Source organism: Lontra canadensis, unplaced genomic scaffold (genome assembly GCF_010015895.1).
Source record: "Lontra canadensis isolate GAN:19392208 unplaced genomic scaffold, GSC_riverotter_1.0 scaffold73, whole genome shotgun sequence".
NCBI classification, from domain to species: Eukaryota; Metazoa; Chordata; class Mammalia; order Carnivora; family Mustelidae; genus Lontra; species Lontra canadensis.
This window is the reverse complement of record NW_022631067.1, coordinates 8859353-9003531: the sequence shown is the minus strand read 5'-3', so window position 1 is coordinate 9003531 and position 144179 is coordinate 8859353. Positions and strand designations below refer to the sequence as shown.

At 40.5% G+C, this 144179-nt stretch overlaps 1 protein-coding gene across 6 annotated transcripts; it reads left to right on the top strand.

The window, feature by feature from the left end:
* The first annotated feature begins 68196 nt into the window (after window positions 1-68196).
* Window positions 68197-137833, top strand: TPP2 (tripeptidyl peptidase 2). 6 transcript variants are annotated; one of them, XM_032881082.1, is made up of 31 exons: window positions 68197-68452; window positions 75853-75981; window positions 82777-82872; window positions 85073-85177; window positions 87419-87543; window positions 92063-92226; window positions 95184-95338; window positions 95968-96044; window positions 98347-98474; window positions 100547-100646; window positions 103865-104013; window positions 105646-105761; window positions 106283-106451; window positions 107156-107313; window positions 107606-107682; window positions 109588-109694; window positions 111292-111446; window positions 112844-112960; window positions 113198-113298; window positions 113873-113969; window positions 114792-114929; window positions 116872-117116; window positions 117370-117448; window positions 119609-119647; window positions 125022-125173; window positions 127352-127448; window positions 128739-128869; window positions 133339-133546; window positions 133640-133711; window positions 134768-134887; window positions 136839-137833. In XM_032881082.1, exons 1-31 carry the CDS (start codon window positions 68288-68290, stop codon window positions 136926-136928), a joined length of 3861 nt encoding a protein of 1286 aa, XP_032736973.1. In that variant the 5' UTR covers window positions 68197-68287; the 3' UTR covers window positions 136929-137833. The 6 variants fall into 6 exon arrangements, 4 of the variants coding, with proteins under 4 accessions (XP_032736973.1, XP_032736974.1, XP_032736975.1 ...); XM_032881083.1 differs by lacking the exon at window positions 119609-119647 and having other exon boundaries at window positions 68198-68452; XM_032881084.1 differs by lacking the exon at window positions 133640-133711 and having other exon boundaries at window positions 68198-68452.
* Window positions 137834-144179: the final 6346 nt, after the last annotated feature.

The window sequence follows — 144179 nt, the reverse complement described above, 5'->3', positions numbered from 1 at the left end:
CATATAAGAAAAAATGAATTTGACACCTATCTCTACATGGATCTATAATCCAATAGGTTTTTTTGAACTAGCGGGAGAATTGTAAACCAAAAGATTAAACAATAAACTTTGAAGCAAAAACATCAGGGAATATCTTCATGATACTTTCTTATGTATCTATTTCTTGAACACATTTCTAAGGTGCTGGAAATATTCTATTCCTTGATCTGAGTGCTGGCTACACAGTTGTATTTGATTTGTGAAAATTCACAAAGCTACCCACACTTATGGTATATGCGTTTTTCTGTATGACTTCAAGAAATAGATACAAGAATTTAAAAAAAATCTCAAGAAAAAAAATAATTGGGAGTAAATCTAACCAAATGTGTTCAAAACTCCAAACCAGAAAGTTATAAAACACTTCCGAGAAAAATTCAAAGACCTAAACAAATGGAGTTGGGGGGGATATGCCATGTTATGAACTGAAGAACAATACTAAAGATTTTAATTCTACCTAAACTGATATACAGATTCATCCTAAACCGACGACTGATAGGGGTTTTTTTAGCATAAACTGATCATTGAATTCTAATATTTTCATGGAAATGCAGAGGGCCAAGAATAGTTAAAGCAGTATTAAAGAGTAAGAATGAAGTTGGAGAAATTGCCTAACTACATATGAAAACATACTATAAAACTCCAGTAATTAAGACAGAGTGGTATTGACATCAGGGTAGATAAATATAACATTGGGGCAGAGTAGAGTCCAGCAATACATCCACACATATATGGGTTCTTGATCTTTAATACATGTGGCATGGCAGAATGGTAGGAGAGGACAACCTTTTTTTTTCCCTTTGGGAAAGACAATCCTGTCAATAAATGATTCTGGGTCAATTGGATATCTATATGGAAAACAAAATTAAACTTGTTCACAACTTCAAACTATATATAAATGTAAATCCTAGATGAATTTAGGTCTAAATATGAAAAGCAAAACAATAAAACTTCAAGATCTTAGTATAGAAAAACTTTCTTTAAGTGGGACACAGAAAAGATTCTTTCTTCAAATGTTTATCTAAATTCTAGTTGGTTACCATACCGTGCAATATTGGTTTCAGGAGTAGAATTCAGTGATTCATCACCTACATACAACATCTAGTACTCAACAGGACAAGTGCCCTCCTGAATACCCAATCCCCACCCGCATCCCTCCATAAACCCTCGGTTTACCTCTATCCTTAAGGGTCTCTTATGGTCTGTTTCCCTCTCTCTTTCTCCCCCTTCCAATATGTTCATCCATTTTGTTTCTTAAATTGCACATATGAGTGAAATCATATGGTATTTGTCTTTCTCTAACTTATTTCGCTTAGCATAAAACCCTCTACTTCCATCCACATCATTGTGAATGGCAAGATTTCATTCTTTTTGATGGCTGAGTAAGATTCCAGTGTGTGTATATATACCACATCTTCTTTCTCCATTCATCAGTCAATGGACATTTTAGCTCTCTCCATAGTTTGGCTATGGTTGATAATGTTGCTATAAACATCAGGGCGCATGTACTCCTTTGAATCTCTATTTTTGTATCCTTTGGGTAAATATCTAGTAATGCAATTGCTCAATCATAGGGTGGTTCTATTTTTTTTTTAAGACTTTATTTATTTGACAGAGAGAGAGAGATCACAAGTAGAGAGAGAGAGAGAGGAGGAAGCAGGCTCCCTGCCTAGCAGAGAGCCCAGTGTGGGACTCGATCCCAGAACCCTGAGATCAGGACCTGAGCTGAAGGCAGAGGCTTAACCCACTGAGCCACCCAGGCAGCCCAAGGGTGGTTCTATTTTTAAGGGACATAGAAAATACTAACCAAGATGGAAAGACAGATAAACTGAACCCCATCAAAATAAAGAAAATGTTTATCAAAAGACATCAAGACAGTACAAATTGGAGGAACATAGAGGGAACAGATATATGGAACACAAGACTAATAAAGTTTTCATATGCAGAATCTGTAAAGAATGCCTTCAAATTCATAAGAAAAAACAATCCAATAGAAAAATCATGAGAAACTTGAATAGGCATTTCATCAAAGAGGATATCCTGTCAATACATATATGAAAAGATGTCCAACCTCATTCATAATTATGGAAAAGCAAGTTAAAAATATAATGACATAGTACACACACTAGGCTAAAAGTACAAGGTCTGGCAATCCCAGGTGTGGACAAGTTTGTGGGAGGAGATGACAAACACAACTAGTGGAGGAAATGTAATTGATACAAGCTCTTTGCATCAATTGAGATACATTGTGAATCAGCCAACAGGAACAGGTGCAGATGTAATAAATAAATGTACAAAATGTTTATTATAGTAACAGTTGTATTAGACCCCAGACTGGAAACAATCCAGATATCTATCTACAGTAGAGAGTATAGAAAATCTCTGAAAATTCATACAATGGAAAATTTTACATCAATGAAAAAGAATGAAATCCCGCTAAATGCAACAATAGGCTTAGGTACTAAAATCATAATGGTGAGTAAAAGAAGCCAGACATGAAAGAATACATACTGTATGTTTCCAATTATATGCATTTCAAAACTAGTCAAATATGGGATCAGTGGATGGGAGGAAGATAGTAATGATGAAGGAGGGTTGCAGGGTGGTGGCGGAGGGTCCTTCTGAAGTGCTGGATATCTTCTATGGTCTGAGCTTGCTCAAGGTTACATGAGTGTTGGACCTCACTGAAGTGTATTTTATCATCTGTGTACTCTTTTCTATGAGTATTTCAATTTAAAAGTTAAAAAAAATTTTCAATTAATTTAAAAAAAACATCTCTGTACCTGAATCTTAACTGTGGCCCTAAGGAGATTCCTATCTTTTTCCTGATACGTGGCTCATGTCCTATCATACAAGCATTCACCAGCTCTTAGCCTCTAACCTTGTGCCCCCTCCTGAGATCCGCTCTCAGTCTCGGATGGTGGCCATTTTGACTCAGCCTTAGCCTTTCTCCCCATCCACCTCCAGTGGCCCCACCAGGCCCCGATCCCTCAACAGTGTGAGACACCATAGCTGATCCTTTCCTCAAGGTGGAAGAGGACACAGTTACAACGTCTGCCTTATACACTTTGTACATGCCTATCTCCCTCAGGACAGCAGAAGCTCCCCAGCAAAAGAAACTGCTTTCCTCATGTTTGTATGCAGCAGATCCCCAGCACAGGGCCTGGCAGGCAACAGACATTCCGGAAGGGGAGAAGGATGATACCTTGATAATGTATTTGACAAAACATATACCAGTGTCAGAAGAACAGAAAGGGTAGTAGAGAGCAGACCAGAGGAGAGGGATGCTTTTATGCTCCTGGTTCTGAACAAAATAGATTTGATTACATATATCTGAAAGCCTTCAATGTTTTGTTTTGTTTCCCCTGATTTTGCCTACACTTGATTTCAAACATCCTTCTGCCAAGTTCTAACTAAGGTACATTTCGCTATAATTATCTGATTACCAGAGAGATTAATAAACCTTTTCAGCTTGGCTCATAAATCACAGAGTTTTACAAGTGGGAGATTTTCAAAGAGGAGGCAAAATCTCATTGCTTAGTCACTCTATTGTCTACTTGAATCAGTTTTAGAATCTAACAGCACTTCATGTTCAAAGGCATATAAAAGTATTGACTTTCTTTGAGATGAACATTATGTTCTAATGATCAAAAGTGATAAATATTGTATTGAATGAAAGTAAGACAAGCCCAGTATTTCAAAAGACTATAAATCTTTGTTTTCCCAAATGAAAATACACTCCTATTTTATTACCAGAGAACAATTTGAAAGCTTTAAACTACTAAAGAGACTAAGTAATACTATGTCTGGTAAAAGAATGTGGATATTATTGTACCGAGCAGGCTTATGGCTTGGAGAAGTTGGTATTAAAGAAAGGTGGAGTGGGTGTCAGATTCAACTGAGAACCAAGAGGAGAGACCACCAGCGGTTGCCCAATGTAGCACCAGGATTGGGAAATCCTAGGGAGGCCTCTAAGGATAGTAACCAAAGACTATTCACCTGAGAAAGTTGGTATGCTTATTAGACAGAAAGCAGTGGCTGCTATAGTTCTACTGTTTGAATCCCTTTTTAGCAATCCAAACTGAATGACATCTTATTGCTTACTATCTGAACCACCTAGAAAGTTAAATTTAGCTAGGAACCCTCCTCTTAGCTCACCCCATCATTCCCTTCCCTACTCTTACATTTTTGGGCATTACTAAAGAAAATTCTATAAGAACCTGCACTAAGGCCTTTTTGAACCTAATAGTTCTCATTTCAGTGGTGGCATCACAGGACAAATGGCACGCTTAGTCAATCAGCTCTAGAATTGCCTCCAGATGCCTTTCCAAAATTCATAGCTAATTTTGCAGAAAGAAGGCCTATCACTATCTTAAACTTGTATGAAAAAAAAGGAGAATATAAAATATATCACAGTGACACAAGGGAAGAACAGATTTACTTTCCTTAGTTCTAATTCAAAAAAATAAAATCCCTGGGAAGAACTCTGACTTGGGTCATGCACCCGTCTTTGAGGACAGAAGGACTGAAGACTATATGATTGGCAGTTCCCACTATAATAAAAGTTTTCAAGTCAGAAGAGCAAATGGTTCTCCCCTCAAAAAAGCATGTTATTCCCAGAAAAGACCAAAAATAGATTTGTTCCATAAATGCATGTTGCAGGGTTTGAGGGATATAATTAATAAATCCCTCTTGAATTGTCTCTGAGTTTGGAACTGATTAAGAGATAAATGCAGGTATTCAATGAACAGAGATTAAATGACCTGTGTTTAGGCTGAATTAGAGGGAATTTCAGATCTACAGCCAGTACCTAGTTACCTTATATCTGACCCCATGTCTAGCTCTTGGGATTACAAACCCAGTGGAGAGTTTGGATCTTCAAAGCAGATTTGCCACCCAAAATAGCTGCCTCCCACCAACAAACCTCACAGTGAAGACAGAAATAAATGTTTTATGTAAGGATGTTATCATTGTATGAGCAGCATATAAATGTAAAGATGGATATTTATAAAGAAATGTCATTCATGCACTCAGTAAACATATAAGGAATATCTCCTATGTGCCAGGCACTGTTCTTGGTTCTTGGCAAACAAAAGTGAACCAGTCAAAGACTCCTGCTCCTGCAGAACTTAATTCCTAGGAGTAAAACAGAAACCGAAGGATATGAAAGAGAGAAAGAACATACTAGAAACAACAATCGCTAGATAGTAAAGAATAAATAAATAGAGTAAAATTAACTTGTTAAAATTCATATCATGAGTTTAGGAGCTCACAGTGTCAAATAAACAAATCCTGGGAAAAGAAAAGTTGGAGAATTTGACATCTCTCAGACCACTAGGGAAGAGAAATTTTCAGTAAAGGAAGCCAAGGAGCATAATTAGAAAAAGGCATGTAAGAATCTTCATGTTGGGTATCATACCAGTCAGAGTTCAACCAGCGAAGCAGGACCAGTAGGAGATAAATATTAAGAGATTTGTTGAAATGAATTGGCTTCTGTGCCTATAGGAGCCACCAAGGCAAGTCTGAAATCCATGGGGAGGGCTGTCAGGAAGGGGGCACAGGCTCAATCTCCACTTCACAGGCAGGATTTCTTCTGAGAAGCCTCAGTTCTGCTTTTAGGATATTTCAGTGGATTGAATCAAGCCCACCCAGATTATCTAGAACAATCGTCCTTCCTTAAAAATTAACTGATTATGGATTTTACATCTACAAAATACCTTCACTGCAACACCTTAACTAATGTTTGATTGAGTAACTGGGAAGGGAGCCTTGCCAAGTAGACATGTAAAAGTGACCATTGCAGGTGTGAACATAAAAACAAAACAAAACAAAAAAACAACCACCCTTCTTCATCAATGACTGAGAGAGAGAGAAATAATTCATGAACAGAACAGATGAAACTCACTCCCCAACCAATTGAAAGGGCTAACCTATATGTCTACTGTGTCACCCAGAAACCTACCTGTCACCTGCAACAGATTTGAGGTTATTATGGAACATGAACCATAAAGCCCACAAACCTACCACTCACTGTACAAAAACCATCGTGGTCAGAGTTCATAGCAGTTCTATGAAGCTGTTCTCACGTCATACCTTGGGTTCTTGACTTCCTTCCTTTGCCATATTCTTCCCTCCTCTGAGAAGAGGCTCACTGTCTCTTTCCCCACCACGTAACCTGTCTTAACTCTTGCTGGACTTCTCACTGTTTAATGTGTATAGTCATTTCTCATATGCCTCTTACCTCCTCTCCTAGACAGGAACCTCTCTGAAGACAAGAGCCAATTCTTATGTACAGAGCCATAGATGGCTCATAGAGGAAACCCAAAATAAGTGTCGTGAATAAATAATGACCAGCTGAAAGAAGAACTATAAATGAGACATTTTAAACAAGGACGAAGATTTCAATACAAAAACTCAAAAAGCCTCTAAATAATTAATAGTAAGTGTCCAGCCAACTCAGTAACAAAGAGTTACATTTAGATGGTCTTTAAGTTTGCAGAATGCCTTGGCGTCTCCTGAAATATTAATGTTCCAATTGAATGACACAATTAATTTTTGACCGACTTTAAAAAAGAAAAGAAAGACTATGAAGTCAGAGTGTTGCAAAATTAATTCAAAATAGCAACCCACTTACAGACTTAGAAACAAGCATAGCATATCCTTTAAGGAAAATTCAACTTTTCACCACATTATCGGTACAGGACTAGTATCTGGAGTAAATAACATAATTCTTCATGAAGGTTAGCACTGAATCTATATTGAACTTATTTTTTCATTGATAATCATGTTCTCAAAACTGGCATCAGTGGGCATTGTTAATGCAAAGGACAAGTTTGATTTTATTTTTCAAGAGCAAAAAAATGTTTCTATATCTAGTGTCCTTACATTAGAATTGGAAAAAGGAGAAGAGTGGTAGATGCCCACCCAAAATATCTTCACTGTGGGACTCCCTGTGACCTGAAACTCTCACCCTACCACTCACTATTGGACAGTGTAGCTATATAGTTTGCAAATATTTATATTTTCCTGATTATAAAAGCACTGTATACCCATGGCAGAAAATTTAGAAAAACATAAGAAACATAAAAGTCCACTTACTTCTCATGACCACTTTCCCTAACTTTGCCATCAGCCTTGGTTGAGAAGCTCTTCTTCCGCACTGTTGTATCCCTTAAAAACCAACATCCAAGCCTTAACCACAAACTGAATCCAATCTTTCCCGAAGGCTTGAGACATCCCGGGGGTAATTAAGAGATCTAGGAGCAGTGGCTTCACCTACAACAGCCAGGGCTCCAAACCCAACTCAACATTCTTCTACCTTCCTCCTGCAGGCTCTCCCACCAGGGAGAAAGCCACTTCTCTTTATCAGACAGGTTGAGAACCTCCTCTATTTTGCCTGACTGGGAATGGCCCAAAATGCCCTCATACCTGTATCTGACATCCCTATATTTTAGAACACAGAAATGGAAACCTTTAAAAAAACAATCGCACCTGGGCAGATGGCCATTTATAACTCATCTCCTGGGGGAGACTCTTACTCACTGGGTCAGCAACCCGAGTTAGCCCCGAAGAAAACGTGGCCATCTGAAGTGAACACCAGATTGAGAATAATTGCTCCCCTGGGGCCTTACAGATTCGCAAAGTGACTAGGAGTCTACATGCCTCTAACTTGGGGAAACAAGAAGAGCAGACAAAAAAACTGAAAACACTGAAATTCCCCATTATAATGCTGATCATGACCGGCTTCACTTAAATTTTTTTTTTTAATTTTGAAATGATCTCAAACTCTAAAGGGAAATTGCAAGAACAATTTTTTTTTTTCCCTGAAGTATTTGAGTGCGGATTGCTAACATGATGCCCTATCACTGCTGTATCTTTTAGGGTACACTTCTTATATATAAGGACATCCTCTGACATAGCCACAATGCAATCAGGAAATTAACATTAACACTGGTACATTATCACTTTATTTTTTAGAGCAGTTTTAGGTTCACAGCAAAAAATTCCAATATAGCCCCATTCTCTCTCACACACACAGCCTCCTCAAGGTCAACATTTGCACCAGGCTAGCACATCTGTTACAATCCATAAACCGTCACTGGCACATCATTATCACCCCAAATCCATAGTTCACTTAAGGGTTCACGCTTGGTATTCTACATTCTACAGGTTTTGACAAATGTGTGATAATACACACTCACCATTAGAGTGTTGTACAGAATAGTTCCACTGGCCTAAAAAACCCTCTGTGCCATACCTATTCATCCCTGCCCCAGCCCCTGGAAACCACTGATTTTTCCAGTTTCCACAGTTTTGCCTTCTCTGAAACTGCCATAGCGTTGGAATCATATGGTATGGAAACTTCTCAGATTAGCTTCTTTCCCTTAGTGACACCTATTTTAAGTTTCCTCCATGTCTTTTCATGACTTGACAGCTCATTTATTTTTGGCAATAAATAATACTCCACTGTCCAGAGGTACTGCAGTTTATACATCCATTCCCCTACTAAAGGATCTTGGTTATTTCCAAGTTTGGGCAATTGTGCATTAAACTACTGTAAACATCTGTATGAGGGTTTTGTGTAAATGTAAATTTTCAACTCTTTTGGGTTTTCAGCTCTAAGGAGTGCAGTTGCTGGGTCATATTGTAAGAGTGTGGGTAGCTTTATAAGAAACTGCCAAACTGTCTTCCAAAATGGTTGTACCATGTTGGACTCTAACCAGCAATGAATAAAAGTTCCTGTTGCTCCACATCTTTATCAGCATTTGGTGTTGTCAGTGTTCTGGATTTTGGTGTAGTGGTATCCCACTTTAATTGACATTTCCCTGAAGACATACGATGTGAAGCAGCTTTTTGTATGCTTATTTGACATCTCCATATATTTTCCTTGGTGAGGTGTCTGTTAAGGTCTTTGGCTCATTTCCTAGTTGGGTTGTTTGTTTTCTTATTGTTGAATTTTAAGAGCTCTTTGTATAGTTTGGATAAGTCATTTTATCAGATAAATCTTCTGCAAATATTTTCTCCCAGTCTGTGACTCGCCTTCAGATTCTCTTGAGGGACTTGAATTTTCATTGACATTTCAACTTCTTTTTTGAAATTTTGTTTTGTACTTTTCTATAATGGACCATTCTTTCCTATTTAGAATGTATTATTTAATATCTGAAATGTGAAAAATATAGAACACATATGTAAATTATGAAGCAAAACATTTAAATGAATCACTCTAAACGCATAACTTAAGATCTAGAATATTGCCAAGAAGCTTACACCTTCAATATCTCATGCTTCCCTATGTTATTTGCAGGGATACACCTGTGTCTACCCCCCACTCAAAGGTAACCATTGCCTTGGATTATGCATTTATTTCTGCTTTTAAAATAGTATAGGGGCGCCTGGGTGGCTCAGTGGGTTAAAGCCTCTGCCTTCGGCTCAGGTCGTGATCTCAGGTCCTGGGATCGAGCCCCATATCGGGCTCTCTGCTCAGCGGAGAGCCTGCTTCCCCCTCTCTCTCTGCCTGCCTCTCTGCCTACTTGTGACCTCTGTCAAATAAATAAAATCTTAAAAAAAAAATAGTATAATCAGGGGCACCTGGATGGCTCAGTTGTTAAGCGTCTGCCTTCAGCTCGGGTCATGATCCCAGAGTCCTGGGATCAAGCCCCACATTGGGGTCCCTGCTTGGCGGGGAGTCTGTTTCTCCCTCTCCCACTCGCCCTGCTTGTGTTCCCTCTCTCACTGTGTCTCTCTCTGTCAAATAAATAGATATAATCTTTTAAAAAATAACGTAATCATATATAGTGAATATAACTTTTAATTTTATTTGTCTTAAGGGTTTATAAAAATGGTGACATACAAAAGTTGTCTACACAGCTTGCTTTTTTCACCCAATATAATTTTTTTAGATTCATTGAAGTTTGTTTCATTCATGAAGCTATGTTTCATTCATTTTCTCTCTTATGTGCTATTTCAATGCATGAAGTATACAATAGTGCATCTTTTTTTGTCATGTAACCATTTAAATTGACTTCATTTTATACTGCAAACAATGTTGTTAAGGGAATCTATATGCATACCTCCTAACATAGGAGCAAACATTCTATACGTGTAGTCTAACAATGGAATTGTTGCCACATGGTCAAAAAGATTGTAGCAGGTTATACTTTTTTTATTATGTCCAGTTAGCCAGCATATAGTACATCGTAAGTTTTTGATGAAGTGATCAACGATTCATTAGTTGTGTATAACACCTAGTGCTCATCAGAATGTAGTTTACATGTTTTTAATAACAGCAGTGTGTAAAAATTATCCATTATTCCACATCCTCACTAATAAATGCTAATAGGCTTCTTTACTTCTTCCAATCTAGTGATATAAAAATGGTATTTCATTGTCTGAAATGACATTTTCTGATTAAAGTTGAGCAACTTTTCATAAGTTCATTGGACATTTTTTTCCTGTATAATGCCTCTTCTATATGTTGTAATTTTTCTACTGATTTCACATTCCCTATTTGGTTTATAGATCTTATGTATTCTGATTACTAATCTTTTATTGATTTTATACATCATAAATATTTTTGGCCAATTTGAGCTTTTGTTTTCATTTTCTTTACAGGGTCTTGGTGAACCAAAATTCTTGATTTTAATTTTGCCAAATTTATCAATCTTTTCTGCTATGTTGATACATTTTTGTATCATGTTTAAGAAATTTTTTAAGAAATTATTTTCCTATATTTTTCCTAAAGGTTTTCATGTTTAAATATTTAGTTTCATGAAAGGTATAAAGTAGCAATTTAATTTCAGTTTTTATTTAACCAAGAGTCCAATGAAACTTACTAATTTTTAATTTCCTCCAGGGAAATCCACTATGTGTTGCACTATTATAAAGAAATTTGCATGTGTACATGACTTTCTTCCATTAGATAATTTGTTTATGTCTGACCATAAGCATATGATGCCGATTTCCATGGCATTATAGGAAGTCCTCAAATGTGGTAGCGTAAGTACCTCCATCGTATTCCTCTTGGAGGTATTTTAAGTATTCTTGGGCCTTTAAATTTTAGAACCCGCTTTTCAACTTTCCTAACAAATTCTTTTGGAATTTTTATTGGAATTTTATGGATTTTTACCTCCAATGTTGTCTTTACAATATTGTCTTTCAGTCCATAAATGTGTATTATCTTTCCATTTATTTAGCTCTTTTCTAGTTGTCTGTTAATGCAGTTTAATAATTTTGTCCATATAGATAACACACACATTTTGGTAGAGTTATGCCAAGGTACCTTCCATTTTTGTTGCTTTAAAAATGGTATATAGTTTGTTTTTTTAATTAAACTTTTCATTTTGAGATAATTGTAGGTTTACACACAACTATAAGAAATAACACAGAGAAACACTGTCTATGCTTCACTTCATTTCCCCTGGTGGTAACATTTTCCTAGCTATTGTACAATATCACAACTAGGAAATTGATCTTAATGAAATGCATGCATCTTATCCAAATTCCACCAGTTTTACATGCACATGTATGTGCGTTTAGTTCTTTTTTACAATCTTATCACGTGTAGTTTCACCCACGCAGCCACCACTATATTCCAGACAGACAAATCTCGGTCACCACAAGAATCCCTCATGCTCTAAGTTTATAGCTACATCAGTATCCCTTCCTCCCCACCGCTCATCACTTCTCGAACTCCTGGCAACCACTAATGCACTCTCTGTATAGAAAATGTTGTCATGTTGAAAACGTCTGAACACAATGATACAACATGTAAACTTCAGGGATTGGCTCTTGACCAGCATAATTTCTCTGAGATTCATGATGTTGTTGCAGGTATCAATTGTTGTTCCTTTCTACTGCTGAGTAGCCTGTGAGGTAGACGCTGTCACGTTTAGTCAGTCACCCACTAGAGGACACTTGAGTTGTTTCCAGTCTGGAGTTCTTAGGGATAAAACTGCCATAAACATTCATGTATGTATTTTTGAGTAAACAGAAACTTACATTTCTCTGGGGAAGATGGCCAAGAGTGCCATTGTTGGGTTGCATTGTAAGGGCGTGTGTAGTTTTATGATATATATCTATGCATATATGCATAGATATGGCTAGCTATAACTTTTATAGTAGGTCTGTACCATTCTACATTGCATTTGTGAGATCACCCCAACCTGGTCATGTGGTAGCATCATATTTTTATATAACTGGTCATTTTGGATCACCTCTTAATGATTTTCTTTTTTAGATTTTATCTTTTGTTTTATTAAACATTTTATAAACTAGTTTATATTCTGTGTTTGATGATGCCAATATCTGAAATGTTGGAGCCCTGGCTCAACTTTTGGTTGTTTCTGCTGAGTTTCATTCATGGTGATTTATTTTCTTGGGACTTTGATAGTTTTTTCTTATGAGCTCATATTCAGTTGATTTTAATCTTCAGGGAAACTGAAAGTTATAACAAGATTATTACCTCCAGGAAGGGCTTGTGTTTGTTTCTGCTGGGACTCTAGGGTACTACTCTGGGAACTTCTAAGCTCCTTTCCAGTGTCCCCACTTTAATTTGGACTCAAATTCAATCTCCCCAAATTGCGGTTATTTCACATCCCTGGATTTCATGGATCTCCCAAGTAAAAATCTTATTTGTAGGATAAAGTAAGCAGGAGGAGAGTGGAGCAAAGTCCTGAGTGGCTTGGGACTGTGGTACTGACCCAGCTGGTGTCCCCCAGATGCACTCTGAGCCCTTGCACAGGAAGAGGCAGGATGAGATTGAGTGTGGAGATGGTTCTGGAGGATTAGTGTGGGAGTGACGTTTCCAGACGTACACTAGTACCTTCTTTCACATTTACCTGAGGCCACACCTAGATAAAAGTCCTATCTGGCAGCTTTCAGACCTTTGAAAGGCTCTTTCCAATCTTATTAATGTATTTAAATAACGTTAATAATTTATATTATTATATAATAGTTTATATATTTTATAGTTTATATATTATATATTTAATATATTTATATGTTTAATAGTTTATATAACATATATTATATAATAGTAAATAATTTAAATAAGATCTCATTTTGCTAGAATCCCAACCAGTCTAAACTGAATCATGTCTGTTCCACAGCGACTTGGCTGCTTTAAGCAACCAAGAAGGCTGCAAGTAATATTCCCCAAGACCAACCGGAATGAGAACATTCTTCATTTGTGGGGTTTGTAGCCCAGTTTTCCCTGAGGTCACACTACTTATCTTGATCTATGGAATACTTCCATGAACCTATAGTTGGTTAAACCTGAATACTCTATTCGGTGACCTGGTTCCAGGTCTGTAACAATCCATCTTGTTACAGAAGGATGCCAAAACACAGTAAGGAATGTAAACGCTCGGTTATACATCCCTCAGCAAGTGGCAAGAGGCAGGTTGTTAATTCTTGGATTCTATCAGTGTTTAAATATTTCTATTTTGAATACTTTTTTAAAAGGAAATTTTATTTATGTATTTTTTCAAGAGACAGAGTGCACGGGAGAAAGAATCTTAAGCAGGCCCCAAGCTCACTGTGGAGCACTATGCGGGACTCAATTTGATGACCCTGAGACCATGCCCTGAGCCGAAATCCAGACATGCTTAACTGACCGAGCCACCCAGACGCCCCTGAATACTTTCAAACATACATAAAAGTAGAGAGAACAGCTCAATAAACTCCCATATGTCCACCACTCAGAGTCAAAAACTTTTCAACCTTTTTGTCATACTTAGTTTTACCCTTTCAGAGGTTTTCCTGTCTTATTTTGTTGGCTTTTTTTTTTTTTGAAATGGGATGCTATTTTTATTTTAGTTAAAAATTTTAAGTAAAGTCACTAAATATTTCAATACTCATTCCTAATAATATGGACATTATCTCACATAAGCACAATACCAATATCCTACCTAAAAAAAAAATAAAAATAAAAAAAATAACACAACACGGGCTGCATAGTGAGGATTTTTCATTGTAGTTGTTGTTCATCAGTCCTCTACTGAGGATCTTTTGGGTTCTTTCTAGTCTCTTGCTTTGATAGGTGATTATCAGACCTTTCATAACTAAGCAACTCCCAAAGATACAGAAGTTTAATTCTGGTTTGGAGCTTCCCCTTCTAATACATGCTTGCTTTACACATCCAAGTCCCCCTGTATATAACCTGCTCTGCATTTTGGCAGGAAGAGGAAAGAAGACATGTTTATTGAGGCTCTTTGTTGAAATGTGCTGGGAGTTTGGGGTTCATCAGGTGAAGCTAATTGAAGTCAGTGGCAGACAGCCATGTGTAATTTACAGAGAGAAAGCAGCCCCAGCCTCTGGTCACCCTAAAAGAAAATGTCATTTGGATTACCTCCTGCTGATTTTTAAAAGAACAAATCCTGGAATTTTCTCAGTTTTCTTATAATCTGGCATTTATTGGTCTCCACTTCTGTGAATTCTTTTTAATCAAACAAAGCTTTTGAATATATGAGTCAGTGTTAGGTCAAGTGGCAGATTTTTATATTCACCATTTGTTCAGTGAAATGGAACTTCTAAAAGACAGTCAATAAATCACTCTGTCCCTTGAAAAGTGAGCTAGAAAAAAGATAATGGGAGTGGTAAGAAAAATTATAAAATGCCAAATATATTCACTGCAATCCATTCATAAAACAGAAGGGAACTGATTTCAATCTCTGAAGCATAATTCCAATATAACCTTGCTTTTCTCTCAGTCAAGGAGCTCAGAGAACCAACCTCAGCTTGTATGTCCCTAAAAATAGAAAATCAGTTTAATTTAGGAATAAGGGGCTATAAAATATTAGTAGTTTTTTTTTAAGCTGCTGCCATACCAGTTTTCACACAGATGCTCCGTTTCTGATATAAAAGATGAATAATGAAGAACTGGGCTCTATCACCGACCCAGAGCAGGGTCTCCTTCTTCTCCCTGCCCTGCCCTCCAGTATTCTCCAGGAGAGCAGCAAACTAGCTCGTGGAAGAGCACAGGCCCCAGAGATGGGCACAGCAGCTTCCAGTCCTTGCGTTGGTACCTCCTGCCTGGCTGCGTGATTTTGAACAATTTATTTAACTTCCGAATCTTACTTGTGCCACTCTTAAAACGTGGATTATAATACCTACCTTCTAAGATTGTGGAGAGAATGAAACTGGGTGTTTCTCAAACACTACTACACCTTAGCGTCACCTTGGAAGCCTTTAAAATTCTGGGTGCTTGGGGGCGCCTGGGTGGCTCAGTCGGTTAAGCAGCTGTCTTCAGCTCAGGTCATGATCTCAGGGTCCTGGGATCGAGCCCCTGCTTGTCCCTCTACCTCTGCCTGTGGCTCTGTCTACTTGTGTTCTCTCTCTTTCTATCAAATAAATAAGTAAAATATTCACACAAAAAATCTGGATGCTTAAGCCTCACCCTGGACCTATGAAATCAAAATCTCTGGGAGAGGGAATAGATAACAGTATTTTTTAAAGCTCCCCAGGGGATTCCATGTGCAGCCAAGTTTAAGAACCCTATTGCTCTAGAGTGTATAAATTTCAAGTACAGTTCCCTTCCCTCAGCAGACTTTCAGTCTGCAGAGACTATAACCATTATGTACTGTCAAATTTCGTAATGCCTTTTTGACTGCCCTTTCTTTCCATTCTCTGACCTGGGGTGTCTCCAGACTGTTCACATGAGTTAAAATTTGACACAAGAGCCTCCTTGCCCTCACCATCACCCTTTTTTTCCCCCTTCCAGACTCTCCTTTTCTTTCTTATCTCCCTATTTGGTTCCTTAATAAAATAGCAAGCTAATCCCCCTAAAATTAAAGGTGCCAGAAGAAGATAGAGAGTTACTGTCTCCAAGCAGACGTCCCTACTGCGAGGACTCAGAGTGAGACATTCTGCAGACCAAGGGGTCCTCTCAGTATCTCTAGGGTAACAGGAGGGTCACCATTTATGATTCTGTCTTTCCGACTCTATTCAGGGACACAATATGGCTGTTTTGATTACTTTTTCATACAAGTGCATGGTTGAATTCCAATTCCTTTTCGTCTGGTTAAGTAGAAATTATGCCGGTCAATTTCAGATCGCCATGGTCGTGGAAGCCAGGGCACGTGCCCGACGAACAACACAAGCATCTGATTTGAGGACCATCCATCCTCGGTTGCCAGACTTTGATTTGTTTGCTTTTGACCGGAATGAAAACATAAGTTAATTAAGATGAGATGATAAGTGATGAGTGTGTCCTTAGTCAGGGAATGACTGCTTCAGGGAAACAAGCAAAGTGCTGTCACATGCATGAGCCACGTCATCTCTCCACTGATAAGCATTAGAAGTCTGTGTCAGCCATTCTCAGTCGATGTCTCACACAAAGAGGAATAATTTTCTGCAAGACTTGTTAAATCAAGGTTAGGATTGAAAACTGACAGATGAAAAATTGAACCTCCCACGGAAGCCAAACATTGGAACGGAATGATACGAAATTTCAATCTCTGCCTCTTTAAAGTCTCCAAATGCTTCGATCGCTTGATGGTTCAAGTTAATACAACTAATCGACAAAATGGTTTCATTATTGCTGAGCCATTTCTGAGCATAAGAAAATAAGGTCTGGGGGGAAGGTGGACAGCATCATGAAGTTTCCCTCATTCTGTGTGTCTGGTGTTCGGCTACTTCTAAGTGTAGTCTACGTTTGTATCGGCTGTGGCCAACATGCCATTCCCTTCTCAACCCCCTGCAGTAAGCGGACATACTAAGAAACTGAACTTTAACTCTATGTCTACAGTACTTTCATTTTGATGGCCTGCTCTCCACTCCATCGGTGACGGTGGGATTTCCTCCCTAGGGTTATAGCCAAACACACAAAACCCAACACCAGACAGAGGTGACTGACCACAACTTCTTAGTTGCACTGTGCCCTGCAGAGCCACATAGGAATTGTAGTCTGGAACACAACAAACAACCAGAGGCTGTAGGAGGTAGACTTTGTAGTAATAAGAGGGAGGGTGACCACTGGTTCGTAGGCGAGGATGTAATTCGCTTGGTTGAAACATTCTGTAGGTGGCAGGGAACCACAGCCCACCTTGCAGGAATAAACACGCATCGATCGTATCTGGTCCCCATGATTAGGAACTTGCTGGGCTGGGGGATCCCATCCTCAGGAGCAGCGTGAGTAGGGGAATTTGCAGGTCTGTCGTTCAGTGCCCTCTTACTTTTTCCCAAATTTCAAGGGACATATAATATTGGGCCTTAACTTTAGGCCTTACACTACAGTCTTAGGCACTGAGCATTGTCCAGTCACTGGACAGGATAGCAAGAAGCCTGGGTAGCCACTGGTTGGTCATGCTAACCAGATGCTTCCATATTTCTCGCCTGTTAAGTTGTAAGCTTCATGGGGATAACTGCCGTATCTCTTGTTTTCCACAGTAGCCTGACCTCCCCACAGAGTGTGGCACATAATTAATAAATGAATTAATTCATTAACTAATGATCTTCATCAGCTCTCTAAGAGCTGCAGCACCTAAACAGTCTTTAAATCTGATTCTGGGATCTTAGCTTCATGTTGACAGAGAGAGAGAGAAAAAATAAAAAATAACATGATACTATTGACATCACCACCCTGTCATCTTCAGTTTTGCAACATACTCTCGTCTTGTTCTTCCTGGAGCTCTGGGGAAAACAAATACCACGTTTCAGTCTCTTAATACTGTTCTACACATGCTAATTGAGAGTTTGCAGGCCACAGAAGTATAGCCTTGGCAGAAACGCAGAAACAACAACAAAAAAGCCAGCCTCTAGCCCGTGGAATAAAGAGAACAACCCTCTGGCCGGAAAGCACCACCCCAAACCCTTCCCCCCAGCATCCACTGGAAATGTTAGAAGCAGCACACTCAATGTGCTGCCCTCTCCAACATGTATAATTCTGGAAGATGAGTCAGCCTTTCTGCCTCCCCCTTATTCCCTCTTTATAATTCAAAGCCAAAGCCCACTCTCAAATAGTGTTTCTTAAATGTTGACTCAAGAATAAAATATACTAAGAGACGATTGTTTGAAGTCGGTGTAGCAAAATCTGCCCAAAGAAGAGATAAAATAATGAGTACCAAGGTCCAGATGGCTTTTATGATTAATAAACTGTATTAAATCATGTCTTGAAATCTGTGAGCTTCCTCCTTATATATTTCAATTTTTAATTATTTCGGCTGATCGTAATTTCAATTAATGAAAGCAGACCCAGCACTGCAGCCTTTGAAAGTAATTTCGGTGAGAAGAAAACTATCTATAATTAACTATTTCAACTGAGATTAGAAAATATTTCATTCTTCACAAATTTCTCCCTAGTAGCCCCTGGTGGAAAGAAGTTAGAAGACTGGCATCTCCATTTTATAAGTTATTTGGACTTGGAGATCACTCCATCTCTCCCGGCTTCAATTTCCTTATCTGTGTAAAATGGGGACAATAATACTTGTCTTGCCAAGTCATTTTGCAAAATAAATGAGATAATACTGAGGAAAATGCTCTGTAAAGTACAAAATGTTATGTACAAATGTAAGATACTGTTAGACCAAAAGTTTCTTGATATTTTCATCCTATGCTTTTTCCCTGAATCCTCCCGTTATTTTTCTGCCCATGAGTGGAATAAGAACTAAAATGTTGCTCTTGTATCACTGATGCTGCTCTCTGTCATGGCGTCATTCACACATGGGCGGCCCAGACTGAATCGCAGACTCAAACGCAACTCATCTGTGCGGTAATGATCAAGAGTTAAGAGCGTGGTCTCTAGACCCATTGCCTAGATTAAGATTGTTGCTCTGCTAGCTCTTTGCTGTATAGCCTAGAACACATCACTTAACCTCTCTGAGCCCCAGGTTCCTCTACCACAAAGTCAGGGTAATAAGGGAGTCTCTCTCCAAGTCTCAGGTATGCATTAAATGGGTTCACAGACATCATACATCCAGCTGGGGCCAGACACATAGCAAATCTTCAATAGATCTGGCTGTTGTTAGTACCATTACCTCCAGCCATTTAGTTGGAGGTAATGGTACCTTCCAATCTGCTTCTCAGTGGTACCTTCTCCAGCCACTTAGTTGGAGGTAATGGTCCACCTTCCAATCTGCTTCTCCTCCACTGGTCCCTACCATCCAGCAGGTCACCTGTTTCTGTGCAGAGTTGAGGGCTGAAACCTCCTAGTCTGTTATCTTGCTGACGTCATTCCTCCATTCCTCAATTTCTGAGAGCTTTGTGCTTCCCACTCCACTTTCTTTTCTTTTGCCCTCTCTTCTCTAATTAAAGTCACTGGCCCCACGCATTTTCAGTTTAACGGTGCTTTGCAAACATATTCAGATGCTTTGGGCTCACAAACACATGGCCTGTCAAAGTTAAACGGTACTTTTAATTGATATGAAATGAAAGTCATCAAATTTTTTAAAAAGTTTTAACTCTTTCAGGTCAGTCTCTTACTATTAGGAATCAATATCTAACCAAACAACTATTATTCAATGCTTTGCTAGGTTTGGAAAGCATATTTTTAATACTTTTAGTTTCTTAATATTTAATATAGAGATGTCTCTGTGCAACCAGAATGCTCAATAAGTATTAAATAATGACACAGGGCCAGCTACATAATTCGCCAGGTTCAATGCACAATAAAAACACAGTCTCCGAGATCTGGGAATCAATCTTCCCTTCCCACCAGGCCCTCTGCTCAAACCACAGCAGACCACCTACTCTCAGGGATCGCAACCTTCTCCCAGGACGCACTCGGACCTGGAAGGGGATGGGCCAGAGCACTAGATGGTGCTGGTCCCACCCTGAGACTTCCAGGCAGGTGCCCATCCAGTAGCCCATCCAGGTGCCCACATCTGGCCCCTCCCAGAAAAAGGGTTATGGGAGAAGGAGGACTTCCTCCCCACCATGCAACCCAGTTAGTTCCTGCCTAGACTGGACAGGCACAGCCCAGGCACCAGGTGGCCAAGAACCCAACCCAGGAAAGGGGCGAATGGTTAAGGGAGACAGAACTCCAGGTGTGCCAGGCTCCAAATCCTGGGCTCCCCCATGCTCACAATTCAAAGATAAAATTAAGAATTTCAAGACAACAGTTACAGATCATTATATCCCAAGTGCAGGACTCTTCCGAGTGTGGGGTCCCATTCAGCGGCATTGGTCACTTACTTACCAGTGAATCTGATCCTGGGACATAGTCCTGTGTTCGTTCAGCTGAGGCAGAGAAGCTACATGTCAGTCAAAAAGGAAAACAGACACATTACCACAAGTATCGTTCTACTTCTTTATTCTCATCAGGCAACAACTAGTGTTTACTGAGTACATACTGGGTATTACGTTAGAATCAACTAAGATTGCTGCATTTTAGAAAGACAGAGTTTGGGTACATGTTTAATTGCATGAAACAACACTTCTTGAATAATGTTAGATTATTAGAATACTGATGATAAGAAGAAAGAGGAAGCAGAAAGGGGGGAGAAGGAGGAGAGAGAAGAGTAAGTTTGAAAGATAACACAACTGAGCTTATATTTTTAGTAAACCCCAACAATTCCTACTGATTTCTTCTTGCAGATCAAAAAATTCAGAATGTACGTAAACAATGAATCTCGGAACATGGAAAAAATAAAATTAAATTTAAAAAATTTCAGAACGTATGTCAGTCAGGCATGATTAGACAAAAGTCAGATAGAAAGTCAATGTTAGGGTGCCTAGTGGCTCAGGTCATGATCCCAGAGCCCTGGGATTAAGCCCCTCATTGGGCTCCCTGCTCAGCAGGAAGCCTGCTTCTCCTCCCACTCTCCCTGCTTGTGTCCCCTCTCTCACTGTGTCTCTCTCTGTCAAATAAGTAAATAAAATATTTAAAAAAAAGAAAGTCAATGTTTATGTCATCAGTTACACGACTACTTTAACTTGCTATGACTTCTATTATAAAACAAATGACTCAATTTAGTTAATGCTAATAGCATTTTACTAGCATCAGGAGCTACCACCTGTTTTCCAGGCATGTATTTGTGTAATTTTAGTTTCATAGTATGCATAAGGTTCTTTTTTAATACTTACAATGATATTTTCTGCAAATGTTTTTATTTACTGGTAGAACTTTAGTTCAACCAGTGACTCTTTTTGTTTATATCTAACTGAATTTCAAAAGTTATAGAATGACATTTATAGTAGTTACCTCAAAAAATGTGGATTTTTCTACTACTATTATTCCTTTTCTGTTGCAAGCAAGACAAAAGTCTTAGTTGATCTTAAAAAGCTAGAAGGATGTATTTTTAATTACATTTTGTCTATGTATTACTTTTAAAGATTTTTTTAAAGTATTTTGGAACTACTAGTCTAGTACTTTACCTTGCCTTCCCAGTTTTGATTTGAATTTATGACCTATAAATAAATGCCATTAAAGATTTTTTTTTTCCTCTATCCTGGGAAAAACTGTGGCCGTATGGGTGTGTGGAGGGAGCTGTGACTTCTGTCCATTGAGTACCTACCACGAGCTATATTTCTTCTCTATATCATGTAATAATTTCATACTCACAAAAGCCATTTGATATAAATGCTACTCATCCCCTCAGTTTCTTGTTTAACAGATAAGAAACTGAGGTTTGGCTAGATTAAGTAATTTGACCAAGGACAACATAATCCCCAAGTAGATTCAACCCACTCCCAAATGGCTCCAAAACTTTCTGAGATGTTGCCGTCCTTCCTGCCTGAGATGTTGCCAGCCTTCCAAAGGTGAAGACTTTATATTTTATCTTATGAGATGCTGGTTTTATTTTATTTTATTTTATTTCATTTCATTTTATTTATTTGAGAGAGAGAGAAAGAGAGAGCATGAGTGTTGGGAGGGGCAGAGGGAGAAGCAGACTCTCTGCTGGGCAGGGAGCCCAACGTGGGGCTGGATCCCAGGTTCCTGAGAGCATGACCTGAGCGACCCAAGTGTCCCGAGATAGGGGTCTTAAAGTTATAGTTTGAAAGGAGATGAGACACAAATTTAATAAGCCTAAATGTTTTCCAAAGTAAGAGCTTCTTAAAGCTCTACTTACATGTACGTGCATTGGAATGTTCTTCCATTGGGCTTGAATGTAACAATTCTAATGACCAAGACTCTCAACTCACAAACATCAGAGTTGTAAACTTTTGAAGCATTCCCCTTCAGTTTTACTTGAGTCCCAGTAGGGGCAGGTAGAGGGAGATGTTCCTATAGGCCAACCATGGCCAGATGGCTATGACTCTTAAGAAGAGAAGAATGGGGGAGGGGGACGCCTGGGTGGCTCGGTTGAGTGAGCATCCAACTCTTGATCTCAACCCCGGTCTTGATCTCAGGGTCATGAATTCGAGCCCCATGTTGGGCTCCACGCTGGATATGGAGCTACTTAAAATAGGGGGGAGGGGGCGCCTGGGTGGCTCAGTTGGTTAAGCAACGGACTTTGGCTCAGGTCACGATCCTGGAGTCCCAGGATCAAGTCCCGCATCAGGGTCCCAGCTCTACGGGGAGTCTGCTTCTCCGTCTGATCTTCTCCCCTCTCACGCTCTCTCTCACTGTCTCTCTCTCAAATAAATAAATAAAATCTTTAAAAAAATATATTAAAAAAAAATAGGGGGGAGGGAAGAATGCCTGAAAAATGAGTGCCCTGCTTTGTGACAAAGGATTAGGAAATATGGGCTTGTCTAGGTGGTGCCATTTCCAAGGTCACCTACCACACAAAACATAGGGGTCTTGTTTCCTTATGCTATGGGAGCCTGGAGTTAGCCTTCAACTCTGTCAGAGCATGGGAGTGGGTTAAAGAGAACCAAACAGGTGGTCTCTGATTTCTCTGGCCTGCTTAGGAGCCATCCAGAGTAGTCTCTGTTTCATTATGTATCCAGTGAGTCATTTGGACTCTGAGGCCTTTCATTTTCACTAGCCTGGGTACCCCATGCTTAGCAACACACTTGGAGCCCACATTTTGAAAAATATTTTAAATGTCTGAGCCTTTCAATATCTTGAAATGGAGAAATTTTACTTTTTTATGACCATTTTTAAATGTCAAAATGAGTCGGTGTATTCTACAAATGCCTGTTCTACTAAGAAACTGCCTTGGGGAAAAAGTGCATTTCAAAAAAATTACCAGAGTTTGCATATTGACAAAATTTACTCTGAGGAACAAGTTGAAAGCCTTTTGTTCTTGGCAATGTTAATGACAGAACCAGATAAGTTGCATATACACCCTGGTGAATTCTTTTAAGAGGTCCGTCATTAATATAGTTAAACAACAAGGAATCTAGTAGGAAATTATGGATTCAAAATCATGAAATGTATGGATGCAAACCCGCTCTATTTTAGATTAACTATTGAGCCATAAAACTCCAGTTCTGATTTATAAAATGTCAGCACACATCATGAATACACGTGGTATCAGAATCACCAGAAGAAAAAGGATGAAAATATCCAACATTTTTCATCGTGTAAGTGTTGACTGCAACACAGACATTGGGGAAAGACTTTTATTTTATTAACAGGAAAAATGTCTTTTTCTTTAATCGCAGTAATTCCTGTTAGCATTATCTGGTAGGTCTGACAGTATTTAAATTTTTTTAAAGACTTTTTATTCATTTATTGACAGAGAGAGACACAGCAAGAGAGGGAACACAAGCAGGGGGAGTGGGAGAGGGAGAAGCAGGCTTCCCGCTGAGCAGGGACCCGGATGTGGGGCTCGATCCCAGGACCCTGGAATCATGACCTGAGCCAAAGGCAGACGCTTAATGACTGAGCCACTCAGGCACCCCAGTCTGACAGTATTTAAGTACTATTTGTCAATACATAAACTATATAAGTTAGGTCATTTATTTAATATAGTAATTCATGATCTTTTTAAAATCACAGATCCCTTGAGGGAAATGATGAAAGCTCTGGATCCAATTTTCAGGAAAATGCATATTCACACAAAATTGTGCCCAAAACTGCTGGTGATTCACAGACTTCAGATTAACAATTCTATATCTATGAATGTCTAGGATCTATTCATATCTTTAAATATATGTATATTTCTTAAATATTATATATCACATAATATCATATATAGCCTCTGCGACAGCTTGGGTTTGAGACGAGTTCATAGAGGAAATCACACTCAAATGTTATCATTTATTATAAATTGAGCTTACAGGAAATAAAAGCTATTTAAACTTTATTGTCTAACTGGTAAGATTTCACTGATCTCTGGTGGATAATGTAATCATATAATAAAAAAACACGAAACAAAGAAAATAACACCTTCGTAATGAGCAAATTTGGAATGTATTAGAATTTGAGAAAACTGACTTTCATTTATCATAATACACCAAAAATGTATGAAGCAAGAGAATATAAAAACAAAAGAAAGGGGCACGTTGGCATCACAGTCAGTTGAGTATCCAACTCTCAATTTCTGCTCAGGCCATGATCTCAGGGTCAGGAGATTGAGCCCCACATTGGGCTCCGCACTCGGCTCAGAGTGTGCTTAAATTCTCTCTCCCTCTTCCTCTGCCCCTCCTACTCATGCTTTCCCCCCCTCCTTCCTCCCTGTCTCTCTCTTTTATAAATAAATAAAATCTTGAAAAAGAGGAAAGAAAAGTGTAGCTTGCTCAGTTTTAGCACCAGTGATTTTAGGATGCTAACTAGTCCTCAACACTTTGCTTGGCTGTGACGTTTGAACCTGTCTCATCACAGGGGCAAGGGATTATTTTATCATTCCAGACTTTCACTCTGTCAAAAACATCCCCTTACCTTCCATGAGAACATGGATTGTCTCCGCTCAAAATCTCTCCTCAAAAGTCTCCCTTGACCATAGTGCCATGCACCACTGCAGGGTAGCCAGAGTTCCTTCCAGAGCAGAAAAGCTTGGAGAAAGGAGGACCACCATTACTGGCATGTCTGTGGGTGGAAATACTGGTTTTTAAAGGAGCTGGTTCATCTGATTCATCTTTCCATCTTTCCCCCATGACAACTCCATGGTGAGTCATACAGCAAGGAGGCTGGTTGTAGAAACACACACACACACACACACACACACACACACACACCTCAAATTATAAGGTTCCAGAACTTCAGCCTTGCACATAATGCACACTGTGTATAATGGTCTACGGAAGCCAATACTCTTCCTGCAAAGAGCAGCTGCTCCATGTTTTCGCAGGGAAATTAAATTCTTTTCTTGTTGCTTTTTTTTCCCCTCTAAGTTAGAAGCAAGCACTTGCCACCTGGACTCTTTCTGGTCTTCAGCTTCTGTTTGAATGCTAAAACAAGCCTGGTAGGCCAGTGGATGAAAAGTATGCTCCAAAGCCCAGATTAGAAATAAAAGTGAGGTTTGCTCGGGCTTTATTCATATTACTGAAATAAAGCCTTCACCGGGTGTAGCTTTATGATTCCAGGACCACACTGTGGATTCAGTCAACACCTGAGAAGACAGCCAATTGGATTACCTAATCTCGTATGCTTATTTCCTTCCTTTGAATTCCTCCCAAAATTACGCATGCGGCATATGAATGTGCCTTGTAATATTTGTGTGTTGTTACTGGTGTGTTGTTATTTGTAACCGACCAGATTATATAACACCTTTGTGGTCATAAATTATACAAATCCTTCTTTCTTTAAATCATTTTCCTAGGTCCTCAGGAACACATTGTTGCTTTCATTGAAATGGAAGGCAAATATGTGATCTGCTTTTAAATGAGTTTATAAAGAGCATGTAGACCATGGGCTGTTTCGTTTCTCAAGTAGACCACGCAGAATTAAAACCATGCCAGTCCTTTATGAAAAGTGAATAAAAGTTCAGAGAAACACTTAGTTTAGCTCATGCAGGTCCATAGCAAGCGCTCATGCTCAGCTCTTTCTAAGTGTTAGGAATTCAACAAATATTTGACTGGAAAGATGGGGAAATGGCTGAAGAGAGAGTTATCTCAGCCTTGCAATGGATTTTTTTTCGAAATAATTGCCTGCCGTAAGTTAATTAATTAATGGCAGTAAAGTTTACTTGAGCATTTTCTATACACATTAATATCATATCAGGAAAAGATTTTATGAACTCTACACACTATCCTAGTTAGATTGAAAGGCTCACATCATTCCCAATAGCTACACATCTAAAAATGCAAAGACCTACTCTTTATCATTCTCAATTGATATTGATAGATGCCTCCAAGGGAAATGTAATCAGTGAACATTTTACATATTTCAAGGGTTCTCAAGACACTCATCTGCTAAAAGTACAGTAAGTTCTAGATCCTAGTGCACTAGCCCCTCCAACTGACCAGAACCTGACTTCTAACACAAAGATATATCCTATGCCTGTGTCTATATTCATTTTAGTGTAGGAATAAGGAAATTTACAACATATAAAGTATCTATTTAAAAAATGTAGGAATAAGGAAATGCGTGCAGGCTGGATTGATGTAGGCCATGACTAGTTAATTGGGAGGACGTTAAAAAGCTAACTGCTATTACAAATAAATATTATTAGTTTTACATTTCACTTGAGAAGGGCAAACCTTTTGTCAACTAAGGTGTTAAAACAATGTTGTGGGGGCCTTGCTGTCTAGAGTAAAATACGTTAGTATTTCACTGCCATACAAAATTATAGCTTATTTTCCTTTATTTTGTGTTGTATTTATTCAGCCAATATTTACTGAGCACCTACTAGCTGGTGTGAGGAAAGCTCATAACCAGCAGTTCTTGTCCGCGTGCTGGGATTAATGAATCAGCGAGATCTTGTTCTATGGTGGGAACTGTAATGTCGGGAGAGGGAGGACCGGCATATAAAAGGCAGAATTTCACAGGAAATAGGAAATCATTCAGTTTGTCACTAACGTGAGAAAGGGGTCTTTCTGAGCTTAGAAATCGGAACTGAAGAGGAGGTTTTTAGTTGGCCAGAATTCTGTAGACAGTACTGTGCCCAGAGCCCTGGAAGGTCCATGGACTGAATACGTTATGTATAGTTACAAAGGAGAATCTTTGGTGGTCCTGGTTCTACAGAAGAATGATTCTAAGCAGGGCACCTGTGTAGCTCAGTCATTTAAGCGTCTGGAATCGTCCTGCTTCCAGGCTTCCTGCTCAGTGGGGAGCCTGCTTGTCTCTCTCCTACTGCCTCCCCACCCTGCTCATGTGCGCTCCCTCTCTCTCAAATAAATAAATAAATAAATATTTTTTTTAAAAGGAATGATTCCAAGTAAACAAGTCAGTGTCCAGTATTGTTTCTATGTCTGTGTCCTCCAAGACCCCCAACTTCTCATTAACAATCATTATCAATCAGTAGGCTGTGAGAGGAGACGGTGTGTATCATACAATTTGGTCAGTTGTACTTGGAATGCTACAGGAACTCAAAGGAAAGAGTGATACGTTGAGTGAGATCAGGAAGTCTTTCCCAATCTGGGATTTGAAAACTGAGTAGGAGAAAGGAAGGATATTCTAGAGAACAGGGACAGCATAAGCAAAGATACGGAGGGATTGAAAATATGTTTTATTTGGGGATTGAATGTGAGCCATCTGAGGTGGCTAGAGAAAAGGAGAAAAGGTGATAGATTAGTAAAACAATTGTTAATGCCTTGGATGACAAAAAGAAAAGTCTTACTCAGAACAGAAGTGTGTAACTCAGTGTTGATATAAATTGCACAGGTTCTGCCCCGTGTGTAGTCTGTGAATCTTTCTTTCTCAAAGAAAGATTACAGGAGGTAAAATGTTTGGAGTCTAGTTCTATCTCTGTCATTAATTAGATGTAGGACCTTGAACAAGCAATCAACCTCTTGTACCTCAGCGTCCTCAACTATAACAAAAACAAGGGAAGGCAAATAATCTTTTCGGTGTTAAAGACGCAGTGATTTTCAGGGACATGAGCATGAAAAATGTACCTTCATACACGGCAAATATTTTTTCTGCAAATGTGTGTTACGTCATACTCCACACAGCACGGTGCAGACTTAGGAGTGAAACCAGCACAGAGGATTTTTAAGGCAGTGAAAATGCTCTATATGATACTGTAGTGATGGCTGTGTGTCATTACACATTTGTCCAAATCCAGAGAAAGTCCAACACCAACGCTGAACTCTAACGTACCCCCCATGGACTTGAGGTGATAATGATGTGTCATTGTAGGTTCATCAGTGTTCTTGGGGGAGGCGGAAGGTGGTAGGAAACTCAGCCATCTTGCTGACGTTCTGTGCAGAACTCTGCAGGGGCCCCTCCTCAGAGTCCCTCTGTAGCAATTAAAATTTGTGCATCCTCACTTCTGGAGTGGAGCCCCAGAAACTGCATTTTAAGCAAATATCCCAGCTTAGTCTGAGACAAAAAGTCCCTGAGCCATACTGTAAAAAGCCTTTCAAATACAAAGCCTTTGGTTCAGACCTGTCCCTCCACGTTCATGTTTCTGCTTTTTTGATAGTACAGTGTTTCCTAAATTAAAGACAACACTGAATAACAAAACTATTCTTTATCTAAGATACATTAGGGGGGCACCTGGGTGGCTCAGACAGTTGAGCACCTGACTCTTGATTTCTGCTCAAGGTCCTGGGATTGAGCCCAGGGCTCGGACTCCCAGTTCAGCGAGGAATCTGATTCTCTTCTTCTCCCTCTGCCCTGCTGCACTCTTATTCACGTAAATAAATAAATCTTTTTAAAAAAGGGGTGCCTGGGTGGCTCATTGAGCATCTGCCTTTGGCTCAGGTCATGGTCCCAGGGTCCTGGGATCGAGCCCCGCATCGTGCTCCCTGCTCAGCAGGGAGCCTGCCTTTCCCTCTCCCTCTCCCACTCCCTCTGCTGGTGTTCCCTCTTTTGCTGTCTCCCTCTGTCAAATAAATAAATAAAACCTTATAAATAAATGAATAAATACAATACAATACATTAGGACAGCCTGTCTTTGCTTAAGCCAAGTGTGCATCTTCTGCCATTAAATATGATTGCTAAAGTGCCTTCCATTAACCAGCCATGAGCCACGATCAACACTAAATTGCTAAAATTGTTAACATCATTGAAGATAGGAAAGAGAAATAAACAGATCTTTTCAAGCAAGGGCTTAATAAGAGACGGTTTCCCTTGCCAAGAAAATAAAAGCCATGCCTTATGTCAGAAGTTTGGCGAAAAAAAAAAAAAAAAAAAAAAAAAAAAAGGCAGTGAAGCCAAACTTACCGGGACTCTTACCCGTTAGCTCTAAGTACTGTCTTCTGTCGCCCAGTGAGTGCTGGTGTATGAAGCCACTCTTGAAAATGTGGTCCCAAGGGGCGCCTGGGTGGCTCAGTGGGTTAAGCCTCTGCCTTCAGCTCAGGTCATGATCTCAGGGTCCTGGGATCAAGCCCTGCATTAGGCTCTCTGCTCAGCAGGGGGCCTGCTTCCCTCTCTCTCTCTCTCCCTCTGCCTGCCTCTCTGCCTCCTTGTAATCTCTCTCTGTGTGTCAAATAATTAAATAAAATCTTTTAAAAAAATGTGGTCCCAAGACCAATAGCAGCCTCACCTGGGACACTGTTGAAATGTAATTTCTCAGCTCCACACCCCCCCCCCCTCAGTTCGACCCCCTGAGTTGGAAGCTTTGGGGATTGAACCCATCAAGCCATGTTTGGATGAGCTTTGACAAGACTCTCGTGGTAGAGACGGTGCTCATGGGGCGGGGGGCGGGTGGGGGGGGGGGAGCAGACCGGAACCCTTGGGCCCTGTTGGTGGGAACTTAGAACAGTACAGCCGCTAGGGAACATAGCACGGAGGTCACTCAACTGGAAGGTACACCTGCCACACGATCTGGCAACCCCACAACTGGGTCTTTGTCTTAAAAATACTGAAATCAGGATCTCAAAGGGATGTCGGCAAAGTCCCCTGTTCACTGCGGTAATCGTAACAGCCGTGACGCTGAAACACCCCAAAGCCCATGGTCGGATGAATGGGTACAGCCAGTGGGGTTCACACACACAGCGGAACAGCCCATCTTTGGGAAGAAGGAAATGTTGTAATATATGGCAACCCAGATGGACCGGGAGGACATTATGCTGAGCGAAACAAGCCAGTCCCAGGGGGATGAATATAGCGTGATTCCACTCACATGAGGATTCCGCAGAGGTCAAAACCACAGGAGCAGAGCACAGAATGCGGGTTGCCAGGGCCTGGGAAATCGAGATTATTAATTAATGAGCTTAACGTTTCAGTTAAGTAGCATGAAAAAGCTCTAAAGATCTGGGGTAGACACTGTACGGATAACAGACAATGTATTGCTAAAAACGCTTGAAAATCTATGAAGAGGGTTAAGTGTTCTCTGGAATGGAATGGAACGGAATAGAATAGAATAGAATAGAACAGAATAGAAATCTCCTGGTGGCTGATGCGGGCTAAAGTCTGAGAACCTCTAATGCACACAGAACATGCTATGTCTGTATCTTGCAGCGACTGGAAGTAAAAACAGCTAAATTGAAGCAGTTACAGGAAAGCATGTAAGAAGCGCTGAGGAAAAGGTCTGCGGCACAGCTCAGACGTACGTGGCGTCGGGTTGTTTTCAGGCAGCTGGACCAGATGCTCGCACCCTGCACGGCTCTCTCCTCCCACCTCCTGGCTATGCCTTTCCCCCCACCCGAAAAATCCTTGGGTTCAATCGGACGAGCATTACAGTTTAGAAGGTGTGTTCATACACATTATCTCGTTTGATCCCCATAGTAATCCATTCAATAGGCAGGGATTATTCCCATTTTCTAAATGAGACAACTGAATTGGAGAGATTAAGAGATTTACATGAAATCACACATCTATTAATTAACAGAGCCAGAACCTAAATTCTACACCTTTGCTCCTTCGCTAATCTATCCTGCCTTTCTGTTGACTAAATTTAGCTACTTTCTTTATTGATTTCTTTGAGGATTCAGTCCAGAGTTTCTCAAGCTCGACACTATTGACATTTTGAGCTGCTGGGCTCTTCCTTGGGTGCCGCACCCCCATCCCTCTCCCCCGCCACATTGTTAAGATGTTTAGCAGCACCTCTGTCCTCTACCCACTAGATGGCAGTAGCACCCTTCCATCGGTCGTTAGAACCAACACTATCTCCAGACACTGTCAAAGGTCTCCAGGAGGGGTTGGGGGGCAAATCCATCCCAGTTGGGAACAGCTGATGTAGCTTAACTAAACGTCCATCAGAATCATCCAGAGACCTTCGTAAACTTCAGATGGCTGGGCCCCACCTTGGGTTTCTGATTCGATCGATCTGGCGCCAACTGAGAATTTGCATCCGTAATGATTCCCAGGGGATGCTAATGCTCCTGGTTTGGGGACCCCACTTTGAGAACCACCTGTTTAAACCATTTGTGAAGTCGGAAAGTATATCCCCAAAATGCATATTTGCTATTGAAAGTATTTCATCACACACCAGAACATGATTAATCAAAACAAGCAAATCCATGGCATAGGAGTTCCGTATGAGAACTGAGAACCTCTAGTGTACACACACCCAAGCTGAAATGGAAGCTCAGATGAGGCTTCCATTATAATTTTGTTTTACTTTATTTATTTATTTGACAGAGTGAGAGAGATCACAAGTAGGCAGAGCAGCAGGCAGAGAGAGAAGGGGAAGCAGGCTTCCCGCCAAGCGGAGAGCCTGATGCAGGGCTTGATGCGAGGACCCTGAGATCATAACCTGAGCCGAAGGCAGAGGCTTTAACCCACTGAGCCACCCAGGCACCCCGAGGTTTCCATTATTAACACATGGCCCTTGAATGTTATTTAAACAAAAAACACTCTTATGCTGCTGAGTGGAAAATCCCTCATACTTCTTACTTCCCACATCTCTTTACGAAATTTTAAAATTTATGAGACCTTCAAATCTCTCTTGTGATATAGGAAAGATGACATTTCTCATTCTTTTTTGCTTATCACGGTTACGAGAATTAACAGGCCAGATCAAGAGTTTAAATGAATAATACTCTTCTTCTTACAACTCCCTCTTACAACTTCGTAAGAAGATCTTAAGAATAAGAATAAGATGGTAAGAAAAGATCTTATTCTATAATGACTTTAAACACTCTCTCTGTGAGAGAGACAGAAATACTGAAGTCCTGGGTATAGAACTTCTTGATAGATGTTGATCCTGAGAAGGTAAAACAAATGTGTTTCTGTGGAGAAAAGATTCTACTTTGTTACATCCTGGATTTTAAGGAACCATTAATGTGTTTCGTTCAAGATGTACAGAAATGACCTCCTTAGTTTCTTTTATTTTTTAAAAGATTTTATTTATTATGTGACAGAGAGAGACACAGTAAGACAGGGAACAGAGCAGGGGGAGTGGGAGAGGGGGAAGCAGGTTTCCCGCCCAGCGGGGAGCCTGATGTGGGGCTCTATCCCAGAACCCTGGGACCCTGACCTGAGCTGAAGGCAGACACTTAACGACTGAGCCACCCAGGCGCCCCCTTAGTTTCTTTTAAAATCGATTTTTGAATTATTTTAAAGTATTTGTTTTAAAACTCTGAGATTCATTTTTAGAATTTTGTATTTTAAAATAAGATTTTTTTTGTAAGGAAGATTATTTTTCATGAAAAGAATGACTTGGCTTTTACTCAAAGATTTTAAAGTTTATAATGTTAAGAGAAGTGTCCATAGGGGGCACCTGGGTAAGACAATGGGTTGAGCCACTGACTTCTGGTTTCCTCAGGTGGTGATCTTGGCGTCCTCAGATGGAGCCCCATGTCGGAGTCACACTCAGTATAGAGTCTGCTTAAGAGTCTCGCTCCCTTTCCCTCTGCGCCTTCCACTCATGCTCTCTCTCTCTCAAATATTTTTTTAAGTGTCCATAGTAAGCACTTTTAAAGCAGTAGGAAGATCAGCCAAGGGGAATTATCCCCTATAATGCGCACATCATAGCCAGTCCCTATAGACAGGCCTCGATTCTGCCCTGGGAGCAGGTTTTCAAGGAATACTGAGACAACGGAGGGTTTGAAATAAAACATTTCTCCAAGTCCCTGCAGCTGAAAGTGTGGTCCTGCCTCAACAGCAACACCTGGGAGCTTGTTAGAAATGGCAGAGTCCCGGGCCCAAACCAGACCTATTGAATCAGAACCCACCATTTATCAAGATTCCCAGGAGAGTCACATTCATCAGAATAGAATAGAACAGAATAGAATAGAATAGAATTCATCGCCTGGATGAAGCCGGCAATTCTTCAAAACACAGTAATTAAATAGAAACAAATTTAGAGAGCAAAAGAGGCCAGAATCAATTCCTTTCATAAACTGAAGGAAACCAGCCCTATTCAAGAAACTCACAGATGTTCAGCTTCAATTTAAACCATGTCATTGAAAATACATAATGTATATAAAACTTGTCTGAATTTTTAGAAACAAAATGATTAATATCGAGGGGTGGCCTGTAAAGCAATTCTACTTCTTCTTTTCCTATGTACTCCTTTTTAATAAAAAATATATAAAGGCTATACTTGAGCTTTAAAGTAGAGAATATCATAGTTAAGAGAATTCTTAAGATCTGATCTTATTTAGGACAAAATTTGCTTTAGAATTTGAGTATAGATGATTTTTGGATTCAGTTTTGTCTAAACTGAACAGCTAATTAACTAGATTCATTCACATAGGCAAGCCAGCAATTCAATTTTTATTTTTTTGTTAAAATATTATTTCACTGGGTATTTTTTTCCTTTCCTCTATATTTTGAGAGTCAGTAGGTCAGTCACATGGATTTTGAAACATTTTGAAGTTGTTAGGAGAATAATTGTTGAAAGAGTTGCTTTATTTGTTCTACTATCAAAGATGGAAAAAAAAAGTAGTTTGTGTGATATGATAAGAAATTATTTTACTTTAAAAAAAGACAAGAAATTATTTTATTGTGATGGTGCTAATTGAAATACAACACATATATTTGTGTTGCATGTCTTACTTTTTCTATCAAATTTAACATTTTAAAAACTAAGCATTCACATTTTAACATCCAATAATTACATAATTACAGCTTGTGTATGTTTACATGCCTGATTGAAAGGGTAATGGCACAGGACAAATATCTTACAATTAATTGAATGTTTTATGTGAAAAAAATAGCAATGACTCAAGGCTAAAACAAGGAAAACTTGCAAAATCTTTTTCTTTTTCTTTCTTCTTAAAGATTTTATTTATTTACTTGAAAGAGAGAACAGGTGCAAGAGAGTGCACGGGGTTGGGGGAGAGGCAGAGAGAGACAGAGATGCTCCCTGAGCAGGGAGCCCGATGCAGGGAGGGGGCATCCCAGGACCCTGAGATCATGACCTGAGCCCAAGGCAGTTGCTTAACTGACAGCCACACAGGCCCTCCAAGTAGAAATGGCAAAATTCTTTTTCTTTTAAATAAATTCACTGCATATTCCATTGAACTCTACAAATGTAGGAAGGATAGAAATGTGAAATGGCTAATTCAAGCAAATACTGTATGGCTTATTCATCCAAGAGAAGAGCTACCTTTGCCACTGTGCATATAACCAGGCTGACCTGAGGATTTAAAACCAGGGTTTTTTCCACGCAAATTTTATTTTCAGCACGTGTTTCACAGTTTCTCTCCTCCTTTGGGCGTTCATTCCCAGATGGCTCGGGAGGCTACGTGACAGCACCAGCCCTCCTGTCAGCTAGCTGATCCACCAGAGGTATCTGCCATACGACTGGTCGCTGAAGCTTGCTCTCCGAAATAAGGACATGTTCCAAGTTAGTCTTCAATGGGCTGTACTAAAGGAAGTACTTCCAGCCCCGGCCTTCCTTGGCTTTTTCCTTGGCCCATTATCTACACAGAACTGAGCCTCACACCACTTCGGACAGCCAAAGAGACCCCTCAACGCCTGTGACCATGAGGCTCTCCAATAACAGCCTGGAGTCCAATCTCACGGCCAGTATTTCTGAACAAATCGTTCAACTGCTTCTTTTTCCCCTGAAATGTCTGTTGTAGAATTCTCTCCTTATCCCCTTGCCAAATGACCAATTGGCTTATTATCCGTTAGTCATGGAAAGTGAGTTTAATTTCCCGAAAACTTACTGATCAGGAAAGAGAACCTGATGACAGTTACCTGTTTGACTCAGACAAACAAATGCTTCTGTTGTATCACCTAGTAGAAAAGAGACTGGACTTGGTGATTTTGTGCTTAAAAAAAAAAAAAGTAAGTAATTTGGGCATTACAATACCCTAAGTGGATTTTATCTTGAATTAGCCATTTTCCCTGTCTATTTAATCTAAATTAAACCAATAATGCTTAATCTACATCTCCCCACGGCATATTGCATGCACTCAGACTCCACTGTCTGAATATTTGAAGGAGTTTGTTTCTGCCTTAAACCTTCTACACGATTCCCCTTCCTTGTCTACTTCCGGCTGGGACTGTGGACCCCCTGGAAGAGGCGTCCCATTCCATCTGTCTCCTTGCAACACAGGAATTCAGCGAAAGAGCCAGCCACATTGTCAGCACTGACTAAAGTGACATGGAAATTCTGGCACTATTTAACACGCAAATATTTCTAAGATAACCATGGAAGTTGTTAAAAGAAAACTGAGCTGGGAAAAGTACATGATGCCTTCCTTTATTTTGTGTTGTTAATACATGTATAGAACATGACATGTCACAAACTGTGCCCATGATGATGGACACAAAAGTGAGGTATAGCCTTTGCCTTCCAACAGCTCGTGCTCTGATAGGAAAGATGGACATGGAAAACATCAATCATTGGAGATGTTGACTACAACTATACACAAAAATGCCCAGAGAGCTTTAGGAGTAGAGTTGGAGGTCCCTAAAATTCTCTGCACGGGGTGGGGGGGGGTGGGGGGGGGGTGCGGCAGTCGAGGAAAATGAGGTTTGAGTAGAGAACGGGGGAAAGAGCTTGAAGATGTCAGGATATAGGTACTATACAATTAGCCTAGAGGCTTTCAGGGTAGTGATTGTGAAGGGCTATCATATATGTATTGACATGGCTAATTCCTTTTAAGAAAGTACACTTAAAGTGATTTAAAGACATCCTTGAACCTGAGGGGTGTTTAAACATGTTAATTTCACCCTCTTAATATTTAAAGCCCCAGTGAGTCTTACTGGTGTCAGGTTTCTGTGTTTATGAATCTCCCAAGGCTGTTTATATTAAACACTTTATTTTTGAAATGGTTGATACTCTCCGCTGTTTTAGTCTCTCTGCCTCTGAAGAGCTCTCTCCCTTCACACGTTGTTTCTCTTTATGTCTCTGCTCCCTGAGGTTAATAATAATAAGTCAATGTGAAACCTTCACAAAAGACTTTCAATTGCCCTGGAAATGAAAATCTCAATTATGGTGATTAAATAATCCCTCTACAGAAAAATGAAGAATAATTTGGGGCTGCTAGCAAATTTAAGCAAAACAATATCCCCAGACGTGATTTTTGGGTTTTTTTGTTTTGTTTTGTTTTACATCTCTTCAATTCCCATTACTGTTTCCTGATATTTTAACATTATTTTTCTCAGTGAAATATAGCCACTTTGTCTCTTTTAAAATAAATGGAACAACAAGGATCATAACAGCCTTGGGATATAGTCCAAAGGGAGCAAGCATTGGGATAGGGGCAAATAGGACCAGAAGCAATAGGAGGAGAAATTCCAGAAAAAAATCATAAAGTAGAAAATTAAAACTTGCCAGCTTTATGGGAGCTTTGTGAGAGAATAAATATGATTTTTTCCACATGAGAACATAGAGTACTATTGATATTCTAATGGAACTATAGTGATACAAACATACATACAGAAGTACATATGTACCTTCTACATAGACACACATACGTGGATAGATGACTATATATACATATACTCATGTGTACATAGACACACATTTATTTACATTATATTACAACCTATGCATAATACACAGACCTATACGTTATTTACATTATACATATACATTGTATATAATGTGTGTGTATATATATACACATACCTCACTATCAGTCACTTACCAGTTGCACAGAGAAAATTTTACAGATCTTTTAATTAAACAGTGGGATTCTTTTAATACAATGGCTATCAAAGATTTGTGACTCCAGTAATAAGAGGTTGCTCAACTAGCTCTTCAATATTTTTTTAAGCTCTTCAATATTTTTAAATCACATGCTCACATGAAATTTTCTACAGCATATCTCAACCCAAAGTTTTTTAAATGTTGGAAAACATGGTTGTCTTTTTCCCTGAAAAGAAAGCCTAAAGATTAAAACTTTGGCTTCAAGCATGCCTGGGTGGCTCAGTTGGTTAAGCAACTGCCTTCGGCTTGGGTCATGATCCCAAGGTCCTGGGATTGAGCCCCGCATCGGGCTCCCTGCTCAGTGGAGAGCCTGCTTCTCCTTCTCCCTCTGCTGCTCTGCCTGTTTGTGCTCTCTTGCTCTCTCTGTCAAATAAATAAATAAAAATCTTTAAAACTTTGACTTCAGAAGTTGTGTGTTTTGCCGTTTGTAAATACCCAAGTAGAAATATTTCATTTTTGACATATAGATGGTATTCTAAGAAAATCTTGAAGCAGTTTCTGGAGATATTTAATTTGAGGGGGAAAAAAATCAACTCTATAATGATCATTGTTGCTTAGCCAGCAGCCACTGCCTGTTCATCCTCCCTAATAGATCTCCACAGTATTCCCTATGCATGCCATTCCCCCACAGCCGGAGCCACCAGGCGGGCTGACTACAACCCTCTTCCAGTACCATCTCATTCTCTTTGCCAGCAATTGGCTCAGGATTCTGATCTTTGTGGGACTAAGGTGAGGTTTGGAGAAGCCACCATGCTACCCGGCTGGTGGTGAAGCCAACACCAAGCATTGCAGAATCCCTGAACCAAATCTTGAAAGCCATCTTGCCTTGGAACATTCTGTTGGGATCAGATCATAGATTTCCATACATACTGTTTGAATTAAATTTCCGTTACTTGTTGCTGAAAGAGTCCAAAAAGATACAGATATTATTATGGTTTCATTTAAATTATGTTCAAACTAGTCTGTTCCATTAAATGTTTTTATTTCTACATAAAGGATCTTGTAAATGAAACTCTCTTAAGCTATTAATGAAGACATACCAAAGCTATAGACTTAGTGTTTATGTCCCTCCAGATTTCAGATGTTGAGACCTAAGCCCAAGGTAATGGTACTAACAGCAGGGAGTTGGGGAGATGATTAGGTCATGACCGTGGAGCCTTTAGAAAAGAGACCTTGTCCCTTCTGCCACATGAGGACACAGTGAGAGGACATCCATCTCTGAACCAGGAAGCAGGTCCTCACCAGGCCCTGAATCTGCCAGCACCTTGATCCTGGACTATCCAGCCTCCAGAGCTGTGAGACATCAATGGTTGTTGTTTACAAGCCCCTCACCTTGGACAGAGACAGAGTGTAGCTCCCCAAAATAATTTGTAACTTGAAATGTTCCATTTTCATAATTAGCAGAAGGAGAGAAGAAGAAATGATGAGGTGCCCAGTTGACAATGTATCACGGCAGCAAGTTACTTGGGCTCCCACAAACAGAACCAAATGGACTTTTAATAAGTGGAACCTTATTGTGAATGCATGGCAGGCAGGATACAAGCTGCTGAAGGTACTTGATGGTTAGGTCTCCAGTGCTTATAGTCAAACCTTTATGAAAAAGCTACTCTACGTGAGGCCCGGTGTTACGTGTTTTTACACGTGTCCTGGCAAAACCTTCACACGATATCTGAAGGGCAGGAATAAATATGCCCATTTTGTAGGTGAGGAAAATGAAGCTTGGTGGGATTTAACCACTTGGATAGTGTATGCGGAGAGTAGATAATAGAGCCAGCAGCCTGACCCTCAATCCCAGATCACCAGACTGTAGCTCCTGAGATTGATCATAATGAAAGATGTCTTAATAGTCTCTCATTGCTACTCTAACAAATTACCACAAAGGTAGGCTTAAAACAACACATTACATTCTAGAGGTCGGGAATCTGAAGTCAGTTTCACTGGACTAGTGGCACTGGGCTAAAGCAGGACTGATTTATTCTGGATTGATGTGGGGTGGATCCCTTTCCTTACCTTTTCCAGCTTCTGGAGGCTGCCTGGCTCATGGCCCCTTCCTCACCAGAGGGTATCACTCCCATCTCTGGGGCTGTGGTCACATCATCTTCTCTCTGACTCTGACTCATCCTTCATCCAACTCCTAAGGACCCTGGGATTATACGGGGTGCATGAAAATGACCCAGGACAATCCAATATCAACAACCTTAATTACATCTGCAAAGTCTCTTTGCCATGTAAAGTAACATTCACAAGTTCTGGGCATTAGGTGGACATCTTTGGTAGGCCATTATTCAGCCTACCACATAAGGACAAGGAAGATAAAAGAGATCATAAACCATCAAGAATGAAAGAAGATAAATATGAAAAGAACCTGGGCAAGAACCTTACTACAAATAAATATATGTTTATTGGCGACTTAGAAGCAATCAAGGGCTGAAGATAATGTATTATGTTAGCTAAAATAACGTGCCAAGAAACTCAACAATTACAGAAGCAGAATTAATTTGCTCGCTTCTAGTTGCTACATTCATCAATGCCACCTACATTAAAGGCTAGGGTAGGAACTATAGACACACATCAAATTCCCACACACCATCCCTCTTGACAAGTCATGTGGGCCTCTGCCTTGACTGGCCCAGAAACCAGCCCCACCCCCCAGACCCTGGTACTTGCTGAGCCTGTGGAATGAAAGACAGAGGGGAGAGGAGAGAAGCTGCAGGGGGTGGGAGTGTCAGGGGGCTCAGGGATTGGGGAGGGGGTGAGAAGTTGAGCCTGTGTGCCTCCCTAATTCCTGAAAAGCCTCAGTTTCCCCCAGAGTCACAGCCTAGCAGATTACATAGGGCCTTGGGGGCCATTCTAAGCAATTAGATGTTTGCTCAGAATGCACTGGGGGCCTCCAGATGGTATAAGCAGAGAAGTGAGGTTATCTGACTTATGGTTAACCTCAGATGAAGCAGGATCTAGGACAGAGCGTGGAGAGCTAGGGGAACTTCCCCAATGTGGTCTCTGCCCTTGTCTGTTCCCTGTACCACTCCATTCCCCACCATCTCTCTCTGAATGACTGCCACAGTGGCTTTTGAGGTCCAGGCACAAATCCCTTCCAGCTCTGATGAGTCGCCCAGGTGCCCCCAGCTTTGTCTTAACACAGACCGAACTCTTGCATCCCCACTCTCCTGCTAACCAGCGGCAGTGAGGTCCGTATTACGGTTGATAAAATCCTACCTCCTTCTTTGTCATAGGAGACCATTCCCAGGCTATGCTCCCTCGATGAACCCCACACCTCTGCCACACTGAAGCTCTGAGTATACCAGGCCTGTCATGATTCTCCATGTTTCTTTCTGTTGTAGACTGTTACATGGAAAGATAGTCACCATCTCATACATTGTCATTGGGTCTCCAAAATCGCATGGCCCTAGGGGGAGAAATTTTGCAATATTTCCAAATTTACAAAGGAACTTCTACTTTAACCAGCAATCTCATGGCTAGTAATTTATATCCTAAACACATACAAAATAACATATGTATAAGATTACTCACTCCTGCATGGTTTGTGAAATAAAAAATTGGAGGGAACCCAAGTGTTCCTCATTAGAAGATTGTTTAAACCAGCAGTTCTCAACTAGGATGATTTATCCCTGGCTGTCACACCAGGGGGTAGCATAGCCCTGGCTTCTAGTAGCGAAAGGACAACATCCATAACAAAATTATCCCAGCCCAAATTTCAGTAGTGTCAAGGCTGAAAATCCTGGGTTAAGCGATCATACACATAATGAATATTATGCAGCCATTTTAAAAAATGTAATTCCAATATAGTTAACATAGAGTGTTATATTAGTTTTTAGGTGTCCAGTGTTGTGATTCAACTCTTCCATACATCACCCAATGCTCATCACAATGAGCGTACTCAATCCCCTCCACATATTTCACCCATCCCTGCCCCCCACTTTCGTCTGGAAACTATCAGTTTGTCCTCTAGTTAAGTCTGGCTTTTTTTTAAATTTTTTTAAATGGTTTTATTTCTTAAATCCACATGTGAGTGAAATCATATAGTATTTGTCCTTCTCTGACTGACTTATTTCACTTAGCACTCTAACTCCATCCATGTTGCTGCAAATGGCAAGATTTCATTCTTTTTTACGGCTAAATAGTATTCCATTGTGTATGTGTATATACATCTTCTTTATCAGTGGACATTTGAGTTGCTTCCATATCTTGGCTATTGTAAGAAATGCTAGAATAAACATAAGGGTGCATATATTTTTTTCAAATTTGTGTTTTCATACTCTCTGGGTAAATAGTAGTGGAATTATTGGCTCATATGGTAATTCTATTTTCAATTTTTAAAGAACTTCCATACTGTTTTCCACAATGGCTTGCACCAGTTTGCATTCTCACCAACAGTGCATGAAAGTTCCTTTTTTTAAATTTTTATTTTTTATAAACATATAATGTATTATTAGCCCCAGGGGTACAGGTCTGTGAATCGCCAGGTTTACACGTTTCACAGCACTCACCATAGCACATACCCTCCCCAATGTCCATAACCCCACCACCTTCTCCCTACCCTCCTCCCCGCAGTCACCCTCATTTTGTTTTGTGACAGTAAGAATCTCTTATGGTTTGTCTCCCTCCTGATCCCATCTTGTTTCATTTATTCTTTTCGTACCCCCCAAACCCCCCACGTTGCATCTCCACTTCCTTATATTAGGGAGATCATATGATAGTTGTCTTTGAGAGTTCCTTTTTCTCCATATCTTCTCCAACATATGCTGCTTGTGTTTTTTATTTTAGCCATTCTGACAGGTGTGAGGTGATATCTCATTGTGGTGTTAATTAAAATTTCCCTGATGATCAGTGAGGTCAAGGATCTTTTCGTGTGTCTGTTGGCCATCTGGATGTCTTCTTCAGAAAAATGACTGTTTATGTCTTCTGTCCATTTTTAATTGGATTATTTGGGGTTTTTTGGTGTTGAGTTGTGTAAAATTTTTTATATATTTTGGATAGTAACATTTTATGGGATATAAGCAGTCATTTTTTAAAAAAAGATTTTATTTATTACAGCGAGAGAGGGAACACAAGCAGGGGGAGTGGGAGAGGGAGCCCAATGCAGGAATCCATCCTAGGACCCTGGGATCATGACCTGAGCCAAAGGCAGAGGCTTAAGGACCGAGCCACCCAGGTGCCCCTAGTAGTCATTTTTTAAAAATAGGGTAAGAACACTACGTACAGAAATAAAAAGGTCTTTGGAAAACATTAAGCGGAAAAAGCAAGGTAAGAATGGCTTATGTGCTAACTTGTAATAAGAAAAAAAAAAGGAAAATATATGTATTTGTGTATTCGCTTGTACCTGTGTAAAGAAACATCAAAAGGACACATGGAATTAATGAAAATGGTTACCAGCTGAGGATTGATTGGACTTGGAGGGAGGAAGGGCAGAGACATAAATAGGAACTACACAGCTCAACGTCAGTTGCTTTAACTTGGAATCACATGTCTCTACTACCTATTCAAAACGATACATAAAGACTTGAACATAAAGATTTAGAAAAAGATATGTGAGGTCCTCGAGAATAAAAGGGTTATGTCTTATTTATCTTTGTGTCTTCATTATCTGGAATGTTGCCTTCTCTAAAACAGACTCTTAAATATTCATCAAAATAATTTAATTCCGGGTACCTGGGTGGCTTAGTCGGTGAAGTGTCCACCTTCTGCTGGGGTGGTCCTGGAATGGAGCCCCACATCAGGCTCCCTGCTTCTCTCTCTTACTCTGCCTCTCCCCACTTGTGCTCTCTCTCTCACTCACTCTCTCTCTCAAATAAATAAATAAACATTATAAAAAATTTAAAAATAATTTAATTCAATTCAAGCCAATAGCTTTCACATTATTAAATACCTGCAAAAATGCATTCATAAGTACTAGGATAATTAAAAAATGCATTCATAAGTACTAGGATAATTAAAAAATGCATTCATAAGTACTAGGATAATTAAAAAATAACTTGTAGCCTTTGACCTACAAATGGAGGTTACAATCATGTATGAAAACAAAACACACAAAAGAATTAAAGGGCAATCCAATTTTTATTTACCCAAGGAATGCAAAGATTCTAATGCAAAGGGATACATGCACCCTAATGTTTATAGCAGCATTACCTACAATGACCAAATTATGGAAACAACCCAAATGTCCACTGATAGATGAATGGATAGAGAAGATGTGGTGTATACATGCGATGGCATATTACTTGGCCATAAAACAGAATGAAATCTTGCCATTTGCAACGACATAGATGGAGCTAGAGTATATTATGCTAAATGAAATCATTCGGTCAGGAAAAGACAAATACCATATGATTACATTCACATGTGTCATTTAAGAAACAAAACAAATGAATAAGTGGGGGGGAGAGGCAAACCAAGAAATAGATCCTTAAATACAGAGAACACACTGATGGTTACCAGAGGGGAGGAGGAAGGGATGCGTTAAACAGGTAATGGGGGGGGTGGGGGGCGCCAAGGTGGCTCAATGGGTTAAGCCTCTGCCTTCGGCTCCAGTCATGATCAGGGTCCTGGGATCGAGCCCCGCACTGGGCTCTCTGCTCAGCGGGGAGCCTTCTTCCTCCCCTCTCTCTGCCTGCCTCTCCACCTGCTTGTGCTCTCTCTGTCTGTGTCAAATAAATAAATTAAATATTTAAAACATAAATAAATAAATAAATAAATAGGTAATGGGGATTAAGGAGTACACTTGTCATGATGAGCACTGGGTGATGTATGGAAGGGTTAAATCCCTGTATTGTGTACCTGAAACTAATATCACTCTGTATGTTAACTAACTGGAATTTAAATAAAAACTTCAAAAAAAAAGAACAATCCAATTTGGGGTGAGTTAGTGGGAAAAAATGAATTTTTCACTATGATTTTCAGAAAAATGAAAGTGAGCTAAATTAAGCTGTGAGCCAATTTATCAACTGCTACTTTCATTGAACATGCAAATTTGTCCCCTTTTAATTTGCAAAGACATATGACTTTGATTCATATGTTTACTATTTTAGTTAATGGAAGGAAGCATAGAATTGAAACAGTGACATCATAGCACACTTCAGCAGAGAAGACAGAACAAATAAAGCATCACGATTCACTGGAAATTTACATCATCCCATCTGGCAAAATGACATTACGTACTAAGCAGTTGCTGCCCCCAAGAGGTTAATCAGAAAACTCCAAAATTTAAAAAAAAAAAAAAAAAAAAAAGGATGATTTTTCATTTCAAGAGCCAAGTAACTGAGAGGGAAAGACGTAGGATGGAGCCTTGTTTTTTTAAGGAGTGGGACCCAAGCCTGTTAATTCTGGAAGAAAAAAAAAAAAAGGAAGAGAAGGTTGTCTGGTGCTCCTAAGAGTGGAGAAGGGTTTATAGCAAAGGAAAAACAAGAGAAAGTTTATGCTTACTGCATCCAATGAACACCAGGGGCAACTTTTTTTTGGGGGGGGAGGGTAGATTTATTAACTTGAAAGTTTTTACTTTTTTATTGCTTCTGCTTCATAATTCTCCAAGGATGCTAATGGTCAGTAACCATAAAACATACCTAGAGGGCTCTGCGGTTATTTCAACCATTTAGTAAAAGCTGTGGGATTCTGTTCTAGTCAGCATGAGGCCCAAGGAGGGAAACCCCCAACAAATTCCACTGTTGAATGCAGTGGAAATAAAAGCCTGCAGACAGGGGTGCCTGGGTGGCTCAGTGGGTTAAAGCCTCTGCCTTCGGCTCAGGTCATGATCCCGGGACCCTGGGATGGAGCCCCACATTGGGCTCTCTGCTCAGCAGGGAGCCTGCTTCCTCCTCCCTCTCTGCCTGCCTCTCTGCCTACTTGTGATCTCTGTCAAATAAATAAAATCTTTAAAAAAAAAAAAAAAGCCTGCAGACAAAACTTCTCCACCATGAAACTCTTCTCTCTCTCTTTTTTTTAAGCAATTTCCATGCATTTTTTATAGAGTTCTGTTAGCTACTCTATCGGTAAGTATAGACATTGAACCATTTTATAGAAGAAGATTCTGAATTAAAGAGAAGTTGACTACACTAATCCATATCACACCATTTACATAGCAGGGATAAGGTTTAAATCCAAGGTATCAGCTTCAAAATTCAAAAATCTCGTATCAGAAAATCTTGGAGGCAGATAAGTTTTAGAATTCAGGTTTTTTTTTTTTTTGGACTTCAGAAGTATCAGGCAATGTATATAATTTTATTTCATAATATCCCCAATTAGTCTGAGGCAGTGCTCATGATAATTTTGCTGTTGTTATTAATCCACTCTTTTATTGATGAACACTTGGGTTGTACCCACATTTTGGGTAATATGTATAATGGTGGTATAAACATGGCATGCAAATACTTGTTAACTTCACAGATCTATTTTCTGTATATAGTTTGAAATGGAATGTTGAATAATGTTAACTTTATTTTTTTAAAAACAACATAATTATGCATAGCAGCTATACTATTTTATATATAATTTTTCACTATTTAAATTTTTTAAAATTTTATTTTATTTTTTCAGGGTTCCAAGATTCATTGTTTATGCACCACACCCAGTGCTCCATGTAATACGTGCCCTCCATAATACCCACCACCAGGCTCACCCATACCCTCACCCCCTTCCCTCCAAAACTCTCAGTTTGTTTCTCAGAGTCCACAGTCTCTCATTCTTCATCTGAATCTCTTCTTAAAGTGAGAAGCAGAAGGAAAAACATCTGGGCCCCTAGTTCTCAGATTTAGCAAAAGGACATGAAGTGCCCCCACAATGCATTTTGCTCCCCAAACCTTTGGATCTCTTTCATCTCATTTCTAAGCCCCTACCTCATTGGAAATCCTACTAAGCCAGTCCTACCAAGTTCTCAGATGCACTCCAGTAATCCAGGGTCCAAGTTCCCAAATTCTGCTGTTCCAACTGGAAAGGATATAGTCAAACTATATCCAGTTGGAATTCATCTGTGAACATCCACTTAAGGCTGTACAGATTGTTGTGCAGATACACTGTAAGTTAAATAAATATATGGGAGATATTGTTTCTCTGAAAAAAAAATTTTAATGTCAACTTGCTGACTTATAGAAATTTCTGAAAAAGCAGAATAACCCAGTAAAAAGGCTTTAGGCCCTGGAGTCAAAGAGACAGCAAATTCCAGCTGTGATTCTGCCCTAAATTAGCTGTCAGTTGTGTTCTCCAAACTTCAGCTTCCTCCTTTACAAAATATGGTTATTATTTCCCTTGCAGCATTGCTGAAGGGTTTAGAAATGATACACACTAGGCACACACAACTATATGCTCAAAAATGCTGCCTATTGTTACACAATCAGGATTAACCTGTACCAGGTTATATAATGTAGAGTCAAATTTAATTGATAGGCCAAAATATTTACTATTTAGCAACCCCAGACACTGCAGGGGTACAGGCCATTGGGAAGAAGAGATCCATGGTGGCTGGAAATTTGAGCAGACTTTATGAACACATGAGATGAAACCTGATCAAAGCTATATAGTTCATGTGGGAAAAATGTCATTACCACCTTAAAATCTTTGCAAAGATCAAAGATTTACACATGAGATGAAACCTGATCAAAGCTATATAGTTCATGTGGGAAAAAATGTCATTACCACCTTAAAATCTTTGCAAAGATCAAAGATTTAAAATATCTAATGTGTACCTAAATTTGGCTAAATATTAGACCATTATTGAAAGATGAAAAAATGACTTTAGTCATGAGATTATACCTTCTGAATATGGACAGGATGATGACAAATCCATATAGTTCTGGAAATACTACTCTATTTTAGAGACATGATTATGGATAAGACTCTAGCCCTACTCAATTAAAAGCTGTATATTACTCTCCTGGAGCTGCTATAACAAATTATCACAAACTTGGTGGCTGAAAATAACAGAAATGTATTCTCTCCCAGTTCTGAAGACCAGAAGTAAAATCAAGGTATCCACAGGCTGCGCTCCTCTGAAGACTGAAAGAAAGTCACTCCTTGCACCTGCCTGGTTCTAGTGGTCGTGGCATTTCTTGGTGTTCCTTGGCCTGTAGCTATGTAACTCCTGCTTCTTTCTTTGTCTTCACATGGTGTTCCCCCTATATCTCCGTGTCAGAGCTCCTTCCCTTCTCTCTTATTTAAAAAAAAAAAAAAAAAAAAACCTGCCGTTGGAATTGCCCCCCTCCCAATATCTAGGATGGCCTCATCTCCAGATCCTTAACTAAGCTACACCTTCAAAAATCCTTTTCTAAATAAGGTCAAATTCACAAGTTCCCAAGGGTTAGTACTTAGACATATCTTTTAGGAGAACACCACCAAACCCACTACAAGTCATTTCTAGTGAACTTTGGCATATTGCTTTTATTCATATATGCCTTCTTTAAAACATTGAGTGTTTATTTTCCTGAAGTTTCAGATAATAGCAAACTGTTACCTGTGTAGGACTCAGAAACTCCTATTAACTAGAACTTCTATTCTGTTACAAAAGCAGTGTAAACACAGGTGGGTGGAAGGGGGCACAACACAGGCAATGGGTACTGAAGATAACTTTTATCAACATAATCAAATGTATTTGGGATTTATGCTTAATGATCCATATCCCTGCCGACTTGAGTATTTTGTTAAAAATGATCTTACTGTAATTATACTTACTTATGGCTCCTTTTGCCTACCCTGACACTCCACCCCACAATCCCACATTGTAGGCTATGGTCACATTAAATCCTTTGCCTTTCTCCAGGTATACCAAGGGTCTTTCAGCTCCTGCTCCTTTGGCCAAACTATGTGCCATCCAAGCTCAGGGCTGTATCTTATTTGCACAAAGGCGACATCCACTAGTTAAGCCCAGTGCCAAGGGAACTGCGTCTTCCCCTGTAAGGTGCCTTCTTTCCCCCCAATCTTTTTTTTTTAAGATTTATTATTTTATTTATTTGACAGACAGAGATCACAAGTAGGCAGAGAGGCAGGCAGAGGGAGAAGGGGAAGCAGGCTCCCTGCCAAGCAGAGAGCCTGATGCGGGGCTCGATCCCAAGACCCTGAGATCATGACCCGAGCGGAAGGCAGAGGTTTAACCCACTGAGCCACCCAGGTGCCCCTCCCCCCAATCTTGAAGGAGGGCTAGTCAAACTGGCTATGATGTAAGATCTGAAAATCCAGAACTGCAAAAGCAGAGCAAGACTCCACCAAAAAATTGCTAGACCTGATATAGTAATTCAGCAAAGTTGCAGGATATAAAAGTAACACACAGAAGTCAGTTGTATTTCTATGCACTGACAATGAAGCAGGAAAAAAGAGAAATCGAGGAATCAATCCCATTTACAATTATACCAAAAACCATAAGATACCTAGGAATAAACCTAACCAAAGTGGTAAAGGATCTGTACTCTGAAAACTATAGAACACTCATGAAAGAAACTGAGGAAGACACAAAGAAATGGAAAAACACCCCATGCTCATGGACTGGAAGAATCAATATTGTTAAAATGTCTATGCTACCCAAAGCAATCTATACATTCAGTGCAATCTTTATCAAAATACCACAAATATTTTTCACAGAGCTGAAATTAACATTCCTAAAATTGGTATGGAACCAGAAAAGACCCTAAATAGCCAAAGGAATGTTAAAAAGGAAAACCAAAGCTGGAGGTATACAATTCCAGACTTCAAGCTCTATTACAAAGCTATAATCATCAAGTGGTACTGACACCAAAACAGACACATAGATCAATGGAACAGAATAGAGAACCCAGAAATGGATCCCCAACTCTATGGTCCACTAATCTTTGACAAAGTAGGAAAGAATACCCAAAGAAAAAAAAACAGTCTTTTCAACAAATGGTGTTGGGAAAATTGGACAGCCACATGTAGAAGAATGAAATTGGACCATTTTCTTACACAATATACAAAGATAGACTCAAAATGGATGAAAGACCTAAATATAACACAGGAATCCATCAAAATCCTAGAGGAGAACACAGGCAGCAACCTCTTTGACTTTGGCCACAACAACTTTTTGCTAGACATGTCTCCAAAGGCAACAGAAACAAGGGCAAAAATGAACTATTGAGATGCCATCAAGATAAAAAGCTTTTGCACAGCAAAGGAAACAGTCAACAAAACCAAAAGGCAACCTATAGAATGAGAGAAGGTATTTGCAAATCACATTTCAGATAAAGGGCTAGTATCCAAAACCTATAAAGAACTTATCAAACTCAATACCCAAAAAACAAAAAACCCAGTCAAAAAATGGGCAGAAAACATGAACAGACATTTCTGCAAAGAAGACATCCAGATGGCCAACAGACACATGAAAAAGTGCTCCACATCACTCGGCATCAGGGAAATACAAATCAAAACCACAATAAGATACCACCTCACACCAGTCAGAATGGCTAAAATTAACAAGTCAGGAGACAACAGATACTTGTGAGGATGCAGAGAAAGGGGAACCCTCTTACACTGTTGCTGGGAATGCAAACTGGAGCAGCCACACTGGAGATTCCTCAAACAGTTAAAAATAGAACTACCTTATGACCCAGCAACTGTGTAGTTATTTATCCAAAGGAAACACAGTGATTCGAAGGGGGCACCTGCACCCCAATGTTTATAGCAATAATGTTCAAAATAGCCAAACTATGGAAAGAGCCCAGATGTCCATCAAAAGATGAATGCATAAATATGTGGTGTATATATACATATATACACATATGTATATATATAATATTAGATTGTTACATATATTATATATGTATATATATTAGAATATTACTCAGCCATCCAAAGAAGTGAAATCTTGCCATTTGCAACAACATGGATGGAACTAGAGGGTATTAGGCTAAGCGAAATAAGTCAATCTGAGAAAGACAATAATCATATGATTTTTCTCATATGTGGAATTTAAGAAACAAAAAGAATGAATGTAGGGGAAGGGAAGAAAAAATAAAATAATATAAAACAGAGAGGGAGGTAAACCATAAGAGACTTTTAACACAAGGAACAAACTGAGGGTTGCTGGAGGAGGGTGGCAGGGATGGGGTAACTGGGTGATGAGCATTAAGGAGGGCACTTGATGGAATGAGCACCGGGTGTTATATGCAACTGATGAGTCACTAAACTCTACCCCTGAAACTAATGATTCAGTATATGTTAACTAAATTGAATTTAAATAATTTTTTTTTTAAAGCAGAGCAGAGCCAAGGAAGGGAGTGGGGTTGGAATCAACTGCAAACAGATGGGGGCTTATGATGAAAAAAGAAGGAAAGGATCCAGAAGCCATGGTGAATTGATTTTAAGACAAATGAGTAGATGGTCAGAACAGAGCCAAGATAGGCAGAAGCAACAGCTTGAAGACTCTCTAGGGACAAAACTCAATGAGTTTAAAGAAAAAAATTAGCATGTTTAAACGGGTAGCTTACAACTGACTGATTCTAACATGGTTGTTTGGTCCTAACTTCATCTTCATTTTATGTACAGAACTGACAAAGAATAGAGTGGGATATGTTCTTGCTTCCACTTGAATTAGGAAATTAGTTTGCCTTGTTTCATGAAGGATTTAGGAAGTGTGGCATAGTGGTTATGATGTAGATATCCACGCCAAACAGACATGATGTCTTGAGCTCAGTCTTTCTGAGATTCAAAATGAGATGCATAATACATCTTACATAGCTACTGTGAAAAATATAAAAGACAATGATTTATGAATCAATAAATCTTCAATAAATCTTAAATTTGTTCAGGTTTACAGTAGAAGTTCAGTTTATTAAATATGAATAAAGAGTTAAAATCAGAACCAATGAAATTTCAATTTGGAAAAGACTTGGAAGACTGGGGACGGTGGAGTTGAATATAGATGAGGAAGCAATAAGGTTGTGATGGATATAGTATATGTCACCAAGGTCCCATTTCAGTGAAGAAACTTTGGTCCAGCCAAGGGCAGGGCTGCTGTCACATTTTAGGAGTAGTTATCACCATTGTCAAGGGGAAAGGTCAGGGAGCAGGTACTGGAAACCAGACAGTAGCTATAATAGAAGAGTGACAACCAACAAGAGATGTAGCCTTACTGAAGAGGGCCAAGCCCAACTCACAGAAAGACTGAAGTTTTAGGAAGTAGACACCCTGGCCTTCCCCACCTTCCCCATCCCATCCTGCCAAGGCCTCCCACTGGCTGAAAGAGAAAGGAAAGGGGCATGTAGAAAGGTCATCACCTGGAGCACAGAGAAGGGCAAAAAAGAATGGAAAGTGGTCTTGTAGGAGTAAACGGAAAATATCCAGTTCATATTGGCCCCCTAGTTTAAAAACAATCTTTCTTCTCTGTACCCCTATACTCCTTACCCCAAAAAATGACTCCAAGGGTAACGGGCCAGCTTCCACAAGTAGCAAGAGTGCCCCCCTTCTTCCAGCAGGAAGAGCTGTTTCTAAGCATATCTTCCCATAGTTCTGGTGGCTCTATCCCTCCATATCTTCCAAAGTTATCAGGTTCTGAGTAACTGGTATCCTTGGGAAACTCTTTTAATCAGCTGGCACCCAAATCCAGACTGTTTGGTTTCCAAACAGATGCTGTGTTCCTCATTGACCTGGTTGCTTTTAATCTGGCCCCATAAAACCCGTAGTGGGATGGTCTCTCCACTGAACTTCAAACCCACAGTGTGTGTCCAATGGACTCTGGTACATCTTTCTTGGCATAACTAGAGAAATAAGAATGGGAGACTCATGCTTTCTCTTTGCAATGACTCTACCTTGTTTTATTTAATAAAGCCTTTTCTGTAGGAAGTGCATCATGTAATTCATTATGAGCCCTGTGGTATGACAGCGACGCCCAATATGTGACACCACCTTAGCCCTTCTGCACTTTTGTGCAGCCACTTTACTGTGAATTTTTAAAAAGAAAGTAGGTAGATATTCCCCTTAATCTCTGGACTTCACTGGTGTACGGGAAGCAAGAACCAAGGTTTGTGACTACAGCTCCTTACAAAATGATACATTTGTGACAGGTGTGGAAAGGAAATATGGAATACTCATTTCTGGAACTTTCAACTCCATATTTGAAAATTGTAAAATGTATTTGCATGCCATCATTGACATGAAAACAAACCCCACTCAATTTAGCAAAAATCTTTTTGATCATCTTTTAGGCATTATGATGTTTGATAAAACAAGAGAAACAAGAAATTAACCTTGGAATTCAGTGAAATAAAATTGGGGACATTCACAGAGCGATAATGAAAGGAATTGACTTCTTGACTCACAACTAGATGGAACAATCCTATTCCTGTGCTCAAAATCCATCATGTGTTCTCCAAGCACATGTCCCTCTCCCCGAGAGCTGGCCTGCTCCGTGCCCCTGGTTGGAATGGTGGTTCCATGTTCTCAGTGACCCCACCCATCCGCCCCCAGCTAATGCAGGAGGATGGGTCTGTGAGTGGAGCTGTTCCAGTGGGACTTCCTTGGGATTTTTACTGACTCGGAAATACGAAATAACTGCCACCTTCCCATCCCCCCAGCACTATTATAAAGATATTTGACCTGATGCTGAAGAGCGCTAAAGGGTAATCTTCCCTTAGTGGAACCATAAAACATTAAACTCAGGGGCTATACATCCATCAAATGCAGGAAGTGCACGGAATAAGAGAATGAAGCCAACATCCTGAGTAAAACAGAGTCAAGAGCTGAAAGAAAGGGCCCTTGTGGCATTTGTGTCCCTGGTTCCAGTCAGGTCTCAGGCTGTACTGCCTCTCTTCTTTTTCCCAGTTTAATATGGTCGACACTTCCTTCGACTCCTCTGGGGCCTGCAGCCCTCAACTAACCATAGAAATCCATTGTATCTTTAATCTAATGATGTCCTATGTAACTCAGAGTCCCCTTGTGTGTACCTCAGGAAACAGAGGCATGTCCAGAGGTGTCTGACCATGGTCGTGACACCCAGGGTGGCTGGGGAAATCAAGGATGGTTGAAGGCACCACGGATTACAGAAGTTGTTTGTGCCCCGTGCAGCAATGACAGACAAGTTGGCCTCCCCCCGAAGATGTCTTCCCACAGACTCCAGTCACTGCTTCCCCTCATCTCAACACACTCCTCCACCGTGACCATAACATTCTGCTTCCAGCCCCGGACCTTTCTTTTATTGCTGCAAACAGTCCCTAACCTCAACTCTAGTAAATAGAATACTCACCCTGGTATTGAAGGAACAAATCTGGTAGAGACACCGGAAGGGTGTGAAATCGCCCACCCAATTATGAAACGTAAGTCACAGTTTTAGGTCAATGAGTATTTTCTCATGAAGCAAACAGAAAGAGATGACCAGTGTTACCTTGGAGAGAGAACTTCTGGTATGAAGATACCTGTTACTCCAACACTATTATTTTAGCCGTCGTTGACACTTAATGACATCACCAGTTTCGAGCTCACGAATATCTATCTCCCTGTCACTGTGTCACTCTCATCGGGCACTAAGCCCCAGCATTACTATTGCAGATACCCATTTGGAGTGAATTCTCACGTGTCACTAAAGCATTGGAAAGTGACTTGTTAGTGTTCCCCTGTCAAAGAGTATTACATATTCTAAGTAAGTGAATTTGTTACTTTTTGAAGACACAAAGAGCTTGAATCGTTCTCTATTATCTAGAACATAAAATTTTAGTTTATTACCAAACAAACTATGAAAATCCTCCTTTTGGAGTAAATTTTGTTAGATGTCATATTTTTGGCTTAGGGTGGGAGTTGATTTATCTGCTAAACTAAATATACCCATGTGTCTTCATGATCTCAGGAATACATTTTTTAAAATATTTAGTTACACTCTCATCTCTGGTAATTAACACAATTACTACTTTTCACGACCAAGACTATGTCCTCACCTTCACATTTAAAAAATGCAATGTGTGAAGTCCCTAGATCCTCCAGAGATAGATCATAAATATGAAATATCTTACTAAAAAAGAAAAGTAGGAAACGTTTACTTTGGAGTATACCCCGTTCCAATAAGCTGATTTCACACCAAACTGAAGACACTTTTAGCAAGCTTTCCCAACCGAGACCAAACAGATGCCTTCCCAGTTGAGGGGGCGTCATGGGGGATCATCGTCTGAGCAGTCGTCACATATGCATGCGCAACAGAATTCAGCATAAACAATTGGGAAATAGCAGTCTGGTAGGGAATTTATGATATTGGGTTGTTTCCTTGGTTTTTTTCATACTTAGAAATATGGTGTTGGCTTATTTCCTCAGAATATCTATTTCTCCAACCAGAATGGTGGGCTTGTATGGATAATGTAAGTCCCAGCAACCATTACTCATAAATATTTATGAAATATCTATTTTGTTCAAATCACTTTGCTCAGAAAATCTAAATCAATCAATCTCTCTCTCTCTCTCTCTCTCTTTCTCTCTGACAAATAAATAAAATCTTAAAAAAAAAAAATGGGACACCTAGGTGGCTCAGTCAGTTAAGCATCGCTTTTGGCTCAGCTCATGATCCCAGGGTTCTGGGATCGAGCCCCACATTGGGCTCCATGCTCAGCTGAGAGCCTGCTTCTCCCTCTGCTGCTCTCCCTGCTTGTGCTCTCTCTCTCTCTCTCTCTCTCTGACAAATAAATAAAATCTTGAAAGAAAGAAAGGAAGGAAGGAAGAAAGGAAATCTAAGCATCTATTATATCAAAGACTTCTTCCAATACCCAGTCACTCTTACTACAGTGTATGGTTTTGCCTAACAGCAAAGAAGACTCTTTCCTGTGCATGTCCCCCAGTATGGGCACATTCCTCTGTCCTCAACTAAGGAGTCTGTATGTCCCAGAAATTCAGTGAAATGGACAAACCTGGGGGAGAGGGAGGGAAATCCCTCAGCAGGGAAGGGCTGTAAGTGACAGAAAAGACATTGGAACTGCGGCTGACAGTCTACAAAGGAGCACGCGCAGAAGCTACACATGCAAATCTCACACAAGGCCGTTCCTCTCCGGTTCCAGGACTGTTGGCCCCAGCTGTTCTTGACACTGAGCACCTCCCTCTGATGCTGGCCTCACCCAGTGCGGTCACCCTGGGGCACCCCTACTTGTTAAATAGTAAAATGAAAATAGAGTGCCTCGACCTCCTGCTTTCGTTACTCCTCCCCAGCTCTCAGCCCTTAAAACACACCTACTCATGGACCTGCTTTATGAGCGTCTGAGTATCTTATTTTTAAAAGGAAAGAAAAGTCCCCCAAAATCACACTTTTCCAGCTGAATTGCTGCATTGGAAGAAAATATCTCCTCTCATCTTCATTCATTGAGGGTTAGAGCTAATTTCTCTAGCAATATTAGCCGTTCCTTTTTCCTTGAGAGTCATGGAAAAGAATCATTCTACACATACAGTACTTTTCTCAGTCTGAAGATGTCGAAGATCCTTGCTAGTAGGGAGCTGTTACTACAGACTGCACGGATGTCTATTCCATTAGAGCTGACTACTGATCTCTCAAGATGGTGTGTTGAAGGCTCTTCCTAAATTGAACCCTTTATTCGAGTTGCATTTGCAGGAGGTTTTAAATGCCAAATCTGTGGGATACTTGTTGATTTGCAGAATGTATGCAAATGCAAGTAGTAACTTTTGGGAAAAGTTTAAGCAGGTTAATGTAGTTATTAAATTAAGGCAAACACCAGGGACACCTGGGTGGCTCAGTGGGTTAAGGTCAGGATCTCAGGGTCCTGGGATCGAGCCCCGCATCGGGCTCTCTGCTCAGCGGGGAGCCTGCTTCCTCCTCTCTCTCTGCCTTCCTCTCTGCCTACTTGTGATCTCTGTCTGTCAAATAAATAAATAAAATCTTTTAAAAATTAATTAATTAATTAAGGCAAACACCAGGGATGGCTACAAAGCGATATTAGGGTCAGGCATAGATATAAAAATTGAGATTCCTCTGCTGCTGTCTGGCTGATAACCGAGAAAGGGTCCTGAAAGGGACCTGCTGGAGACAAGATGGAGGACAGTGGAAGGGAGGCAGGGGTGAGGGGGGTAGGGGGTGGGGATAGACACGATAGCATTGCTACTGCCAGAGCCAGAGACCAGAATCCAACAGCCAAAGGTGGAGAAGGAAACCAACCAACAGAAGCACAATGCCCTGAGAGTTCCTGAAGGACCAGGTGAAGAACCACTGGTGGGATGGTTCACTGCTGGGGAAATCGTGAATCATATACATTTGCAGTGTTAGTGGGCGGGAAATGTTGAAGAACATGTTGACAGAGAAACTGCTTGAGGATAACAATGCAAGGTGGGGAAACCAGATGTGCAGTTACAGAAAAGCAATGCAGTTTGGTGGTGTGGAGCATTTGGGGAACAACAAGCCAGAGTCACATGGAAGCCAGCGACGGGTTTAATGATTCATTTTTAGGATAACATTTATAGAGAGATTTTATTATAAGCAGAAACACAATTATATTAAATCTAGCTCTTTGTTTTACGGCCAGTTAGGTCTTAAGCACCAAATCTCTCCTCCTCTATGAATGATTTATTTAGCTGAACAAATTAAATTGTAGTTCTCCTCAGTTTAAACATGGAGGGCTCATGGGTTTTCAAAAGGTTCAAGGCAGCCATCTTGGGTTCAAAAGCCTACACCTATCAACACTTGGGTTTTTTTTTTCCTTTTTTTAATTGAAGTATCATTAACACACAATGGTACCTTGGTTTCAGGTGTACAACATAGTGATTCAACAAATCTATACATGATTATACTCACCACGGGGGTAGCTACCACCCATCACCATACAACCCTATTACAGTACCATTGACTATATTCCCTGTGCTGTAGCTTTTAGCCTCCTGATATATTCTTTCCAAAACTGGAAGCCTGTACCTCCCACTCCCCTTCCCCATCTTGCCCATCCCCAACCTCCTCCCCTTAGCCATCTCTTATTTGATCACGCTATACTGTACATGTTCTCAGAGACAAAGAAGATCTCTTTAAGTCCCTCTGTTACTAATTCTGATAGCCACATGAAGTCATTGAAAATGGCTAATGAGGGCAGATAAAGAACTTGCTTTTCTTTTCTTTTTTTAATTGGCATATGACACTGTGTAACTTTAAGGTGTTGATTGGATACACTTATATATTGCAAAATGATCACCACCCTAGATTAGCCAACACCTGCATCATATCACATAATTACTATTTCCTTTTTGTGGTGAGAACATTGAAGATCTACTCTCAGCAACTTTCAAGTATAGAATAGTGTTATTAACTAATCAAGGAACTTGCTTTTCTAAAATTAAAAAAAGAAGTCTTTGCCAACTTGAGTATCTGGGAAGCTATAAATTGAAAGTAATAAAGATTGATCAACCCTGACTGAAGAACACTCCTACAGACCTTGAAATACTTTTGTGTAGGAGATAAGTAAGCCTCTGACTAATGGTCTCACAAATCCTAATATAGCAGGTGAACCGGAGATGTCTATAGGTTCATCCTTGTTTGGAACAGCACTCAGGTCTTGGTTCTTTGAGGGAAACCTATATTTACAAGCCACCAGATCTAGTCTGTCAAATCTACTTTTAGCTGGGATAGCAGGAGATTTGGATTACAGCAGCAATTTTCACAAGAGTGTATGGGCTGGGGGTGGGGGCGGGGCGCGGGGAGACAGATTTAAGAGACTTAGAGAAGGAATAAAGAGAAATAATCATTATCATTTTCATAATTTGCATGTATCAATTCAGGACTAAAGTTTGGTTTGTGTGCCTCAAATGAGAACAGGCCCTTTGAGTCAGCTTCAGTTTCCAAAGAGAATTCTGTTTAACAAGTTTAGAATCAAACAAACAACAAAAAACAAGCCAGTTACTCTTTTAGGTGTCATTTTTCTCTCTCAGGAAAGACCTCTGAATTATTTTCTATAACTGAGAATTAGTATGTGTTTTTTGCTTAAAAGTATCATAACACAACAAAGGATTTCACACACCCAGATGTTAGTTCAGTAAGGTGTTTGTGGCCTTGCCATGGGAAGATTTTGCTTTCGGTCCATCCACCGTGGAAGGTTGAATAAACAAGAATAAAGAGTGTACCTTCGTGTAGCCATTGAATTTGGGATATTGAGATGGGAGAGTCAGCCTGAGGGGCTCAGTCTGAGCTGTCTTGATTCTGTGTGACATTTGCCGCAAGTAAATTGTTGCTACTAACAAACTGTCAATATTGCGTTAACCAGGAGCTGCTTGATAGGAGGGGATTTTCTTATCTTTACCCTGAGACTGGATCCAAGAACAAACGTAGTGAAAAAGTCCTTGAGCTTTGCACCCTAGAGGGAATTCAAGGGTTTTCCTATAACAAAAAGACTCCCATCCCACCTACAAGCTTCTCTGAGTGAGAAAGTGAACGAGTGAGAAAGGTGGGGAACTGCACGGGTCTTGGACCCGCATTGAGCCATAAATGATCTTTACTACGGAATCTGAATACAAATTGCTCTAAGGCATTATTTTTACCAAAATAAAAATGGGAGGAGCTTCTGTGAAAACCCAAGTGTGCGGACAGCAGTTGTTTCAAATTTTAACTTTCTACTTTACAGGGGACAGGATGAGGTGTAGGTTTGACAACCATCGCTGTAGATGGACTTATATGGTTACATCCAAATGCTTACATTAAAGCTAAGTAGGCACTGAAGACCCTTCTTAGGTGGGTGCTGACCTATGCACACAGCAGGTTTGGAGACAGAGAGAGAGAGACTTTTGGACACAATCATTTCATCTGGCCTTTTCAGCAACTTATTCAGTTTCACTGTAACTTTCTATTTTTTTTAATTTAATTTTATTTTTTTTCAGTATTCCAAGATTCATTGTTTATGCACCACACCCACTGTTCCATGCAATATGAGTCCTCCCTAATACCCACCACCAGGCTCACCCATCCACCCCTCCCCACCAAAACCGTCAGTTTGTTTCTCAGAATCCACAGTCCAGAAAAGACCCCAAATCACTAAGGAAATGTCGAAAAAGAAAAACAAAGCTGGGGGCATCACGTGACCTGATTTCAAGCTTTACTAAAAAGCTGCGATCTCCAAGACAGCATGGTACTGACACAAAAACAGACACACAGACCAATGGAACAGAGTAGAGAGCCCAGATATGGACCCTCAATTCTATGGTCAAATATCTCCAACAAAGTAGGGAAAAACATCCAGTGGAAAAAAGATAACCTCTTCAATAAATGGTGCTGGGAAAATTAGACAGCTATATGTAGAAGAATGAAACTCAAACATTCTCTTACACCGTACACAAAGATAAACTCGAAATGGATGAAAGACCTCAACGTGGGGCAGGAATCTATCAGAATCCTAGAGGAGAACACAGGCAGTAATTTCCACTGTAACTTTCTAAAGGAGAATCATTCCATCAGACGCCAGGAAGCATTCCAAGTTTAGACACAGTAGTGGTTTACTTATATGCTTAGCATCGCTTCTTAGTTTCCTGTATTCTGAATGCTTTTCCATCCTATAGCATCCAACTGGACAGCCCCTTAAGTAGGTAATCTGCTGAGACTGATTTACCACTGCTTGTTCAAGTGATCCCCTGGCACAAAATCACAATGCACCAGACCGGATGGGAAGGAGTCTGCACACGATGCCTGCTTGTAAAAACAAACTCTAACCAGAAGGTGGCACTATTGCAAAACCAATCCCAAGTAGAAAAACCCTGAACCTATTACTTTTGATACCCCGTATTTTTCTAGCAGCTACTCACACACTCACACAAACAGATCCTGAACCAAAGTTTATATGGATAAGAAAGCTGAGAAATTTTTACTACTGGTAAGGATAATTATGATGGAATTATAATTGTGAAACTGAACATATAGTGAAAGTTTATGACCGTAAGAGTGTACTTTCCTACAATATGTAGATTTGCCATTTACTTTCCACTGTAGCCAGTTTTCAGTTGTAAATATGACAAGTACTTAAGCAAAGCAGCAAATCCTTCTCTATCTCTCCCCATGTGCCAGGAATAGTTCTAATCATCTTTTACAAAATCAGTTCATCTTCAGGATGGACCACGGCTGAGGACCCTCTTTTGTAAGGACATTCTCTCGTTCTTCTACCAAGGGCTCCATTCTACCTGCTGAGCTGTATTCTAGTATTGGAGAGTGACTTGGGTTCATTTGGCTTGAAAGTCTTTCAAAAAAGCTGGCCGCTAAGGTTATTTGGCTTGAGTCACCTAATTAGAATCTGTTTGCCTACATATTCATGTCTTGTTGATTCATGAACACTCTTTTCCCCACATGATCAGGTTTTCAGAATTCAAATCTGAAAACATTTCATGCATTTTGACTAAGAAATGAAGATGTTTATGCGCTTTGAGAAACTCCACAATTCTGGGACTTTAAAAAAAACAATCAGGGAAGCAATCAAGATTCTGGTTTTGTAAAGATGTTTGTTAGAGCATTACTTATAAAAGCAAAACCTTAGACGCAATTTATGTATTCAAAAATTGGGAAATGCTTAAAAGTTTTTTGGTGTATTCATTGAACTATGTACAAATCTTGTTTATAAGTAAGTTTTTAAACTCTGAAAATGTGAGTAATATAATGTTAAGTGAAAAGTTTTTATATGAGATTCTGGAAACAGAAGGAGTCTAATTCTGGTCACTGGGTTCTATTTCAGATAAATGGAATTAGGATCCTTTTCATTATAGTCAAAATCACAATGAGGTATCATCTCATCCCTCTTGGGATGTTAAAAAAAAAAAAAGATAAGTGTTCGCAAGATAGTGAGAAGTTGGAACCAGTGTGTACTCTTTCATTTCTTAGAATTTTATTTTATTCTTCTAAATTCAGCATAATTAATGTATAGTGTTATATTAGTTTCAGGTGTACAATATAGTGATTCAACAAGTCTATGTTACTCAGCGTTCATCATGGCAAGTGCACTCTTAATTGCCTGCACCCATTTCACCCATCCCACACACACCCCCACCTCCTGCGCTGCCCTCCCCTCCAGAAACCATCAGTTTGTTCACTCTAGTTTAGTCTGGGTTTTTTTGTTTGTTTGTCTCTTTTTTGTTTGTTTTGTTTCTTAAATTCCACGTACGAGTGAAATCATATGGTATTTGTCTTTCTCTGACTGACTTATTTCACTTAGCATTATACCTTCTAGATGCATCCATGTTGTTGCAAATGACATTATTTCATCCTTTTTATGGCTGAGTTATACTGCATTGTATATGCATACCACTTCTTCTTTATCCAATCGTCTATTGATGGGCACTTGGATTGCTTCCATAATTTGGCTATTGTAAATAATGCTGCAAATTATAGGTGTGCTTGTCTATTTTCAAATTAGCGTTTATGTATTATTGTAAAGTACCCTGTAGTAGAATTACTGGGTGTATGGAAATTCTATTTTTAATTTTTTGAGGGACCTCCATGCTGTTTTCCACAGTGGCTGCACCAGTTTGCATTCCCACCAGCGGTGCATGAGGATGGGACCCGTGTACATTCTTGATGGAGATGTTAAATGCCGCAGCCACTACAGAAAACAGTACAGAGGGTCCCCAAAATAATTAAAAATAGATCCACCATCTGACCCAGGAATCCCACTTCTGGGTATAGATCCAAAAGAACTAAGATCAGTTTCTTAAAGACATGTCTCCACTCCTATGTTCAATGCAGCATTATTGACAACAGCTGAGATATGGAAATGACCAAGATGTCCATTGACAGATGAGTGGGCAAAGAAGATATAATATGTACATACAATGGAATATAGTTCAACCTTTAAAAAGAAGGAAATTCTGTCATTTGCATTTTGTCATTTCCAGGATGGACCTGGAAGATATGATGCCAAAGGAACTAAGTCAACCACAGGAAGACAAATTCTGCAGGAGTGCGTGTGCCCTTTCATATGAGGCAGCTAAGAGTCACAGGGTAGAGAAGCAAGCAGTAGAAAGGTGGTTAGGAGATGGTGGAGGAGGATGTGAGGCGCTATTGTTCAGCAGATACAAAGTTAGAGCTGTTCAAGAGGCCTATGTTCCAGGGATGTGCTGTACAATATGGTTCTTGAATTTGGTAAGACAGTTGAGCCACTCTCTCTGGAGCTCGTCTAGAGCACCTTCAGTTTGTTCCTAGAGCCGTCTCACAGAGAACCTTCTGATGGCCGAGACAGAAGGAAGGAAAACTATTGTCTTGCTGAACAGTGTATTTGGTTCACAGCCCCAGATCCCTCCCATTGTATGGCAGGAAACATGAAACTGAAGTTTCTCGAGGACAGGAACTGTTGTGTTCCCTGCTGTGTCTAATGGAACATTTGCATATGGTCGATGCTCTGTAATAATTGTTGAAAGGCCTGACCCTCTGAGCAGCTCTAAATGAGATGTTTAGTGTGGCTCACATGGAGTGATGGTAGAAAGCAGGGTGTAGGTTTCAGTTCTAACTTCCTCATTAGTAATAACTACCATTGGCTGAGTACCTATTACCTCTCAGGTAATGTGGTCTTGCTTTAGGTGCAGCATCTAATTCAGAGTAAAGCATTTTCTGTGGAGGGTTAGACTGCCAGGCTAGAGGAGAGTCACACTGCCAATAGTGACACTTTCTCCTCTCAATGAGCTCTAAGCATCCACTAAGTGTGATGCCACTACCCCAGCTTTGCAGCCATTGCCGGTACCAGAGACGGTCCTTTGCCATCCAGTCAGTGGTATTCTTTTATTTTGTCATAGTGTCCTGAACAGTTGAGGAAGGGATGACAATAGCATAATCTAGCTTATCATGATAGGGGAGCCGATTGTACAACCTGGAGAAAACATCCTATTGGCTTGGATGAAGGAGTTAGCAATGGAAGTGATGGGAGGGCTCAGATTCTGGGTGCATTTGGAAGAGAGAGCCAACAGGGTTTGCCGCTGCACTGGGTGTGTGATGAAGAGTGAGGAGGAAAGGAAGATCCCAAGATTTCTGACCTGGGCAACTAGAAGCATGATGCTTCCAGAAATGAGAAGAGGATCACTGGGAGAAGAATCGGTCTGCTAAGACCAGCAATTAAGTTTGGGGGCATGTAAAGTTTTGATGTTTGTATTCCATAACCAAGTAGGTATCAGATGTTAGGTATCAAAACAGGCAGATGGAATTTAGAAGAAAGAACCAAGCTGGCAACTCAAATTTGGGACTCTTCAGTGAAAAGATGATATTGAAAGCCATGCCACAGGATTTCATCATCAAGGGAGTTCAGTGTAGTTAGAAAAGAGAAGTCCATGGGCTGAGTTGTCAGGCCTCTCTAAGCCAGAGGTCAGGAGCAAAGAAGGATTCGGCAAAGGAGACACAGAGTGAAGCCAGAAAACAAGAAGGACAAAACCAAAGTCTGTCCAGGGAAAAGCAGTAGTCAGCCGCATTGAATATTGCTGATAACGGTCAAGTAAAAAGAGAAGAATCTACCTTCGGTTAGCGTCATGGAGGTCCTTGAATGTAGTTTCAAAGATGGGGGGGGGGGATTCCTAATCCTAGTGGGTTCTTAAGCATATGGGAGGACTTAACTTGGCGACGACAAACTAGAAATCTGGCAAGGCTTAAAACTATGGCAACCGGCAAGGGAGACATACTTCTGGGCTCCAGCTCCTGTATCACAAAGCAAGGCAGAGCAGGGTGGGCATGAACCTGAGCACCAACACACTGATAGCTGGCACCTTACCCAGTGGAACAGACATCTTAAAGAAACTCTCCAGTTTCAATTCTCTGCACTACAGAGCTTAGAACGGAGTAGGCAAGTCTGCACTGAAGAGTAGTTTCCCAAACCACCTGATGAAAAGAATCACCTGGGCCTTTACTAAAAATACAAATTCTCATGGGTACCCCCAGCTAAACATGTTTAGTCACGTTGAACATTTTTTGATGTGTGTGTGAGCCATTTGTATGTCTTCTTCAGGGGAGTGTCTGTTCACGTCTTCTGCCCATTTATGGAGTGGATTATTTGTTTTCGGGGTGTTGAGTTTGAGAAGTTCTTTATAGATCTCGGATACCAGCCCTTCATTTGTTATGTCATTTGCAAATATCTTCTCCCATTCCATGGGTTGAAAGACTTTAATTTTTTTAAAAGTCTCTTCTTCCTTCTTACTTCTCAATGCCTTTTATATTCCCCAAAGCTAACCTGGAAGAGCAAACATGCTTTATGATTTATTGAAAAGCTTTTTCTTCCCCCAGGAGATTTTAGTCAGTTTCAGAAGACTTTAGAGAATTATCAGTTTGGCACCTCAAAACACTACCACCCCAGTATATGTGTGTGCATGCGTGTGCGCGCGCATATACACATACACACATATACACATACACATACACATAGAGATTATTATAAACCGCTCTCCATTTGTATTCTCTTATTAAAGGAAAAGGAATAGTTCAACAAGATCGGAGATATATTTTGTTTAAAATATTAAGTTCTAGAAATAGTAAAAGCTTATCTGTCCATATTATGTTTCACAAATTCACAAACTGATCTCTTTATCTCAAGGAAACAGGCTTTAAGGTTTTACTATATGCTAAATGGATTTTTTGCAAACTAAATAATTCTTTGAAAAATATCACTTTGTCTACTTTATCTAAGTCTGAACTTTAGGGAGTAGGACACCAAGTGAGATGACGGGCCCTGACGCACTGAATTTCTACCGCGTGCCAGCTATGCGATACTAACAGCAGTCCTTGATTACTACTGTGAGAGATACTTTTTCCCATCTAGTTCTGATAAAACCCCCAGATTTGTAGTTGAGTACCCTGAGGTTTTGTTAAAGGTCATGAAGCTAATTAGTGGCAGAACTAGTCCTAAAGGACAAACTGCCTTAACTTCTAAGTGCTTTTACTAGCATACTCTCTGCCTCTCTTGCTCAAGTCAGGATACTCAGGATCATTATTAGGTTTAGCCTTTCATTGGAACCCTAAGTCTAACATGTTTTTCTGGCACTCCAAGTTTGGGTCCCTGGGAGGAGCAGCTTTCAAAATTCCTACATAGTTTTGGAAACCCAATTAAAAAATATTATCTAAATGATGTGGTTCCACAATAGTCGCAAAGAAGGTGACTCGTGGGAAGCTACTGCCTCTCTCGGCCCCTTTGCAATGGCTGGCATCCTCAAATGGGCAGGTGATGGAATGGGAGGTGGACATCAAGGACACCTGGCTCAGCACTTTGAGCTTTGAACAATGCTGTGTGGGAAGGTTTCATGTGTCCAGCCTATTACTTTACCCCAGATAGGGTAGGTGACGCCTTTGTGGGATCCTGTTGTATCCTCCCCTCCCCTTCCTCTACCACCTCCTCCTCCCATTCTTAAGCTCTTGTTTTATTTATCTGTATCTTCATTGTTCCCTCCAAGTATCCTCTACTTGTTTCCTTCCCGTATCCAAGAACTGTCAAGCTGTTCGTCAAGTTTTGCAAACTGACTCAGCATTGAAAGATTCCTCTTAGCGGAGAATGTCATTAAATCGAAGAAGGAAGAATGTAAACACAGAGTGTGAATGCTATGGTTTGAAGACAAAGAATAAAGGACTTCATTATGAGTTAAAAGTGATTTCAGGGGTTATAAGAAATAGTGGTTAAAACTGTGGTACAAAGTCACAGATAATGAATACCCAGACATTCAATGTCATATCTACTCTTTTCTAAACTAATCCTCTTAGACGTGTGTCTACTCTCCTTTGCACCTGTCACATCTGGGTCTCCCTCTTTTTGGCAAAAAGGGCATCTTGCTATTGTTTACTGTCTGCAGGTGAAATAGCTCCTGGGGCATCAAATAAAGGGACAATTTGGAATATTATCAGTAAAACTATCTTTAATAAAAGCCCTATGTGAATCTCATGCATCTTTTTAAAGCCACATTTTAAGTAAGTTTTTTCTCTCTGTTCTGTAATTTCTAATTAAAGTTTAAGATTTACCCACAGTGTTTTGATCAGCTTTCTAATAATTAAGAGGTAAGTTAATCCAAAAGAAAAATGTTAACACTTCGATCCCAGGAAAAATTTTAAAGTTAAATATTAACACACATTTTTGTTATAGGTCATAAATTAAAAGAATGCCAATATTTTCACATGCCAGATATTATATTGTTCATAATTTCTTAAACTCATGACAAATTTTCAACATCTTAAAACTGTACAAGAGGATACATAATCTTTCTAAAATATTTTTATGGGATCCATAAGAAAAAAAATTTAAAGAACACTGTTACAGGAGCCTAATCCATTTGATGGGTGCTACAGCAGAGCCCAGTGTGATAGGGTAGAAAATACTGGGGACTGTGAGAACGGAAAGCTTCCTCACAAACTTTTTTTTTTTTTTTTTAGACTTTTAAATTTATTTCAGAGAGAGGATGTGTGAGTGAGCAGGGGGAGGGACAGAGGGAGAGAGAGAATCTCAAGCAGACTCCACACTGAGCATGGAGGCCCATGTGGGGCTCAATCCCAGGACCCCGAGATCACAACCTGAGCCAAGATCAAGAGTGGGATGCTCGACGGACTAAGCCTCCCTGGCATCCCATCGTGAAATCTTTTTTAACTCACTGCAGTCAGTTAACTTGTCGGGCTTTGTTTGCTCATTTGAAAAAGGACATGACTAGACTACGGTTCGTTTTAAATGGGGCTATTTCATTCTGTCAGTATATGCTCTACATTCGTTATCTTCTTAGGGTTTGTCCCTTTTCTTTCCTCTTAATTTGAAGTTCTTCTTAGATGCAACATAAACACAGTTGGGAATAGGAAAGAAAGCATTGACTATTCTCCTTTTCCTCTCCATTAAAGAGAACACGGTTCTCTGAGATTTATGAAATGAGCGAATGGTCAAGTAATCATTAAAACAATCCCACAGCCATTACAGTCATTTCTGGGAGTGCATGGAGGATTTCCTAAATCCCGCGGACTGGAAACTGGCAAAAACAGGGCTTCCCTTTCCATCAGGCATTTTAAACCTGGGGTCCATGGTAGAATCCAAGGGGTTCAAAAACTTGTGTCGGAAAAAGGAAAAAAAAATATTATCTTTATTTCACTAACCTCTTAAATTTGTTTTCTTCAATTATAGATGTAGGCAATAAACAGAGTAGTATTAGCAGTTACTGTTTGTTAATTTCTCACCAATACAAGTCAGTTTCCCACATAGTAGTTATTTCAGATATCTCAAAATAGCGTTTATGCTCTTCACCGTTTTGAAATTATGGCAGCTTATTCGCTTACTGTGCTAGTTCCTGTTATTTCATGGAAGGAAACACATATGTTATTACTATATACACACATATATAAAAGTACTGCTCTTGGTTTTAATATTTCTGACAACTATATGTCAACGTAATGTCCTTTGTACTCCTATGTATTTCATTTTATCTGTTTAAAAACACTGCTGGGAAGGGGTCCCGAAGCCTCACCAGATTGCCAAAAGTCTTTGACTGGCACAGGCGAAAAGGCTAAAGATTACTCGGGCGTGAATACAGACATACAGATCATTAAGGAACCCCACTCGTGCGGCATGGAGCAATTGATAGTCACCGTCCACCTGAAAAACGGCAAATGGTGGCTCGATAATTGAGTGAACCTTAAAGGAACAACGAAGAACTTCCATTTAAGGGGTAAAATTGTTTTTTAGAAATCTCAGAGGTCAAAGGTAAGTAATCAGTGAGGATAGGAGGAGCCCACTTCAGCCTCCCACTTCGTCAACTGCCTACGAGGCCAACTGAACGCCCAAGAAGCCACTTCCTGTTGCCCGAAGCTCGGGTCTATCCCCACCCCACAGGCTGCGATCAAAGGGGTAAACAGGAAGACATACAGGGGAACCCAAACCCTACACCACCGACTCAAAGAAACTTTCAAAAAAATCTACGTCTGGGCAAATCGCCGATATCCCACGGTTCCAGGGACTCCAGCGTTCGAGAGCCCGCTTCCCTTCCTCGGGTCAGCGGGGGCTCCTGCAGCAGGTGACCCAAAACTTTCGTCCACGACTTCAAGTTCGGAAACCATCACTCGCCCCAAGCGAGTTCCAGCTACTCCAGGCTGGCGGCTCACTTCCTTCCCCGCCCCTCGGAGACTGCCTCGCTCGGGACACATGGAGCCCTCACTCACAGCCCGTTCCGCTCCCGAACACCCCCGGGTTCCAGAACCAAAATCTCCACCAGGATATTCTGACTCCGCCTCCTTCACTGCGGCCAGGGCAACACTCGGGCCCAGCTCCTAAGAGCGGCGCCTTTGGCTTACGTAGCGCTAACGTGATTGGTCGCCTCCCTCTGGCGGGCCGGGATTGGTCGGCGTCCGGCCCCGCCCCTCGCCCCCGCCCAGGCCCGCGGCTGCCCGGGTGTCCTCGCGCCGCTCGTCCGCGCGCAGCTTGGCAGTTTGCCTCTTCCTCGTCCTCCAGCCTTCGTCCATGGCCACCGCCGCGGCCGAGGAGCCCTTCCCCTTCCACGGCCTCCTGCCCAAGAAAGAGACCGGGGCCGCCTCCTTCCTCTGTCGCTACCCGGAGTATGACGGGCGGGGGGTGCTCATCGCGGTCCTGGACACAGGGGTCGACCCGGGGGCTCCGGGCATGCAGGTGCGGCAGCCGCCGAGGGCCCGGGCGCGGGGGCGCGGGCGGCGGGTCGGCCGGGGACGCGGAGGGGACGCAGCCTCGGAGCCCCGCAGGCCAGGCCAAATCCCGCTCTGCGGCTGAGCGGGAGCCGGCACCGGGAGGAGGCGGAGGGCAGGGCGGGCGGGGGGCTCGCGTTGGGCCGTCATCCCGGCCCAGACAAAAGCGGCGTGCCCGGCGTCGCTGGCCGGGGCGCCTGGGTCCGCCTTTTGCCCAGGAATCCCCTTCCTGCCCAGGTGCTGCCAGGCCCGGGCCCTCGGGCCCCGTTCCCCCACGCCGCCTTCCTCCGCGGGTCCCTCGTGTCTCGGGCACCGGTTCCTGCCTGCTATTTTCAAGCGGGGATTTTTACAGTTTTTAGTATTGGTGGGGATGGGGGTGAGGAGGAAACAGAGAAAGGGCAGATGACCTATCAGAACCTCATTTTTATTGGTGTCGTCCGGGAGATTTGGTTTTGGGGAGAATTGTTTGCGTTCCACATGGAAGCCGGGTTTCAAGAAGATAACTCGGTCAACTTCCGGAATTGTTTCCTCTGGTAGTTTTGTGTGTTCTATTTTTAAACCATCTTCTGCAATGTACTTGTTTAGGGTCATTGAAACGCATGGCTTAGTCTTTGTTTTACATAAGAACCTAATTTAGTTTGTTTTTGGCGAACTCTTCAGGCATTATTAAATTAGGCTTCTGTATATATTTTTTTTAGCCTCAAAGTGTAAGACAGCACACTTTACGGTTTTAAAGAATTACCTAATTTTGCCTTAGGCACCTTTTGAAATCCTTATAAAGTACCATATCAAAAGGTAACTTGAAAAAAAATGTGTCTCTTGATTAAAAGTATTCTAAGTCTTCAGAGTTTGACTACTGTAAATTTAGCCTTCGTCTCTTAGTGAGATACAGTCATAAAATATCACCGTCGTTGAAGATCCCTCTCTTAAAAAATCTAACCTGGCTAATCCTATGGTACGCTTCTCTCCTTTTTGTCAGTCCTTCGTCTCTGTATCTTATCCTCCTTTCTACACTAAACGCTTAAGTTTAATAACTCTCTTTCTCCCCCAGTACCCTCTGGCCTCTGGATCCTTTATTGTGCTTTCTAATAATTGAGGTAGCATTTTTGGAGGTTGGGATGTCATGCTGCGGGGAAAAGGGGAACCACTCTGGCGGACGGTATAGAATCCGTCTAGGAATCTTGCTTCCTCCTGTTAATTCTTCAGCGGCACTCTGGAGTGCCACACACCTCGGGCTGGCAGGACCAGGAAGCTTTGGTGAATCAGAATAGCAAGTGATGTGTTCCTTGCAGTGGTACAGTTGTATTAATAACACTGAAGACTTAAAAACAGTGACAGCTATCACCTCATTGAGCCTTTATTACGGAGTACTAATGGTTTCCATTCTGTTGTAGTGTATGTTTACTTTTTATAGGGATAAGTGGGAGGAGAACAGCTGGGGTAAGTGTTTACCGGTTCTTTTGTCAGGATAATAAGAGGATCAGGAGAGTTTGGAGCAGGAGTGTCTCCGTAAAAATGCTTTTGTAGAACTTCCCAATCTGCTTATCATATTGTTCCATTATTCTCTGTAAAGTGGTAGCAGGTCTCATCCACAGTATTGCTATGAAAATTGATTGAGAAGATTATTTACATGTGATTTTTGGAAGTGCTCAAGAGGGGCGCCTGGATGGCTCAGTGGGTTGCACGTCTGCCTTCTGCTCGCCTTCAGCTTGGGTCATGGTCCTAGGGTCCTGGAATGGAGCCCCGCATGGGGCTCTTTGCTCAGTGGGGAGCCAGCTTCTCCCTCTCCTGCCTGGGGCTCCCCATGCTTGTGCTCTCTGTCAAATGAATGGATAAACTCTTTTTAAAAAAAAAAAAAAGTGCTTAAGGAAAGTGTCAAGTAAACACTAATTTTTTTTTAAGCAGGTTTATTTAGAAAGAGTTGATGCTGGAATTTAAATCAGCTGTCTAAAGGATAAATATACCTTAGGTATTCGCATGTAATAACAAATGTTGAAGCAATAAAATATTGAAATAAAATGAAAATATAACTCTTCTAACAACTGTAACGGAGATACTGACATAAATATGGCCAGTTAAAAGAAATTTAGTAAGGTGGATTGCACATGTGAGGGAATTTTTAAGTTTTTTTTTCCCTGCTTTAGCAAATGTATTTTGTAGCTCTCTGTATACATTATTAAGATAAGAAGGTGGATAGAAATAAAAGGGAAGAAAAGAATGAAAAAAGAAGAAGAGGCCAAAGTGGACTTTTGGAAAGCCAGATGGGTCTGCGGAGAGATCTCAAGGCACAATTAAACACTTGAGAGAAGGCAGTGGGGTGTCATTCTTCCGTGACTGCTTTGGGCCCAGTGCTCTTTTGTGACATCCTCCTGGGCTTGTTAAAAGTAGAGGGGGGACAGCATGAAAGGAGTAATAAGTAGATAAATGATTATATCTTTCCTCAGCAAATATCCAGGCACCTGCCAGGTGTCTAAGGTTGAGTTAAAGGATGTCCTCTGCAAGTGTCACCAAGACTGGGGGAGGGGGAGGGAGTAGTGAGAGCTGGCTACAAGGCCAGGGTGGGACTTATATTGCCCCTGGAAAGAATATGCAGTAGCCAGTTGGTTCCCTGCCACTTTTCTCATTGCTCCATCCTTCACATTACCAAATTATTTTCCTAAAAAATAAGGAAAGAAAAGAAACACCTTCTGGAACACCCTTGTTTAATACAGAACAAAACTTTTTAAATTTTGATGTCTTAGTTGCCTTTGCTTAAACATTCCAAAATCCGAATTTTTTGTAGCCCTTCACCCTCCAGCTTGACCTCCTCATGGTGCTTTGGTTCTACCTTTCCCCTCCCAACTTCTGTCCACCCCACTGTTAACCCTTTGCTTCCACCTTGAACAGACCACCCTTTCCGCGACATAAAAGTTAATCTGCCTGCAAGACTTCCACCCTCGCCTGCAAACACCTGCTTAATCCTTTAAGACCCACCTGGGTTTAGCTTTTGGGATATCTGCTGATTTAATTCAGACCCCCAGCATATATTTACATGTGTGTGTCCACCACTGTGTTAGGACCTGAGGTATCAAGATGAATAGGGTCAGTTCGTGCCCACAGTTATTTGCGTGTTTTTCTTTTTTGCTCTTGTAGCAATGTGTTCAGATTCCCCCACACATCACCTAAAATATTCCATTTTAGTATTTCTGTTTACATAACCTCTTTTCATACATGAGTTAAAATTCTTTGACAGCATATATCCAGATTCATTTTGTATGAGATGTACTTATTAAATATTTTTGCTGAATGGAAAAAAGTCTATATGTGTGCACAGTATATGTAATTTCCTCATGGAGAAAAAATGTTTTGGGGAAGAAGGTTACAAGTGGTTCTATAAAAATTTTTCTGTTTTTACATTTAGTAAAATACTTGAGTATAGTAAGTCAGTTATCACATATATATAATTGGTTGCTAATATTAGGTGCTATGCAGTTGATTTTAATTTTTATTACCTTTCTCTTGGTTAGTCTTCCTGAATTCCCCCAAACTGCATTTTGTGTCCTACATGTTTTCATAGATACTGTCCTTACCTTTTTTATTGATTGTCCTATGTTGTAGTTATCGCTTTGCTAATTTGTTTTCCAACTGGATTGTAAGCTTTCTGAAAGTAGAGCCTGTCTGATTCATTCATTAGACATGCTCTGATGGTAGACCGTTATTGAGAATAATAGTCATAATAATAGTATTTGCTTAAGAAATATCTTCCCTTGCTTAAAATAATATTATCGGGTAAATACTTATACATTCACTTTGTTTTGTTTGGGATGATTTGCAGTTCCCCTCCCCCCTTTCTTTTGACCTTCTAATGTTGAATGACTGTTTCTCACCCACCTCACCAGCACCTGGACCATAATCAATTCAGTGGAGACACAAAGTAATTCAGATTCTTGACATTTGGGGAAAACCTTTGGGCAGTTTCTGTATTGTCCAGCCAGCATAGCCCTGTAAGCACTTCTCAGTCCCCCACCCCAGTACATGGACTGTATTACTACCTTAGCTCTACTCACAGCTCTTTCAGTGGTTCAGTCCCTCTTTGCCTTGTAATACAACCAACCCCCCGCACGAGATGAGGGATTTCGTTCTGGATATGGTAGTAGTTCAGTTTCCTTCTCCCAAAGCTCCATTGCAAGATCCTCAGGTGGTTTGGCTTTTTTAAAACCTCTTCTTCCGGGGCGCCTGGGTGGCTCAGTGGGTCAAAGCCTCTGCCCTCGCCTCGGGTAGTGATCCCTGGGTCCTGGGATTTAGCCCCACATGGGGCTCTCTGCTCAGCGGGGAGCCTGCTTCCTCCTCTCTCTCTGCCTGCCTCTCTGCCTACTTGTGATCTCTGTCTGTAAATAAATAAAATCTTAAAAACAAAAAAAAACCTCTTCTTCCTAACCCCAGACTCCCTCTTCTGTCTTACTGTCTCCAGTGGAATGGTTGCCTTTACCTAATGGTGAAGAAAGAGACATAGAGATAGAAAATTGCATATATAAGGATTTTTTTTTTAAGATTTTATTTATTTATTTGACAGAGATCACAAGTAGGCAGAGAATCAGGCAGAGGGTGGGGGGGGAAGCAGGCTCCCTGCTGAGCAAAGAGCCCGATGAGGGGCTCGATCCCAGGACCTTGGGATCATGACCGGAGCCGAAGGCAGAGACTTAACCCACTGAGCCACCCAGGTGCCCCCCATATATAAGGATTTTTAATGAAAGAGAGATGCTAACAAGTAAAGCTTTCGGCAATAATGGATAGTAAAAAAGTCACTAAATCCCGTTAGGCTTTCTTCCTTTGCTCACACACTGATAATGAGGTTTCTAATGAGAGAGATCTATGTCTGGCTTGTTAGTGATCTCTTGTGATTCTTGATCTCAAGTCACTGAAGTTGTTTGCTCATTGAATGAGGAGATAGAGATAGGTGATTGTGTTCATAGTGCTATGGCCTAGCTTTCAAATTACATACTACCTTGGACTACTTTTTGAACTCAGTTGTTTTCTTAAATTCTTAGTACATGATTTAGCTAGTTTTAATTTTATGGGGGAATATTAGCTTCCTCTTGTTTCCATTTTTTATTTAGGTAGATTTTCTTACATTTTCCTTCATTATTTTATTTCTAAAGATATTTAGCCAATCCCTTCAAAATCAGGAACTGATTTAAGTTTTATCATAATCTTATCAGAGTTTGGTATGACTTCCACAGTAATGTTTTGGTGATGATTTTGAGCCTCCAGAATATATTACTTATTTTGTTACTAGTATAGACATTAGCATAAAAATTACTATACATTGAAAACAAAAAACAGCTGTCCCGGGAAGGCCTCTATGACCCCTGGTGATTCTATGACAATGTTATTGGAATAAGATTTGGGACCCATCAAGAACCCCTTTGCTTCTGCCTCATAAAGAAAAACATGGTTGCCTTTGCTTCCTCCACATGGTGACTTTCCCTGTTCCCGTCTTGGGTAACCCTTAAACTGCAGAGCTTTAAGGACACTGCATTTGAGGAGTGTGATGGGAGGAAGCGATGCCTAGGAAGACACGGAAAGGGACACTAAGCTTGATCTTAGGAGTGTGAGTTCTCCAGGAGGAAAAGGAGTTGGAAGACCCTGTGCTTCTATGATACTCTTGGCATTTTCTCCGTTGCCTTTTTTTTTTCCTTGAGGGTAAGGGTCTTCTTGGTCATCTTTTCTCAGTCTTTGTGTCTCCATGCCTGATTTCCTGCTAATAATTCAGTATATATATCTTGAATGCTAGATACTCCCTTTGCAAGGCTAGCCCAGAAGTGATTTTTCCAACAAAAACAGTATGAAAATACAGTACTGCTGTTACCTGTAGCAGTCATCGTGGCCCAAATGAAAATTTGAGGACTGACCAAGAAACCGTGCCATAAGAAAATTACTCTGAATACTGTAAATTGGTGTCAGATCATTCAGTCATTGAATATGTATTGAGAACCAACTAGGCGGTGCTAGGTTTGGGGGAATTTGGTGAGTAAAATAGACATAGTCCTTCCCCTTAAAAGAGATTATCTTCTAATAGTGGAAATACATCAGAAGTCAGCTAGCTGTATAATTACAAATTCTGTGAAGGAAACAAGGTATGGTGAGAAAGAACGAGATTCAGGTTTAGGATGGCAGCTACAGAAGAGGTCATCAGGGAGGCCTTTCTGAAGAGTGACAATTTTAGTAGAAAACTGAAAGATGAGATTGGGATGTCTGTGGAACAGCTGAAGGGCCATAGGATTCCAAGTGAAAGGACTGTGCGTGCAAAGTTGGGAGGCCGGGAAGAGTTTCGCACGTGGCAGGAATTGATAGGAGGCCAGTGTGGTTAGAGTGGTACAGGACCGGATGGGGCAGGCCAGGTCTCTCAGAGGCTTTTGCAGTGAATGTGTTGGGATCCGTTGCAGGGTACCACGTGGAAAATGGGCATTGTACTGCTTGTTTGACTTGCTTGGGATGGGGGCCAGGAATGGACCCTGGAAGGCCTGCAAGGAGCATCACCATTACGAAGGCAAGGGGGTGGTGATGGGGAGAGAGTCAGGATACTGGTGGTGAAAATCAAGGGGAGAAGGTGGACTTGAACTGTGTTTTAGAGGTAGAATGAAGATGACTTCCTGACAGATTTGATGTAAGGAGTAAACTGGAATAAAGAATCAGAGAAGAAGGACTTTTAACTCTCTGGTTTGAGCAACTGGGAATGTATCAATTCCTGAGAAGACAAAGCCTTGAGAGAAATAAGTTTGAATGTTAAGTTTGACCTTTGGACTAAGTTTGAATGCTAGTGTAACATTCTATAATTACATGTTATTACATATTTTCTCCCTAAAGTTTTGTGCTTGTCCGGCCCAAAGCTCAGCTTCTTCAGATCTTTTCTCAAATGTTACTTTCAGTGAGCTCTTTCTTGACCAACCTAGTGAAAGTTGAAATCCCCACACTACCTCCTTTTTCTGCCCGATTTTTCTCCATAGTAATTATCACCATCTGGCATGTTATGTATTTGACATGTTTATTGACTGAGTAGAATATAAGATCTGTGAGATCAGGGACTTCTGTGTATTGGTCATTTCTATGTATATCCCTACAGCGGCCTTAGTAAATGGTTAGTAAATATTTATTAACTGAATATATAAAATCACTTGAAGGATTCTGTGATGCTTTCCATGACTAAATTTTTTTGTAAGTATCTATCCCACTTTGACTTAATTCAGTTTTCTTTTTTAATTGATGCAGATTTCATAGGATATTTTATGTATGTGTATGCACATTGCACACATATGGGGGTTAGCATTGCTTTTTTAAGGATTAAAAAATTAAATCTATAATTTCTGTTTTAATTATCTTAATTTTCAGGTTACAACTGATGGAAAACCAAAAATCATTGATATCATTGATACAACAGGAAGTGGTGATGTGAATACTGCTACAGTAGTAGAACCCAAAGATGGTGAGATTGTTGGTCTTTCAGGAAGAGTGCTCAAGGTTAGAACTTTAATCTTTTTATCGATTTTTTTTTTTACCTTCTTTTATACTATTGCCTCAAAGTGTCTTACGGTTTTAGCTTATGTTTGGTGTCTTATGTTTTAGCTTATGTTTAGCTTATGTTAGCTTGTTCTTTAATAAATTACCCCCAAAACTTCATGGTTTAAAATAACAAATATTTATTATCTCACAGTTTCTGTGAGTCTGTATTTGGGTGTGACTTAGCTGGGCGCCTCTTGTTTAAGATGTCTCCTGAGGTTACTGTAGACCAGGACTGTGGTTTCATCGGAAGGCTCAGCCCGAGTGGGGAAGGGGAGTCTGTTCCAAGCTTGCTTAGGTCGTTATTGATAGGCTTTGGTTCCTTTCCATGGGGCTGTGTCATACCATGCAGCTCTCTTCCCCCTGGGTGAGTAATCCAAGAAAAAGAGTGCCCAAGATGGAGACCATGGTCTTTTCACCAATTAATCTTGGAATTGACATCCCATCACATCTTGTTTTCAGTAGAAATGTTTTCAGTTTTTTTTTTTTTCCAGTAGAAATGAGCCATGAGATCCAGCACATGCTTAAGAGGAAGGGGATTTAACTGAGAGCATGAATACCAAGAAGTGGAGGTCATTGGAGCCATCTTAGAAAAATTTGTTTTGTTTGTTTGTTTGTTTATTTGATAGTGAGCTTAAAACTGGGATATATTTTTCAATGTGATTACCAAATTCTAAAAACTTTAAGTTTCGGATAGAAAGGTAGGAAAATTGACCAATTGTAGTTTTGCCTTCATCTTTTCCTGGTCCTTCTGAGAAGTAGCAACATGAAATATTTAGGCTTTAATAATTGTGGACTTAAGTGACTGGCTTTGTGTTACTCTTTGTACCTGGTAGAAAGACCTGGGTAGAAAGTTAAGCTAACGTGAAAAATGATAAGGATACTAAAAGCAGTTGATGAGATGTTAGCTCATGAGCTTGTTAGATGTCAAAAATTTGATTGTGATTCAGTACTCTTTATCTTTTAAACCAATAAGCAGAATTAGTTTGGAAGATGAATTTGTGTTTATCTATGTCTAAAGAGCTGTATGAAACTCTGCCCATCTTTTACCATCTATCTGAATCATGTTTAGGCATTGTCTTCTGGCTAAGATTGTTGTGGCAGCATTAGTTTTCTGTGCTGTGTTATGAGTTAACACATATTTAGTGCCTTAAAGCCACATACAATCCTGCATTTATTATCTTGCTATTTCCTTGGGTCAGGAATCTGGCTTTTCATGGCTCTCTGCTGCGTCTCCGAAGACTGTAACGAGGTGTTGTTTGGAACTGTGGTCTCTCTCTACTGAGGCTCAGGATCCTCTTCCAAGTTCATTTGATTCTTGGAAGAAATCATTTTTCTTGCACCCGTAGAACTCAAAACAGCTTACTTTAAGGCCGACTAGAGAATCTCTTTGACCTTCGGGATGGCCCTAGTCTCTCTTTTAAGGACCTCACCTGATTAGGTCAGGTCCACCAGGGTAATAATGTCCTCTTTGATTAAATTGGTCACCTGATTAGAGACCTTAATTGTATCTTCAAAATCCCTTCACCTTTACAATATTACTTATAATAACACAGTCACAATTCCAATAGTCATAGACCCAGCCTTCACTGAGGGGAGAGGACTGTACAAGGGCGTGGGTTGTCTTTAGAATCTGCCTACCACGGGCAGAAAGCAGACATCAACATCCAGGTTTTGCTTCCTTTTCCATGTGTTATGGACTGAATTGTTTGTATGACCCCAAAAGTCATATGTTGAAGCTCTGACACCCGATTTGATGGTATTTGGAGATGGTGTTAGGGTTGGATGAGGTCATGCTCTCATGAGGCAATTAGTCTCTGCTTTCTTTTCTCTGCCGTGTGAGGACACAGTGAGAAAACTGTGCCTGCAAGTCAGGAAGAATCTCGCCTCTTCCTGAATCTGGTGTTTTCTTGGGTTAGTTTCTCCCACTGCTTTTGCCATTCTTTTATCTAGAACTCCTGTTAATTGGGCAGTGGACCTCTTGAGTTGGTCTTCCAATTTTCTTATGTTTTTCCACCTTTTCTTTATTACTTTCATTTGCTTTTTTTCCTTCCTGAAAGATTTCTGAGATTTCTCAGTATTCTTTTCTAGCCCTCATATTGAATTTTGTTAAATTTTGTTTGTTGTTTTTAAATGCAGTTCCGCTCATATTCACTTAGCATATTTTTGTGTCATGTATGCAACATTTTATCTGTGAGAATATTGTCTAAAATTTTTTTTCTAGTTTCCTTTTTATGCACCTTTCTCTTCCTCCCATTGTTTTTCCCTTCCCTTTTCTCCTTTTTTCTTTACCTCTTCCCTCTTCCCTTTCTCCTTCTCTTTGCCTCCTCCTTCCTTGTTCTCTGCTTTCTACCTGAGAGCTATTCCCACGGTATGTAGCTATCCTGTCTGACCCTTGGTTAGCAGGGCACATAACGGTGATGGAAGTGCTCTCAGTTTGTGTAGGGTCTTGGGGTGAGGGCAGTGGTGCTGTCATGGTGGACCCTTAGTGGCAGTTTATAGCATACGTATTCCCAGTGGGTTGTGCAGTTATCTCCCAAGAGGACCTTAGCGTGTCTGGCCTGGGCTTTGAGGAGAGAGTGAGAGAGAAGCCTGGCTATATTCAGGGGCTCACACTTAGTGCCCAGATCTCTTGCAGAATCTTCTTTATGTCTCCCCTCACCCCCTCTGCTATGTGAACCTCTCTAGAAAGCTGACATTTCAACATCTCTCCCATTCCATGTCCAGTTGCCTGGCTTGTCAGGTTTGGGCAGGATGTGGGACGGGCAGCAGGAGTCTGATTGTTCCTCAAACAGACTTTCTTTCCCCCAGTCTTTTTGGTATTAGCTCCCATCTCCATCTGTACACAACACACCCAAATAAGTGTTCAGCTCATTTTTTTCAAGGATGTGCAGATGTTCAGGTATTTTACAGTGGTCATTAAAAAGAAGACTGTTATTAGTCTTGCAGACTATTAGTCTTGAAGACTAAAAAGAAGACTGTCATGCAGCCATGACACTGCATGTAGTAGTGATTTGTTTCATTTCACTGCTGTGCAAGATGCCGTGGTTTGTATGTACCGCCTTCCATCTACTCTACTGCTGATGAACGGTTAGCTGTTTCCAGTTTGGGAGGCACTAACCGCTCTTTAGAGGATACTCTTGTGTACATGTTTTGTGCATGTGTGTATAGGTAATTCCAGGATGTGTACCTAGGAGTGGAATTGCTGACTCATAGAGATACAACTTGACCAGGTGATGCCTAACAGATTTTCCAAGTATTTGCACTTAAAATGCATTTCCATTAGCAGTGTGAAAGAATTTTAATAGTTGCACAGCTAACACTTCATATTCTTAGGCTCTTTAATCTTTGCGAATATGCTGGGAATCTGGGTATACGATGTTGTGGTTTAATATTTATTTTTTTAATCACTAATAAGATTGAGCTGCTTTCCCTATGTTGATTAGACATTTGGATTTCCTCTTTTGTAAAGTGCCTGTTAAGTCCATTTGCCCTCTTTGTTCCCTTCCTGAGTTGTTTTCTTTCTCACTAAATTGTAGGATTCCATTACACATTCTAAGTACCTGTCCTCTGATGGGATGTCTCTGGTATCTTTTCCCATTTGGTGTATCTATTTTCACTTCCCTAATGGTGTCCTTGGATAAGTAGATGTTCTTAAATTTAATATATTTGGATATTAGTCTTTGCTTTTTGGTGAGGACTTTTTATGTCTTAAGACATCCTTCTGACCCCGAGAGCATGAAGATATGCTCCTCTATCATATTCTGAATACTTTTACCATATTTCATTTCATGTTCCAGAATTCACTGGAATTGGTTTTAGGCTTAGTTCAAAACAGGAATCTGGATCCTCTTTTCCATCTGAAGACCAGTTGCCCCAACACCCACCACCACAATTTCCCATAAATTTTCAGTGGTGCCTTTTACTTTGCAACCTTTAAAATGGGGGTGATACAGCTTCTGAGTATCATTTCCAGTTCTCTGTGCCCTTTGGGTGTTCTGTTTCTTGTTGTTGTTTTTTTTTTCTCCTTTTCCTTTAATTTTAGTAGACATTTGGAACGGAGCATGGTGCTTTTTAAATTCTACCACATTCAACTTAAAGTTGGTTTTTAAATCACCAGTATTTAATCTTACATAAAAATCAGGTCCAGGCATAGAGAACGACTTGACTAAATTTGGTCCCATATTTAGATGCAGGGGTAGCTAAAGGAGTGTGCTGGCTTTACCATGAGACTGACAGGCTGAAACATAGTTTGAAGTCAAGAAAAACAAAACAAAACAAATTACTGCCTAGAACATTAACACTCATGATGGCATTTGGCTTATTAAGAAAATGCTCAATTCATTAGGCATCCCCTCTTTAAAAGAGTCTGGGAAAAGAGATGTAATTAGTAATAAAAAAATTCTGTTTCTCATATGAAAATCCACTGATTCCATTATTGTATTAACCTTAAAACTGCCAGTTATTTTACCAGCAAACATGAGTTTATTGAGGAATAGCAGAAAATTGCAGTCTGAAACAAGTAGCCTGTGGCAAAGTCATAGGCAAGTCCCCACCCAGAACAAAAGAGAGGACCACTGTTTTATACAGAGGACAGAGGAAAGCGGGGGAGCTGGAAGGGCTGTTACAAACAGAAAGTCCATAGAGTAAACTGCCTCCTGTTCAGGTGGTAATGGAGTATCCACTCTCAGGGCCCGTCTCTTTCTCTTGGGTCTGCAACTGATGAGGAGGATAGGGTATGAGAGCGCCCCCTGCTGGCCTGTGCTGACTGTATTGAACCAAGATTTCTTTTCATCAATTTTCACAGTAGTTACCATGTAATAAAATCATTTTAAAGATATCCAAATATGGTCAAAGATATCCAGATATCCAGATGGTCAAAATATAAAGCTTTGATACTTAAAAGAGACTGAAAATATGATTGTGTGTATGAAATACTCAAATAGGCAAAATGACATATTCCATAATTGCCTCATAGAGTAAAATCACCTTTACTCAAATTTGGTATGCTAGATAGCAGAACCGTTATAACGGTTATAACCATTATAACATTTATTTTTTGATTTTCCTTAGTTTAATTTTTTGTAACCAACCAGTCTGCCTTTACTGTGAGGAAAGTACATAGTAGTGATTTGAGAAGTATTTGGGTATGTGGACCCTAGAGATTTTGATCTCATTTATAATTAAATATACACGAAGTCTCATGGATTATTTTCATTGTATTATATATAGTGTAAGTAATTTGGTTAAATATGTGTTAGCACCTGCTTATCTTACACTTATTTTAATGAGTTATTCCATTTACTCCTTCAGCATTTCACAACCTTTCATAATCTCCTTGTGCAAAGAAGTTGCCACTAGCCCAGGGTTGCCTGACCTGTGTAGTGGGACACGTGTGGTGAAGTAGTCTTTGAATGTGCCAGCTAGTGACTACTTACCTTTTTGTTGTTGCAACACTGTATTGTTGTTATGTTACAGGCTATAGCAGGGACATTAGAGTTAGAGAACAGGGATTGTTCTCTAAAAGAGGTTGGTAAGTTTTGAATAAAAAGCAGTAGTTTATATGCCAACATATGCAAAATTTCACATACTCCAGACATCCATTTGATTCCAGAAATGATTAATGATATAGGCAGGCTTTTAAAAAATCAGTAGATCTTTGAAATTCTGTGAATGGCATTTTTATCTCTATTTAGTTGTGAGAAAATTTCATCCATAAGTTTCTCACCTGGGGAATAATTTGATGAGGGACATGGAGGTGAGCCAGTTAAAAATACTGCACAAGTGAGAATTGATAAGTCATCTAAGTCTGAGTGGTTGAGAGTTCAACCTCCTGTTTTATACACGTTTGAAAGCTGATTTTAGTTGTGGGTCCTGTGATTACAAAAAGTGTGAATATTCCACATTTTCTTGGTGGACATTTGAAGTTGATTGATGCTCAGTATATGTGCAAATCATAAGGTAGGAATCATTTTCTTCCTTTTACATGAAGTAGGAACCAGTGGGTCCCCTTTGGTTAATGGGAGAGTTTGGATTCACAGCCAGCTTTACCCACGGTATATGACCTTTACACTGAATTTTTTGGTATCTGTGATAGAGCTAGATTCTAGCTTTCTTTTCACCCTTCCTGCAGTTTGGACAAGCAGTTTGATTTTATTTTTTTGCTTTTTCCGTTTGTCACTGGGCATGCTCTTTACATCATTCTGTTAATTAGAAGCTTTAAAATACTTCTCGATATTTGGAAAGACTATTATAAGATGTTATATATAATTAACATGATTTTATAGAACTTTTTTCTTAAAGAGCTATTTTAAGTATCTAGGCATTATCCCTGTTGATTGTAGGGAATGCATTTCTTAACAGGAAATCTAAGTGTCGTCCAGAGGGTCTGTAAACCTCTTCCCCTCACCCCTAGTTTGGCAGTAAGTCTGAGAAGGGAAAGGTGATGTGTCCTTGGATGCTTGAGAACTAAAGATTGTAGTAGTTTAGTGAGGTCGCAAATGTTGAAAGCACTTTATAAACTATGAAGCATTGTGTAAATGAAAGGTATCCTAGGTGAACCACCTTATTTATGGATGAAAAGAAAAGCCAGACAGATACTAAGTGGCACCTTAGAATATTAGAAATATTGCTCTGATACAGAACCTTGCTCATCCAAGTTGAGCCATCGGAATAGAATTGATATAGCCTTTTTCCCTAGTAGTAAATCATTGGAATTGGGAAGCATTTAGTGAATTGACTATTTTTTTTCTATAGATTCCTGTGAGCTGGACAAATCCCTCAGGCAAATATCATATTGGCATTAAAAATGGCTATGACTTCTATCCAAAGGCACTCAAGGAAAGGATACAGGTAATGTACAATCTAGAATCAATGACTTCTTCCTCAGATGTGTTCCCGACCAAAGAAAAACATTTCTCATAAGATCCCATGAACTCTTAATTATTGTGGAGGCTGGGAGACTTTCAGACAATGACTGCTTCAAGGCTCTGTTCAGCAGATTGTTGGCCATTTAAAGTGACAGTTCTTAATCTTGTGTACATGGATAAGTTTAGAAAATCTGTGAATACATTGAAATTATCTTCAAGTTTTTATATATGTGTGTTTTTCTGGGAGTTGGAATATAGCTTTCATTGGATTTTTGAAGGACCTTTTTTTTTAACCTCCAAAAGGCTAAAGACTATTTAAAGTTGATGTAAAGTCCTGGCTAACTTAATTGTTCCCAGTTTTATAGCTTCTATGATGATTTGTCCCATTTTTCATACTGTTTAACGAGGTTTCTTTTTTTTTTTTTTTTTTTAAGATTTTATTTATTTATTTGACACAGAGAGAGATCACAAGTAGGCAGAGAGGCAGGCAGAGAGAGAGGGGGAAGAAGGCTCCCCACTGAGCAGTTAATAGAACTGAGCAGAGAGCCCGATGCGGGGCTGGATCCCAGGACCCTGAGATCATGACCGGAGCCGAAGGCAGAGGCTCAACCCACTGAGCCACCCAGGTGACCTAATGAAGTTTCTTGATCCTGGCTAGTCGTCATTCAGTACTAGGGAAAGGGTTACTCAGACCTGAAGCAGCTATAGCAGACACATGGCTGTTATTAGAGAAATAAGTCGCAGATCGAGGAAGGAGAAGCCTGCTTTAAAGCAGCGCTGCTGAGTGGACCTCTCAGGGATGATGGACATGTTCTCTGTCTGCCCGTTATGGTAGTCACCGGGGACCAGTACTGTTGAGAACTTGAAATGTGACTTGTGTGAAATTTTAATTTTCTGTAATATTTTATTTTTATTTATTTATTTATTTATTTTTAAAGATTTTGTCTATTTGACAGACAGAGAAATCACAAGTAGGCAGACAGGCAGAGAGAGAGGGGAGGAAGCAGGCTCCCTGCGGAGCAGAGGGCCCGATGCGGGGCTCAATCCCAGGACCCTGGGATCATGACCTGAGCTGAAGGCAGAGGCTCTAACCCACTGAGCCACCCAGGCGCCCCTCTGTAATATTTTAAAATTGAAATCTAAACAACAACACATGGCTCCCATATTTGCCGGTACCAATTTAGAGGATTGCTGTCCCGCTAGTAGCTGACACAGGTTCAGAGTTTCAACTGTAAAAGATAATGTGATCCTTGAAAATGAGCCCAAAGGGTAAGACCTGTGGGTGCTTCCCTCTAATCATAACACTGTTACTTGCTTCTCCAGGGGTCTGCACCGTAAGAGCTACTCAGCACACTGCATATAGGACCTTTACTTTTTCGTCAGATTCTAATCATTCTGCAAAAAAAAATGACAAAAACTGCATATAATTTATTAGATGCTATTTTATTTTTAAAATTTCAGGCTGATGTACACATAGCATAGTATTTTTATGCACCATATTAAATTTCATCCACTGTCTGATAAAGTGCAAATGAACATGTAAATAGAGTATGTTAATGTCTGCCCCCTCCTTAGCTCAGTGGAGTTGTTTTATTGGAAAGGATTTTTTTTTTTTGTATCTAGCAGACCTCCACTTGGTGGCACTATGGGTTAAAGATAGAGATGAAGGTAAAACCAATTTCAGTAACAGAACTCTGTCAAATGAAAGAGGATAGGGAAGAAATAAGCCAGAAAGGGAGGAAGTTGAGGAAGCCTGCATGTCCCTCCTGACAGCTAGTCTTAACCCTGCCGTCCGCTTGCCTGTGGCTTAAGGCCGTTCTCAGTTGCATAAGGGCCCACAGCACAGTATTTGCTTTTATTGTAAGTGACTGGGAATTCAATTTGTTATGCAACACACTATTATTTTTATTCTTGGATGGGTTAAAATTGGGGCATATGTATCAAAATACATTTGGATGTGCCTTGATACATGTGTCCCCTTAAAACCCAGGTGCACTGAGTTAACTAGTTGTTAATTATTGATCCACTGCTTTATCCACTTGATTATAAATGATTCTTTAGCTCCTATGTGAAACTTGTGTGGCATCACAACTGGTAACAGCTAGGTCTGTATATACAAGACTGTCCGGGTTTACCAGGATGTTTGTCGTCCTCATTGTAAGGTAATTTTTCTGTCTTTGCAGAAAGAACGAAAGGAAAAAATCTGGGATCCTGTTCATAGGGTGGCCCTTGCAGAAGCCTGTAGAAAACAAGAAGAATTTGATGTTGCCAACAATTGCCCTTCTCAAGTTGGTGCTAGTCGCTTTTATTTAAACATTGCCACAGAACTGTATTATCATAGAGTTCTTAGAGAGTTAACAGACTGGTTTTTTTTCCACAAGTTTTAAATTATTTAATTTTACTAATTTTTCTTTTATCCTGAAATCAACTTACATAGTTTTCAAAACTTCTCAGTGAACATAGATGTATGTAAAAGTGCATAAACGCTAAGTGTGTGTAGTCATGAGTTAGCACAAAGTAAACACTCCCTCCCATACCCCTTCCTGAGTCATTGCTCTGTGCCTCCTCCAAAAGTGACCACCATTGTGACTTAACACTGTTGAAAGATTTTGCCTGTTTGGAATTTGTAGAGTGGAATCCTACAGTGTGTTCTCTCATGGGACGCTGCTTTCACTCAGTCCTGTGTTGGCGAGATTCATCCGTGTGTGGGTGTTGTCGTTTGTCCACTCTTGTTGCTGTATGATATTTGCACCACGGTCGATGTGTCCATTCTGCAGATCGGCATTTGCCTTGTTTTCAGTTCTTGGCCCTTATGGAAGATGCTATTTTGAGCATTCTCATGCATGTTTTTAGTGGGGCACAAAGTGGTAGTACCCATACATATTTCTGCGAGAAGTACTATGAGAGCTCCCATTGTTCCACATCCTTAAATAGATGCTGCATTTGTTTTTTTACAATTTATTTATTTGAGCGACAGAGAGAATGAAGGAATACAAGCAGGGGGAGGGGCAGAGGAAGAGGGACAAGATCTCAGGCAGACTCCCCACGGAGTGCTGAGCCTGACATGGGGCACGATCCCACAATCCTGAGTTCATGACCCGAGCCAAAATCAAGAGTCGGACACTTAACCGAATGAGCCACCCAAGTGCCCTAGCTGTTACATTTTTTTTAATCAGTTAATAAAATGAAGATAATGTTAATTATGAAAATAGTTCATGCTTGTTGCAGAAATTTTTGGATCACACGGGCATACAAAGTAGCAATTGAGAGCCTCTAAAATGCTACCCCCCACCCCAGGGATGATACCAACAACTTGATGTTTATTCTTCTAAATCTTTCTTTTAATGCATGCATATACCTTTTTAAAATCAAAAGTGGAATGGTATTGGTGGTTTTCAATCCTGGCTGCATATTAGAATCACATGAAGAGCTTTAAACTGCCAGTGCTTATGCCCTAGAGAGGAATTAAATCAAAGCCTTGCAGGAAGGCTGGCATTTTTAAAAGCTCCCGGGAGCTTTAATTACTGCACAGTTAGGGTTGAGAACTCCTGGCCTGAATAGATGTACACACACATTTCACTTGCATTTATTTAATCTGTGTACAGCATCTCTTTTATAACTGTAGTTCATCCTCTTGAGCTGTATTATTTTCTGTTCCATCACTGTTTGTCTTTTAGCCTCTTACTACACACGTTAAGTGTCGTATTTCAGGTGCTATTTATACAGCCAGTTTTATAGCAGGAGGGGTCTGGACTTAATTATCCCTTTTATTTCATTTTGTTTACCAAAAATCTCTATATTATTGTCTTTTTTCCTTTAAGGAGGAATGAATGTTGAATAACAAAAATGAAGTGTAATAAGACTTTTGGAATGTGGAAATTAAGTTTTAATTCAATAGGACTATTCAGGTGAATGTAGAGCTGTCTGATGTAGCATGTAGTTGGGAAAGAAAAAACAGGTTGGAGTGTATACAATTCTCATTGTTTTGGATCAAAATAGTTAAATAGCAGCTTATCTGTACAAGGTCATAAATATAGTATGTATTTTAACTTATTAGCATATTCTAAAGGGCAGAAGATAATTCACGGTTTCTCTTACTTAGATTCTTAAACAGATTTAAATGGAAACAGTTCTCATAAAAAATCTTAAAGTCAATAGATAATCTACTTTGTAGTAATTTTAGAGTTATTTTTGGAAATTAGTTATAGATTATAGATACGTGAGTAACACATCTTGGCCAAATGAAAAAATCAATGCATAGCACAGTGTCTTTCCCAAAGTGGGTAGAATAAATAAATAAATGAGAGATTGACTAAAAGTAGTAGTATTCTTAAAATGTTTGATACATTAATTGGTATCTGCACCATTAAATTGAACTACAAGTTGCATAGATATAAAAAGAAAACTTTATTACATTTTTCTAGGGTAAAATAGCTTTACTTTTGGTGACACTATCTTTGGTTATAAGTTAACAGAACTTTTCAAGAGCACAAAATGTACTAATATTAATATATTTTCTAATTGACTAGGCAAATAAACTAATCAAGGAGGAACTTCAAAGTCAAGTGGAATTGCTAAATTCTTTTGAGAAAAAATATAGTGATCCTGGCCCTGTGTATGACTGCTTGGTGTGGCACGATGGTGAAACCTGGAGGTAAGCTTCATGTATTATATTGACCTTCACTTAAAAAAATGCTTTTATCTACACTGAAGAACATTAAGCTCCCAGAACTGTCCAGAGAGTTGCTTAAGTGACATTAATATCACCAATCAGAAATATTTGAGAGCCAAATTGGCTTCTGGGTAGTTTTGGATAAACCCTTTGAACTTCTTGGTAACTTAGAGAGTAAGCCTGACCCTTATACGTATTTTAAAGAAACTTGTTGCATTAACAGACAGTGACTGTTAACCAAACATTAGCAGGTTGATTATTTGTAGATATAGGAATGTTCCTGATTGGGGCGGGACAGTTTGGAAAGAGAGTTCTGCACAACATCTGCTCTTAATGTTTTAAGGACAAAGGAGTACAGTTGAGTGACGGTTTCTCAAATAGAGACCAGGTAGCTAAGCTGAAGTAGGGCAGTAGAACACATTTGTGAAGAGCTCAGTCTCTGGGATGGGATCCTAACTGTGTGACCTTGAACATTGCCTATCCCTCCAAGCCTGTTCCTCGTCTGTTAATTAGAGTAATAGTAGTGCCTCCTTGAGGGTTTTGGGAAAATTAGATCCGATGTTTCTAGACACATAATGCACCTGATAAATGTCAGCTCTTCCCCCTGCTGCTACCATTGTTGCTACTAATAGCGATGGTGTGGACCTCGTTACCTGTCATGTACACCTGTCATGTTCTTTCTCAGTGGATTGTATACAGCAGGCATGTTTCCTATATTTGGCTAGTAAATGTCTTCTTGCATTACTGTTTGCGTGGAAGTGGGAGTATGGCCTTAATACAGGTCTTTAGGCATACATGTTTTAAAAGGGTTTCCACAATAAATCAGAGACTCCTCCCTGAAACTCAAAATCAACAAGCAGTTTTTTTTTGTAGTTGGCGCCTCTGCTCATACACAGAGGATCGTTTCCCAAGATGTGGCAAACACAGAACAAGTTGTAATGACTTGATTACTTTTCTCAGATCATTTACATTGCAGTGCACCATTCCTAAAGGAGATCTTTACTCCCGTGGATGTGGGTGCTGACTCATCTCTGATAAGGGGTATATAACATTTTCAGCTGAATGAGAAATCCCCGTTCCATTCGGAACTGAAAATGTTAATAAGATAATTTGCATATAGCAACATTCTGATCCATATGATATTAAATATTAATGCATTTTTTGCATGTATTTGAGTATTTTTTTGTATAGATGCAGGTGTGCACATGTCTGTGAACTATTTTATTTTTCTTTAAAAACTTCACAGAAAGCTTGGATCAGAGTATAATATTAAAAAGTGTTCAGTCGCTTCTCGGCCTTTTGGCTAAGATCAAGTGTAAAAAGTGTTCAGATGCATGGTTTAGCAAATTTGGTACATCCACCACATGGTGTAAGATGATACAGTCATTCCCAGTGATAAGCCTTAGGTGATTTTTAGCATTGGAGAGGACGCAAGGTTAAGGTTAAATGTGAGGAGAATACTAGATGCAAAAATTAGTATAACTGGGCAAATACACCACAAGGGCTTAAAGAGATACTCTAATATTAGCAGGGATAGGGTAGTGGGGCAATAGGTGGTTTCAGTTAGAACGTTTCCTACCTGAGTTGAAAACACTGCCAACTTTGCCCTAAGGGAAAGGAATTTGGGTCAGGATGTCCAGGGTGGCAGTATGTGTTTCCAAGATCTTTAAGACAGTTGATGAAGCAAGGGATACACTGCAACAGATTGTCAGCAGTCTTCTAAGACAACTTTTGTAATTTTTGCATTGGAAATGAAATTCAAAGGAAATAAAAGCTGAAGTTACTGGGGTAACAATTTAGAAAATGTTATAATCACTGAAAAATGCAGCAGAATTATGCTGTCAGGTATTATTGGAAATAATTTAACTTTTGTTTGCATGATACTGTATATTTTATGGGGCTTTAATTCCCCCACCCTGTCTCAGAGCCAGAATATTTTTTTCTTCTTTTTTTAAAAAATTTTTATTTTTTAAAATTTTTTTTCAGTGTTCCAGAATTCATTGTTTATGCACCACACCCAGTGCTCCATGCAATACGTGCCCCCCATAACACACACCACCAGACTCACCCAACTTCCCACCCACCTCCCCTCCAAAACCCTCAGCTTGTTTCTCAGAGTCCACAGTCCCTCATGGTTTGTCTCCCCCTCCTATTCCCCCCCCAACTCCCTTCTCCTCTCCAACTCCCCATGTCCTCTGTGTCATTCCTTATGCTCCACAAATAAGTGAAACCATATGATACTTGACTCTCTCTGCTTGACTTACTTCATTCAGCATAATCTCCTGTCCCGTCCATGTTGCTACAAAAGTTGGGGATTCATCCTTTCTGATGGAGGCGTAATACTCCATAGTGTATACAGACCACATCTTCCTTATCCATTCGGCCGTTGAAGGACATCTTGATTCTTTCCACAGTTTGGTGACTGTGGCCAGTGCTGCTATGAACATTGGGGTACAGATGGCCCTTCTTTTTACTACAACTCGACCATTCTCTTACACCATATACAAAGATAAACTCAGAGCCAGAATATTTTGAGGAGAATCTTAGAGATCCCAAATTACTTAGGGCAAATCCAGGCACTGTCATTGCAGAAATGCCAGCCGTTTCTGAGGGGAGGTAAAATGACCTTAAATGCCTTGACTTTTGTTCTTACAAAGACTATCCACCATTAAACCCTTATCACTGCACTTAGCCCGTAACCTAGCATAACGCTACCCTTAAGTATTTGTCAGGGCATATATGGGTCAAACTCACTGTCACTCAATATGGAGCAAACACTGGTTGAGAAGACAATATTTATAGAGGATTACATGAAGAAAAGGCCATTAACTGGTTTCTTTTCATTGTTTTTTGACCTTGTTGTCTCAGATTTCCTTTGAGTTTGATGAAAGCTATGGATTTTTTCCACAGAAAATTGGACAAAAAAAATGTATTACAGAGTTCTGGGAATTTATAACCCAACCTCCCTGTTCTGTCCCGCCTCACACAGGTACTCAGATCCTACCTGTGAACCTCATTTCCGTGTTCCCTTTCTGGTATTCTGACACTTGTCCTTAAACTAAGCCAGCCACCTTCAGAAAGTCATGCTCTTGTACCATATGCATACTTGGCCTCTGTGGAGTTACTAAGGAAGTCACTCAATTCTATATTGGTGTTTTGATACAGCTCTTGAATGTTGAGTCATTTCATACTGGTGGTGGTTACAGGAAACTGATCTTGGAATATGTCCGTGTATTTGCTGTGAGAATGATGTTGATTCCTTCATTGTTTCATCCTTTGGCAAATATTTGTACCTTCTTTGTACCAGGTAGACTGTAGAGAAGCTATTCCGTGGACTCTAGACTGTGGAAGCAAGTGTGAGAACATCTGAGCCCATCTCAGAAGCATCAGGAAAGATTTCATTGAAGGATCAGCTCACGTAGCAGAGAGGGTAGGGACAGGGTTTAGGGTAGAGGAGAACGTCAAGAGGATGTTGGAGGGACTGCCAGGAACTTCAAGTATCTGATGGGCTGGATGAAAGAAACCAAGGACCTCAGAGATGATTGCCAGGATGGATACCGGCCCGTTTAATGCTTTCAGGAACAAAAGTGCTGCTTTGTCTAGCAGATGGGGAGATCTGGTGGAATACATCTTAACCTATTAATCTCGGTCCTAATTCCATCTGATACGCTACACGTTTTCTGTTTGTCTCATTTTCCCCACTGTCCCAACTGTCATAGTTTGTTAATGAGATAGCATTTATAAGAAATGCTCTCTGTATTCTAGTGGGCTTCCATTAACTCACTGTAGCAACTGTGACTGACTTCTACTTGTTAAAACAGTTTTTCTGCACAAGGACCCAATAGCTAAAAACGTAATGTTGACTTTTAAGTAATGTGCATTCCATTTATGATTTTTATTTTAGATTTATTTAGCTTTAATCAGATACTTTGTATTATTTGGAATATATATTTTAAAAATTATAGCAGGAATAATGTGGGGAAAGAACAAACAGGAGAATGACCATAAAACTATGTAGAAAGTACTTTTGTAAATGATGTTTGCCTGAGACTGTTAAACTGTGGGAGTGGGACACCGTCTATAGTTCATCTAGTTTCAAGGAGGCTGCACACAATGTTGGATTCATGAAACCAATTTTAAAAGAAGCAGAAAGGAGTAAGGCCTAGGCTGTGTGTCATAATCATCCTGAGTTAGTCTAAAGCTGGAAGCTAAGCTTTGGTCTAATTTCTTAAGTGGCTAGATGGTTTTCTGCCCAGAGTTTTGTGGTGGATGGTGTTCCTAAAGTCCTTTATACATGCCTTCATTTAAAGACTGGTCCTTTAAGCTTCTTTCCTAATCTTTACTGGTGACTCTGAAACAGCGGACTCTAAACCTGGCAGTTACTGTGTTTGTGGTGACAAAATAAACAAGGCAGTAAGAAGGTACCTGATAAACCATACAATGTTACTTTTAGAAAGCCAAAGAAAATAGATAAATTTCACTATCTGTTCTCAATTTACAGAGCCTGCATTGATTCAAATGAAGATGGGGATTTGAGTAAATCTACGGTATTAAGAAACTACAAAGAGGCCCAAGAATTCGGTTCCTTTGGCACAGCTGAGATGTTAAATTACTCTGTTAATATATATGATGATGGAAACCTGCTCTCCATTGTGACCAGTGGAGGTATTCTGTTTCAGATTTACTAGTTACTGACATGGTAAGGTGTTGCTACTATAGCCATAAAGTACCCTTATAGAGAATTTAACTCAGCAATTCTATCTGAAGAACTAGGTATGGGATAATAAATAGGATTTGATCCCCTTAGTAAGGTATTGTTTTCTTTAAAGTCAAAACCATGTAGGATCCATTTCAAGAGTACAAGCATGGTCCAGCCACCAAAAAGAAAAATCAATATAGGGGCGCCTGGGTGGCTTAGTGGGTTAAGCCTCTGCCTTTGGCTCAGGTCATGATGTTGGAGTCCTGGGATCGAGCCCCGAATTGGGCTCTCTGCTTAGCAGGGAGCCTGCTTCCCCCCGCCCCCCCCCCGCCCCCGCTCTACCTGTTTGTGATCTCTGTCAAGTAAATAAAAATATTTTTTTAAAAAATCAGTATAATTCATTTTATGAAAATTCCTTTGGAAGGAATTTTACTTCCACATACTGCCTCTTAAGCAGCTCACCTCCACATACAAAGTCAGGTAAAAAGCTCCTCATGTGGCATTCAGTGTCATTTCAAAAAAGTTGGGAACTATCCAAATACCCATTAACAAAAGAACAGGCTAATTTAAAACTGTAGTATTCATTGTGGAATATTATATAGCAAACAAAATGAATAAATCTACATATACCTATATTTATAAATCTCACAAAATTTTAGTGAAACGTACATTGATAAAACATTGTGTAAAATTGTTAAACATGCTAAATTATACTACACAGTATTCATGGATGTGTGTGTTTGTATGCTAAAGAATATAGATGGAAGGAATATACACACCAGCTTCCGGATAGTGGTTACTTCTAGGGGGGAAGCAAGGATGGCTTTAACTCTTATCACTCCCTGTGCCAGTATTACTGATTTATAGTTGTGTACAATAAACTGCATGCATATACACACGATTTGGTAAGTTTTGATAGGTGTGTACGCCCAGGAAACCATTATCCCAGTCAAGATAATGAACATGCCCATCACCCCTGTAAGTCTGCTTGTCTTCCTTTCTCATCCAGCCCTGTCTGCACCTGCAGCCCCAGGTAGCTCCTGAACTGCTTTTTGTCAGTCCAGGTTCTGCATTTTCTGGAATTTTGTATAAGTAGAATAGTTACGGTATGAAATTCATCCCTATTGTTATAAATTGCTTGTCCCTTATTTCTGGGTCGTATTTCACTGTGTGGCTGCACCAGGGTTTATTTACCCACTGACCTGTCAGTGGACATTTGCATTGTTCCAACATTTGGGTCCAAGTCTCCGAGTGCAAGTATGTTTTTGTTTAATTTGGACTGGTATCTAGGAGAACTGGCTGGATGTGGTGGGTATGTATTTAACCTTTTAAGAAACATAGTGGCTGCACCCTTTTACACGCCACCAGCCGACTCCGAGCACTCCAGAGCTCCACGTTTCGCCCCTCGGACTGGTAGCTGGCGGTGGCAAGTAGTCTGGGGGATGGGGATGACATTAAAATCCAGCTTCCCTATTTTTCATTGGAAAAAATAAAGGAAGAATTGGCAGCGCTGGGTCCATATTCTTACGTGACAGCAGTTGTCTAGAGCGTGGGACTCTGAGCGTGGCAGCAGACAGAAGGCTCATGCGCTCTCATTTCTTCTGGAGCTACGACGACTCTGTTGTCACCCAAACATTAGGGCCCAGTGCCAGTAGGTATTGACTGTTTATCTGACAGTAGTGGGAAATTTCGGTCTACCCATGTCTTTCAAAAAACTTCTTCACTTAAAAAAAAGAAACCCTGGCTGTTTTGTTTTGCTTTTGCTTTATTGATAATATGACATACTCGAGGAAAGTATGCAAATCACAAATTGTATACACATTGAATTCTCACAAAATGGTTACTTTTGTATAACCAAGAAATAAAACATTGTCAAAGCCCCATCTTGCCTCTTCCTGAACACATCTACCCTCGGTCCTCCCAGAGTTAAATCTGGTCCTGATTTCTGTGACTGCATTAGTTTGAACCACCTGATAATGATGCTGTTTTTATAGGTCAGAAATGATTAAATAGGGGTATTTTCACATAGTTCAACCCAAGGTGATGTGTTTCCATTTATATACATGGGGTTATAGATAATCCTTCTGTTTGTGAATTCTTTAGATCAACCTTATTTTTGTGTGCATCCATAATGTTCAGAAGTAGTTCCTGTTTATTGTTGTATCATATTAATCCACAGATGCACCATATGCCTGTTTACTATTGATGGATCTTGGGATTGTTCTAAGTTTCAAATTCTGCTAGCGATGGCTGCTGTGAATGTTTTTGCATGTATCTTTTAGAGTACGTGTGCGCTCTTTGTTGGGTGTAAGGCCAGGAGTGGAATTGCTGGATCATAGGGTACACCTGTGTTCAGCTTTCCACAATGCTGGTCTCTACGACCAGTTGTGTAGGAGTGCGTGCATGCCCTCTTGCGTAGCTGCCGTTGTCAGCCATAAAGGTGCAGCTGTTCTGAAAGTACGCTGAGCTGTCCCACCGTGGCTCTGGTTTGCCTTCCCCAGATGACTAATGAAGTTGAACATCTTTTCATATGTTGATTTGCTATTTGGTTATCCCCTTCTGTGAAATGCTTTTTAAGCGTTTTACCCACTTTTCTTCTGGGTTCTCGCTCTTGGATTGGGAAGCGTATATTCTGGATATAAGCTCTTTGTCAGTTGTGTGTGTTGCAGATACTGTCGCCTCTGTAACTTGCATTGTGCTTTCAATGAACAGGACAGAATCCAGGGTAGCAGGATAGTGTATGTAGTTCAGAAAGTTTCGTGTTTTGTGTGAATTATTGATGAGACTTACTAATACACAGGTAGGGTTAAAGTGAGGGAATATTTTTATTAGATTATTTTTATCAAGCTTAATAATATGTAAATTGAATGATTAAAACTTTTTCTGAAAATATGCTGTCGTGTTCCCCTCTTTTCGCCTCTAGGAGCTCATGGAACCCATGTAGCTAGTATAGCTGCTGGGCATTTTCCAGAAGAACCTGAACGGAATGGTGTGGCTCCTGGTGCTCAAATTCTTTCCATCAAGATTGGTGATACCCGACTGAGCACAATGGAAACAGGCACGGGCCTTATACGCGCTGTGAGTGTTCAGGAGGTGTTGATTTGGAATATAAATGATGGGTAACTGTGGATAGTTCTAGGTTTACGAAGTGTTCTTGACTTTACTAAGAAAATATTGGACTGTATTTGGTATACTGGGCTTTGTTTTAGGAAGCAAAAACTCTTAATGCAGTTCTAAATTATTTTTATTAAAAATTATTAAGATGTAATTTTTAAGAAAATATGGAAATATCATATTATACTTCTCACTTCTGTTAAGCCTCCTGGCACACTATTTTGAAATACTTTAAAAAAACCCCAAACCGACCTTTTAGCCAGCTTGTTTCATCAGTCTAAGAAGAATTTAACTTACAGTCTGCATTTCATTTTAATGTATGAATTAGATTTTACTTTAACTTCAGTGATTTTAGAATTTAGTAAGAACCGTTCCATTCTGCACATGCTATTTGTGTTTTTTATTGACTACTTATTATACTCTGTGTCTCTGCTTTTTTTAAAGTTTTCCAATTTAAAAGTTGAAAGTAACATACACATTTGGATTTGAAATAGAAGATGGTTGGTTAAGAAACTGGGATTCCATGCCTTTATTTTACTGGCCAGTCTTTCTGTAAACCGCTGCCTAAACTAGACTCTTCATCTTTTTGATAGATGATAGAAGTCATAAATCATAAGTGTGACCTTGTCAACTACAGCTATGGAGAAGCAACTCACTGGCCAAACTCCGGGTGAGTGTTCCCGGGTGCTTAGCCAATGGCGAGCACTGAGTGTGTTTATAACTGGATTGTACACCACAACTGAAAACGAGCAGTGCCATGCTTAGATGACAGTGTGTATCTCATGGACCTCCAGCCCCTGCTTCCACCATCCTGTCTGTGATGTCGTGATGCCCTCGTAGCCAGAAAGACTCGCTGGCCCTTCCCTCATTACAGGTCCTTGCTTACAAGCGGCCTGAACTCTGGCAGGTGCACCGACCTGACAGAGCACTAGACTTGTGGCAGCCTCCCGACCTCTGCGGTGATCCCACCCGGCCTCCTGAGCTTATTATTAGCTGCAGACGCACACTCACGCTGCACTCTTAAGTTCATGAGCAGGAATCTCAGATAACGCACTCAGCATTGTTTTCCATCATCTGCATTTGCTCTTTCACTCCTGTATGGCCATTTACGTCACCTTTTCTCCTCGAAGACCTTCCGCGACTTCTTTTCTTCCCTCAGCTGGTGTTCTCACCTCTTCTTTCCCAGAGAAGATAAAAGCCTTCCTAGGGGGCTCCTGACCTTCCTACAACCTACTCTGACCCCACCTTCTGTGCCTTCCCTTCTTGTGTAATAAATGAAGTGTTTGCGGGGGCATCTGGGTGGCCCTGCTGGTTAAGTGTCCAACGCTTGGTTTCACCTCAGGTCACGATCTCAGGGTCATGGGATGGAGCCCCACATTGGGCTCTGCGCTCAGCACAGTTTGCTTGAGATTCTCTGCCTCTTTCTCTCCCTCCCCTTCTACCAACCTGCCCATCCTAACCCCCCAACCCGCACTCAAAAGCGCACATGCACACACACACACTCTCTCTCTCTCTCTCTCAAATAAATAAATGGATAAAGTCTTTAAAAATTAAAAAAAAAAATAAGTGAAGTGCTCAAGGTTAAAAGTCACTCATGCACTGGTTATCTGGTTTGCCGTTTCCTGTCCTTAAAAACTGCTCCCAGACAGACAGAACGCTTCCTTTCACACCGCTTTCGCACGTTCTCCCAGCGAGCATGGTTGGTTGGCGTTGTCACCGTTTCCGGGGCTCCTTGGTGCATTTTGATGTATATCACACGACTTCCTGCCTGTCTGTGTCATGGTGTCCTCCTGCTGCTAAATTCAGTGGCTCAGCCTTGAAATCATGTTACTTCACCTTTTTTTTCTTCATAATAATAACTGAAATTACTTCATTTAGTATATTTACTTAGTAGTGACTCCCACCTCTCCCGCATTCCCACCCGGCCATCCATATCTACCTGTCACCCAGTTTCTGAAGCTCTTTAAAAAAGCCCTGCCAAAATGAAAATATTCCCAAGCCAGGCCCTAGAGTTGCTGTTTTCAAATAACTCCGTTTTCTCAGATGACTGGTACTAGGTTTCTTGTGACACATCGCTTTCTTGCCCTTGTGGCAATGACCCTGTCGTCCTCACTCATTTCTTTTGTGAATGTAATCTTGCCTTCTTTCTTGCTTCAGTACCTTTTTTACCTAAGTGTGTTTCTTTCTCTCTTCCTTTGACGTTCATCCTTTTAAGGTCATCTTTCTGTAATATTTTTCCCTTCACACTCAGGATTGGGGTGTTCTTGACCATGTGCCTTTTTTCTATTGACTGCATTTTCTCGATGGTCTAACTTCATCTCCTTTATTTAATACCAGTACATTTCTTGTTTGCTGTCAACTTCTAACCAGAGTCTGTATTTTAAGCCTACTCTAGAGTTCTTCCTGTTGCCTTAGTTCCCCTTCACCTTTGCCACTAATCATAAATATATGTAGGAATTCCTCTGCAGAGTCATTTCTAAATACATGGTATTAAGGGGAGGGTGCAAGTCAAACTGTCTGTTCCCCACTTATAATCAGTCCCTGCTATTATTTCAGGATTTGCTTCGGGTCCTTTGTGGTTTCTTTTGCCTACATACATTCCATGTGGAATCTAGCATTCTTCCCACATTGACCTTGGTCTCATGACTCCTTCCTGACACTAAAACCCAGCTGAGGTATATCTCTTGGCTTGGCTGTGTCATGTTCCACCAGTGGTGGATGTGCCAAAGTGTACTCAGCTGCACGTTCAAACAGTAATTTATTATACACACTGGGCTGGGTATAAGGTGAATGTCCCGGCTTCTAATGCACACCTCTTACTTGTAGCCACTGTTTCAGTTCTTCTACGTAGAACCTATAGTTTCATTTGGTCTTTGTGAAAGCCATATTTGAAAATCTCTTCACAGTGTAATCGTGTTTTGAAAAATGGCACTGTTTTGTGTGTTCAAAGAACTTCTCTCTCTGTCTTTCAGGAGAATTTGTGAAGTCATCAGTGAAGCCGTGTGGAAGCATAACATCATTTACGTCTCAAGTGCCGGGAATAACGGTCCCTGCCTTTCCACAGTCGGCTGCCCGGGTGGAACGACATCCAGTGTCATAGGTTAGTGTCCTGCTCTAGAAATAGACTTGTTTGAAAATAAGCAAACAAGAAGCTCGACAAATCTGACGTTCATTGTATCTCTACTGTATGCAAGCCCTTGTGAACCTTGAGTGTGTGCCCTCAGGCGAAGCCTGGTGGAGAGCCGCTGGCCTGAAGTGGACTGAGGGAAGAGGTGTAAGGCAGGGCCAGGGCCAGTCTGCGTTTGCAGAAGTGCAGTTACTTCTGATTCAAGGATCCAGGCGAGGCCTTCTGAAAGAAGCGTGCCCGTGAGGACTTAGGTCGTTAGAAATGAACAAGGAAGGAGTTTTCCAGACTACGTGAACAACGTAAACACAGATACTTGCCTCACTTTTTATTTATAGTATATGACTATTCATTTATAATATAGTTTCCTCCTTTAATTTCTCTAGGGACATACAAAGAGAGTCAGATGTCAAGAAAGAGAGCTTTACTGATGAGAAGAAAAGCAGTTGAAACACAGTTACTCTGTGAACGTGGCTTCTCTTCCCCTGTTTAGTCTGGAGGGTGAGATGCTGTGTTGTCTGTTTCACGGTACTCAGTGGGGAAGGTTGCCCGGCAACAAGAGTGAAGGGAAATCAGCATGAGCTGTGTACGTGATATGAAAACGATAAAATTAGCTGTGGCTGCGAACTTGTGCGAAAACACCCACAAAACATAACACGCAGCCCTGTTTTTTTAATACGAGGCATGAATGAGGATGGTAATGAACTGAGAGAACAAATACATAGTAACGGATGAGGCCTACTAGCATTTTTGCCTTTATTTTGAGGTTTGAGAGCAAGGGAAGGCTAAAACCCTTACCATTTGTAATTGGATGCATGACAGGAAACACTGTTTGGTCCCAAATAATTTTTCTGGTGTGTTCATCAGTAACTGCTTGAATGTATACATATTATAGTAATTATTAAAGGCATACAGATATTGTAGCTGTTACAGATATGTAATAACATTTGGGTATCCAAGTTTAGAAAACTGGTCCCTTAAAAAATATAAATAGCAGTGATCTTAGCTTATAGGGAATACTTTTATTTATAGCTTCTGAGTCTCAAGCAAGGTGTAGCTTGCTTTGTATAATTTAAAACCTCGTGCTGAAGTGATTCCGTTAAATCGTGTGTTGAGATAACAGTGCCTACCAGTAATCTGTCCTTTGTATTTCAGTTCTCTAGATACTTTAAATACACAAATTAAAATGAAACAGAAAATAGGACTGAAAGGTACCTGAAGATCAAAATCTACCCCTCTGCCACAGTAGTCAGTATTTTAGCATTTTCTTATCTCCAGACTCACTGAAAAATTGAAACTACCTTATACAAAATGATTACAGTTTAATGTGGCAGCACCGTTCACCTAAATCCTCGTAGTTCATGTATTTTCTCCAGTCTTCTATTCTGCATGTATGTGTGTTGTAAGGAATTAGGAGCCGGCGGACCTGGATTCTAAGTCTTCTCTCTGCCAGTCACTGTGCACTTAGTACATTTTTTCAGCTCTTTCTGGGCCCTGTTTCCAGACTTCTAGAATGAAGAAACTGAGTTTGATCCCTATAAGTCTGTGAATTTAGAGCCTTTTTGGCTGGTCTGCCTTTACATATTTATCGGAAAGACTGTGGCACGTTAAATGTCCTTGCTCTTTGCTTGTTTTTACAGCTATTTCGGGCAAGAGGGATACTGCCTACTTTATGGGTAGATTTTGGATACAGTGGTATTTAAGAATGAAGGCAAACCAATTCCCTTATTTTCCTAAAGTTATATTTTATAGTTTAAAACACGTTTCTTTTTCTTTTACACACACAGTTTTAGGTATGTGTTTATATTTAATCTACATGATAATCCTGGTAGATATTTTTATATTCAAAACCAAAATACCTAGTTTAATGTCTGGTACATAGTAAACTTCCCTTGCTTACTAAATTTTCTTTCTTTCCATTTATGAACAAGGACTTTAGTACAGGATGATTGAGTGATTTGCCCACGATCACACAGCTGAGTGAACAGTGGATTTAGAAATAGGATCTAATTTTAATTCTTTTGTTCATGATGAAATTCATCCCACAGGTGTTGGTGCGTATGTTTCTCCTGATATGATGGTTGCTGAGTATTCTCTGAGAGAGAAATTACCGGCAAATCAGTACACATGGTCTTCAAGGGGCCCCAGGTAGGTTGAGAGTAGTACGTGGGTCTTTTGCGACTCGTGGTGGGGAGGGACAAAGTTTTGGTAACTTTACTTTTCGGTTTTTACTTTTCAACATTTTCATTTTGAACAATCTAATTTCAGGGAAATGTCATTAAAGGAATAATTTAGATATTTTATTGTTAGATGTATGACATAACTGTTCTGAGTATAAGGGTAGAAAAATTGGGACACCTGGGTGGCCCAGTTGGTTGTGTGTGTGTCTTTGGCTTAGGTCATGATCTCCGGACCCTGGGATTGAGCCCTGTATCGGGCTCCCTACTCAGCAGAGAGTCTGCTTCTCCCTCTCTCCCTCTGCCTGCCACTCCTCCCGCTTATGCTTGCTCGCTCTCTCTGTCACATAAACAAACAAAATTGTAAAAAAAAAAAAAAAGGGAGAGGATTAGAGAAATTGGTTGGAATCAGGTCAAATGTGGTAATGCCAAATTTAATCCTCTGAGTTATAGATAGCCTCTACTCTTTCCTAGGTAGTTTCTTAAAAAAATAAACTTATTTCAGTAGTTTACTGTAACTGTTATTGAAACCATTCAGGCTATAGATCTCCATGTGGTTCATCAAGCCTTACCTGTATCAGCACCATATACTGCCTACATCAGCCCAACTAATTGCTCAAAACTCCACATCTGAATAAGAGTGGCCAGGATTCAGTCAAAGCTGGCAATGTTTACAAGTTATAGATTCAGTTAATAAAAGTATTAATTATTAAATTTGTTGATTCTCTTCTAAGATTGATTTTGAAACATTTTATCTACGGTCAGTATAAGCACAAAGTGTCAGAGAATGTTTAAACCACCATTGGTTTAATGTTTAAATGTTAAACATTTAAAGAATTTATTTCAAGAAAAATGAGTTCATGAATTATGGGGGAAGCTTGGATTAAGGAGATACTGATTCACAAACCAATTCTAGGAATTGAGAGAATTTGTTCATGTTTACTGTGCCATAAACATGGAGTTTTATTGCAAATACATGGTGTAATTATTAGGTTTAATTATTAGGGTATAAAACATTGACTAGTGATCACTGAACGGAGCATATTCTGTGTACTATTTGAAAAATCCTCTTTGTCAGGAAAGACTGTCAGACATACAGAATTTACTTGACTTCCTGGTGTTTACAAGTATGGCATAGTTCTTAAAAAGACAGATTGCCAAATACTGTCTACATAAGCATGTTTTGAGTTTTTATTATATACTGTTAAAAGAAAAACATCATTAGCTTTTTAAAGGAAACTTACATAATGCTTATGTAAGTTTTTAAATAAGGAATATGAAAGGTATATGTAAGGAAATTTTTAAATTACATATTACGACTTTTTTAAAGTAGGCTCCACGCCCGGCATGGGACTTGAACTCACAGACTGAGATTGAGTCACAGCTCTATTGACTGAGCCAGCCAAGCATCCCCAAATTTTATTTTTTAATAAAAATTATATATCATGGAACCCTTTTTAGGGCACTTACTAAATGCTTTTGATTAATCACTGGTAAAGTAGTGTAAAATGAATAAAGAGGAATGAAATGTAGTCATGTAGAATTTACGACTCTTCCAGTTACAAGATACCACGTGCTTATGGTGAACGTTGGTAGACAATATAGATGGTGCAAAGAAGAAAGTAAAAATTACCCTAGGGGCACCTGGGTGGCTTAGTGGGTTAAGTCTCCGCCTTTGGCTCAGGTCACGATCTTAGGGTCCTGGGATCGAGCCCCGCATCGGGATCTCTGCTCAGCGGGGAGCCTGCTTCCCCCTCTCTGTCTGCCTGCCTCTCTGCCTACTTGTGATCTTTCCGTTTCTCTCAAATAAATAAATAAAATCTTTTTTAAAAATTACCCTAAATCTCATTGTCTGTGATGTGTTTGAGTGACATTTTGGTGCACATTCTTTTAGGCATTCTCCTATGCGTAAATGGGAGATCACACTGTTCAGGCACCTTTGCAACCTTTTGTCACACAGTAATACTGTATGAAAATCTTTATAGGTCAACATATTTTTAACAGTGTTTATTTTAAGATAGTCACTAAACGGTGTGCCACCAACCCATTGCAGGAGAAGGATCTGATTTACATTGCTTTCAGCTCTCTGTGAAAATCTGAAGCCGAATTGCACTAGTATTCTTAGCCAGTAAGAATAGTCCAGTCAGTTGGAGAAGAGTGGTAGAAGGGAGAGGCCAACAGCTTTTGTGGGGAACTTCCGGCCACGCTTCAGGGAGGACGAAGTTAGTGTATCGTCATCTTATTCCTTTACTTGGGGCAGAGGGCAGAGCTTGTGTTCGGTGACTAAAATGGTGATGTGCTGTGTGGACATTATCTCATTAGCCCTATGGAGTCAAGAGCCCTCAACGAGGGGGACTTGTGGACTTGAGCCATCCAGTATGACAGCCGTGAGTCACGTGAGGTTAGTCTGAATTGAGATGTGCTCAAAGTATGAAATGTACATCATGTATTTAAGACTAGTACAAAAAAGAATATAAATTAACTAATTTTTTCTACTAATTACGTATTGAAATTATATTTTGGCTATTTTGTGTTAAATACATTATTAAAATAAGTTTTACCAGTTTCTCATTCGCTTTTTTTAAAATGCAGCTATTGGAAACTTAAATGCCCTCTGGGGGCGTCTGGGTGGCTCAGTCGATTAAGCCTTGGGCTCAGGTCATGATCTCACGGTCCTGGGATGGAGCCCCGAGTTGGGCTCTGCATTTAGCAGGGTGTCTCCTTGTTCCTCTGCCACTCCCCCTGTTGAGCAACGCACACACGCAAGCGCGTGCTCTTTCTCCCAAATAAATTAAATCTTTAAAAAAAAAAAAAAATGCCCTCTGTGTCCCACATATATCTATTAGACGATGCTAAAACTTTAGACAAAGGCAAAGCTTCTACTTATTGCAGACAAGACAAAGTGGATTCATCAAGGAATCTAAGCAATGACATTTATTTCCCTCCAAAAATACACCTGATACCTTTTGCACGTGTATAAACACACTTACAAGATTCTCTTCTCTTTTAAGAAGATAATTGCCACATAATGGGGAAATAGCTGTGCTGGGCATTTTTCTAACTGATTGCAATACTGCAAATTACCCACGGTATTGGACTCCAATCTGTGTGACCAGTGGCCTTTTTTTGAATGCCCGTGCTTATCCGGTTCTCACCTTCGTAAGCAAACTTTAATGGCTTTTCGTTCAGTGCTGATGGGGCCCTTGGAGTAAGTATCAGTGCACCAGGCGGAGCCATCGCTTCTGTTCCCAACTGGACATTGAGAGGAACTCAGCTAATGAACGGGACATCCATGTCTTCTCCCAATGCATGTGGAGGCATCGCCCTGATACTTTCAGGTAAGGACATTGCTTAGTGCTCTACGCAGTCTGACTTACTACTGTTCCTAAATTCCGGGAAACAGATGGTGAATTTTCAGTTTATAGCATAATGTGAAGTCAGGCAGTAGCCATAAAAAATAATTGAATAAATTTCTCTTACCTTATTGCAGACAGATATTTGTGTTTTCTGAAATTCTCCTGGTAAGAAAATGTGTGGAATTGGTCATGTCCTAGCTCAAAGTAAAGTTTAAGATGGAGAATAATTGTGTGATAATAAGGATTCGAATGTGTATTCATTCATTTAACAAATAACGTTTATCTGCTGTTAATGACTCTCAAGCATTATTTTGGCTCGAAAGTACCTGCCCATGTGGAATTTATCATAGCTATGGGAGACAGATTGTGAATAGTATTTAAAATTAGTTTATATCACATGTTAAAAAAGGCAGTGAACATGCTGTGGGGATGACTAAGGTGGGAAGGGAGGTGGGAGTTTCTGGGGTGTTGTGCCGGAGGCTCACGGTGTTGATAGGTGGCATCGGCATTGACCAGAACTCAGTTACGGTCACCAGGTTGTTGCAGAGATTTCACCTTAGGAACATTCCTCTTGTTGAGGTCCCAGGACTCTCTGCCTTCATTTCTGGTTTTCCTAAACCTCACCAGATCTCAGGGTTGCTCCTTGCTCCCATCCTTGTACAGCTTAGTCTTGTCTGCCTAGAATTCTTTTGTGCCATTTTTTGGCCTTGCAAACCCCTGTGCATTCTGGTAAGATTAGACTCCTGTTCCTTCCCTGATAGAGCATCACCTTCTTTCGGATTCTCACTGACAAAATTGGCCACTTTCTTGATTGACCGTAAAGCACCATAGTTTCATGTTTGTTTTGTTCATTTCTTACAATATCATGCATTTGATGAACACTGGAATGGACAGGAATGCGGTATTCCTCCTCTTTTCTCTCTGGCAACAGTGTTCAACACAGTTGACAAATTGGTGGCTTCCACATCTTTCCCACAGAATCGTCATTCCCGTGCTGGCTACTCCCGGCATCGCCCAGGAAGCTTTTAATCAGTATCAGTCCTGGGATTCAGTCTCGGAGATGCTGAATTAATTGAGCTATGGTCGGGCCTTGGCATCTTTCTTGCTGGTTCAGGTTCCCTTGGTGTCTGTAGCAGAGCCAGGTTGATGAGTATCGGCGGCAACCATATCACTTGACCAGCTGTGTTTTCAAGATTCTAAGTAATCTCCACACCCAACGTGGGGCTCAAACTTACACCCCCAAGATCAAGAGTTACGTGTCCTACCATCCAAGCCAGCCAGGTCCCCCTTTGACTAGCAGTGTTTTCAAAGAAAATGTCATTTGAATGCCTTCAGGTATCTGCTTCACACGTCTCCATCACCTTTGCAGAGCGCTCACTAGCGCCCTTATGTAATGCGCACACAGTGATTTTTGTTTGCTGAAATCCATGTGCTAAGCCAGCAGTTTGAGTCAGGCTGTTGTAGTTCAGTTTTTCCAAAAACATTAAGAAATGAGGGTTGAAACACAGGATGTTAAAACCAGAGAATGTACATGTTATCTCTGCTGGTGCAGGGAAAAATGTTTCAAGGAGCAAACTCTAATACTCCTTTCTTGCTTTTGCTTTTTAATTTCAGGTCTGAAAGCTAATAACGTTAACTACACGGTTCATTCAGTCAGAAGAGCTCTAGAAAACACTGCAGTAAAGGCTGACAATATAGAAGTATTTGCCCAAGGACATGGTATTATTCAGGTAGTGTTGTTTTTAATGAAAAATGGATTAATCAACAAGATTCAGTCTTGGCTATTACTGGGTAATATTTCCTGTTAAAATGGTGATTAAGTTTATCTAATTTTACATTATATGACCATAATAGTTTCTGAACTGGTAAGCAAAGAGGATATGAAATCTGATTTTGTAGTTAAAATAAATTTGTTTCAGTAAGAGAGAACTACAATAGACCTAAGACGTGTGGAGGGCAGAAATTCAAAGCGAAGATGTCGAGGGAGAAAACCTGTGAATCTCATGGTGTATGGAGGAGTTCCTGACTTTGGTCACTTGGGGCTAGCAGTGTGGAGCTAGGGGTGAGTGGTTGGGCTGGTGTTTTGTTTGAAAAGGTAGAATTGCCCTCTTGCTTGGGGTTACCATGTTTAGAGGCAAATGTAGAAACTAGCTTTTCACCCGTACTTTTTCACAACTGAAATTAAACTAGTAATTTATAGCAATGTTTTCTTGACCCAACCATTGATACTTTATTGTGTTCTTTTAATTAGGTTGATAAAGCCTATGACTACCTCGTTCAGAATACATCATTTGCTAATAAATTAGGTTTCACTGTTACTGTTGGAAATAACCGCGGCATCTACCTCCGAGACCCTGTTCAGGTGGCTGCACCTTCAGATCATGGCGTTGGCATTGAACCTGTATTTCCGGAAAATACTGGTGAGTAATAAATGGACATTAAGTTGAAGTGCTCACATTTGTGGTTTGAGTGAATACTGTGGTATGAGAGAAATGCCATTCGAGTTCATGTTCTATAGAGAAACATGAGTCGACAGTATTATTTTAAAATCATACGTGGTTTAAGAGGGATGGATGTGGCAGCAAAATAGGGATCCCAGTGTCATCGCAGCTCAGCCTGGTAACTGAGGAAAACAGTAGCCTGGGCTGTCAGTGACCTAGGGTTTTACCGAATTTGGGGTAGTCAAATGTCCAGTTCCTTTTCTTTGCCACTCTGACTACTTGGGTGTAAGAGAGAGTTTTGGTTGGAGATTGGGAAGTAGAAGCAGCCAGGGAGAACCACAGCTTAAGGAGGTGTAGGCAAAGTAATCACCACTGCGTACTTGGCGTCTTCCTTTCAGTCAGATGCTGTTATCTGCGTGCAGTAATGACAGATACTCACGAAAACGCCTTATTTTAAGGCTACAGCCATGTTGGCTAAACGTGTGAATGGGTTACAAGTGCCCTAAGATGTAGGGAAGATTCTGTGAGTGCTTTATTTAAGCTGTGTTTTGGAACCCCAGGCCCTAGTACATTTTACAGCTGATTGAACTCATCTGCTAGATTTTAGGAGAGGATTGAACTTTTTAAAATGGAAGAGAAGGAAAAAAGAACTAATCTTTAATTTTTGGTCTTTTCCATGCTAGAAAATGCCGAAAAAATATCCCTTCAGCTCCATTTAGCTTTAACTTCAAATTCATCTTGGGTCCAGTGTCCCAGCCATCTGGAACTCATGAATCAATGTAGACACATCAACATACGTGTGGATCCCAGGGGCTTAAGAGAAGGACTGCATTACACAGAGGTATCGGTGCATCTTCATTGCTACTTTCTAAATACTCTTTAAAGTGCGTAAAAGTACCTTGTGTGGCAGGCGTCTGTTTCCCCATGGGTCTGAATTTGAATTGGTCAGGGGTGGTTATGCACGCATTTGTTTACGTGCTGTTAAACACGTGACCCGACGCCAGAAAAAATGGCATCAACTTGTGTTGAAGGTCTTTACATTTTAATGTGAGATTAACTTACTCTGTGAATAGGTGTCACTTTTTTTTCTCTCGTAAAAGTGTATGGCTACTGAAACTTACTCTCTTTTCAAGGTCTGTGGCTACGATATAGCATCCCCCAATGCAGGTCCTCTGTTCAGAGTTCCAATCACTGCCGTTATAGCAACCAAGTAAGTAATGAGTTGCCAACAGCTTACTGTCATGTGCAATTTTTTAATGGCTATTTATGGAAATAGTGTGAACTTTTAAAGATGGATAGAGCAGAATCAGGTAACTGGGCTTTAGTTCTGCTTCTTGCTTACAAAGTTCAAGGTGCCACGTGGTCTTTCTATTGCTTTTTGACTGTGAGAATCCCCAGAGGTATCTCCCGTGCCCTGTGCCTGCACCGAAACTCCATGGAGCTGACGGTGGCCCCAGCTGCCTGGCCGTCTGCAGTATTGGACAGTATTCCTTCGTCCCTCTTCCATCCCCCACCCCCCTCCACCGTCGTAACTCCTGTCTGTGGGATCACTGTTTTCTGTGGTTCTTCCATTTCTCCTGTCGGTTTCCAGACTCTCCCTTCCCATCTGGTCTTCCACCCCAGGACCAAGAAACTCTGCTCTGTCATACTGCTTCCTGTTTAAAGTATATCCTGCCCAGGATCGTGCTCTCTCAGATAGCGAACAGCGGTCCCCGAGAGCCAGCATTTCCTGTCACCTGCCCGCCAGTCTGCACCTTTGCACTCAGTCACTGGCGCTGGCACTCAGGCTTCCTCAGGTGGCTCGTTCCTAGTCCTCCCCAAGGAAGGGAGTCCCTTCTTGCTCCTCATGGCGCTTCGTACATGCCAGTGGCACCGACTTGAGCCAGGACGTTGTCAGGTTTGGTTTACCCCACTTGTGGGGCCGCTCAAAGCTCAGGGCCTGTGTCCTACCAGTTCCTCCGTGGAGCCTGTTATACAGTATCTTCAGATCAAACCAGATCAGTAGGTGAAGGACGAGATGAGATGAGAATCCCGAGGACAATGGGGAGTTCTCAGTTAACGGTCGGTCCTGAGTGAGTGAGCTGGAAAATAATCATCGCACAGCAGGTGTCAGCCCGTAAGAAACGTGGGGTGAAATTCAAGAGATAAAGAATGACATACACACCTGGAGAAATTGTAGAATGCTTAAATTCTCAGGCAGATTTTCCCTGAAGTCCAGTAGGATATTAGACAAGATAATTTTTAAGATTCAGGAATCCGCTGAGATATCATCTCCTTCAGGAAGCTTTTCCACGAACCAAGTACCTTTTATGTCTTTTCCACGAACACTTCCTGTCCACCCAGAGCATATTACTTTAAATGTTTCTGGTGGTTTTCTGTCCTCTGAAACTGGCCAGGGCAGAGGAGAATGTCATATTTGTATTTGTGTTGTATTTGTATATGTTGTGTATGTATTTGTGTTGTGTGTTGTATTTGTAGCTCTTAACAGTGCCTCATGTGAACACTAGGTGCTCATTAAGTGTTTGTCATACTGATTAGAATTTGTCCTTTGCATATTCTCTAGGTTTCCATAGTAGAAGGTTACATGTTTGACCTTTATGTGTCATTGGTTTCTTACAAAAGTGCTATGAAAATAGTTTTCTTCTTTCCTGTGTCATTTATGGCATGAGGTGTTCTGGAGCTGTACAAGGGGTTTAATGCCAGTCTCAGAGCTGGAAGACAGTGTAGTGATACAAAACATTACCTTTGATTTTAATATTTAGGACTCATGATAGTTCAGATTCTAATAGGGAAATCCTGTGAATGAGGGAGCTGTAAATTGTGTCTTTTAGACAAATTGTAATATAGACAAGTAAAAAGAAAAATCATCTACACTGGGCTATCCAGAACTTTATATCACTGCTGACATGTTGCAAAAATGAGATAATGCTGTGCACACTGTTTTGTAACCAACTTTTAAATCCCTGTGTTTCTTTCTGATCAACCAGTAAGATCTAGAGTACCAGTGGGCTTGTGATAATAAAGCGTTTTTGGGGTGACAGCTTCTCATTTAGCCCTTTGTGGGTTTTTTTTGTTTTTTTTTTTTTGTTTTTTTTTTTTTTTTTTTTTTTTTCAGAGTAAATGAATCATCACATTATGATCTGGCATTGACAGATGTACATTTTAAACCTGGTCAGATTCGAAGGCATTTTATTGAGGTTCCTGAGGGTGCAACATGGGCTGGTAAGTAACATTTGAGTCTGTCCTGACCACTTTCTTTATCTGCCTTCTATCTCTGCTAGGATTATGACCACAGGAAGTTTATATGTCTCTAATCTGTGCTTTTGTCATAACAGTACTATATCTGACACCCTATATTTGCTGTTAAGTTTGAAATATTCTAAGATCTCATACTCTTTTGCACTGGTTCATACATCAAATCATCCAAGCTATCTTAAGATGTTTTAATATTCAAGGTTTTAACTTAGTTTAGAATAATACTTTATCTGTTAATGATCAGAGTCAGAGTTGTATTGTTGAACAACTCTGGGCTACCTAATGCATTTAGGGCCCCATGGAATTGTCAAACAGTGAGCTCTGATAAAATGTACATGAAGAATACTAAAGGAAAATCTATGATTAATTAATATTGAATCTGATATCTTTTCAACAGTAAATGCCAGTAATTATAATGCTCTAATTATGACTTGGTTGGTATTGAAAATAGTTTTTTTTAAATAGGAATTTATAGAATAATCTGGAATGGAAGTAGCTCAGAGTTTTCAGCAGTCTTAGATTAGAATGTACCGGGAGAGGGGGAGGAAATGGGAAGATTGTGTTCAGAGGGTATAGACTTTGACTTATAAAGTGAGTAAGTTCGAGGACTCTAATGTCCAGCATGGTGACTGTAGTTAACTATTCTGTATTATGTGTTTGAAATTTGCTAAAAGTCAGATCCTAAATAGTCTCACCACCAAAAAGAAAATTGGTGTAAGTATGCAAAGTGATGGATGTGTTAACTAGCCTTATTACAATAATCATTTTACAATATCTATGTATATATCAAATCTTCACAGTGTACACCTTAAGCTTACGGAACATTATTTGTCAGTTGTGTGTCAGTAAAATGGGGGATATAAAGCAAAAAAAAAAAAAAAATGTACTACAGATGTATCCTATTTCAAATAATTAGAAATGCTGTCCTAACACTAGATTTTTTATTCTTAGCAATTGATTAGGTTCACAGAGCTCTGCGCCCACTTGACCTTGTGAACCAGAGACGTAAGCCTTGCTTTAAGTTCCCTGTATTAGAGTGGGTGTGCATTAGATAAGATGCTGATTCTGCTTCACAGTGATTTTGGTTTTGCCCTCCACCTCGGTCTCAGAGTAAAGCTGAGAATGTGTAGTTGATGGTCATACTTTCTAGAAGTAGATAGGAGGGAGAGACTAGGAAGTTATCAATAAAATTGAATAAATAGACACGGAATTTAGGCATCCTCTTTTATCAGGAATTGGTTGGTTTCTAGCTAAAAGCAAGTTTCCCCATAGCACAGAGGGGTAAAGGGTTTTAAAAATGACCTGATTAGGGTCATTGTGTCCGTCCATGGACACCTGCTGTTCCGTGGTGTTTGCAGCATAGTGGTTGTTAATTTAAATACTGATTTGTTTATCTTCCTACCCTTTCATCGTGATTAATGTTTTTGTTGATTCTTTGTTTTTAAGGAAATACGCAGATTTCTTTTGAATATATCATTTTATTCTTGAGATGTTGCTTTCTAAAGAGTTGGTATGCGAACAGTCACGTGTCCGTTTACAACTTGGCTTCCTCCCCTCATTTTAGAAGTCACCGTGTGTTCGTGTTCCTCTGAGGTGTCCGCCAAGTTTGTTCTTCACGCGGTACAGCTCGTGAAGCAAAGAGCATATCGAAGTCATGAGTTCTATAAGTTCTGTTCCCTTCCAGAAAAAGGAACACTGACTGAAGCTTTTCCTGTCTTAGTAAGTTTTTAATTACTAATTTGAATTTTAATTACCAATTTGAAATCCCCAAAATGATTTCTTTCTTTTATTTTTGGTATGGGCTAAGACTGAGTATTGGAATTTGATTTTACAGTTTGTACATTCAGACTGTACTGGGGCTGGATATTTTTATTAATGCTGAATAAGCGAAGTAGGAAGGTGGCTAGTCTCAATGGGATACTTGAGACCAAGTCGGAGGTAAATATTAATCACTTGAACTCTTCAATAAACGTAGTCAAAGGAAAGTGCTGGTCTGCTACATTGTGATGGCTTACACTGCAAAGCTTGATTGGAACTGTTTCCTCATCACACAGGAGACTATTTCCTTGTTTAATATTGTTCTACTTGTTATTTTATTAATGCCCAGCTGTTAACACTGCCAGAGGCTGTTCTGCTGTCTAGGTAAAGCCGCCACTGCTTCCCACCAGAATGGCCTCTGTGTGGGGGGTCCCCATCCTTTCCTGGGCTGTATTCTTCCTTCATGGGAGTGGAATACACTGATGTTCGTTCTTTCTTTCTTTCTTTCTTTTTCTTTCTTTCTTTCTTTCTTTTTTAAGATTTTATTTATTTATTTGACAGAGAGAGAGAGAGATCACAAGTAGGCAGAGAGGCAGGCAGAGAGAGAGGGGGAAGCAGGCGCCCCGCTGAGCAGAGAGCCCGATGCGGGGCTCGATCCCAGGACCCTGAGATCATGACCTGAGCCAAAGGCAGAGGCTTAACCCACTGGGCCTCCAGGCGCCCCTGATGTTCTTTCTTAAGCCTGCTGCTTCCTGTGGTCACGCGGTGCTCGCATCTTTCCTGTGTCTTTTAGGTCTCTGATGACTGCTGCTCGTGCTCTTGTCTGTTAGTGTCCTCTGACCCGTCTTCAAACTTTATAATGTACTGATTACTACAAAACCTAATTTAAAACTCAGTACTATAAACAGTTTTTGTTTTTAATTTTTGTAATAGGGAGAAAGATGTAAATGAGCATAATTTCATTTTGTTTTGATTGCCGGGCAGCCCTGAGCCCCAGACTCAGCTGTGGGTGTTGACTGTGCCTTATGGAGCTATAGTGCACCTTTTCTTATCATTGTTCTTATCATTTTCCTTTGGTCTGAAGTTTTTATTCCAGTTTGTTTTCACTATTATTTTGTTGTGTGCTCCCAAAAGCTGTCTCCGATCTTCTGTGACAAGCACCGTAGGAGTAGATAGCTGTGTATTTAAGCGCCTGTCCTCTGTCTTTGCAACTGTAATTGTATAACTCCACGCACAGCTGTACAAATAGGAAAAGTCTGAAAGCTAGAATTGCTTTAAAACACTTACTATTTATAATCTGTATTTTGAAGGAAAATGAGAAAATGGATTTACATATTTGTAATTTTTATTCTTTACAGGGTGGGAAAGCAATTGAGTTTTGCATTGCTCGTTGGTGGGCAAGTCTTAGTGATGTCAATATTGATTATACCATTTCTTTCCATGGAATAGTGTGTACTGCTCCTCAGTTAAACATTGTAAGTTCCACATTTCCATCATTTTTAATGTCAGTTATTGGTGTTCTTGAAAAATAATCTCACTGGTTTTATTTAAATGTTAATGGGGCAGTGGTTCTGAAATAACAGTAGTTTTTGCTCAAGGACACTTATAAACTTGGCATTACAGAGGTTTATTTTAGGTCCAAATGTTTTTTAAAAAATGTGGTTTGTTATCAATAAAGTTTGAGAACCTAATTTGATAACTCTCCTTTGTAGCATGCATCGGAAGGCATCAATCGTTTCGATGTTCAGTCCTCCTTGAAGTATGAAGATCTGGCTCCCTGCATCACCCTGAAGAGCTGGGTCCAGACCCTGCGGTATCATTGATGTGTTAGGGCTGCCAGTGTTGCACTTTGGCGTGGTGGGAGCGGGGACATCTCTTACACTCTTACACTCCGTAAATCATCTCAATGCTGGAGATGAAAATGCAGTTTCTGACTCGCAGCATAGGTATCCTGGCAGCTAAGACACAGCCCCAGCAGTAGCTTCGAGCCTTAGGTAGCAAGTGTGTGAAGCTCTCAGTGTGGCATCTGCACGACCCCTCCCGTGACATGTCATTGCCATCTGCAGTTTGTGGACAGGAGACTGCAAGTCAAAACCTGCCTGGCCTTAACACTGTTAGCGGTTGTTTCCCTAATGTTGGGATCCAGTTATGTGAAGCGCTGTTTGTTGACACTTGAAAATGTTTCCATAATATTGCAGAATTTAAACTAAAGATTACGTATTGCCATGGTTCAGTCAGTAAAGAATTCTGGAAGCTGATGATTACAATATAAAATCTACCAAAAAGGACAGAGCTTAAAGATGCATGTTGTCACTTATTGTGCTGTGTTTATTTCTCCAGTAAATGAACTCCTGAATCAAATTACTTCTGCATTTGTCTAATTACAGCCCACTGAGTGCGAAGACAAAACCTTTAGGATCAAGAGATGTGTTGCCAAATAATCGTCAGCTTTATGAGATGGTCCTGACATACAACTTTCATCAGGTGGGTGTTTATGTAAGAAAGAATAACCTCAAAATGAACTTCTGTATTTTGTTCATGAATCATAAAGTCAAAAATGGAAGGACAAGGAATTTAGTATAGGGGTGTGTGTGTGTGTGTATAAAATAGAGTCAAGTAATTAACACTGGTTAATTTGGAATTAGTCTTTGGGAAATTATCATTTCTGATGGTCCGGGAACTATTTGGGTCTGAAGTCGTTGACTCTAATTTAGTGGTGACCTGGCCTTTGGGCCTTTAAGCCTTAGTTTTTGCACTTGCCTATTCAGCGGTACCTGTCTAGTCTTAACTGTCTAGTGGTCGATGTCTCATCAGTGCCAGATGCTGTCTGATTACGTTAGTGGGTCTGGTTGTTTTTCTCTGAGGCAGGCGTTAAAACAATGAGAAGTCAGAATAACCCTTGAGATGAATGAGCAGTAAAGGTAGTTGAGGCTACTTGTAAATGTAGAATCCAAGAGTTTATGTAGGATCAGTAAGATTCCAGTGAAACTCGTTGAAGCATAATATAAATTTGATTTTAATGTTGAGATGATTGATTTCAGTGACTTTGTCAAATCATTTGACCTGTGATTAGAGGTTCTGAAGAATATTTATTAATGCTTAGAAATAGCTAGGTTTGTATTTTTAAAATCTTGTGAAAGAAAAATGCCTTTAATTAATGCCAAAGTATTGGATGTTCTATGTTTTTAAAATTGGTTACCAGAAGAAAATGTTTTTAATACTTGTAAAAATCTCATCAATAACAGTACTACAAATCTACATTAAAAATCATATAAATCATATTAAGTATTTATTATTCTTTTATAGCCCAAGAGTGGGGAAGTAACTCCAAGCTGCCCGCTACTTTGTGAACTATTATATGAATCAGAATTTGACAGCCAACTGTGGATTATATTTGACCAGAACAAAAGACAGATGGGTTCGGGAGATGCCTATCCACATCAGGTAGAAGATTGGCAGTGATTTTTGGAATTAACTGAGGCTTTCCCTGAACTAATGAATCTCTGATTTCTTATTTATGATAATTTTTGGTTTTGTGGGTTTAGGTTTTTTTTTTTTTAATGCTATAGTTTTGTATTTGGTTCTTTGACAACTACTGGAAGCTCAGTTAGTTGTCTTGACAGCCTCTCATTTATGTAAGTCAGCTACATCAAGTTTTGGGACAGAGGAGTGCATGGATGAAGCTTGCAAGCACTAGCCAGTATAGCCGCTTTTTTTTTTTTTTTTTTTTAAGATTTATTTGAGGGGGTGAGCAGAGAGAGAGAGAAATTCAGGCAAACTAAGCACTGAGCTCAGAGCCCAACACAGGGCTCAGTCTTCTGACCCCGAGATCAGGTCCAAGCTGAAACCCAGAGTCAGATGCTCACCGACAGCGCCACCCAGACACCCCTGGTGTAGCTTTTAATTTTAATTATTTCTTCTTCCTCCCCACTGCTTCCACCACATGAAGACTAAGAGCAAATCATCTAAGATGATAGTAGCATCTTGAAGTGATCCAGGGTCTGAACTGGATGAAAACCATTGTATGGCAGTGCCAAGTGTTGATTAGTGTTGATTAGAACTTTCGAATTTATTTCTTCCTGAGACAGCTGTGTACTCAACACAGTGCTTGGCTGGCAGTATTGTATGAAAGGCAGAAAAACTTTGAATCACGTAGGTTTTTTGTTTGTTTGTTTTGAAGATTTATTTGAGAGAGAAAGTGAGTGAGTGAGAGAGAGATCACGAGCAGAGGGAGCCGAGGAAGAGGGAGAAGCAGGTTTGCCACTGAGCAGGGAGCCCAGTGCAGGGCTTGATCCCAGGACCTTGGGATCCTGACGTGAGCCAAAGGCAGATACTCAACTGACTAAGCCACACAGGTGCCCCTTAATCATGCAGTTTATAGAAGTTTCATCCCTGATTAATACATTGTTACAAAGAAATGAGGTGTTTCCTGTAACATGTATAATTTTATGCCAAATAATGAAAATAATTTGTGCAGGTTTTTTTCAGTTAACTAGTCAGGGAATGATTTCCTTCAAGCCCAGTCACATCGCAGTACAGACTGGGTTATTGCAGTGCCATTACTTTGTTGCTTTTAAAATCTCAGAGGAAACGGCGTGCCGTGCTCCTGAGCATGTTAGCTAGGAGGAGCCGAGTAGATCTGTACTCCTTCATCTCTGCTGGTTCCGTTTTTCCCGTCTGTGATAAAGAGGTGTGGCACTTTGGTTGGGACATAAAGATGACCAGTTGTGTATACACATGTGTATATATTTGTCTTAGGTGTTATATGGCACTTCAATTTTGCTAGTTTTGGTGGTGGTTTTTTTTTTTTTTTTTTTCAAAGATACTATTTATTTATTTGACAGAGAGAGACACAGAGAGGGGGAATATAAACGGGGAGTGTGAGCAGGAGGAGCAGGGAGCCCAGTGTGGGCCTCGATCCTAGGACCCTGGGATCATGACCTGAGCCGAAGGTAGATGCTTAATGACTGAACCACCTGGGCACCCCTTTGGTGGTGGTTTCTACATGTTTCTGAAGACTCACGAACTAGAAGAACATTGCTTATCAGTCTTGAGCAGACACTGACTTAGCTGAGAGTATGGGCGTAGCCTGATGTGGGAAATTGAGGGCTCGGGAGCCATACCTGCCTTCAGCTCCTTTATCCTTTATTCTGCACGGGGCCTTGGACAGTTCAAGTGATGTTCCTGGGCCTTTTTCCTCACCTGCATGTTCAGGCCCTTGTGTGTAGGTGTGTGTGTGTGTGCGTGCACATACACACTCTTCCTCACATAGTGTAAGTGCTCTGTACGTGGTAACTTCCTGTTTATCCTCTTACTATAATTTCTGTTGACTTGGCTATAATTTCTGTTGACTTTTCTTTTTCCAAATGTTCTTTGTCTTTTTTAGTATTCTTTGAAACTGGAGAAAGGAGATTATACAATTCGACTACAGATTCGTCATGAACAGATCAGTGATTTGGAACGTCTTAAAGATCTTCCATTCATTGTTTCTCATAGGTTGTCTAATACCTTGAGCTTAGATATTCATGAAAATCATAGTCTTGCACTTCTAGGAAAGAAGAAATCAAGTAATTTGACATTACCACCCAAATATAACCAACCATTCTTTGTTACTTCCTTACCCGATGACAAGTAAGTGATAGTGTTGCTTACACTTAATGTGTATCTACTGTAATCTTTTCATGTGAGCTTATTTCATTGAGCTAAGTTTATTTATGTTGTCACTTAACCATTTTAGAGTAATATTATTTCTCCCTTTGATTTTTGAAAACCGAGCTATGGGAATTATTTCAGAATGCAATTGTTTTGATGTTTTGCCCCTTGATTATCTTTCTGAGACTTTCTCTTTAGTTCCTTTTATTTCTCTTTTGAACTTTCTTATTAGAATACCTAAAGGGGCGGGACCTGGATGCTACCTTGCAGGATCCTTAACATTATCGAAGACTGAACTTGGGAAGAAAGCTGTAAGTATCCTTTTTTCTTTAACACTGAAATTACCTATTCCAAAATTTCCATTCCTTTAAAAGATGGGAATTAATCCCACACTTAACGCATAAAAGAGAAGCTCTTTCTGGGGAAAAAAAAAAAAAAAAATTAAGTAGTTTTTTCCCAAAGGTCAATTAATACTTGATTGTATTTTAAAATATTTAGTATTTTTTTTTTTCCAGGCGTAAGTACTTGGGCCCTGAACTAGTCATACCTTGCATGGCTAATAATATACTTGAGCTCCCTTTGAAACATGTAGGTCCAGATTAAACTTGGCTTAAGCGAATGGGATGTTTGAAGTTACAACATTTTATGGAATTTTAACCAATATAATATTGTGGATATAAAAATAAGTCGGGTCTTGGGTTACTTCTAGAAAACCAGTCAAAACATTTCTAACAAGCAGTATTTTTCTCACTTGTACAGACCTTTCTCTTAGTTAGAATTTTGCATAATTGTAGATAATTAGGAGATACTTCTTTTGGCATTGCCTTTTATTGTATAGCTTTAAAATTACGCCATTAAAAACATGTTTCTTGTTGTTACAAATTTGAGGTAAACATTACAACTGAGTAGGTACTTATTTTAACTTTTCCATCTGTTTTCATTGCAAGTTTATTATGAGAATAGTGTTAATGTGGGTCTGTCATGTTCTGTCACACGCTAGCTCAATGCGGATAGAAGTTGTCATTCTTACAGTTTTACATTTCTCCTTAGCATCAGATCTTCCATAGTGGTCTCCTGCCTGATGCCAGCATCATAAATGCCCTTACCAAGATGGAATAGATTTCTTGCATCTTTACAAGTATATATAACAAGTATACTTCTTGCCACTATTGAACCAGAGGTCACTTACCGCTGTCTTAGAGGCGTAACTTAGGAATTCTGTGCTTTGGAAAAATGGTTTACCCTGACATTTCTTGAGTGTCATTTCATTGGATACTGCAGTTGACCCATGAATAACACGGGTTTGAACTGCGCGGTCAACTTATATGTGGGGTCTTTTTTCCAGTAGATACAGTAGCGTACTGTAAATACATTTTCTCTTCCTTGTGATTTTCTCAATAACATTTTCTCTAGCTTATTGTTAATCTAAGAATATATATGAAATAATATGTTATTTGACTGTGTATGTATTGTTACGGCTTCCAGGCAACAGTAGGCTGTTTGTAGCTAAGTTTTGGGGGAATCTGTACAAGGATTTTCAACTGGGTGGGACAGTAGTGTCCCCAGCCCCCGTGTTGTCTAGGGGTCAACTGTACTTATTTATAGATACACTTTAGTGTCATTTGAAGTTAATCAGTAGTTAACGACACTGGAATTCATAGACGGATTTAAGAAGTCCTGGTCTTTTTTTGTAGGCTTCACTTCCTGGGCAGCAGGGCTGCTTCCAACTGTGGGCTCCCTGGATGGGGAGATGGGGTTCTCACCCAGATAACTCTTCTCAGGTGTCTACTTCTTTGTGACGGTTATGACAGAAAAGCATTGTCACTAAAAGTGCATTTTTAGCAAGTCAGAGGTAGTTACTACTTCCTACTATTGTTACAGAGGCGTAAACTATAAAAGAATGGGATTAACTGTAGTTGCTATTTACCAGGTGACTACTTACTGGGTAGATTTTCTTGAGAGAAAGCAAAACCTAAAGGCATAGAGTTTATTGCACTTGTCAGCACCTTGTTTGTTTAATCTTACCTCATATTGTGCCTTTCTCACCGGTTTGGTAGTTGGGAAGGTGAGTGTTGTTTCACTTCTTCTGCCTTTCATGGTCACCTTGAATACGATGATGCCTGGGCATGTATGATTGTTGTGACTTCCCTGAAATCAGACTCTGGACTGTCAGCTAAAATTTAGTGTTTTTAAAAGCTTTTTGATAACTAACAGATTTTGCTGTGCTCGATTTTTTAAATACAGAGTTGAAAACATTTGCCCTTAGGAATAACCTATTTGATTACATTTTTATTAAAATGAAAGTGGCAATGTCGCTTTCTTTAAAAGCCTGCCATTTTGATCGTAGACCTGACCCTTCTTACGGAGACAAATGCATGTGGGACATAAACTGGAAGACAATTAGACAGACGGTGTCTCCATCCCGTGTAGATTGTGCATGTTTTCTTACAGAATGTCCTTCTAACTCCCAGGGGCAGTCTGCAGCCAAACGACAAGGAAAATTTAAAAAGGTACTGATTGTCAGTTCTTGAAAAAGATGTCTTAAAGCCTTATTTGCATATTAGTTAAACTTTTTTTCTGTCACCTATTATAAATCTTTAAAAACATCTCTCCCTTAGTTTCCTTTCTTTAAGTTCTGCAGTATAGTGCTTTTAGCTTGTCAGTGTTGACGTACTGCTTTCCTGAAGTTTTTTTCCTGCCATAAACTGCTGGAAGGACCCCTATTTTATGTGTGTCTAGAAAAAAAATGTAATGCTATTCATTTCTTAGCTACAGATATGCCAAATAGTAATATTTGAAATTTTACATATCTAAAATCCTACAGAGAAATTAATGTAATTTTTTTTAGCTATATAAGCCAAAACAATTCTTTTTAAAGTCCAAAAACATTTTTTTTTTTTTTGAAGATTTTTAATTTATTTGGGCGGGGGGGGAGCAGGCTCCCTGATGAGCAGAGCGCCCAATGCGGGGCTTGATCCCAGGACCCTGAGATCATTACCTGAGCCAAAGGCAGAGGCTTAACCCACTGAGCACCCAGGCGCCCCAAAAACATTCTTAAATTGGATGATTTGATTATTAAAATACTATGAAGGAATTTGAAAAAAAGTTTCTTCCCTGCTCTTGCGTCATCATGCTGGAGGAGCAGAGACAGAGCAGTGGGTGATGGGAACAGAAATAAGGACTTTCCACCCCAGGTTAAAATTGACTCTAAGAATATGAACAGGCTTAAGACCATAATTTCCCTACAACTTATTAGACAATCTCTAATTGACTGAGAGAGCCAAATTTCACTCAAAACAAAAGCAGAATTCTATTTCTTAGGTACTTAGTGGAAGGATATACATACTCAGCTCTCCGGCATCATTCAGCATGTTACTGATTTCTCCTGTTCAGACGAGAAGCATTGTTAAGATTTTGCGTTTTAAGGTATAAATAAAAGATAGCTCTTTCTTAATTCGCAGTGATGTGAAACTAGGTATCACCATTTTAGAACAGATGGAGTGCCTTTATTAAAGAGAACTTCTATAATGTCTGTATTGTTATGTAATGGTAAACACTTTATTCAAACAAAGTGCCCCACTGGGAATCATCTTTCCAGTTAAAGGAATATCTGCTTCACTGTGGGCTGAACATTGTGGCCTGTTTCTGGGCCATGTACATTCATTTAATGAAATATAACTAGCTTTAACATGAAAACAAAATAAAGTAGTAAATGTCATTCATCAGACTCATAAAACAAATTTCTTTTTATTTGTAGATTGTTTATCTTTGGGTCATCCTGAAAATAGCTTGAAAGCCACTGCTTTAGAAAATGAAGAAAAGGTTTTCTAGGAGCCCATTAAAAATAGAAGGTGCTTATCAGAAAAGCATAGCTGGGGTTTTTTCTTCCAATTGTATATTTTGGGGTTGATCTTTTGGGGAGTTTTGGTGGATTTTGTTTGGATCAGGCTGTATAAGATAGGAGACTATTAAGTGAATAAGAAAGTTATTATTTGATGGTTAGGAAAGCTTTATGTATAACAAACTTGCGCAACTAGTTACCTCTTCCCAGTTCTCCTGGTCTTACAGTCTCATTACCAAAAAGATCTATATATTAATTTATTGCCAGAACAAAATACCAACCAGCTTTTGGTGCATAATCCTCAATGGGTTTGTCCTTTGGGTCTCAGTGACTTTTCATTTGGAAAATGCAGGTTACCTTTTTTAAGTTCATTTTCATATGAAAAAATATAGTTACTTTTAACAGATGATAAATAGCATTCCAGTATGATTTTGATCTTTAAAATAGCTGTTTTAGTTTGTATAAAGATATTAAAGTTTTGAATTTAGTTAATAATTTAAGAACTAAGGAATTATAATTTTTGAACCAAAATATAAATAACAGTATGTTATCCAAAGAACAATTATGAGTTTTGCAGGTAGATTTGACTTTCAAGGATATTGTTTAGACACTGTCAAAATACTTGGTGAATAGCGGAAATAATATGTTTTTTAGAAACACTTACTGTTAAGTATCTACTGTAGAGAACTTCAGCATTTCTGATCCAAAGATTGCTCTTGACTAGCTTTTTAAATCGTAATCAGGGTTGCTCAAGACTTAATGGTACAAAATGATTTCCATTAAATTAACCCTATACTAAGCCCTTGAGAAGCGAGTTGAAAAAATACTGACCAAAAAAACAGGCGGACATGATAAAACAAAAAAAACCTCCAATTTTCTTTTGATTAGGAGTTAAAATTACCATGTTTGTAATTTTGAATAGTAATAAGGTTACTGTCCTCAAATATTCTTAGGATTATAGTAACACTTATAATTGCTAATTTGAGATATTTAATATATAAAATGCTGATCACAAAACCTTGATTTCCACCCCTAAGATCATTCATCACAAACTCTCCCTATCTCTTACGCTTTTAATTTTTAGTGATAGTTTATGATTATCATGGTACAGGTTTTCTTCCTGTATATAGATCTTTCTTAGAGTTTATTGTTAATCATAAATTAAGTTTAATGGATTGCTTATTTTAAATTCAGTTCTGTTTTCTCTCTTCTGTAACTCAAACATAATAGCAAATGCCTTACCTTTGAGCTTCAGAAGAGGCATTGCCTCACAACAGAGACTTCCTTCCCATCCTGAAAGCTGCCTCTCTCCCTAATCAGTCAAGGAGGCGGGGGAACTACGGGAGGCTCACGTTAGGTTAGAATCAGCATGGACTGTGGGGATTCCTCCTCTAGGCAGGTGGCATCCCTATGCAAGTACAGTGGAAGAACAGGACTGTATGAACAGAGGGTAAATGTTGGGGGCTGTCTCTGCCCCTCAAATTCTTCAGTATATTATCTGTGCTGCACAGATGATACTGAAACGATCTGTTCCCATAAGAGCTTCGTGGTTCTTTAGCAACTCTGATTTTGCAGACGCTTTTCACCCCAGCAGTGCCCACCTAGAAAAGTGAACTCAAGAGGAAGGAAGACGGATGGGTAGCAGGGTCCTAAGGAGCTTTTCCAAGCAGAACCACTGCTTTTGCCCCGTCCCACGCTGCACATGCGACCTTGGCTTGCAGGCGCCCTGGCTCCTGGCCTCAGACAGAGCATGGTGCTGAAATGGCTAAAAGTGGGTTTGTGTGGTTCTGTCACATGAGAGGTTTTATGGGTGCTTTACCGAGTCATACTGAAGGAACAGTTACTGTTTGATGGTGGAATGCTATTAGAACTACTGCATCAGTGGTTCCTTATATTTGCTATTGTAATTATACCCCAAAATAAAATACAGTTGTGAAAATTGTTAACATGGGCATATGCACATTGTATTTACACCTAAAAATCCTGTTTAGGGCAAGGTGGGGCTTGCAACATTATTTTTTTGTCTCCACCTGTATAAAGTTTTTTTCTGAAATTACTATGATTAGAAAAATAAAAGTTTTGGTAACATATTTTTCCCCGATTCTAGAAATGTTAATTTAAACAAAAAAAAAAGATTTTAATTAAGCATTTTTAATATAAACTTGAAGCTAGAATTGGTGAAATTGACTTTGTCTTTTAATTAAGGGCAGCTGGTTATTGTGCCAGAACCAGAGCTAGCCAGTCTGATACAGGATTTCATTTCCCAGACACTGCCTTCGTTTTTGCAAGTGGAGACTTACGTGCTTTAATAGAACAGATCAAAATAGATGTAATTAGGTATAAATACACATTTCTCTGCCCTTTTCAAAGCAGAACTTCTCAAAGGCGCTCTATCTATGCTGCTTTACTTCCTGTTCTCCGTGCAGCTCTTTCTCGGGCGGCCCTCACCCCCACTGTCCACGGAGACTGCACGTCTCTCGTCGGGGGGCCAGCCACTGCTGCACAGTTCTGCGACCGTGTCCTCCTGCCCCTGGCACCACCTCCGCTGTTGTCACTGGTTGATCACTCCTCTTTCGTCCCGCTGACTTGTCCAAGGAGCCCCTCTGGTGTCCGTCTCCTTCACTCCCCAGCATTCTCTGAGACCGCGGAATGCTTTGGCTCGAAGCCTGGGCTTCCTCCTCCCCTCCCTCGTCCTGCCTGGTTTCATTTGTCCCCTCGTTTTAAACGTCATCGGTAGGCAGTGTCGACTCTGCCTTCATGCATTTCTAGATCCGTCCATTTCCTCCTCTTGTACAGCCTGTTCTTAAGTCAGAGCAGTGTTGGGAATCCAGGCTCACTCCCTCCCTTGTCTTCCTCCTCCTCGCCTTCTGCCCTCTACCGTCCATTCTCCAAATTGTAGGAAGAATTATTAAAAACAAACCAACACTGTTCATCCATATAGGATGCAGAGTCATGAAACAAAAAGCAGAAATCTTGAATCACGTTCACTGCCTTGCCTACAACTCCCCTGCATTTAGAATAAAATCTGTATTTTGGTCCAAAGTTCTCAGCCCCGCCCCCTGTGGTTGCTGCCAACGTGCCCAGTGCGTCCAGCCGCGCTTGCCGGGTACTCAAGCGCAGGGCTTTGCATGTGCCGATCTGCCTCTTTACACGCTTCCTCTCCTCCGTTTGGTTAATTAAGGCCGCGGAGGCTCATTCACTTAGGTCGTGGAGGTTCACTTAGGTCGCATAGTCCCTGTTCAGCGGGAATTCCCAGCACCACTTTGTCCGCGTTGTTCCCCACCTCACTGAGTAGCCAACTCTCTGCCCCTGCGTTCCGTTCCGCCTCCTGCACATCCCGCGGTGTCTTCTGAGACCCTGCGCTACCTGGATGTTGTCTGTCTTCCCCCACTAGGACATGTTCCCGGGGGCAAGAGAGGGCCTTGTCTGCTTGGCTCTCTTCACCTCTTAGAGCATTACCTGGCATGTCTCAGGCGCTCACAAAGTCCTCTTGACTGAATGAAGAAATTTCCCTTTAAATTTATATAGAAAAGAGGATCTTTTTTAAAATTCTAAGTTATTTCCTTCCTTTCTCAAGTAGAACAAGTGAAAGCTTGGTAGTAGTCTTTGGTAGGTAGTACTTTCTGTAATCCAGTGTGGCAAGTAAAGCTAAGGATACCGCATACACTCACGGAGCAAAGTTTGTTCTTACCTCCGCTATTTTATTTTTTTGAGATTTTATTTTTAAGTAATCTCTATACCCAGTGTGGGGCTGGAACTCACAACTCCCAGATCAGGAGTCACACACTCCACTGACTGAGCCAGCCAGATGCCGCTTACATAAATCTTTGTTTTGAAGAGGATTTAAAAGCGTCAGTACTTTAAAGTTTGGGAGAAAATTCCTTTGATCACAGATTGGGATTTTTCATGTGTTGTAGCCCTTAGGATCTGAAATATGATGTAGCACAACTCAGGGCAGCCTGTGTTCTGAGATACTCAGTAATGAAGATTTTAAAATATGTAAAATTAAGCGTGTTAATCTGAGACTCTCTCCACATTCATAGGATGTGATCCCTGTTCATTACTACCTAATACCTCCACCAACAAAGACTAAGAACGGCAGCAAAGACAAAGAAAAAGATTCAGAAAAGGAGAAAGATTTAAAAGAAGAGTTTACTGAAGCGTTACGAGATCTTAAAATTCAGTGGATGACAAAGTAAGTTTTAGTGGATTTTCGGCCTCTATTTACTTTTATTTTCCCAGTTAAAGCAGTGTGGTGTGTATGTGCACGGACTGCATTCAGAATGTTAACAGTGGGTGGTAGGGTTACAGGGGTTTTTATTTTAACCACTTAATTCTGATTTGCTCTTGGAAGAGAATTTTACTAGAAAGCATAAAGAAAAAAATAAAAATCACCTTTTTGCCTACTCTCCAGAGGTAATCATTGTCCTATGATTATTTCTCTGCAGTTATGCATGTAGCAGTGTGAATAATGTTGTGTCCTCGTTTTCCAATTACTATGTGATTTTTGGCATTTCTTAGGTCATTTAATAGTCCTTTAAAATACCATTTTAATGACTATGTGGTTTGCAGTCCCGTTAAGGAAATGTAACCCGCTTAAATACTCTATTTGACATTCACGTTTATATCTTTTCTCTGTGGTGCTGTGATGGACATTTTTACACATGTAGTTTCTTTAAATATCCATCAGATCACATCTTAAAAGTATAATTATTGAGAATCAGTATTATTAACACTTAAAAATTGCCTTGCTATGTTTTGACATACTGCCTTCTAGAGGGAATATCACAATTTCTGCTCCCTCCAGTGGTGTATGGCAGAGCCTGTGATGCCATGGAATTGGAAACGAGGCCTTGCTGATAGATGGCGAAAAAAGAAAAAGCCATTATCGTGGTCTTAAGTTTCATTTCTTAAGTTACGAAATTTGAGGCTTTTAAAAACTGTCACCGCATTCTTGTCAGCTGAACATGTCCTGTATTTTCTATTGGGACATCAGATTTTTCATTTAACTTTTTAACATAAAAGATATTAATGCTTTGCTGTACTTGTACACATTTTCCCTCAGCTTATTTTTTGACTTTTAGCTTACTTTTTACATGGTAGAAATTTATTCTCTGTAGTCATAGAGACTACATAGGGGTTGCTTTTTCCATTTGTGTTACGCGGTATTTCTGTCACCACTGCGTTCCTGTGGGAGTCCTCGTCAGCTGAACGGGTGTGTCCTTGCAGTCCTTAGCTCTTCTAGACTAGAACAGACGTCATCGTGTCATGAAAATAATTCCCAGGGATTGAGCAGTTCCAGGGTCCGTCTACATTCAGGCTGACCTTTGCACTTAAAACTAGGCTGTATCTCCACCGGAATCCAAGGTCTGTAAGTCAGTCTCTGATCGATGGTAGGGTGTCGTAAACAGCTGAAAATACGGTGTAAATCCTTCAAAGGCGAAATGGCAGAGGTTGACTTCTAGCATGGCAGCGTGAGGAGTCCCAGGAGCCCACTTCTCTGGAAACTAGTGAAAATCTTTTATTTTTTTTAAAATCAGCCTTTTAAAACCTCCGGAGTTGATGTAAGGGCATACAGCAAAAGATGAAGAAACATCTGTTCAGGAACATCTGTAGTTCAGGGAGAAAAGTGGGAGTCTGTGGTACTTGAGCCCAGGCCGCTCCCTGCCTCCCCACTGCAGCTCAGGGACCAGGCCGCTTGCAGCCGGAACACGGGGCTCGCTCGCCCCTCGGTTCCCGGACAGAGGACTCTCCTCCGGGGAGGAGCTGCCGTGCATGTGGGAGCCTCACGCTGAGACCTCTGGAGTGATGAGCGGAGGTTTGGGGTTGAGGGGAGCAGAGGGCCTGCCTTGGGTATGGCACTGCTGAGACCACTAGGGCCCCTGTCACCCTAGCCCAGGAAGTGGTGTTTTCAGGGCAGGCAAGGGAAGCCTGGAAGAGCCTGGGCTACTGCTCCCCTCACCCATGTCGTCAGCTTAATCAGCTTCCCCATTCAGGAACATGGAATGTCTCTTCGTTCATCTGAAACTTCAGATTTTTCAGAAAAGTATACCTTTTTCTTATACATTATAGACATTTCTAGAGCTTTTCATCTTTCTTGCTATTTGTTTTTTTCCTTCTCTTTATACATTTATACCTGGCATATATGAAAACGTGATGCCTCCAGTTTGATTTTTTTTTTTTCCCTAGGTTAAGCATATTTATATTACCTGCAAATAATGATAATCCTTGTCAGTAAAGAAACTTGTATTTCGACTGATGCTTTATGTTATGGACTGGAACTTCAAAGCAATGTTAAATAATAGGGAAGACGGAAATTGTTTTCTTTCTAACAGAAACGAAATATAACATTTCTCTCTTTTTATATACATAGGCTGGATTCTAGTGACATTTATAATGAATTGAAAGAGACATATCCTAATTATCTTCCTCTGTATGTTGCAAGACTTCATCAGTTGGACGCTGAAAAGGTGGGACATGTTCATTCTTAATATTTGAGTATTTCATTTTGTTTGTAACATTAGATAAAGTTTATACATTGAATAAAAGTGCGGCCTTCTATTTGTCTTGTGTCCTTGCCAAACGCAAACATTCTGTCAAACTGAATGTTCTGTTAATTATTCTCATTAAGGTTCTGTTAACTATTCTCATTAAGGTAAATGTTCTGTTAACTATTCTCATTAAGGTAAACTATTATATAAGGTAAATATAGCTATTACCATGAGTTCAGCTTAGAATTCCCGCTCCTATTTTTGGTCAGTGGGAGGAGTAGCAGGGAAGATATACCCAGGGTTGCTTTTCTGACATTCACCTCAGGGCAGGGGTCCTGGCCTGCGGCAGGTGTAAACACCTGCCGCAGAGGAACAACTCCTACTTTGCATTAACTTGGTTACTGATGCTAATTTTCAAGAATTGGCCATCATTCCAAACTGTCTTAACAGCTCTCATTAATAATGTTGGCCAGTAGGGAAGCGCAAGCCATAAACAATTAAAACTGATCAGGGTTTCAGAGTGAACTTGAAGGTTGAAAGGAAACCTCCACGACTCACGAGGGGAGCACCGCAAGCACCGCGGTGATCGTAATTAGACTCCGCTGGGTCTATTCTTGTCTGCTCCCATCTTTGTGGTTTTAATAATAAACTAGGGAGAATGTTCATCTGCAGGTGCTTTTTTCCCTCCTGTTTTCATGTGGTGTGTGACTGGAGTAATCTAGCCAGTCGGGTTTCTAAGATGCCCAGAAAAGGAGTTGCCTTGGTAGAAAACACTGCATTTCTGGGAACCTTTATCTGGCTTGCCCTCGCCATCTAGTATCAATGGGGAATGCGTCTTGGCTATTTTCCCATCAGAGCTCAGGTTTTCTGGTGATGCTGATGTTGTGGCAGTCACAGTAGGGGCAGCACAGAGCACCCTGGGCTGCGAGCAGATTGTCCCGCCCCCTCTGCTGGTTGTGACTGTCATGGTTGGGACGACAGAAATGAAGGTACTTTGGTGTACTCATTGATACATCCATTTTTTTTCTTTCTTTTTTTTTTTTTTTTTTAAGATTGTATTTATTTGACAGAGAGACACAGCGAGAGAGGGAACACAAGCAGGGGGAGTGGGAGAGGGAGAAGCAGGCTTCCGGCTGAGCAGGGAGCCCGATGTGGGGCTCGATCCTAGGACCCCGGGATCACAACCTGAGCCAAAGGCAGACGCTTAACAAACATCACCCAGGCGCCCCGAAAAATCCATTTCTTATTTCTTCTTTTTTTCCTCCCTAGGAGCGGATGAAAAGACTTAATGAAATTGTTGAAGCTGCAGATGCTGTTATTTCTCATATAGACCAAACGGCCCTAGCGGTTTATATGGCCATGAAGACTGACCCCAGGCCCGATGCAGCTACTATAAAAAAGTACCTAACCAGTAAATAATCTTTCTTGCATCTCATTCTTAGTTACTTTTTAAAATTAATGAGAATATTCTATTCCGGCTTGTTCTGTCCCTGGAGTTATCAGTATTTGGATGTTCCACCCTTAGATATTTCATGATAGTTTTCTTAGTGGTTTGAGATGAAGCAGAAGAGAAGAAGCTTGCTTTCTCGGCCGCCAGGTCCGTTGTGTGGAGAGACTTGAGTTGCTGTGATCAAACAGCCCCGCCCCTTGGGGATTTGTGGGAGCCGGACGTACGGAGAAGGCAAAAAAGATTAATTTCTCAACTGTTCATTGGCCAATAGCATGAAAAGCCCAGATTTAGTTTGTCATGTCCAGCAACACAAATAGAAATAAAGTCAGGTTGAAACCGTCACCTAGCCACTTGAGTTAGGAACCGGTGTCACGGTATTGCCGGGGGTGAGGGGAAGGGGGTTGTGGTTGAGCTTTAAGAAACCCGGCGCAGACGTGGAGCAGAGCGGTGTCGCTGGGCGCAGGTGGGCGAGCCTGTGGCTCCGCACGTAGTGTGACAGTCCCTCAGCCACCGGAGCCTCCACCTTCCTTGAGTTCTCAGGACCGTATCGCGGGAGCGCTCCCGAGAGCAGCTTTCCCTCCTGCCCCTGGTTTATTTTCACTCAGAGGCCTTCACCTTCGAGGGTACAAACATCACGTCCTCTTGGAGCTGCTACAGCCACTCCCTCGGCCTCAGTCAGGTGCTGCTCCGTGGCGTCCTTGATTCTGAGCCGCTGAAGTGCTGGGTGTCGTGTTGCTCGTACTAGCACCGCAGCTCTTGGGAATCTGCAAGTAGTAGTTTTCAAGCAGAAGGAAATTATTCAGATTGGCTTGTCGGCATGACCTGCACCCTCCCCCACCCTCTGAGGGAATCATTCAAACGTGGCCGTTTTGTTGTTGTCCATTTCTGGCACGCCAGTTACGTGCAAGGAATTATTTGGGATATTTTGAGTATATTATCTCATTTAAACTGAACCTTCTATATAACGTGCCAACTAGGGGGGCATTTTTACCTGCTGGCTGCTGAAGAGCAAACAGGAGAGCCGGATTCAGGCCGGGTCTGTCCGAGCTGGGGCTTTCCTTTCTTGTAAGCAGCCCCTTGCGTTCCTGCCCATCTTGAGAGGATTCCCCTGCCTCATTTCTTTCTCATAGACAAATAGGGCATCCGCTCCGCCTTGCCCGTCGTCGTGCTGTCCTTCGTGTCAGAGGGGACAGAGACCCCTCTCCGAGGCCAACCTTTGTCTCAGCCTGAGTCTTCCTCTCCATAGCTGCCCTCCGCTGACAAGCCCCTTTCTCCCGGTCTTCAAGGTCTACGCCTCAACCCACAGTCATTTTCATCCCATCTCCTGTCCCCGGGGGGCCCCTGGTTTCTCGCTGGACCAGTCTACACCACTCTTCCTTCCTGAATTCCATTCCGTGTTAATCCCGTTGCAGGAGGAGGAGTCCGGGCTTGATCGCCCGTGAGAAACTCATGCCGGAAACCGTGGCCCTTCTGAGGCTGTCTTGACCTCACGGCGGCCTCTGCTAGTAGCTGCCGCATCCCTTCTAGCTCTGTTATTTCTTAGTTTGTGAAATTAGTATCCTCTCTTCAGACTCACCTGTCTGGGAAGTAACATTAGAAATGTCGGTAAATGGGGCGCCTGGGTGGCTCAGTGGGTTAAGCCGCTGCCTTCGGCTCAGGTCATGATCCCAGGGTCCTGGGATCGAGCCCCGCATCGGGCTCTCTGCACAGCGGGGAGCCTGCTTCCCTTCCTCTCTCTGCCTGCCTCTCTGCCTGCTTGTGATCTCTGCCTGTCAAATAAATGGATAAAATCTTTAAAAAAAAAAAAAAAGAAAGAAATGTCGGTAAATGTGAAGGTCCGTCTAGCCCTGCTGGTATTCTGGCTCGTCTTTCCTAAGTCTTCTAGCCACAGAGGAGGTTCTTAATTCCGGGTTAAAGTGAGCCGCAGACCACGACGAGCTGTGTTGTCAATCCTACGAGTCCCTTTTTCCCTCACAGTTCTTCTCCCAAACCCTGACTCCAGTGGCTGTCGAAAAATAACAGTAACAGAGGGTCCTGCTTTAAAGATTATGGCTGCAGAGACGGTCAGAGACGCTGGGATAAAGCTAGAAAGGGGCTGTTGAACACGTGAAAATGCCGAGAGAAGCTACTTCGGTTTGGGTCGCACTGGAGCGGTTTGTCCGCCCTTACAGTGACGGTGTTTGCCGTGGGCCTGCCTTTGGCCCGGCCGGCGTGGGCTCGGCTGTCTGCTGGGCAGAAGGCCCCGTGCAGGCCTGGAGCTGCTGTGCTGGGGCGAGGTGGTCTCGGGGGCCTGGCGTTCGCTGGAGGCGGCGTCCGCTGACCAGGAGCAGCCGTGGCGCGTCTGTTTCTCGCTTCCTTGCAAAGCTGCTTTTCCTCTAGTCGCTCGTGCATCAGAAGTTCTGACGGCCGCTTTGTAATCTCAAATGTGATGGTAGCTTTTGTACGTGATCTAGTATCGAGTTTCCGTTAAACTGAACTGCAGTTTATTTAGGCCGTTAAAGTGTCTGATTGAGGCTCTTCCTAAAATACAGCTCTTACCACTTGGATCAGTACCTCTAACTAGATTTGATTCGGATGTGTACCGAGCAAACACCGTAGGTAAAGTATCACTGAGAGGATGAAAAAAATGGAACAGGACACGGTCTGCTCTTGGGAAGCGCGGGCTCTGATGCGGAAGGTGAAGGTGCTGGCTGGGATGTGATGAAGAGTGACGATAAATATTTTAAATTGTGAAAGCCTGTAGGAAGAGCTGATTTCATTTGACTGGGAAAAGCCTCGTGGATTGGTAAAATATTTGATCTGAGCTGATCCGTTCTGAGTTAGATGAGGGTAGGGAAGGACTATTCCAGATATGTGGAATGTAGTTTATTGGATCCGAGAACTGGGTTCCGGGGTTTGGCAGGTAGTTGGGTCGAGGACTGGCACGGACAGCGCGCTTTTGTCGCCCTCTAAGTTCTGCGTCCGGCCGGCCCTTCTCTGGGCAGCTCGGACCAGTCAGCTGCCGTGAATGATCGCGCCTGCCTTGCCAAGCCACTTCTGTTCCGAGGCCCCGCCCTCTTCCTCACAGAATGGGGACAATAATTGTGTCCAGCTCCTAGGGTTTATGCTGTAATGTGTAGGTGAAGTACCGATAAGACATTTCAGAGGTGGCTGGCGTCTAAAAGGTGGGGTGGGGTGGGGTGGGGGAGTGCTCAGTAAATGAGAAGCTGTGCACATGTCCTTCAACTCGGAAATTCTTTTGTTCCTGAGTCCAAAGTAACCAAGCAGTTCCCTGACACGTTTTCCCCAAAAGAGAATGAAATTGGTTCTTTCAGGCTTTGAAACTCTTTGCTGAAAATCTCACGCCTCTTTTTTGGCCTAAATTTATCTACGTTGCAAACGTATTAAGGCGGGTAATTTTGTTGGGTTGTAACAAGTTGTTGTTTTCTCGTTTTCATTATCTTTTGTACAAATTGTTGGTTTTGGAGAGCCAGCAGATTTCATAGGCGCATTTTCCAGTCCCGAGTCCTTCAGAGTCATTCGTACTGTTAGTCCGTTCCCCTGTGTCCGAGTGCCCGTGGCACCTTCTCCGCGCTTGTAATCCGCATTGCCTCCACACGTGTGGGACATGAGTTGGACAAAATGCCTCAGATAAGCAAGTGTCCTAACGAGTAACACTGTCCCCTGGAGTGCAGGTTGTGACTGCGTTTCATTCAGCAGTGATGTACTGAGTTTCTGGTCCATGCCAGGCGTTGTCTGGGCACTTGGGATACATCAGAACACAGATTCCTGCCCTGTTGCAAGGCGGTTTTTCCGTAGCGATTAAGAGCAGGGATTCTAGAAGCAGACTCTACCTGGAACTGCTGCTTCCTGACCGTTGGACCTCGGACAAATCTCTGCCTCAACTTCCTCCTTTGCAAATGGCGATGATTAATAGTATCTTACTCAGAACTGTCTTGACTGTAAATGAGTTAATATGTAAAAGTGCTAGAGCAGTTTCTCGCACGGAGGAAGCATCTTACAGTGTTTGCTCTGTTTGTAAGTGAAAGTTACATTCACTGCTGAAAGAACTTGTCTACATCGGTGCATAAATGTGTGATGGTTGCTCTTTATGGGAAATCTAAGAACTTTCTAAAAGATGCTGTTCTGAGGAAGAGGTCCTTAGCTGACGGAATTGAGAGCTGAACACACTTTCCCTTCTTTTGCTTTATGGCATTCTGTTTCAGCCACGTACGGCTGTCCTAACGCATTTAATCTGTATGTGTGAGGTAGTGGCTCATTTGGTGTTTGTTACAAATAAGGAATCTTATTTGATGTACGATTTAATATTTCTGCATTGTAAATCTGAGGCAAAGAATGCATGAGTTTGTTAGTTTCAGACAAGTCTACTTCTTAAGGAATTTTACCGATCTGGGCGTTGCTTTTTGATTTGGCGCACAGTGACATGGACAAACAGAAGTCTACCCTCGTGGACGCTCTTTGTAGAAAAGGATGCGCTCTCGCCGACCACCTTCTTCATGCCCAAGATCAAGATGGGGCTGTTTCAAGCGATACCGAAGGAAGAGAGGAGGAAAGAGAAAATACTCTGGATTCTGTGATGGAAACTTTTTGGGAAACTACAAAATGGACTGATCTTTTTGACAATAAGGTAATCTTTGTGCTTCTTGCTCTGGCACAGTTCTTGGGGGTTACTTCACAAACCTCCTTTGTGCCCCATTGCCTGCTCTTTACTGTTTCCCAGCTCCCTGGCCAGAAGAGGAAGAAAATATATGGAGTGTGGCTAAGCTGGGCTCTGAAGAAGACATTGTGTTTAGTGAGATCTCCTTTGTCTTACCTGTTTTAGAACCATTTTACTATCATTTTCTCTGTCTGCACAGTGGCTCTTTAGCCAAACTAATTTGGAAAACAGTTTGAGAATGTGTGTAGTGGCCTTTTGGTTAAGCCAGTTATGTATGAAGCTAGAATTAAGAACATCTAGAAATTGCGTTTATGCCTTCCCGTATCTGTTTATGTACTGATTTGTTGGGGGAGAGGGGGGCATTCTGGTTACTTTAGATGTTATTTTTCTCAGAGCTCTTTGACTTTTAAATAATTATCATTTGGATTTATAGCTCATCAGTTTTCAGACCCAGTTTAGAAAAGGGAACATTGACGAACTTTTTGGATTTGGGTTATATAAAAATGTCAAATCTCTTTTAGCTCTCTGCTGTAATTCTTACAGTAGGGATTATGTAAGTACAAGTTTTTGTCAATCTTCCTTTCTTCTGAAGATAAAGAAAATAGAATTCTCCTAACCCAGTGTAAGCGATTAGTTTTGTCTTACAGACAGATGCTTGTTTTCTAGATGAACTACGATAATTTGTAGTAAAGACCTCTGAGAAGGGAGAAAAGGTTTCCTGTATGCTTGAGGTTTTCCCACCACAGTGTAGTCATGCTCATGCTGAAGAAAGGGAGTTAGGGTCAGAGTACGCTTATACGATATAATTTTTTAATTTTAATTTTTTTTTTAACTTTATCCCCCTTTGCAGTTTTGGTCATTTATAATGACTCTTTATAGTTTTGTACTTCTATCCTTATTTGCATTTTTATGATCACTTATGTTAGCTCTCCTTTGCATAAAGAGGTGTTTGGTATAGAGTCCAAGAGCTAGTGATTTATTTATTATTTATTCCTCCCCCGCCCCCAGATAGGCTGATTGGTGCAATATTCAGCTTCTGTTCTTTCAAGACATCTTTAAAATTTGCTTGATGTAAAATGTTCATTTAAAAAGCTGCACTTCTATTAAGGCCTTAATTTTTTCATTATTAAAGCTATAAACCATATAATGTAAATATTTCATAGATAAGCCTTATCTTGTTTTACATTATAGGTTTTAACATTTGCATACAAGCATGCATTAGTACATAAATTGTATGGGAGAAGCCTTAAATTTGCAACTAAACTTGTGGAAGAAAAACCAACAAAAGAAAACTGGAAAAATTGTATTCAAGTAAGTGATATTAAATTTTCACTGTTACATGTCACCTCGATATCACATAGTGATCAGATAGCTAAAAGCCTTATTGTAGTGACTTAGCGATACTGACTTTACAATGACTGATTCCTACTCTCATTCATGTAATGCAAATTATAAAATAAAAGCATGAGAGACAACCAGTAAGCTCCTTATATTTTTTAAACTTTTCTTATTATTAAATTTTTAAAATTCCTGTCCAGAGAGCCTCAACTTAGCCTCAAATGTTTTCGACATAGGCAAAAAGTACATTAGGAAGTTTTAGAATTACAGTCAGAAGACTGAGTTTTCTTTCTGAAGGAGACAGAAATCATTCCTTTCAAATACATGTTGGCTCAGTTCTAAAATGTTTGAACTTTTAGAGTTTATATTTGATTTTATTCTTCATTTGAAATGATAGGCCATTTTGTGATTTTTACACCATCCCTTATCACATGCAGAGAAATTCTGTGGTTGATGTTAGAAACACTAGATAAGAAATTCTGGTCTCTCTGTACAAGTTAATTGTCAAGTATAAAAACTTAATGAAGCCACAGAAATCATCGTAGCCTCATCTTGTCTCTGGACGCGCACAGTTTGTGCCTAAAGGGCATATGAGATTGGGTGTGCAGCTCGGTCATGCCACATGTGGCCAAGGTCTGGTCTCTATATTTAAGGTTATTCTTTGGATATAAAAGTAATCAGTAAGTTCCTGGGGAAATATTTTCCAATTAGAGTAAACTCTAGGTTATCTTCCCTCTTAGACCTTTCCTGTGTACCTGCACCAGTCCGTTCAGATTGTAAGACATTTTAAATTAGCATCTTCAGATCTTTGCATAGGTTAAGAGAACGCTTTCTGGAACTAACTGTTAATGTGTATAGTGTGATTCTCATCATGTCGACTGTGATCTGTGAGCTCTTACATTGGTAAAACCAGTAACTGCCCCAGATGTGCCTATCAGGGGGTTTTGTAATTGGTGTCCCCTCCACTCTATTCCTGTCCTGTCTGTTCTTCACACCACAGCTGGAAAAGAGGGCTTGAAGACACCTCCTGGGAAGCCCCATTACATTAAGTCTGGCTTAAAATCCAGACTCCTTCCTTGGCCCGTAAGGCCCCACAGGATCTGGCTCCTGCGTTTCTTCCCAGCTGCATCCCTTGTCACACTTCCCAGACTGACTCTGCTTCCCTCACACGTGCCTCCTCTGCTTGGCTGAAACAGCCACCATGCCCCTTCCTGCCCTTTTCTGCCGGGAACCTAACTAGTTCAGCTGTACGGAGAGCTCATCCCCGATTTGCACAGAAGGTTTCTTCTTTTCCAAATTACCCCATAAATATCACCTCTCCGGAGAGCCCGTTCTTGACCATTTCATTTCCTAATGGCTCTGGTGTCTCATCAGGTTTTATTCTTACTGTATACTTGATGTATACAGCTTAATTACATACTCATTTGTTCATCTGTTCATTGATTAGCTTATTTATTCTTTGGTTCCCCTGAATAGAACACAACTGTCCTGCAAGTGGGAAGTGAGTTCAATGCTGTTTTCCCGATGTCTAGAAGTGTTTGGCTTACAGTCAGACTAAGAAAGAACAAAAGAACGAAAAGAAAGAAAGAAAAAGAGAAAGGCAGCTGGTTTGATAGGAAGAAAGGGAGCAAGTTAGGCAGAAGGAAGAAAGAAAGGAAAACAGAAAGGTTGGTAGAAAGACAGGAGAGAAGGAAGGTTGGCCAGAATGGTCATAATCGCATGTAGAGGTTGGTTGGTAGGAAAGTGGGTAGGTTAGTTGACGGTAAGGAAGATCAGGTGGTGGGAAGTGTGGTTGGTGGGTGGGTTGGATGGAAGGAAAGTTTTGCATGCTACCACTTTATTATTCTTAAATGCAGAATTTACCCTGAATATTGAGCTTAAAAAATCTGTTGTTTAATAATACGTTTTTGTGTTTTCGTTATAGCTGATGAAGCTACTTGGATGGACCCATTGTGCGTCTTTTACTGAAAACTGGCTCCCCATCATGTATCCTCCTGATTATTGTGTATTCTAAAATAGGAACCAAGACTTTAAATTTTAAAAAAAGAAAGTTTTATAGTGAATGGATATAAAAACAAATTTGTGGCATTTTTAGTCTAATGCATGTTTTGATCCGCTCTCAAATACTGATTATTAAAATGATGTGTATTTATCAGAGAATTTGCTGGCGTGTGGCTTAATACATGTAAGTCTAGACCGCTGACATCATGGTGTTTTTTTTAATGGCTCCCATCGCTGGCAGCGGCCTTGCCCTGACTGCCGGCACCAAGGACTTCCGGTTGGGTTGCAGCTAATACATGCATGATCAGTTTTGAACAGTGACTTTTAACTGCAAACCTGTAAAATTCTATTTTTTATTTTATAAATGAACAGGGTTTTAACATGCTCTACTTTAATTTTTTCAATTGTATGAAGGCCTTAAAAAGCTACATTAAGCGTAGCTAAAATTATTTATTGGACTAAAAAGTAACACAACTTCCATTTCCAGATTTTACTTTTTTTTTTCTTTTATCTTTTTTTTCTTTTTCTTTTTTTTTTTTTTTTTTTTTTTTGGCAAAAGTTTACACTCAATTAAGGGTAAAAAATAAAACCGGCACAAATAAATGTGTGGCAGTTGCTGGAGCGTAACTGCTTCACTAAATCTAAATCCTCATCTTGGCGTTATTTCAGGTCAATCATTTTTAACATCCTCTTGACATGCAGAGCATCAGAATGAACTAATAATACATGTATAAGTGCCAGACAGCTAAATCTTTATCAGGTATTGTAAAGATACACATATGGTATGTTTATTAAAGTTGAAATAATGTAAAACACGTGAATAAATGTGCAAAACCAAGATCACAGTATATACCATATGCATTCTGATACCTTAATTTTTTTTACAAATAATAAAAGTGAATATTGAAGCTTCTTAAAGTTGGTCTTAATTTTTCGTAAATAAGATATGGGGTTAGAACAGAAATAATATATTAAATCAATAGACAAAAAGTTCAGTGTGAGGTAATTTATTTTATATTTCCTATGGGCATGCAATTATTTGAATATATTCGCCAGTTCTTATGTGATTAACTTTTGTGTATGTTTTTGGCTTTTTATTTTTTTTTTTTTTCTGGCTACTAACTTGCTTCTCTCATCCTTCCTCCATAAAATAAAAAGACACACGTAGATAATATTGAAAAGCCTCTACTCACTGACAGCAAACCTGTTTGTATGTGTGTATGGTTTTCAAATCTTGTTCCCTTAGAATTTGCTGTTATAAAAGACCTCCCAGTTAATCTTATCTAGTCTCTCATAACTGTTTTTGTGTTTTTTATCATATAAAATATGATAAAAAAATTTTTATCATATTTTATATGATAAAAACATTAGAGTCTTTATGAAAAAATAGATACGTATGCCAGCATTTTGCATACAGTTTCTGAGCATTCTAGAATTTAAAACCCGTCCATGAACAACCACACGTATGTTCTCTCACAAACACACATACTTTCATCCTCGGTCGTGCAGGTTCCCATGTATACATGTTCATCCAGTCAGGAAATCGAGAGGGTTAGAAAAGGGTAGGACGACTGACTGACTGGTTGGTTATTAATTACAGAATCTGTTTCATAACGCAGGTTTTGCCATTCCTAGTGAGTGCCGCCTGCTCACACAGAGCTCCTCGGGCAGCCACAGGTGAAAGCTTGGGTCCTTCTTGGGTTCTTCATGAGGATGTGTAGCCCTAGGATGTGCGTGGCCTTCTGGATGTCAGGTTTCAAAGGCCCTGTGAACGTCTCATTTCCCAGCTTTTCCTTTTAAGCCTTTGGATTAGCCCCAACTGTTCACCATCTTGGGTAGCCACAAAATTGCACAATTGCCCGTGATCATCTAGACAAGCGCTCCTTCGGGAAAAGGCCCCTCAGCCTGAGAGAGCGCGGAGTCTAGTAAGATGAAGGTGGCCTTGTCCATGAGGTTTTCTAGGGAACAACCATTACAAGCTTGGGAGGAGCTCCCACTCCTGCTCGGCTCCCTCCAGTGACTGCCAGGCTGGGGGATTTCCAGGCAGTCGGTGGAGCTGGAGATGGGATGGGACAGAACAGTTGGGAGCGCCCAAGTACGCTGTTCTTACTGAGGTCCGGCCATCTTACCGGAGTCAACTCACCTCAGCTTGCTCCAGGCCTTTGGTTAGTTCCCACACTTCTTCTTCTTTTCTAAGATTTTATTTATTTATTTCACAGAGAGAGAGAGAGTACAAGCAGGGGGAGCAGCAGGCAGAGGGGAGAGGGGGAAGCGGGTTCCCCGCCAAGCAGGGAGCCCAATATGGGGCTTGATCCCAGGACCCTGGGGTCACGACCCGAGCCAAAGGCAGCCGTGTAACCAACGGAGCCACCCAGGCGCCCCAGTTCCCACACTTCTGGAAAGAGTTGCCTTTGAGAATTTTTGCCAGTTTTCTCATTACTCTTTAGGAAGTAGAAAATCACAAGTGCTTTTTCACTGACACACTGCGTCCTGCATTTTCTAGGACATCACACTTTCTCTTAAGCGCATGAATGTAGCATCCAGTTTTAACATAAATTTAAGGTTAGAAACTTTCTGGTGGTACATTTATTTTGAAAGACTGTCTTCTGAGTTAGGTGAAGATACAGTTAATTCTAGGATCCTTCAAATACGACTTACATAAAAACACCATTGCTCCAGAGCTCCCTGATTTCCTACTTTCTACATCAGGTTTTGGTCTTTGTGCTAAATTTTTTAATGTGGAAGAAGAATTCAGCCGCTGGTGGATGTTGGAGACACTCTTCAAGACCAGTGTGGGGCTCCAGGTGCAGGGAGCAGCTGGGCCCTCCCCACAGGCCAGCTGGTGGCCCCCTGCGTGTATGTGATGCCGTGAGTCAGTGGCCTCCCGCTCCTCCTCTCTCTCTCTCGTACTGAAAAGCAGGAGGAAGTGGTAAATAATGGAGCTTTTTAAATAGTACAGTTGGTAAAGCGTGAATATTTTCAGGCAGGTTTTTTGTTTTGTTTTAAAGGCTGAAGAAGCCACTTCCTGGTTCTCGGTTGTAAGAAAAACTTCTCTAATTACTACTTGTCTCTTCTGGGACTAACGTCTTCCACAGATGGTAAAATTTTAGAATGAATATTGGTTACTTTGCTATGGATGTCGCATATACATCTACAGACTGGCAAAATCTGCTTTGATCTAGAAAGATCAGCTCCGTCAGTGTAACACGTGGTAAGAAGCCCTGACTCGGCAGCTGTCTTGTCAGCCTCTGCTTTTTTTTTTTTTTTATTAACATATAATGTATTATTTGCCCCAGGGGTAGAGGTCAGTGAATCATCAGGCTTACACACGTCACAGCACTCGCCATAGCCCATACTCTCCCCAGTGTCCATAACCCAGCCGCCCTCTCCCGACCCCCCGACCCACCAGCAACCCTCAGTTTGTTTCCTGAGATTAAGAGTCTCTTATGGTTTGTCTCCCTTCCCAGTCCCTTCTTGTTTCATTTTTTCCCTCCCTAACCCCCCGACCCCCAGCCCTGCCTCTCCAATTCCTCATATCAGAGAGATCATATGATCATTATCTTTCTGATTTATTTCACTCATCATAATACCCTCTAGTTCCATCCACGTCGTTGCAAATGGCAAGATTTCGTGGTTTTTGATGGCTGCATAGTATTCCATTGTGTGTGTGTGTGTGTGTGTGTGTGTGTGTGTGTGCGTGCACATCTTTATCCATTCATCTGTTGATGGGCATCTAAGTTCTTTTCATAGTTTGGCTATTGTCAGCCTCTGCTTCTGTCCTTATCATGCTGCCTCCATGATGACAGCTGTACCTGAATAGGCTCTAGAAGAAAGTGTCCTCAATAAAATCATTCCTGTTAATATTGGTTGTAAAATAGTACTCAAAAAAGCCAGGGACAAGGGTGCCTGGCTGGCTCAGTTGGTTAAGCTTCTGCCTTCAGCTCAGGTCACGATCCCAGAGTCTTGGGATGGGACCCCACATCCAGGCTCCGTGCTCAGTGGGGAGCCTGCTTCTCTCTCAGCCCCTCCCCCCTCTGTTCTCTCTCTCTCTCTTTCGTGTGCATGGTCTCTCTCTCAAACAAAATCTTTAAAAAAAAAAAAAAAGGAAAGGAAACCAGGGACAGTTCCTGTTTCCAATAATAGCAGCCAATTTTTGTACCACATCCACTGAACATAACTGAACGAAATAGGTACTTCTTACAGAAACATTCGAGATGGTACAGAGCATGCGCTCGGCACAGGTCTCTGGCGCCTTTCCCATGACAGCTCCCCAGTTGTCATCAGCAGGAGCTTTGCCATCATGGGATTTGTCACCCCTCCCTCGGATAACTTGTCTTCGCCCTGGAAAAGCACAGCCTGGCCTGCTCCTTTCCACTTAGTCCCTCTCCTCCTTCCCTACTCTGACGGTCAGATGTCTGGGTTGCCAATCTGTGTCTCTGCTCTTTTGTCCCGGCTCAGGCCCTGATGTGTCCCATCTCTAGACCTTCATGGGCCTCATCCAGAAGATTCAGGCAGTATATTCAGTGTGTCTGTTCCAAGCCCAAATTGACTGAATCTGAATTAACTTGAGCCTTGCTCTGCACTGTTCCGTTCTCTGCTCTCAGTGGCCCCGCATTAAAAGGTATGTTTTTGTCTTTCTCTGTAGGATCTAAGAGAAGCCTGCAGAGATGGGAAGGAGGGATCCTTTTCATTCCCCCCATCTTCAAAAACACTCTTGAACAGAGACTTCCTTAAGGAATAAGAAAGTAAGAATAAGATCTGAACTTTATTATTCTGAACATGGTTAACAAGAGGGAAAAAACTGCATTAGTCCTAACTGAAGCAGGAGGCTAGGAGGGAAGGGGGAGGTGGAAGTACTACTCTCCGATGAAGCACCCGGGGTGTCTCAGCCACAGTAACGGCCTTCCCGGAGCCCAAGGGCGGGCGGCAGGTGGGGCGAGGGGCGGAGACAGTCTAGGGCGCTGCCTGGCAGTAGGCCAGCTGCACCCTCCCCCGAAGGTCTCTTGTCTGTGTCGCTTAGAACCCCTGCTTTTGTGAGAGGATTCCAAAAACTCAATAAGCAAGTGTATAATTTATTGAAGCCATGTCTTCTCAAGGGTCGAACATGAATAATTACAGTTCCAGGATCAAGGACAGATGTCCAAGACTGCCTGCATTTCCAGTCATCGCATGAAAGTTCTAGAATCTGATTATGCCAAGTCCTATCCAAAATGTGAGTAGACTATAAAGCAGCTGGAAATATCTTCTATCATTTTCATCTTATTTGTGATTCTAAAAGGTACTAACCTATATGCCTCCATGATCTACCAAGCCACGTCAAAACTCTGTGGCTTCTAGCAACATTTCTTTTCACTCATGAGTCCCACTTGGCTGGAGTTTGGTCCAAGCTGAGCTTGGTCTGGGTGGTCCCAAAGCTGAGTCATTAAAGTGTACAATTTACAGGAAGGACAGGGTGGAGGGACATTTTGAAAGATACTCTGGGAACACTGTCAACACAGCACAGTTGGCAGAAGTGCTACAGGACGGACAGCTCGGTCTTCAGCAGATAAATGGCCAGAGGGAAAAGCAGGAGGGAGGGAGAAGCTGCAGGTTGAAAGAGACTCCAGACATGCCGGCCAACCAGTGAGCCCAACGTGGACCTCACCTGGGCCCCGATTCTGACAAACTCTAAAACTAATGTCACGGCATTTAAGAGACAAATGGGAATTGGAACCCTGGCTTTTAAAAAATATTAATATGTAATACTAAATTACTTAGTATAAAATTTCATATTACATAAAACACTTTTAGGGTGATTATTATGGTTATGTGTCATATATATATATATATATATACATATATATATATATATATATGCCAAATCTACAGAAGAAAGTATATCTATTATTTCCTTCAAATTAACACAGATTTGGAGAAGTAGGTGGAGGTATAGATAAAATAAGATTTGCCAGGAGTTTAAAATCCATGGCGGGGGTGGGGGGGTAGTTCATGATTTTTTCATCTACTTACTTCAGCAGCATTATTGAACTGTAGTTGCTGCACAATACACTGCACATGTTTTAAGTGTACGATTCATCTACCTTCAATATATGTAAACTTTCCTATAAAAGTTTGAAGACAAAGAGTCTGTATGATTGTAATCAATCTGGCTTTTCTAAAAGGGCAGACCTGTGTCCATTTAGAACATAATGAGATAAGCATATGATCATCATATCCTTCTGTCCCGGAAATGTGAAAGAAATCGACTTATAAGTCTAAGAAGAAATTTAAGGGTCAGGTCCTGTGCTCTAATGATTCACTGAGCTTTATATATTGACATTGGACAACCTTGCTAAACTCTTTGAGTTCCAGTAATGCCACTGTAGTTTATCCACAGTCCCAGGGGTCAGCAAACCAGAGCCCCCACCATGTAATCCAATCCATAGCCAGTTTTTTGCAGGGTCCACAAGCTAAGAGTAGGTCTTGAATTTTTGTAATGGGCTATAAATGGGAATATAATACACATATTGTGTAGAAACAGTATGTGGCCTGAAGATATGGATTAGCTGGCCCTTTACAGAAAAGGTTTGCTGACCCTGGCTTACATTCAATAGTCTTATCATACACAAATAGTGTCCCTTTTCTTGCATTCTAAATGTGCACAATTTATTCCTTTGCTTTCCCACATTGGCTAAAGCTTCAAGTATAATGCTGAGAAATGGTGGTAGCTGAATTATTTATTGTTTTCCCCTATGAGAGAAGAAGCTTTTAACATTTTATAATCATGATGCTTTAGATTTTTTGTAGCCTTCCTTTATCAGAACAAAAAAAAAATTCCATTCTTTCCTACTTTTCTAGAAATTTTAATCATAAATCGGTGGGAGAAAAACAGACAATCCAGAAATCTAACTTGAAATGATCCCAACAATTCATTGGCATGGAAGTAGGGTATTTGTAGAGTGGATTCTCCTAGGAGGTTCCGAAGACAACATCCTTGACAATTTCCATATTTCAGTACCTTTCCTGTATTTTTCACTTTTAGTCCATGTTACTGTTTTCTGTCACTCAGTAGCCTCTCCTTTTGCTACAGCTAAAATCTGTGTGAGTAGATTCTTCAAACTTAAGACTGAAGAACGCTTTCAAGCTTACTTTCAAAAAGCATGTGACCAACGTATAGTACTGACAGATTTGCAGTAGAAAGAACAAGGGCGAAATCCACTTGTTTATGAATTTATTCACGTAAAGTCTGCTAAACAATTGAGACTTTTTGGAAGCCAACACAGCT

Excerpts from the sequence above, each read along its gene's own strand:
- TPP2 (XM_032881082.1), top strand. The coding sequence starts at position 68,288 with ATGGCCACCGCCGCGGCCGAGGAGCCCTTCCCCTTCCACGGCCTCCTG. Across the intron at positions 82,873-85,072 it reads CACTCAAGGAAAGGATACAG|AAAGAACGAAAGGAAAAAAT; the intron begins GTAATGTACAAT and ends CTGTCTTTGCAG. Across the intron at positions 87,544-92,062 it reads CACGATGGTGAAACCTGGAG|AGCCTGCATTGATTCAAATG; the intron begins GTAAGCTTCATG and ends CTCAATTTACAG.